Source organism: Zootermopsis nevadensis, unplaced genomic scaffold (genome assembly GCF_977971745.1).
Source record: "Zootermopsis nevadensis isolate Lab colony 2312 unplaced genomic scaffold, Znev_1.0 Znev_ptg000033l, whole genome shotgun sequence".
NCBI classification, from domain to species: domain Eukaryota; kingdom Metazoa; phylum Arthropoda; class Insecta; order Blattodea; family Termopsidae; genus Zootermopsis; species Zootermopsis nevadensis.
In genome coordinates, this window is record NW_028259165.1 from 1,436 (window position 1) to 145,614 (window position 144,179).

The following is a 144,179-nucleotide window of genomic DNA, read 5'->3' on the forward strand; positions in this document are numbered from 1 at the left end:
GAGAAGATTTTATCACATTTAGTCACTGTGAAAGCTTCAAGTCATTTCTGACTGATGTTCAGTTTTGAAAAGTTTATCATTATCATACTTTTGACTATGTTATGTTACAAGTTATGTGATTATGTTTGATTTTCAAGAATGGTGATATAGGAAGTCACATTTTCAAATAGTTTATATGTATATACAGTAAAACCTCTCTAACTTGGACACTTGCGGTTCCACGATAATGTGTCCAACTTACAGAGGTGTCCAGGATGGAGGGAAAGGGGAAAATCATCCTTTCAAATTGTCGTGTAATGACAATGTGGTAATTGTAGAGTATTATGGAGCCCTTCCCAACAAGGAAATTATTGATAAGAAAAATCAAAAAGGTAAATTAAACTTTTACAAATTTTGTTTTCAGTAAATTAAACTTGCATGGATAAGCTCAAAGGGAAGGGCACCAATACTTTACGTTTACCGACAATGCAATCTATTTACTTACATAATCTAACTACTGTAGGCTTGCTCGAATTAAGAATAATTTAATTATTAATTATAATAATCTTTTGAAACCCACTCTCGTGGTTGCACATTGCACCCCAGCCTCAATGAAATTTTAAATGTTCAGAATGTATTCTTTTTAATTGTACTTAAGACATTAGCTCAACATATGATGTCACTTATTTCTTATAAAAAAGTCCGTCACAAGATACTGCTTTTTTGTTCTTACCTTGGAATTTGCCATCCTCTTTCTAATTTTTGCCGCAATCAGAATAAAGTTTCAACCACTCCTGGTTGATTATGAGCGAACGCATACCGTTCCAATTTCTGTTAACACTGTTTAACTCAGTTGCAAGCATAGTACTGACAAAGTTAAAACTGTACCAGTAATACGTACTGTAGTCCAGTGAAGGGTTCAACAAAATAATTCCAATGATGTGTCCAAAGTCTCACATCTTCAAACATAAGGTAATCCTCAGGTAGAAGGCATTCATAAGTCAGAAATTCAAAACAACAAAATACTAACTGTAAAAGTTTCCCATAAAAGCATTGAAGCTAAGTGCATGAACCTGTCCAACTTACAACAAAAGAGGTGTTCAAGTTCCAGGATAAAGGGGTGTCCAAGTTATCGGGTGTTGTGGACAAGTAAAATTATAGGATATTCGCCGGTTCCAATTAAAAGTGTCCAATATAGAGGGGTGTCCAGGATATAGGGGTGTCAAACTAGAGGGGTTTTACTGTATATATATTATTATTATAAAATTATGTTTGCTAAGAAAGCAAAGCATTACTGAAAGAGGGAACTTATTTCATATGTACATTGTTTTCAACAGTAACTAGCCAGTTAATGTGTTTAAAGCAAATATATATAATTACAAAATTATATGAGATATTTAGTAATATTACTATTTTCATGTATTACATGCAATTGATATGTATATGTGTCTTCCATGAATGAAAACTGATGGAGCAGCATTTTGCATTTATGTATACATGCATATATGTCTTTATATATGTACACCTAATAAGTGCATAGATGCTTATACAGTGTACATGAAATGTGACCATTAAAAGTTTTGGAACCCGTATTTACAAATTTCATGGAGAATTGATTTTTGTATGTGAAGAATCTCTTATGTATGGGTGAAACCATGTGGATGGACGTCTGTTGAGTAGAAGTGAATGTTGCAGTTTGAATATCATAGAGTCGAGTTCTTTTAAGTATATATCAGGTTGCGTGCCAGAGACAAAGTTTTCTTAGTAATTAAAAGTTTGATCTCGTTTGCTTGACACAGAAGAAGAGGACAGTGCAGGCATCTGCAGTCACTGTCGTGATGTTGAATGCCTGATGATAATACACAAGATTTATATAGGAATTTGCTATTCTTGTATTTATATGCAGTCCTGTATGTCAAAAACAATACTGAATAGTTTTCATAGTTTCCATAGGGCCATGCTCTTGGATACCTATATTTATGTTAGTTTTTTTAATGACAGATCAGAGTTATTGCTTTGCTGTTCTGTTTGCCTTATTGACATGAATTGTTCGTTATATGTTCATGAGTAGGTATTGATGAAACGAGTTGTGATTGTGTCTTTTCACTATACACTTATTGTATAATAAAATGAAAAAGCATAGTTAAAGACTAGTGATAATTCACTATATGATATGAATGAGCAAATAAGGATATATTTGCTTTTAGAGACAATTGGGCATTAAAATATCAACATGTGACTTGTGCGTAACTGAAAAGTTGTTCAGATTTGAAAGGATTCATGAATGTTCAATTGACAGTGCCTGTATCTTTCACCCTTATTGTGCATTTACAACCTATTTGTAATTTTAATTTAGTCCTTATAACCCCTGGTGATTACTGGCTTTAAGATACTTAGAGTAAAGGTGTATTACTGTAAACCTCATTTGCTATACCTTGTGTTCAAAGAAGGATGCATTAAAGAATAATCAAGTTTAGTGTGGATAAAATATCCAGTAACTTCTCTGTTATGGCATCTGACTATGATGAATGGCACAAGCACATTATTGAACCACAGTTCATTATCGAGGTGTCTTACAGGGATTTGGGGAAGTTTTTCCCAGTTTTGGCAAGTGGCCTTGAAAGAATGTGATCGTGGATTTAAAATAACTGGCTGTGATAAAATATTGCATACTGTTTTTACTCTGTATAGCAGCTAAATGTTTTTGAGAAGATCATATTACTCTGCTTGAATTTCAGAAGTATGGATGGAGGATGTCTGAGGACTGGTAAAATACAAGTATCATTGCTTATCTTGTGTCACTTGAAACACTGCGTGCCTCTACACGCCTTTACTGGTAATTGTTTTTCAATTCTCCTGCATGAAATGCATGACATTGCAATATTTTACATTGGCCAAGCTTGCCTCTTTGTGAAATTGCCATTTCTTTTGTAAGTCACAAACCCTCAAGGTAGACATGCTTGAAGAAAGGTGAAAGTACTCACACTGGGACAAATAGTTATTGGGGATTGTCTTTACAAATAAACCAATCTACATCACATACCTTGTGCAGTGATAGTTACACAATTCATCTCTTGGTTTCACACAGCATTAGAAATTACATACACTGTTCTGTCAGAAGTCTTTGTAGAACAAAGCTTGCTATTTCTTTGTGTTGAGAAACTGTTGATAATCTCTGAATATATATATATATAAATTGTAAAAGTGGTTAAAGGCATGTCAGAAACTGTTTCGTTTAAAGTTAAAATGTAATTTCCAGTATTGATGATGTTTGTACTGTTTGTTGTAAGGAATACTTTGTTGTCCATGTGGAATCCCAGGTTTCCCCTATTTTTAGGGCAAGTGTAGAATTTTCTTATGGATCTGTCAAAGAATTACTCTGTTTAAAGTTATATGTCTTTGCAGCTATGCGTGTGCAGTTTTACAATTTTTGTTAGCAATAATGTTCATAATTTAGCAATATAAAGCAGTTGTACTGTTTAATGGACAGACAGGTTATGTAAAGCTGATGGCAAAGATCATATTAACAAGTAGTTTGAAGAAGAGGGGATGTTACTGAAATGGTTGTGAGAGTGTGAACCAGGTTGAGTAACTATGAATGTAAACACACACACAGAAACAGTTGTTTAATGCCCACTTGTCGTGTTGGTGTCAGATTTTTGTCTTGAATGTTATAAAAAGGAGAGAGTAGTCAGATTGAGATTGTCGTTGTCTATTTTGAATTAATTTTGTTTCCTGCTTGTTTCCCTTAACCTGACGTGTGGACTCATTGCAGACAGTTCAATGTTCATAAAGAGCATGCATAGGAAAACTTTGAAAGCATAATATTGTACCTTAAATGAGCATAAGAGTTTCAGCAGGATCTAGGAAAGAGCATTTAACAATCCTGAATCCATTAAGTCGTGTAATTGAATATTTTATGTGAGAGTGATTATGAATATGAGGAAGTAACAGTTTGAAACTCAGTGGTTCTAATGCGAATGAAGGCTGGATGATCTTTTAGCTTGGGTGTAAGCGACAAGAAATGCATCAGGAATTGTTGGGGTTTCGGAGGAGGAAGCAGACTTATAAAAAGAGGGAAGATGTTAAATTTTGTTATTTTTGACCCAGTTTAGTGTCATCTACGTGGCTACTGTTTGTCCTGGCTAACAAGTCTCATTGGTCGGGTCAGAGCATATAGCACAAGGGAACATGGCTTCTGGTCATGGCTTAGCTCAAGTGTGTCAGGGTCAGTGTCTGCGATAGGTCACATTAGAAAGAGGTAAAATAGTTTTAGGGGCAATCACAAGAGCATGAAAGATTATAACCATCTATTTTTACTAATTCCGAAGCTTAAACTTGGTGTTTGTTTGTTATTCTTGTATATTCCCACATGTTAATGAAATGTGAATTTCATTTAAACAGCAGTACACAAGTAGCTGTCGGACATGTTATTTGAAACATAATTTTATATTAAAACTGTGAGATTTGAGAGCTGCTGTGTGGAATCTCATAAAACATTGAAGAGGACCCCGTGAGCTGAAATGTTTGGCAATGCCTGGTGTAGCTGTAGTGACATATCACACACAAACCCAAGATGGGGAGACCTCAGTTTGAGGTGCAGTGGGTTGAATGTTCTGTGGGAATGTGAGCCATACTTGACTTAGTGCGTTTGAAATGTGGAGGTGCAGATGCAGAGGTAGTAGTTTGTTAACCTCTAATGTATGAGAACTAGGGATTTAAATGCGAATACTTGAGGCTGCTAGCTGGACTCCAATTCTGGGCCGAGGCATAAGACCATTGAAGTCAGATTGTCACAGGAATATTGAAGTGTCTGAGGTACAGTGTTGTATCCCTTTTGCTTCTGTTTATAGTTATCAAGTGTTACGGATTTCGGAGCAGTTCATGTCTTATCTATATTTCAAGATTGTCAGTTGTTAGACAGCGGTCAGTAATATATCTCTTCAATAACATTGAAGGAACCCCACTTCTTGCAGGTAGCTTTGTGAGAGCTGAATATGTAGAGTTTATAGCCTGTTGTGTGTTAAGGGAAAACGATTTTTGTTTTTCTGGTGCTGATATATTCATAGGTTATTTAGCATATAAACTGTATGTCATTTATATGTTTAGCGTTGGTTGCAGTTCCTTTGCCAGCTTCTGAATTAGGTGGTTTGTAGGCTGTATGGATACCTTGTATGGTGATAATAAGTATTTGAATGGAATTGTGTGTGTGTTTTAGCAACGATCTAGAAAGTGGTTACTTTGGGGACTGAAATGGTAGTGGGAACATGATACTAACATTCACGGTTGTCCTGATATGTCCAGGGTATGAATTTGTGTGAACATTGAATTTGATTGAGCGTGATAGGGGGATGAGAAACGTAGACTGGTGAACAGAGACTAGGCAGATACAAGAAGGAGAGGTAGGAAAGGCCAAAGAGGAAGTTTAAGTGGTGGAAAATGAAGATGGTCACTATTTTTGGAATTTGAGTGTAGAGTCCTAATTTACTATGTTCCTGTTTATAAGTAGGAAGATAGAATAGGTACAAATCTTTAATGCAGCAGAAGGTTTGGCTCCTGTTGGGATGGTGGATATTCTGCAGTGTTTTTTGAACCCTTGGTATGGCAAAGCAGAGAAAGTGGCCTTGAAAACAGTGTTTAAAATTACGTAAAATATAAAATGTAATTAATTGCTTCATATTGTGAAAAATAAATTAAATTATATTAAATCCTTTAGTTTTACCCTAAACAGAAGAATTAGGAAAATAAATAAAATTTCACTTCATTTTAGTGTGCTAATTTAGAGGTTTAGGGTGATTAGATAACACATTTTCCAAATTGGAAAGTCTGACTGTGAGGCATATGATGTTCCACTTTGAGACATGTATAAATACATTTTGGTGTTTCCCGATAGGAAGAGAGACAGTCATATCCATCACATCTTGTTGGACAAAAGACAGCATTCAATTATACTTGATATAAAAGCTTTCTTAGAAATTTACTGAGATAACGATCAATATCCAGTGGTTACAACAGTTGGGGAGTGACTGTTACAAAACCAGTGAGTAGCATAAAAGCTTAATAGGGAGAGATTTAATGCGAAGAAAGTACACAGTGTGAATATTAAAGACCAGGAAACAACTTTACAACTTCAGAAATATTTGAAAAAGTGTTATAGTGAACCTAACATTCTCTACCAAAGAGAATGTATGTAGTTACAAATTGAAGCAGCATAAACTATGTTTTGATGAAGAATTCTGAAAATTAACATTAATAGCAGGGGGATAGTTTTCAGTTGTAGCAAAATCAAGACAGGATGAATGGAGATAGCCTAAACAGTATAACATGAGAAAAGTTGATGTTTAACAACAGAGAAAGGGAGACAATTTGAAAAATAAAATCAACTTGAACACAAAGGAAGAACAAAAAATATTGCACATGTGTTTGAAGTGCTGACGAGAATAGTGGTTCTCTCTGCGTTTCTGATAATGTCATCTCTGGTCGCGACGACGAAGGCGCCATCATTCTACTTCGTGTGTTTGGGATTGTTTAACTAACATATTTTGTTCGTCTTCTGCTTCTTTTTTGCAACGTGATTATTAATCTATTCTGTATTTGTTAAGAAATATTGAAATAATTTGCTAAGAGCTTAATATTTTTTATTACATTATCATTTATCTTTATTAATGAGGTCAATATTTCTGTAGAATATTTCCATGATTTAATTTTTTCATGTTTTCCAGACTGCTTTTATTTTGTTGGGTTGCTCTAGGTTGTTTAGTCTGATTCTCACATTTAATCTGATTTAGACCTCGAGGAAGTAAGTATTTTAAAATATTTCGTGCAGTGAATTTTCATTATTTGGTTGTTCCACTATTGACAAATTAGTTAATCTTTTTTTATCTTTGTGATCCAATCATTCTTTTCAGATATTTTATCACTGTTTTGGTGGTGAAACTTGCTTATACATTTTTAAGAGATTATTTATTAATGTGTTAAATTTTGAATCTACATCAAGGCTGTTTAATACTCATTCCCAATTTTCATTCGATGAGAGATACATTCTTTAATAGTGTCTTCATTTGTGAGTCTGATTGGTATTCTGTACTTATGATAACTGGAGATCGATTTTTTATTATTAATATTACTAGAAGTCATACATCGTGATCAGATGGAGTAATTTTGGATTCTTATGGGGAAATTAACTGTTGCCATGACATTGGAAGATGCTACTCGAGCATTTTACACATTTTTATTGTAAATTTCAATAAGATAATTTGTATTGATGATAATGGGACCACAGTTGACGATGTTGTGCTGTAGGTTTATAAAGATAATTTATAATGCTTTGTAACTTGTTTAGGAAAGTCAGCATTGCCAGTGGGGGCTCTATATATAGCTAGGACATATATGTTGGAATGTTTAGATTCCAATTGCACAATGCAGCATCTATTTCTTGTTATTTTAGTGACACAATACATTTATCTAATTAAATTTTAGGTTCTTTTTGGCAATAATACTTGCACCTTCTTTTACCATATTTCATCTAGAGTAAGTACTTCCAAAAGTAACATTTTCAAGTTTTACCTCTGGTGTTGGGTTAAACACAGATTAGGGTGTGTGTTTATTATTAATGGACACTGATAGTTGATCAGTTTTGTTTGAAAGTCCTCTTATGTTATGATGGTGCACCACAGAATTGTTATCTTGATTGAAGATTTCTGTCTTCTGGGTTATTGCGCTGTGTAGTCTGGTCGATGTTAACCAACGTTTCAGAGGTCATACTGCCTCCGTCATCAGGGCGATGAATATGACGGAGGCAGTATGACCTCTGAAACGTTGGTTAACATCGACCAGACTACACAGCGCAATAACCCAGAAGACAGAAATCTTCATATTCACCGCTGTGAGAACCTCAAGTCTTACGTTATCTTGATTGTATTCTGAATTTAGAACTGGTTTATTAGCATTGATGTAGACATCTTTCAGGTATTTGGTGACAGATTTGGGCTTAAGCCTAAAAGAAGGGTTAGATCTTACATCAGTGATTACAGGTATCCAGTTTGCACCTAATCTAATTAGCAGTGAGTTGCACAAGCTTCTACTTGCCTTCTGAATTAAGTTGTAATCCGTGTCTGGTATGATCATTCCTATTTAAGGATGAATTGTCAGTTAATCCAATATGTGATTTGTCTGTATTCCAAAGCGCACACTCAAGTAGAATATTTCCACTCCCCACCAACTTGTCTATATTGGGCCTGTCATGGTTGCAAAAGGAAAGTACTAGAAATCTGTTGACTTTGTACATTATGATTGCATAATGTCATGAAAGAGAAATTTATGGGTTCTTACTTGTTCAGTAAGCTCCTGATTATGAGTGTTTGGAATATTCATGCATTACTAATTTTTTAAATAAGCACAGGTGAAATAGGCCTTCAACTTACCTGTGGGGTGGGGGTGGGGGTTCTAAAGAAGGTGGATGAAAATCATAATAAAATTCTACTGACAGTAAAACAAAGGCTTCGTGTACTTAGGAAATTTGAGAACAGAAAATGGGCAACAGAATTTATAATAAAAGTGTGTGATAGGGATTGAGTGATTCCATCCTTGAAAGAACACCATATACCAGGCTGACCTACTGATGGCGTATTTTGGGCATAGTTTTCTGGGAGTCCAGTAACACTGGTTTGATTATGGGGAAACTTTCTCCAGAGTTAGTAAGAAATGAGGAAATCAAAAGTTCATGTCATGGTGCGTGCTATGAGAAGTTTTGAAAAGATTGACAGTGAACTGAAAAATGGCTTCAGACTGAGAGTGAAGATACTGTGCCTGTTACAGATTTATTTTTATGGAAGCCCCACAACCCAAATGTTACGTCGAGTTTGAAATCTGTGTGTGTATCTTGTGTTTTCTTTTGATTTGTTTGCCAGCTTTTCCAACACAGACCTTGCCCATGAATTTAAGGTGCAGTGTGTCTTTTATGTGAATGTTCGTTGCTGGTCTTGCTGTTGTTCATTTTGTTTGAGAACATTTGTTGAAACTATCTTCACTATACCAGTGTTGAAATCTTGCAGGGATTGTGACTGGATGTTGATGTGCTGGTCAGGAGATTGCTTCTGCTTTGCAAGAATTCACATGCCCATATTATTCACTTGTTACAGAACTTTCATTCAGAATTTGAATGACTTTTTTATTGTAATGACAGCTTTTGAGCACGTATTTAAATACAAGGATACAATTTGGTCCAATATAATATGGGCTTTTATAGAAATTCCCTCAATGCACAACATTTACATTTTATGATATTCGTGCAGAGATAACCGTATGGAAATGACAGATGTAACTTGGGACACTCTTAATGTCTGTCACATCTATCGTAGGTGATATACCATTGCCATTGGTTTAAATTTTTGTCATGTTCATCTTCATTGATGAATTGGTATACTAGTTTGCAGGCTGATCAGCATTGATAATTTTGCTAAAGAGCATTCACCAGTTGATTAGGCTGTTTTTTGTTAGAAAAAGAAAGTTGATTTTTAAATATTATTTGCACGAGTTTCAGCTGCAAAAGGTTAAAGTTTATACTTGAGGAAGCACCCCACTGTTTCAAGGTACCAGATTGTAAGTGGTAGGGTGTGTGTCATTACATGTTTTGGGGCGGAATTCTGCAGCATGGCGTCGTTACATACTGTTATTTCATTATACTCGTATTTCTTTCAACGTCAATAATCACACATTTCCCAAATGCTTGGGGTTTTATCTAATTTTTTATTCTACATTATTTAGCTTATTTAAAAACTCAGGTTTCCCTTGATATTCGCATAAATCTTTTGCCTTTTACTGAAGATTTCTGTTGAGGGGAACATATGGTTCATACAGTTTCATTCCTACATTTAGATTACTGATTTATTTTTTTAACTTTGTTGTATTGAGAATGTCAGAAAAAAGAAGACTTCTGTGCAGTTTTGGGATCTAACGTAATATTATTCTCAAACACTACCGTGTCCTTATCAATTCACTATTACAAATTCCATTGCCCATGTCAAATCCTAGATGAAAACTGCTTGTATTTTCTTTATACATGTTGTATGTTCACAGCAATGGAACCTGGTCCATCAAGAAAGAGAGTAAAGCATGTTGTTCAGGATCAGCTGTCTGGCTTGCAGGAAGATCCAGCTGCGTGTGCCAGCGGCCCGTCTAAAGGGTAAGTGTTCATCATTACTTCTCTCTGATGTACAGAGAATATTTCTTTCAGCACAGGGAACCTGTAAAAGTATGAAAGTAAACCACCAGGTGTATCGGAAGTCTTGACCTGATAATTTTCTAGTGATGTGTAGTGCAGTGAAATCGGCTTTCCTGTGTTATGTACCGTGGTGATACTTTATTGAGAGTGTATTGAACACGGCCTATTGAAGCAACGCATGTGGGGTCAGGATGCTCAGTCATGAGCAATTCGGTTAGAGAGAGAGAGAGAGAGAGCGGCTTGCTTGCACGAAACTTGTGACTGCTGGCAAGTGACGATGTCTTGCGCTTGCGCAGGACCCCGCCTTGTTTTAGTTTCTTTGTGTTTTGAGGGTCAGTTCCCTTCGTAACTCTTGGACCCAGGTATTAAATCAGAATATTCATTGCAGTGTGGATCGTTATGGTTTTCCTGTTGTCATTCGGTTATCCTTTAAGACGCTGCAACGTACGTTCATATTCGTTTTTTGCAATTTGAGGTTGTGTTGTGTTGAGTTGTTTGCGAATGTTGTGCGGGCGGTGATTGGAAGAAGAACGCTAGAAATTGACTGCATATTCGAATGTATGTGACTTGGGCAAGGGAAATTGAGTACGTTTATGCATTAATATTGTGGGTATTTTACACGTGCCATTCTGAGAAGTAAATAACTTCACTCGATTCACGCGTAATGACAAAGCCGCTACTTGTCCTTTGTTCGTGGGTTGAACGCATATCGCCATCTTCATAACTGAGGACTGAGTTGGAAATATGTTTGTAACATACTTTATTTTTGTAAAAAGCCTGGAATGTCATTGCCCAAGAATCTCTACTGTTATTGTTTGTGTATGTATGATTGAAAATTAAATTTCTTTAAGATTTTTTCTTGTGGTAAATGTTTGAACACTGTTATTTGTTTTTTCGGACAGGAATAAGTTGTCAAAAGTAATACTGTCCTCTCATCTTGCCAAAGATTTGGCCTGTTTTTATGAATGTGTTGCTGTAAAGGATCTAAAACTTGAATTTATCATCTTTGGTTTTTGAAGGTGTTTCGTCTCATCGTGATCAACATCAACATTATGGATTAAGTTTTGGCCTGCCCCATATACAGGGATTAAAGTTATTCTGTTTTTTTTTTTCAGGCATTCCTGGATTGTTCTACTCTTCGGTTTATGTTGATAAAGTGGCTTTGGAATTCTGTTCTCATGCATCTTTTCATAGTTTTCATGTTGTCCTCATATTTATTATTGGTTCTTCTGTATTATCTTTGTTACATTTAAGATCCGGCATTCTGTATCCTGCAGTTTCTGTGAGGAATCACATTCCTATTGTTTCATTAATAGCCAGTGTCACGAGATGTGACAAGTTAAATTTCCATACTGAAATTTTATCTCAGTACTTATTTGATGCTGTTCTGTTTGGAAGTACCCTTTCAAACCTGTTACAGCAAATACCGAGCTTCTGTAATTTTATAAGTTGCTGTGGAATTTTGAAAACCTAGTCTTTGATTGTCCCCTTTATTTCATTGATGTCATCGAAACCTTTTCGCTTTGAATTCTAAATTGAGTTTTTGGAAGAACGAAAAGTCGCGCAATACTAAATGCGGAGGAATATGTTAAGAAATGCGCAACAGCCGGAATGGTTGTCAGAAATTTCTGCACAAACAACAGAGTGAAGAAAGCAATCACAACATTTTATTTAGAAAAACTTATATATGAAATAAACTCCCAATACAGATTTCTGTTTACATCAAAAGAGGAGGACATTCTATGTGCTCCTTGCATTTGAGTGAACTCGTCTGGCCTCTTTTATGATTCATCATACTAGACCTGTTAATTTTGAAGATTTGTTTTGGGGTTACCCATGAACCATTGTTTTATCACTTCTGATTTTCTTGGAAAGGAAATAAGGTTCTTTCTGAAGTTTTCCAGGAGTTTTGACACATTGACTTGACTCTACTTCCGCTTGTAAGTCAGCAGATGAGACAAATTTTGCAGCAGTATGTTGGTTCTTAAGATTTTGTATCAGAATGAGAATCCATCCTTATTAACTTACATTTGGTGAGATGTCTGATTTATTTGTAAACAAGTCCCCTAATTTGTATAACTTTTTATCTGCTTTACTGTTGGACTGTAAAATTTCAGTATCTTCGATGAAAGTCATTTTATTTTTTTTTTAAATTTTGAAACAGCTTACCTATTTGAGGTCTGCTAATTGTTTCTTCTGTCAAAGATATTTCTGAAATGTTGCAGATGTCTATAGCAATATTGCTTATTTCATATGTTCTGCTAGTTTTTAAGAAATGTAAATTGCAAGTACGACACATGACCTTACATCGAGATTCATAACCTCTAAATGATACATCCTGTGATTTTGAATTTATGGAGAATGATTTAACAGATTGTACTGTGCCATCATCCGTAACAGAGGAACTTTGTACTGACAGAACTGTTTAGATTTATGTACTTTTATATTAACAGTTTTATAATGGTTGTTTCTGTTGAAATTAGAAAAACTTATCAGCATTTTGATGTTGTGATCTTTTTGTTTCTGGTGTCGCTGGGCTTCCATTGAGATCTTCGATGAATTGTTTTGGAAGACACACATTTCTTACAACTGCTCAGATTCCTTCAACAAACTTACTGAAAAGTCTGGTTATGTTTCTTCGCTCATCCTAATTTTACCATAATATTGCTGAGATGCTTTGCAGCCTCCGTCATTTGGGTGATGAGTAAGTCAGATGATAACTGGATCTTGGTGACTGACGCACAGATGCTGAATCATTTCACGTTTTTCAGTATATGCATACTCACTATGTTTCCACTCAGTGTGCATAAATGTTACGTGTGTTATTTAATAGTAAGATATTGTTTAATTACCAGGTGACTTTACGTCATGTTGTAAGTCAGGCAAGAGTTTATAGTTTATTTTCAGCTATCATCTGTTTTTGTTTTTTTTGAAATTTCTGTAATTGAATAAAATATGAGAATTTTCCTTAATCAGCTTTGGTTGCCCAAGAAATGGATTGGTTGGACAAACTAGAGAAGCGATTAGGGAAATCACTTAGTCAGATGACCAGACATAAGATGGCTGTCTTCTGTGGTCTGGTATAAGTTTACCAGTGATCATTGTCTTTGGATTTGTCACTGTGGAAACCTCAAATGTTACATATTCAGTGAATCTGAAATTTACCTTCTGAGGATAATGCATGTAGACTATTTACTGTGAAGGTGATGAGTGCAGGCATTAACACATTTTTTTCCCTCGTAACTGAATGAATAGGAGTAGGGTAGTTTTGAGGGGAGAGTCTACTTTAGGGCAGTTTTCTTGCATTTATGTGAAAATACTAAGGAGACCCCACAAAAATCCTCGGTCAGAATAACTGAGTTTGAAACCTTTGAGAAGACTCCATATCTGCAGGCTATGTAGCAGTTACATTCTGAACTGGCTTATATTCATTTTCACATCTCTTGTTGAAATTTATGGATCAGAGTGAGTTCTGAGGAAATGGTCTTTCAGGGTAGCTTGCAAGGTTATAATTCTTATTTCAGTCTTCTGCACATCTCCTTGATGAGTAAACACATTAAAGAACAAACAATTTATATGGAGTTGTGTTTGAAGATTATGGAATTCCTGCAAATGATCGGTCTTTTGGCTTATATCCTAAAAAGTGTCATTCCTGGATCGCTTTCGAAGTCACTATAGCTACTTTTATGTTTTGTGAAAGTAAATGATTTAGCAATTCTTTTGAAGGACCTTGAAAACTACATTCGAAATCATCCAGAAGCTCGCCTGGCCAAGATCCAGGATATTGGACGTCATTTTGTGGATGATGGCATCATGTCACAGACAGTGAAATCAGATGTGGAGGCTACTACATCAAGGTGGAGTCGTCTGAGTCAGCAGGTAGAAATAGGGAATTCATTACTTGCTTCTTAAGTCAGCATGATGAGATGAAAGTCTGATAATGTGTAATAATGTGATTGCTCCGTATTAATCTGCTTACCTGTTTGTTTTGACTATTGTACTTTTAAGTTGCCCTCAGTGGACTTGTGGTTTGCGTTTTCGCCACTGGACCCAGGGTTCTCGGGTTCAAACCCAGCCAAGGTCGGTGGACTTTTAAGGATGATAAAACTTTCTTCAGAGGGGAAGTAAAGCCGGCGGTCTCATGTCATAGTTTTAGGGCATGTAAAAGAACCTTATGAGCAGGAACAAGATGTTTTGTAAGCAAAATTCATTGGCCATTTCTCACCCGTATCTCTGTTTTTGGAGTTGCAGCCATTTTTACTGTGGTCTGCTTATTGAAAAAAGCAATTTCGGTCATGGCACTGTCCTTTCATGTCTAGTTTCCAAGCAACAGGAAGCACCATCACCAGCACTCAAATTCAGGACTGAGTTTTTGACTTTTCTAAAATATCTTCTTGGTTTCCAGGAAGAAGCACTTCAAATTTCATATGAATTAGAATATATTTTTTTGAACTGTAAGCAAACACACACACAACTCCGAAATTGAAATTAAGATTACCAACCCTATGAAAGTTATTTTTACCAAAAGATCACATGGGGATGATGTCTTGTCAGTGACATCTGAATGTAAGCTAGATGAAACACGCAATGTTGCCACAACAAATAATACTTCATTCATTGTTTGTAGTTGCGTGATTTTTGTTGTTTTGGAAGTTTGAATACTGTAAATGACCTACGTCGTATGTTTACAGAAACTGACATATGTATTGAAGTTACGTTTAGTTGAAACTTGAGGAACGAAATAGAGAACATCTAATTTTGAAGAGTGTCTCTGATGAAGTAATCTCATTTGACAGTGAAATTGAACCAGCTTGTTGTGGCAGTATGGCATCTGGTAATAAGAATAATTCAATTAAAATCTAAAATAAAATTTGGCCAATACCATGACATCCATTGAATTCTCTTGGTGTCCATCATTTTGTTGAAGGTCTCGGTTACTGGACGATATAAGCGTTGATCTGTGTGAACAAATGTTCCTAAGCTTTAAGGGTTAAGTGTCCCATTAATTTGTGTGTGTGTGGTTGGTTGAATAGGACTATATGGTCCTGTTGTGTCATGATATTGTTATAATGTTTGTATATTCAGACAAATAGCACTGTGTATGTCCAAAATGCTTCTAAGGCTTGACAGTACGTCAAAGATTAATTTTTAACCTAATCATCCACTTTAAGGAAAGGATTCTCTAACTAAGATTCACTTGAAATTTTCAAACAATTTGGAATAATTAAAAGGAATTTTGTTTTCCTGCAGAATGTCAAAATCGGACTAAACAGTCTAAAGGCAGTTTAAAATGCCCCTGTTTATATCATTATGACTGTGTATATATTTGAGGGAATGAAGTTCAGACTTCAGCTCTACTTAAAATACCCACGAGTTTATGAGATTGTCATTTTTTATTGGGAAGAAATTGAACTCTTTATATATCATAAAAGCAAGCTGTATCATACTGCAGTACTGTGGGATGTGCTATAGTTTACTACTCTTTCCAGGCAGGTGATACAATACCTTGCTCTGCTAATCCCATTGATACTCTTCAGTCAAATCACCCCTACCCCTGTCTAAATGTCTCCCCCCCTTACAAGGGTCCTGCAGCATACGTATTTGGTCCAAATATTGAACAAAAAAATCTGAGAATGCTCTTTGCTGTTTCAAGGATCTCTATGAAACAAATAACAAGATAGCATATTTAATTCTGTAGCTTCTCAGTTGGTACCTCAGCAATCGACTTGTACCCACAAGTGAATCGTCATATATTGATGTCAAATGCCACCATTTAAATTTATTTTTAAAACATTTTAAACAGTAGATTGTAGTGCCTTAAACCCAGTTTAAAATTACAGGTGACATTTCACTGTGTTTTTCTTCTTGTACAGTCTGAGGAGCAGTGGGTTAAAGAATAATAATTTTGTTGTTTATATAATTTGTTTTAATTAGTATCAAATTAGCAGTGTTCATTATATTAAATGTGTGTGTACTACATATTTACTTGTAGGTTTTATTTAGTATGTGAATGTATCACGTTACCATATCGATAATAATTTTTCTCTAAATGAGTATGAAATTAATTTTTATATATGTAGCAATAAAAAAGGGAATATCTGCCTTTAAAAATTGAGGAATGAATGTATTAACTATAATTAATAGGAAAAATTTATACCGCTGTATGTGGCTTACATCCTGAAATTGGTTACAGGTGTCAAGACTGATGTTTTCTCATCATTCCAGTGAACTATATAACAAAATATGCCACAGCTGCTTTGTTTTACTCTCTTTCCAGTTCACCATAGTCTCAGGATTCAAATCTGATACCCTAACTTTTCAGTTTTCATTATTTTCCTCAGTTCCTCTGGGTATTGCTGTATTCTGTACAATTTATAATTTACAATGTTCCTGCCAGTTTATGATAAGTGTTCCTCGGAAATGACAAAGCATTATTAAAGTAACAGAGGAATAAATATGGTTACTTTTTTCTTTAATGACAATAGCATGAGGGCCTAATGGAGCTTATGTGTTTTAGTATAAAAAGACAGCTTGTTAGGATTTTGGGATCATACTTTCTGTGCCTTGTGATGATTATCTTTTATTGAAAGTCATTCTACATTTGGCATTGCATTGGAATTTGAAAGGCATGCACTGGCCATGCCTTGATTGCATCTTGCTTTGTGAGTTAGGGATCGTACCGTATTGCTTGAGGACTCTGTCACTAGTCTGAGTAAGAAAGCTTTTATTTGTATTTGTTCTTGTGCCAGTTTTTTTAATTGTCAGTGACATTGCAGCAAAAGTATTAGTTGTAATTACAACTGTTCACCAGTACCAAACATTTTTGTCCCTCTACTGAAAGCTGTTAAACTGCGATATCGTGAACAACGTGGCTGTGTGTACAGCTAAGGTGATATTAAACTACAGGTTGAAACTTTTACACTTATGTTATGGTATTCACCAGTAAGAGTTTTACTAATTGCTAAATTCTGTCCTGTAATTTGTGTTGATGAATTAATTATATTTAGTCTTTCAGAATCCATATACATTTCCACTCGCATACACAGCAACCTTTAAAGTATTAGCAGCTGCACGTACCACGCGCAGTCACAATTAGAATACTCCATTTAACTGTTGTGTGAGGCTCTTCGAACTGCATCGGAGTCACATTCGAGCTAAGAGAATCCTAATTGTTCTTCTTTAAAATGGGGACAACAACAAGCAGCGGTTGCCGTAGTAGCCCGAATGAAAAACTTAAAAGTGTTAGAGCAACGGTTTAAAAGGGGATACATTTTTGACAGCGTGTCCGAGTTCATTTTTAACTTGCGGATGGCGTTAACATTCAGGTCATTGTATCTGTCAGTTATCGTCAGGAGGCCAGAATATGTCACAAGGCTGGCCCGGATTTTTCTCTAATTTGTATTTGGAGGTGCCCAATTAGGCACTGCAATTGTAATGAATGAGCTGCTTTTCTGCCGGCCAGTGTGCAGTCGTGGCAGTCACCGGGTGAACTCGCTCGATCTTACCCGTCGAAACAATTTAACGTCAGTGGAAGGCACTATTAGTCGTCTAAAAGTTTAGTCTGTACGGAAGCCGTTTATAGTTTGGTAGATATTGACCGCCGTTTCAGATCCTTGTGCCCCCATCATCATACTCGTCGCCGTGGGGAACTCAGATCTTACCAAAATCATCTTAGTTTTTCTTTAATGACGAGTTTATAAAGCCAAGGAAACGATTCAGTCCATTATTGATTTATATAACGTTATTTTTGTAATATAATTAATGATAAATGTACCTTTCTTCAAGAACATATTGACTGAGCAGCCATTTGTTACGTTTTTATGCAGTCAATTTTCCCTTACTAACGTAAGAATCCTCAAACACGTATAGAAAATAGGTCTACTTGTTCAGTGACAAAGAACATCATCGCAGTCACATAATTACAGTTCGGGTTTCGTATTTGTGAGGCTCTGTTCTCAGCCCAAAGACCGTGCTTTCTGATGGAGGTATTTCATGATTTTCCTCAGTATCTCCAGGAAGATGCCTGGATGGTACCTTAAACTACGCCACTGGCCGTCCATCCTGAATACTTTCCGGTTAATTATTAACTAATTATTCTGTCATTCGACGCTGTCTGGTTTGCGATACTGAAGTTACGTAATTTTAAATGACCAAAACATGTTCGTGTGTGAAGAGAGACCTAGTATGTTGTTATTCTTTGCAACTAAAACAGGGCTGTGTAAACTTCTCTACATTCGAGTCGAATTGAATGTGGATGGATGTATTTGGGATCCGAGTAGAAAGAAATGTGTGCCTTGAAACCAGTTGATAGAATATTTTGTAATTTGTTCCCCCTTGTTCTGTTTCTTGTTAATTAATATTCTTTTTTTGGACTGGTCGGTTTATGTCAAATTCCATACTTTCCCCTCGATATAAACGATTTTGAGCACTTTTTGTACAGAAATGCAAACACAAAGGCTTTACGTTCTGCACGTAGTATCCAGCGTATTCAAAAATATTGTTACGATAATAAAATCTAGGAGGGCTTGATGGAGGAGACATGTAGCGCGCATTGGAGGTATATGAAATGTGTACCTCATGTTTGAAGTAAGGAGACCACTGGCAGGACACAGGCATAAATGGAAATTGACTTTGGTGGCGAGTCGAGCGAACACCATCATGTAACACGGGGAATTATATAATTACCAGCTCCTCCAAGTACGTGCCTTCCAAATTGATGTTTACCAAGAAATTCAGTGTGAATTCCTTAGATTTCTATTTCAAGCCATAAACCCAGCTCATTGTAGGATTTTAGATTTCATTGATCTAAAAATGGCATTTGACCCGTATCTCATGCGAAATTGCTCGCTCACTCTGGCCTTCACATGTCCAGATTATGTTGATTGACTAGAAGTAAATGTGGAAATTGCATATTTGTTTATTCTTGAATTCCTTATGAAATAAGACCTATTAAAAATTACGTACATCTAGTGTCTAGCTGAATGAGAATTGAGTCAGGTGGGCCTGTGTAAGCGAGTAGTGATGTGATACAGTATCGTGAAATATTTAAAATTTGAGTTTAAGCTACATATTTTGTGTGTTTTATGAGTAATTGTTTAGATGTGGTTACTTAGTTTGGATGTAAGGGAGGACGTAACAGCAGAAAGAAAGTTCTATCTTATTTCTAGGATAATTCATTCAAGAAGTACGGTTTATATGAGACAGGTATTACGCATGTAAGTTGTGTTGAAGTCTGTCAAATTAAGTTTGTTACATTTTTATGAAATTATCTAAGAAGTAAAGTTGTAGTTCTCACATGTTTCTGATTCTGTAGGTCATCTTTAAAAATGAATGTGAAAGGAGCTTCACTTGAACAAAAGAACTCTGGCAGTCGAGATGAGCGAGTTCGAGAATCAGACGATGCACCGAGCACCTCTAAATTCCGAAGAGATAATGACGGAGACGAATCCAGTTCTAGTGGACACCCCTCAAATGTGAGTTCTATGTAACTGGTGTGTGTGCGCGTACATGCGTGAATATATACTGTATATGAGTCCTTATTTATAGGCACATGATTACACACGCAGAGCATAAATTATAATATGTACCAGGTTGCCATGTTACTAAATATTTGTTTTGGTGCCTGGGTTTCTTCTAAGTCGTGTATTCATGTGTGAACATTTTAAGAATTTGGATCTTGGAGTTCCACTTTTGTTGTACTGCAGATTGAAGTTTCAATCTGTGTGTCATGAATTGACAGAAAAGTGTGGAACTTTATACATTATAGGAGCCCCTGAAGATTGATTATTATAAATGTGATTGATGTGTTGCAACTGAACTAGCATGGTTCTAGTGCTCAGGGACAAGTTTGCCTCATTTGTAGAGTTTACTGCAATTTTATTTTAAAAGAATATTGACATTACAGGAACCAAAATCTGGGATCATTGAAAAAATATACATAACAAATTTCATGTGCCACTCATCCTTGGAGGTTCGTCTGAACGGAAGAGGTAATTTTGTTTTTGGGAAGAATGGCAGTGGCAAAACTGCGATAGTTTATGCTCTTGTACTTGGTTTGGGAGGTAACCCAAGAGCTATTAAGAGAGGAACCTCTTTGAAAGGTAACATATTGTAACAAGTTGCTAAGGTCATAGGTTTAGTCTTTGCTTATCTAGCTTGAATTTAGTCCAGTCTGAAAAGTCTGAGTGTACAGTCTACACAGGTAATGAACTGAAATTTGTCATCTCTTATCTTCCCTTAAAACTAATTTCCCAGTACATATTATTTATGTTTTTAAATTTCTTTAATCTGATTATATAAAATAATTCATAGTGTGTACATGTGTGAGCTTGGTAACTCAGGGGGCAGAGAAGATCCAGCATATTGTGCGCTGGATATTCTCCTACCATGACTTACCATTCCTGCACTGATAAAAAAAATTATACCATGGTATTTATTGCCAACCCATTAAGTAAATTTTGTAAGATCGTGATGTTTAATATCATCAAGCCCAAATGACTGAATTAGAGAACATGAGAATTGCGAAGGATCCCCTCAGTTAACCTAATACTGAATGAACAGTGGATTTGGTCCAAAACTTTAATTTTATTTCATATGATATTGGAAGGAAGATTAAGTGTGTGTATCAGAATTTTAGAATTGTTCCTGTTTCTTCCAGAATTTATAAAGAAGGGTAAAGTCACTGCTACCATCGAAGTGACATTGAAGAATACTGGTCACCTTAATTACGAGAGAGAACAATATGGTGACCATATAATTGTAAGGAGACGCTTCGATGCAACTGGTCGCGGCACATACGAAATAAAGTCAGAAGAAGGTACTGGGCTTTCTTTCCCTCTGCTTTTCCTTCATCTCATATATTGGATGCTCTCAACAAGAAATTTGTTATCTTTAAACAATTAGTTTTTTATAAATAAAATATGACTTGTCCCCTTCCTGATTGTATATGTGTTTTAAGAGGGCATTTTACCATGCACACTGATTATGTGTAAATGTCTGTTTTGTCATATTTGTTTCAAATATGTTCTATTTTTGGCTGTTTAAAAAGATACGCAGATTTCAGGCCCATTTTACTGAAATTGCGTAAAAGTGTCATATTAGGCTTCTTCTTTTCTGAGAGTCCTGTTGGTCTTCCTCCATATACAGCATTATATAGGAAGTTTCAGTTTATTTCAACTCGCGTTACTTGATGTATTGAATTAATAACTTGGGTGAAGGTTGATTTACAAGATTTATGTACTGTACTCCATTCAAACTAATAGTCTCGATTGACTCTACTATATTACAAAATTTACAGCTTTTAAATATTGAAGATTTCTGTAAGTGGCACATTGCCTATCCTTTCATCTTCGTTAAATTGGCACCAGGTCCCGACCGTCTCAATGAAATAGTTTGTTTGGAGTAGCAGTTGATCACATTTGGGTCAGTGGGTTACATTACTGTGTATATCATTTCTCACTTGTTTCCTGTTGCAGGTGAAGTAATTTCCAGGAAAAAAGAAGAACTGGACAAAATTGTTTCAGCATTCAACATACAAATTGACAATCCTGTAACAATTCTGAATCGGGAAGATGTCCTGGAATTCCTAAACAGTAGCAGTTCTCAGAAGTACAAATTCTTTATGAAGGCAAGGAAGGTAGGACAAATAAAATGGTCATGTGCAGAGTCGATGTCAAATAAACGAAAGGTCACTACCATTTTAAACTCTAAGAAAGAGTATCTTGTTACATTTTTTGTATTGACGACATGTTTCAATGTGTATTACATCATCATCAGGTCTATCAATTTTAAAAACTGTTGTACATCTTGCGTTGCGTATATTGATTTGTTTGGTTTTAAGTTTTGTCTCTCCTTTAAATTTGGAGGTTGTGCTTGGATGTTTTATATTGGGTTGTAAGTGATGTGTTGTGTGTCCGATATTAAGGGACAGTAGTCTACCGTCTACCGTCCCTTAATATCTAAGAAAGAGGTTGTTATTCTGTTCAAATGTTGATTAATGTTTACAATAGAATGAGTTTTGTTACAACTTTTTTACAATTCAGATGGCTGTCATTTCCTCTTTAAATGATTAAATTGTGTAATGCACTTATTTGCATCTGCGCTGTAGTGAATGCATATCAGACTGAACAGCAGTACCAGTTTTATTTTATTCAGACAAATTTACAATTAACTTGGCTTGAGATCCCATTTTCTGTCTGTTGCCATGTGGGTTTGTAGGTGGGTACCTTTTGTCTTGGAGGAACATACTGGAGGAAATATGTTCTTCCATGACTTTGATACTCACCTGTTCTCTGTGAGAAACTCGAATTTCATCCCCACTTTCTGTTTATCCTTTCAGGAAATACGCCGTTGGTGACGGATTTTGTGGATGTCACTTGCTTTAAAAATTATATTTTTATTTGTTTGTGGTTTATTTTTCGCCACTGTCATTAGCTACTAGTTAAGACTTTATGGCATTAGATGATATATAATGGATGGGAAAGGGTGTGGAGGGAGTGCTATCTTGTCCTCACCTAATTTAAGGTACTGACCCAGGATGTGCCTGGAAGGACTGAGGGAAGTCTCAGGATAATAGGTCTCCAGGCTGAAATTTGAACCAGGGACCTCCTGTGTATAAAGCACATGGTAACTACACTGCTGCAATGGTTGTTTGTTTTATGCTGTGTTTATTCCAGAGAAATTACTACTCATTTACTATTAAAAATTGTAATACTCAGGGGAAGTAAAATAAGGCAGGGAAATTTTGTATTGTATGTAAGGAAGCCAGGGTCCACCAACTGAAGAAGAATAAGATTGTATTTGAATGTTTTCTATTTGTGCAGATTGTAATGTGCAAGCAGCAAGAAATCAGGTGACTTGTCTTCTAGGTTATGGTAGAAATTTACCAACGTTTCGGAGGCATTAAGCGCCTCTGCGATGTAGGCGAGTTTCAACCAGACTACACATTGCAACATTGCATCAACTTCATATTTATCGTGCTTGCTTACATTTTGTTAAATCTTTGTAATAGTATGAGTTACACTTGTAAATTTTGCACTGGAAGTTGCAACATCAAGTTTTGATGTAAGTGAAAGTAATAAACTCGGTGTCATTTGCAATCAATGATTAAGTGCCACTTCTGTGCAACTCCTTTGGTGTGGTACTATTAAATGAGAAATGCACATTTTTTAAAAAATGCTACTTTCATTTGAGTGAGAAATCAGACTTTGGAAGCTGCTGGCAGGGGCACAGTGGTTATGGATCAATTGTTGCTGATTCCAGACAACTGACATCACAGACATTGGACCATCACTGTTACGCTGTGCATACATTTCTTAGCTCGTTAAACATTTGTTTAAGTTGTTAAATATGAATTCATGAAGCCGTTGTTGTTAATCCGTAAATATTGGTCTTGTGGGTTGTAAATCCATGTGGATTTGTATGTAAATACCAACATTCCTGAGGAACGTCCTGCTTCCATCTTTAGGGCTGAAAATATCGAGGCAGTATGTTCCTCTGAATTGTTGATATTTGTTACGTGGGTAGTATGAATCCTAGTAGCTGTGGCTAATAATTTTTCGCTGGATAAGGTGAAAATGCAGCTGTTCAGGTACTCCTGCCCTACCAGGTATTTTGAGTTGCGTTTTTGAAGACTGTAGTAGCTGTTGTCTAATTTTATAGGAATTTGAACTGTTTCTTCTGTGGTTATTTAGTTTCTGTTTTGTATGTTTCAGGATCTAGAAAACATGATCGAACCACGTGATATGATTGATTTGCAAGTGAAGTCCCTTTTCGAGAGTTTGCTCCAAGGGTGCGGACGCAAAGTAAGAATCAGAACATTTCTCTAAAACAGTAGTTCTCAACTTTTCTGTTTTATGGACAAGTAGTCTCTCTCAAATCCAACGTATTGTCAGACGTGTGGTGGGATGATATTTAATTTTAAGTGAAACATTAATAGAACTAAATTAAATCGTATGTAGGCAAAAGTGTTTGGGGTTTGACAGTGAAAGCTGAACCAGATGTTTGATGTTTGTGGCCTCTTATGTGTTCTGTTAACTATGTTTTTAATTTGTAATGTGTTTGTGTCTCCTCAGAGACTTTGATTTTGGCAAATGTTGATTGCAGGGTGAAATTAAGATTGATCACCAAAAACAGACATTCTTCTTCTGTATATGTTACACCTTATCGATTTTTGTACCATATTTTACAATTTATTTGCCCAGTATTTTGCATATTTTCAAATGTGTATGGTCAACAGAATTGTGTGATGATGTTAATGTATTTATTTTGACAGAATCATTGTACATAAATCCCTTCTAGTTTGCTTTTCACTCTGAATTCATGAGTCACAAATTCATAGTTGGAATACATTTCTAACTTTAGCGTGTGACTGTATACACCATATTTTAATTTTAATTTTAATATAGTGATTTCCACAAAGACTGAGGTATCGTAGACATAATCCTCAAATATGACCTGTGCCATGCATGGTATTCAGAGTAAATTGTATGAGAACTGTAAGCTATGCCGTCACCAGACGACACGTAGAACGAATAAATAGGCCACATGATTTATAGGAAGCAGAGTAGGCTTTGTATAAATGTTATCCTTACATTGGCATTTCATAGGTGATTTTGTAAGTCCTTGTTTTAAGGTTTTTGTTGCTTCTTTAGTTAAATATTTTATATTTCAGGATATGATGAATCATCAAAGGATCATCGAACCATCCCCGACAGAAGACAGACTTCCAGTTTATCTTCCTCACCGCACAACGCGTATCCGCCATTCAGTCCCATGGGGATGTTACAATACACAGGTACTAAATAAACTAAGAGCAAGATAGAATACTAAGCCTCTTCTCTGTATCGACCACGTTCATCTTCAGTGTCTGGTTGGGTTGGAGGGTTCTTGGAATATTTAATCTTTTTTGCTGTTACATTTGGTGAAAAGTTTGAAGTTGGATAGGATGTTGTGTGTGCGCATACGTGTGCCTGCATGTGTGCACATTAATGCTTTATATTGCATAAATTATACTTGCTATTCTGTGAGTGGTAAATCTTTTCCAGCCCCTGCAATGCCATTTTAAGAGTTTTAAAAGTTTGTTGTTTACCGACTAAGTTTGTGTACCTGTTATCATGAAATACAGATTAATAGTTAACTTCTGCAGCATTAAAAGTGTTGCCTTGTCAGTAGGCTCACGAGAATACAATTCTAGTCTGTTTTTTTGATATTGTGTGCCAGCACTTGCATTTATTAGCTTGCTGTTTGCATGATTTGGTTTTTTAGCTAACAAATAGATACAGTGAAACCTCTATCTATCGTTCCCGGAACTATCGTTTTCCCGGATGCATCGTCCGTTTTGTTCGGTCCCGAATACATCCCATATAAAATAATGTTACATTTTCCCGCTTCTATCGTTCCTCGAACTATCGTTTTATCGCATCGATCGTTCAAAAATCTTAGTCCCGGCCAACAATTTTCCCGCAATGATCGTTTCTGAGAATTTAAAATGCTGGGTTTTGAGATAAATTAATACCGAAAGACGCACAATGTTTTTGGAATACGCAGTAGCGGTAACCTGTTATGTCGCCCAACCAGCACAGATTTTTTTGGAATGAGGGGTCAGCGGTGCAGGGGTGATAGTTGGAGTGAATGGCAGTGCTCATTGTCAGAAATTTTACGATTTTAATTAGGGTGCACTCATATTTCGTTCCAGCGATGCCAGATGGCATGTGCAGTGTGAATTTCTTCACAAATGCTTTTATTATAAGTACAAAGGAAAGGCTGGCGGCACTTTTCATTCTTCTGGTTCATCTCCTTTCCAGTGGTTCAGTGTCTTCTAAGGCTACGTTTCGTCGTGTTCGGCAGTAACAGTACTTCCATTCTTCCTGTTATTGTTCCAGTCTATACTTTTGTTGTTGTTCCCGTAAATATTTTGTTATTCCTCTTACTCCTGTTAATTATTTTGTTATTATTCCTGTACCATGTCTCGCCCACTAAAGCAAGTCAGAACTCTTCAAGAAAGATTAAAAATCATAGAAGAAGTGGAGAAGAATCCATTTGAAAAAAGAATCGACATTGCTAAACGCCTTGGATTAGCACCATCTACTTTAAATTCAATAGTTGCAAAGAAGAAAGAAATCCGAAAACAAACTGACAAGTGCGGTAATTCATGCAAAAAAAGGAAATCCGGAAGAAAATCAACTTTCAGTGAGCTAGAAAGTGTCCTCTTTACTTGGTACCAGCAATCGCGGGCCTCAGGAATTCCTGTTGATGGCAACATCTTGCGGGAAAAAGCCAAGACGATAGCCGCAAGACTGAATATTGAAAATTTTGCAGCGTCGAATGGCTGGATTAGTAGATTTAAAGAACGACATGGTATGGTCTACAAGAAGTTAGCCGGCGAAAGTGCTGCTGTGGATGTGGAAATAACGGAGCTGTGGCTCGAGAGACTGCCAACACTGCTGGAGGGATATGAGCCGCGGGACATTTATAATGCGGATGAGACCGGACTTTTCTACAACGCCCTCCCGGATAGGACTCTGGCATTGAAAGGTGAATCTTGCCACGGGGGAATACGTGCAAAACACCGAATTACTGTTCTTCTGTGTGTTAACAGTGACGGTAGTGACAAACGGGTTCCGATTGTAGTTGGAAAATCACGAAAACCGCGTTGTTTCAAAAACATGAAAAAACTTCCGGTGAAATATCACGCCAACAAAAAGGCTTGGATGACAACAGACATCTTTACGGCGTTTTTAAGTTCTCTGGATGCCTCCATGGGCGCACAAGGCAGAAAGATTTTGCTGTTTGTTGATAATTGTGCCACTCATCCGAAGGACACGACATTTCTACGAAATGTGAAAGTCGTGCAGTATCCAGCAAATTGCACGAGCGTCTTGCAACCGCTTGATTTGGGCATCATAAAATCTTTCAAGCAGTTGTATAGAAAGCGCCTTGTGCAAACCGCTGTATGTGCAATGGATGCTGGGAAGGATGTCAACATGAAAATTGACGTGCTACAAGCAATTCATTTCACAGTGGCAGCTTGGCGGCATGTCTCCCAACCAACTGTTCTGAATTGTTTTCACAAAGGTGGCTACGGGTGTGAACTTCGCACAGAAGCAGACTCTAACGTCAGTGTGGATGAGCATGATGGCTTTCACGAAGACTGGAATAGATTTGGCGCCGTGAAAGACGTGGTTAAATTTGGTGACTACGCGGCAGTAGACAGCGAGCTTGCTACATGCGGAGTCGACACGATTGATAAGTTGTGTGACGATCGCGAAGGGGGTGGGAGCGGTGAGGAAGACGACGAATGCGAGCCCGAAGCTGTGCCGAGTTTTGCCGAAGCACACGCTGCATTGGCAAAAGTGAAGTCGTTCTTTTATGCCCATAATATTAGCGAACGTGACGAGGAAAACATTTTGAACGTGGAAAGTACTCTGTTTGGTCTAAAACGTAAAGTTTCGACAAACCAGTTGTCCATTAAAGACTTTTTTGGTAAAAAGAAGTAACTTTGAAAGAGAAACATTGTTTTTTTTTAAAATTTTTAATGCTTTCCCGCATCTATCGTTTTTATTTCCCACCCCCGCCGAAAACGATGCATCGAGGTTTCACTGTAGTTCACATGTTTCTGTTGCTTATTTCATCAGTAGTATAACACTGCTTAACTATATGACAGTGTTTCCTTTTAATATCATAATATATTATTTTTATTTACAGGATGGATGATCTATGCAGGGGTAATAATACACAGTGAAGAAGAAGGAGCTTGTATCTTGAAGATTTCTGTCTTCTGGGTTGTTGCGCTCAGTAGTTTGGTCGATGTTAACCAACGTTTCAGAGGTCATACTGCCTCCATCATCAGAGTATGAAGATTTCTGTCTTCTGGGTTGTTGCGCTCAGTAGTCTGGTCGATGTTAACCAACGTTTCAGAGGTCATACTGCCTCCATCATCAGGGCGGTGAGTATGAAGATTTCTGTCTTCTGGGTTGTTGCGCTGTGTAGTCTGGTCGATGTTAACCAACGTTTCAGAGGTCATACTGCCTCCATCATCAGGGCGGTGAGTATGAAGATTTCTGTCTTCTGGGTTGTTGCGCTGTGTAGTCTGGTCGATGTTAACCAACGTTTCAGAGGTCATACTGCCTCCATCATCAGGGCGGTGAGTATGAAGATTTCTGTCTTCTGGGTTGTTGCGCTGTGTATTCTGGTCGATGTTAACCAACGTTTCAGAGGTCATACTGCCTCCATCATCAGGGCGGTGAGTATGAAGATTTCTGTCTTCTGGGTTGTTGCGCTGTGTAGTCTGGTCGATGTTAACCAACGTTTCAGAGGTCGTACTGCCTCCATCATCAGGGCGATGAGTATGAAGATTTCTGTCTTCTGGGTTGTTGCGCTGTGTAGTCTGGTCGATGTTAACCAACGTTTCAGAGGTCATACTGCCTCCATCATCAGAGTATGAAGATTTCTGTCTTCTGGGTTGTTGCGCTCAGTAGTCTGGTCGATGTTAACCAACGTTTCAGAGGTCATACTGCCTCCGTCATCAGGGCGATGAATGTGCCAGTTGGGTGAGTGGTGCTGTTTATAGGAGCTGGACCGTGAATGGAGTATGACCTCTGAAACGTTGGTAAATGTCTACCTGATTACACAGTGCTACAACCCAGAAGATAACTATCTTCGTTCACACTGCCATTAGAACCTCAAATCCCACTAAGAAATTACTTAAGATATCTCAGAGCAGTGCTTTGATTCAGATTAACAGTAAATTGGTATGCTGCATCTTGTCTTAAATATGTCAGTATCATTAACAATTATAATGGGCACAAATCCAGTATTTCAGTACAGCCCCTGCATTGTAACTTGCATACCCACAGTCAACATCTTTACTACAGTGATAACCTGAAAGTTGATATTGTTAACCTCTACAGTTAGGCAACACTATGCAGAGTCAAACAACTAGTTTTGTATCAACCCTGATCATGGAGACTATATGAACATTTCCAAAATGTTGGTAAAAACTTGCTGTATGGGATCACAACCCAGAAGATCACAATTGGCATTGCCTTAAATAGCTTTTTCTTTGTCATTGTTCATATGGAATGAGCTGTGACTAGTTACGGGCTGGACAACTGAAATTTTGTCCTCTAGCCTCTGCATCCAGACTCGTATCCAATGGGTACTGGGGTCCCTTCCTCGGAGTGTGGTGTGACTGGGTCGTGATGCTGACCACTCACCCTCATCTAGTGCTGAGGTCAAGAATTAGGAGCTATACATCCTCTCCCCCCCAAGTGACCTACATGGCGTATAATGGGATGGCTTTACTTTTATTGTGCATGTGGAATGTTATTACCATGCAGTCTTTTCCTCATTTAACACTTCAGAGACAGGGAAATCAGTCTCCAGCATTTCACTGGAAGGAAGCAAAGAAGGCCCATATGTGTCTCTGCGTTGCTTAGTGAGCATTTTGTGGAGTGTCATTGATACCACGACAGAAGATCTTTTGTTTTTAGTGCCAAATAGACCTCTGCAACAGGAAACCTTTGTCTTGCCTTTTGGTGGTCTGATAAGGGATGGTTATTTTCATATGAAGAGAGAATGGCTCCCTGAAGAAACTCCACAGCTATTGCAGTACCCTCCAGAATACCAGAGTGACCAAGAAACCGACTGTAGTTCCTCCCAATAGGAGGCCCATCAGGTGGTCTGTGAATTTCTGTAGTTCACCTACTCCTTGTGCTCTCCCTTGAGATTAAAGATGACATGCGTATGACATGATAAAGACGGTTCTGAGACACCATCCATTTATCTCACACGGATTAAAATCTATTATTTCCTGCATTCTATTGCTGAGGAAGGTGAACCTTTCTCCTTGATTTAATATTTGTAAATTTTTGTATTCTGGGTATTCCAGTAGTGCTCTAGGATTGGTGACCAAACTTCTCTATGTTACTTGTTGTGATTAATAAGGCCATTTGCCTTTCCCTGCAGTAGTTAATTATGTCTGCCAACATAGACAGCAGCAGTTTGATTGAGTCACAGAGCAAGTATGCAGAACACCCTTGCCATTGGTGTTGAGTCAGGTATATAAATGGATCTTCCTATAGAAGTACAGTCAATATCATGGCTGCTGTGTCAGAGATATACTTGTATGCTCTGCAGTCAATTCTTCACTGAGTTTATGAGTGCCCAGTTTGCTGTGATGCTAGTTAATCTGTAGGAAGGACAGCCCCATTCTCAGATAACTAAGAAGGAGCCACCGACCCCCTTTGTCCATGCCTCTGAACAGCATAAATACCATCATCATACACTCTCAAAGTTAGGTGAGTGGACCCCTTTTTGGGGAACTTGTCTGTGCCTATCCTCAGACTTGAATTCTGCTGTCGTAATCTCATAAACGACCGCCACAGTGGTCTAGTGGTCAGAACACTAGCCTTGTAATCCTGGGGTCCCGGGTTCAATTCCCGGTGGTTCTCAGATTTATAACTTGTGTTGGGCAAGACCGTGGTCTAGGTATCACGAAGTTTTCCTCCGGGGGCTTCCCCGGTTTCTCCGTGGCATCCCAACAATTACTCCATTCACACACAGAAGAAGGCAATGGCAAACCACTTCTGGATCATCTGCCAAGAACGTATATGAACAGGTCCCAGTCCGAGAAAAGGATGGAAGGATCCTGTTCATATGGACCTGTCGTCAGACAGAACACTAATAATAATAATAAAAAAAATCTCATAAACATGGTAGCCATCTGCACTGGTTTCCCAGGGATCTATGTCACAAATTTTTCTGAGTTCTGAAATTGATCCAGTCTTCACAACTCTCAGTCTGACTCTCTCCCAGTGACTTATCCGTGAAATTACGCCTCAGAGCCATTCCTTAGCTCATTCAAGAACACACATAAGTGTGCTGCTGCTCAAGATAGGTAGGTGTCATGCCTTTCTCTTCAGGAAACACATCAGTTTCCCTCTCCGCACTTTACACCGTCGACCGTGAACTTCCACAGTGATGCCCATGTCCTGATGACCACCATACCTGAGCATAGCCGGTGGATCCATGGCTGCTGACAGCTGGATATCTCCGGCTTCCCTCTGCAATTTACTGACTTGAACAGCAGAGCCCCCATCATTGGTCCCAGGCTGAATCAGCAACAGAGTTTTTCAGTCAACCTTCTTGAGGAAACCTTTCCTCTTTCTGCCCCTCTTATAATGCAAGCCAGCCTGATTATTCTTCTTGATGGTCAGGTTTGAGATACCTGTTTTAGCCAGACCCTTCACCAGAGCTCATAAGAGATTTTGCCACTTCTCTGCACGGGGAGAGGATAACCATGTTTACAAATTTGAGAACCCTGATAGGTTGTTATAATGGCATGCATTATTATGTTTTGCAGAAGTCCAGCTCGAGTTCCAGAGATTCCGATCCCCATCGAACTTAGAGCCCCGGCTTGCAAGGGCTTTGAAAGAACTGAGTCGTGGAGGAGGCAACTTGCCTGTTAGAACTTGCTTCTGATGATCCAGAAGGGATTGAAGGACAACTTAAGCGTTGCACGGTATGAAAACAGAAAATTGTGATACAGAGCACGAGCAGATCTATATTATTATGGACATAATTATCCAAGACACTCAGTGTGTTTGTTGAAATTCATAGAGAAGCGAGGGGGACATTAATTCAAGTACCGTAATAATTCAGAGCAGGAAGATGGCTGACCGTCTTCGGAGATGTTGCGAATGTGTAGTCTGGTAGATATTGACCAGTGTTTCAGAGGGGCATGCTGCCTTCATTATCATACTTATTACACTGATGATGAAGGTAGCAAACTCATGTACATATTGCGAGAACATAGAATCTCAACTCAGAGCAGTTTCCTTTCTTGTGATGAAAACTGCGGATAAGAACAGGCACATTAGTGCTGTTCCATATCCTCATTGAGTTCTTTTTAACGTTTTGTGACTCGCTAATTTTTATAGTGAGATGTGGTTTGCGCCCCATCTCACATTATTTCACTCATAGCAATAATTTGAGCTGCTTAATGCTAGACGAAGTTAGTACCACGACGTGTTGAAACAACAGAAGACTCGATTACTATCTCATCTTCTGATGCAATTGTATGCAGGCCACCACCATGTAAGATTAAATATTAAGATAAATTTAAAAGATACCTGAAAAAGTATAAACAATATTAATACGAGTATGTACACCCACATTTGATTTATTCAGAATTTAAGGTGCGTACTTAAATAAGTTTACCACACATATTATAATAGTTTCACTATGTTTTAATATAATTTGTAATATACAGCTGACTTTCAAAACGCTATGAAGTTGACTCAGCACAAATATGTTTCCAGTATATTTTTTCAACAGATTATTTTGAACCCAGATATAGTATAATGATTTTTATTTATAGTTACAGATGTAATTATCAGACATAATTTTTACTGAAGGGAGATTTAAGTGTATTTCCTTTGCTTCATCATAAAGCAGCATTTCGTAAAAAGAAGTTTCTACGGACACAAGCAAAGCTTTAAAAATGCCAGCCCAGTTTTTAAAAATTTGAACATGTTTCATAATTATCACAGATACTTTGAAATGTAATCTGAGGACAGGAATGTTGGGTTGAATTCCCCTTGTATCGTCACAGATAAAAACGTGAAAATTTTTAAAGCACTGTTAAATACTGCAATTTGTATTTTGAGTCTTCTGATTCCAAGTTGCACCAACATAACTGCTATAAATTGGCTCTGATTAATCAGAGTTCAATTGGAGAGGGCAAAAGTAGGGCACTTCATCCACATGCACCGAAGAAACGTATCGATCAGTAACAAACAAAAATTTCGCCAAATTATCTTTATCAGATGAACAAGAAATTGCAGTAGAATTTCAAATTAAATTATAACCTATAATAACCTTACTTAAAGCAATTAATTGTAGCACATATGAACTAAAAGAAGGAAGGTTAAAAGAATCAGGCCAATTGAGGAGGGCATTTAAACACAAATTACTTACCTTACGTACATTTAAGACAGCCGCTCTCGTCTAAAACTTCTTGCAGATTACAGCAAACACCGGTCAGTGATTGACTATAGAAGATGGATTACCAACCACAGATCGTATATCAATTGCGAAGTGCTCGTCCTGCCACCTATGAACAATGTAGAAACAACATAATGAAGCAGAGATACCGGTAGATGTACGAGGTATTTAACAGAGTCACCAAAGCTAAAACTGTTTGTGTTACATTCACATAGTTGTGCATAAGAAGGATTTCTCACTCTTTTGTCACAGTGTTCACATGATTGAATGCTTTGTTGGGGGGGGGGGCAATAGTTTTTGGGTTTTGATAACCGCATGAAACATTACCGTAAAATGTGAACTGCCATGGAGCAAATGTTTGATGGATATGGTCCCACAAGTAAAAGAATAGGACTTCTTTCAAAAATGACTTGCACTATATTAGTTTTATAATTACAATTTCTTAGACACCTGCAATCTATGTTCCTCCCTCAGAGAGAGAGACAACGGGCAAAATTATTGTTTTGTACATATTGATCTTTAGTCTCTCAGAAATCAGACGGGAAGTCGAAATATTTCGAACTGAAAATTGTCAAGCATTTCCAGAATATGGTCGCCTCCTGATTTCCTCATGAGTATCATTTCGATTTATTATCGTTGCTCCCAAATATTTAAAATTTGTCACGCTTTTAATGGAATGGAATCAAAGAGCAGAATAAAACCACATCTTACATATTTTTCATTTACACTGACTGTGAAAATGCTCCTGTACTGTCTATAACATAATCTTGTGTCATTTTGCCTCTCATTTATCATTCTGACATCAAAATAAAACAATAAAATATGCAGGTCTGTTATTTCTCCTACCCAATTTAGGGATTCCCCTGTTCCGCTCTGTTCGTTTCTTTGAGCAACAGAAATGCCTGAAGGATTTCTAAATTGACTTCCACTGATGGAACAATCTGAATGACAATAAGAAAACAATTTCATAGATACACGTCATGTAACAGATATTAATAACCAGTGAAACTATTTTACCTCTGCACCTCTTACTGCTCTTATTTCAAATAATTCATTTAACGTACATACACGAGGCGAATTTGTTATCTTCAGATCTAATACCAGGGCTAGGAAAAATCAGTTGAAAGATTTACTATAAATGAGAAAGTAAATCAAAATGTTTCTCATTTATGGTGGCATAGAAGAGAAATTTACTGTCATGTCGGTCAATCTCATCTTAATTTCCGCTTTGAAAATTCAATTTTGTTTTCCAAAATGCAAGATTGTGGTCTGTGTTTTCAGAGGAAGTGATCCTTGCTGAGGGAAGGGCCACAGAAGAGGGAAAAAATGCACTTGATTGAAGGTGAGTTCAAAACAAATGCACGTTGCATTAGTTTTGGTTTTGTAATTATGAAAAAATAAATATTGTAGATGGGTGATTTTCTTTCCAAACACTTCGCAACAACAAAAAATTGTTTGCGTATTAACAACTGCATTATTATCCTGAGTATCTTAGGTTCTCCTTACTTCTACAAGTTGTATATCTTATATGTCAACAGAGCTCTTCAGCATCATAATTGTCACACTTGCTTATATGTTTTATAATCACAAAGTAACGTGCGTGTTACACCTTGTGACCGCGCGTTCTGGGTTCGAGTCCCGGTGAGGCGCAAATAAAAATAAATTGGAAACAAGTAATAAAGATTTACGAGTTTCACTTGTTACGACTGTAAAGGAAAGAATTATCGCACCGTGTGACCCCCAAAATTCTTGCAGGGGGCACCCGCCGGCTAAAGGGTTTTTTTAATGGTCCACGTGAGCTAGGGCATCATTACTGCCCAAATACATCATTTTTTGTGAAAGTTAAGGGGGAAGTCCTATGACTAAAGGACAGGAAATTTTTCTTGTGAGGACACTCTTTTCTGGAATTCAGAGGAAGCAACATCCTAAATTGTTTTGTAGCTCGATTCGGCCAGTGGATGTGAATCGTAAAAGAAATAAATTGTGCTTGCAAAAAACTATGCACTTCAGTCTCGAAGCCATTACCGAAACCTTCAGCTTATACCCCTCCATGTAATATTCCCTGAGAAAAGTTCCATGCCTACATGAGCAGAAATCCCGAATTACATCACATACGACAAGGATCGACAAGACTGCAACCGAGCCGGGCAACTCCAACAGCAGACGGGAGTGGGACGGTTACAACCTGTTATACGAAACAAGCTTGATTCTTATTTTGACTGACGAATTTTAAGTTTGTCATCTTACTTAAGTATTTGGGTTTGAGTTAAAACAAATTGGACCTGTGCACATATCTAATTATCACTTTAATATCAGTTTGTTTACATTTTGAATATGTTCCTTATAAATACTGTATGACGTGATCTGAAAACCATTTCTCTTTTAATAAGACCAGTGAAAGTATACATTTGTTACGATATATTTCATTTGTTTCACCATCGACAATTATATCGAAGTTACAGAACGTTACCCCACAAGAAAATATGATGTGTTATTTCTGGTAGTTGTTTGAAGATGATACAGAATGAAATTTGAAAGGTTTCAACAAGTCAGATCTCTACCCCTTCTGCCATGTGCCATTGGGTCAGTTCCTTTGTTACTCCAGGCTTATTATATTAATTATATTCTTTTGGGGGGTATTCCAAGAAATGTGTCTACAATTTCACAGTTGTCATCAGAATTTACTGAAATGAAGGAACGGATATGTAATATTTGTGCAGACATTTGAATATGTATCCTGTCACTAGAGGTGCCCACGTATGGGAACAATTTCAAATTTTCATGTTCCAGAAATTTAAATAAAATTAGTATTTCTCAAGAGAATGGCATAGCAGGTGCAATTGGACTTTGTTATAGAGAACTTGCCAGATGAAATGAAATGCTACCATCAGGACTTTGCTCTCTTTGTCGAGGACGTGAATATCAAAATTGAGGTTAAGTCATTATTCTTTGTTTATTGTCATTAACATGTAATTTTCAGACTTTGCTTGCAGGACTGAATTTTGAACTTTTTCTCCCAGTGATTTAAAGCTGTTTTATATTTAAGTATATCAGGTGTGACAGATCATAAGATTCTACTGCATGTCTTGTCATTAAGAGTTAAAATATATATATATATGAATAATTGCTGCTGCGTCTTGTTACAGTATTGTAGTTTATTTATTAACTAAAATTTAAATTGCATTATAATAATTAAATCAATTTGAATTTTGGTTGATTTGAATACAGTATACGCTTACAGACACAAATTAGTGATCCGTAAACGTGGATTTAATCGTGTTTGTTCATTTTATAAATTTATACTTGTCGCAGGTGCTGGGAACTCTTTGGTCACGAAATAAATATGACGAGTGAGTTTATTAAGAAATCGCTTGCAGTGTCCAAGCGGAATGAGTATGGGATCCGTGACTTACTTTTATACTACGTAAAACGTGAGCTGTCAGATGAAGAAAACGAAGGTTTGTAATTACACAGGCAATTTTACATGCGTATTCTTAAATCTACTGAATTTGAATCGCCGTGAATATGAGGAATAGACACATTGAAGGTAGGATTCAGCTCCACATGTAGCAGATGGATTTTAAGGAAAAAAAAATATAACTGGATTTAAATTCTGCATGCTACCCTATAATTCCAGGCATTTACTTAAGACTACAGACACATTTGTTTATTCCTACCCATCACTTTCACACACAGAATGAACATAATTCGCTGGGACGATACGCTACAGACTTGTTTATAATTAATAATCTTCATTGATAGAAAGGGGATCTGGGGTAGCTGAGTGATTATAGACTTGATCCCCAACATGGACAAAGGGTTTTTCCTCCTCCGAGGGCTGCCTGCCCCTATCTAGTGTCGAGGTTAACGCCAAGTGCCTACATGGCGTGTAGTGGGACATAAGAATGATAATAATACAAAAATAAAAGTTGCTTATTTAAACATGGACTGTCATGCTTTTTCTCCAAATTTTCTTTTTACTATCGATAATTATTTTCATAACTCATTCAATTAAATCAGTCGAAGCGGTATAATTTTTAGATAATATTTCCATAAAGACTAATTAATTACAGAATGTATTCTGGCCAGAGAACAATAATTTTGATTTGTTCATTAAATTTCTTCTATTCTACCTGAGCATTTGTGGGTATCTAAGGTTAGCTTATGTTTGTCCCTAAAGTTTGGGACTGAAAAAATGTAGTCCGACTGATATTACGCAGTGATGAGCCTGGCCACTATTAAAAAAATTGTTGCCTGCTCGCAGTAAGTCGAGAAAAGTTTGTAATAAATTCTGTGAAATATAAATTGTTTCGCACTAAGATATATTTCATATTCATGTAAGCAGTTTGATATACTTGATTACTTTTTATACTTGGATGAAGTATTTTAGATTATTTCTCTTATCACGGAAGCGTACCGTGCTTATTTTAAAGTGTTAATTATTTTAGTGAAATATATTAAGTTGTCAACACTCCTTAATGGAAATTGGAAAAGCGATGATTATAATAACAGAATTAAAATCCCTATGTAGACGACAGTATGATTTGTTTATTGCACAGCTCGGATCATTGTAAACCCTCTCAGCTCTTGTATTTTTCCCTTTTCATTTGTATTTTAAGTTACAAATCAATAGAACTGGATGAGACAGTGTCATATTTGGTAGCTGGTAACAAATTTAATAGATAAAAAGATGTTATCTTTCCAGGATGAACATCTCACATCGGTGCTACAAGACTTTGAACAGCGGCTTAGATTTACACGAGTACCAACATACAGATATTGTTCAGTGTGGATTGCAGGAACATAGAAATAGTCACATTTACAAGAAAGCATTGAAGATAGCTAAGGAACGGACTAATTTAGTATTTAAAATCGCTGACTTGTTCCGTAGGTACGTTTGATATTAAAATTTTTGCTCTAACCACCTCTTTTTCCTACAAATTCAAGTTTCTTTGCGTGTGTGAAAGGGTTCCATGTCGAAGCAGGCAAGACTCTCCCCGCCATAAGCCGCTTCTAGCGGGGAGAGCTGCATAGTGGCTGATGAGCCGCTCGCACAGGTTCACCGCGGCTCTCGTCTGAAAGGGTCCAATGCGTTTCGCTGGGATTTCTATCTCTAGCAGTCACTTCAGCTCACGTGTGAAAGGGCTATGCCGGCCGGAGCTTCGGCTCATGGTAGGGTCACCCAAGCCGGACAGGTCTAAGGCGATGCGCCAGACTAAGAGCGATACCCTGGTCCTCCAGGTTGGGGCTTGGGGTTATAACAACCCCACCCCGGAAAACGAGTACTGTTAGGATACTCTCAAAAGAGCCTCGGATGGATCATTTTGGTAATGGACCCTGGCAAACGTTCACGGACTCGGAAGCGAACCGCGACACTGACCGTGGCCACATGATGACGGAGGTGCTGAAGTATGGGATGGACGTGGCAGGGTGGATAAAAACGAAGCTATTTAGGTTTCGAGCCTTTAGGAGACAGAATGTGCAAGATAAGGCTCGAAGGACACTTCAGAAACTTGTCCTTTGTTTGGAAGGTACCAAGTATGGATGTGGTCAATCAGATTGATCATGTCCTGGTGTCGAGAAGGCATTCCTCTTCTGGGCCAGGCGCTGGGGAGTTAGAAGTTTGGATTCCTCGACACCGCTCCCCACTAAAGATCACCCCACCGCGCTGAAACCTTTAGCCAAGGGCCCCGGTTCCCAGCCGGGACCCGCTCCCTCGACGCACGTAGCATCTAGGCGCAGCTCTCCCGGAGACGAGTCCATTTCTCTCAGTGGCACGTCAGCTGACGACCACTGCTCGCACCCAAGTGGACAAACAGTTTTAAGTTTCCTATCATCAGCATGTTTTATGTTCTTATGAACATCATTCTGACTCCCTGTGTTTCAAAGGAATCTCTGTTTGAATGATTCAGATCAATGTACAATATCTCTTCTGACATTATGGTACTAGAACACAGAAACAATGTATTTCAAGTGCTCTGATTAACCAACACAATTATCAAACCTTAAAGAGCCTCGAAAGCTTGAAATGTTGAATGAAAAATATGGGAAACCTAATATACCTTAGGAGCTTTGACAGTAAGGATCAGAGAAAAGTGTACAAGCCCATACATAGAAACTGGTTTATTGAACAATACAAACTTCTACAATCACTTACAGTTTATGGCTACTGATCGTTTCCTTCTGTAGACTGAATGTTCTGATAGACTCCCATTAATATTTTCCCCAAAATTCACACAAAACAGATCTATCATGTATTTTAAAACTTTAAATATATAGGCCCCCTCTCTTAGGAGGACTAGCAATTCAAACTGCTTCGATTCTCGTAACAAACTGTCATTAACTACCGATCTCTTTTTAACTGTGAAGTGTTGTCTTTCATTCCTGGTACAGACTGCGTTCTTGAATATTATTTCGACAAATTTTGGGCTTCAAACTGTTCGGGGTTTCCATCGAGCAGAAAATAATAATTCCTGTGTTCAAGAACCATCTGACACGGCAGATTCTCTACCCGGATCAGGGCATGAACATCATCCTCACGTATTATTGAATCTCGAACACGCTGCTCCCGCGTAACTGGTTTATCTTGCAGTCAAAGTCATTAAAGTCGAATATAAAAAATAAAATAATTAAATAAAATAAACCGAGGTCTGAATTTCTCTTATTTGTAAGCATCTGTAATCTTAGCTAGAGAATTAAGCACGTGTGTGGATGAAGCCAAAAAGTATCGTCCACATACACAGAGCTGAAAGATGTATCTGTCCATCGTACAAGATTAAATCCTGTCACATACAGATTAAGATCGGAGTACAGGTAAATAACAGAAGAGTTCGGACACCATGTGGGCTTGGGCTCACAGTTCTTCAGACCTGCGGATAGAAGCAACAGATCCTCCGAAACATTGGTATCTACCAACAAGCCCCAGAGGCTTGACAACCCAACTCCGTCAGAACCTCAAATCCCACAAAGTTTATTTTTATGTTTAAGGCTTTGACCGGGATGTTCTTTTGTTAAATCTTATGTGGTACCGCCTGATTCGACTTCTAATGGTTAAGTGAAGTGTTTTCTTCGCGGTACGGTCTGGATTCGTAAATAATATTCAGACGATCTTCGGCTTCAAAGGGTTAACCAGCTGATTTTCGTAATGGTGAGGTGAAGTGTTTTCTTCGCGGTACGGTCTGAATCCATAAATAATATTCAGACGATCTTCGTCTTCAAAGGGTTAACCAGCTGATTTTCGTAATGGTGAGGTGTAGTGTTTTCTTCGCGGTACGGACTGGATTCGTAAATAATATTCAGACGATCTTCGGCTTCAAAGGGTTAAAGTGAGAATCATATGATATCCATAAATACAAAATTAAGATAGTTATTATTAAAGCAGATGGTATATACATTTACCACTGGGATTTAAAGAGTTGAGAAGGGCTGAAAGTTTATTGTAATCATTTAGAAACAGCAAAAATATTAACATGAAATTAAACTAATCGGATTCGTTGCTTATTCTTAATTCACGTAAGTGCTCAGATTACACAGCACAGAGTAGCAACAAAATTACTCTAGTCAGGATGAAATTAATTCCGGTGAAAATTAACATTTCTATGTCAATGAAACCAATAAATGATAAATCATTCGTACAAACAAATTGAACCGCGTGTGTTAAGCTCAAGTATAGACGTTAATATAGATATCCAGGGCGAGGTTAAATTATGTTGACCTTGAATCTCATCGCCTTGATGATGGAGGCAGCCATCTTGATCTTTTTCGTAAACTAAGATCAAACAACGCACATGGACTCTTGAGAGTCGACCGAAAGAGCACGTAGACACAAGAAGCGCCGATTTTCACATTTTTAGATTTTGTCACGGGGACGTATTTTCGTTCTCTCCGGCTCGAGTTCGATTCTCGTCATATTTTAATATCACGCATCCTCTGTTAGGCTGTCATATGAATTATGAATCCTTTCGCTTAGTTTTCACGTCTCTTTGCTGCTAAGCTTCTATAAAAGAGTTTTCGTAGTGCGAAAGCGGCGTACGTCTGATAAGATAGTGTAATTGCGTCATATTGTGAATATTATATTAATTATTTGTTTTAATCCGTCTGTATTTTATTTGTAGTGTTCTGTCTGACGACAGGTCCATATGAACAGGATCCTTCCATCCTTTTCTCGGACTGGGACCTGTTCATATACGTTCTTGGCAGATGATCCAGAAGTGGTTTGCCATTGCCTTCTTCTGTGTGTGAATGGAGTAATTGTTGGGATGCCACGGAGGAAAACTCCGTGTTGCCTAAACCACGGCCTTGCCCAACACAAGTTATAAATTCGGGCACCGCGATTGTAATCGCATAAGCACCATATTTGGTTGTCAAGAACATAAATTACATCATGAGTCTACTTTAGTGGTTCCTTATGAATCTGGTGTTCTTCTCATAATATAAGAAACTGACGCGTGGTTTTCTGTACACAGAGATTAACATATACATTTCGTAACAGTCGAGAAAAGCATACAATTGAATGAAGAAATACCTGGACTGTGGAGCAGGTTTGGGAGGGAGTAGATTTTCTTCAGACGTTCCATTAGAAAGTCTTTCGTACAGGTTACAGTACCTTGTGATTGTTTACGAACTTCTATACTCTGTACTCTATGCCCATTTTGCATTGAGCAATTGAGTTTGTAAATTGTGTGTTCTACGTTGTTGGTTTGAAACGTAAGGCGAAATATGTCGACTAAAAGAAAGCCCGAGTCCCAAGTATGTCCTTTGTATGTTAATGCTGTTATCTTACACTAGCTATAGGTTAGAATAATATTGGTTTTTCGGAAATATTCGATCCTAACCTCACTTCTTTTTCAGGGGAGCCGGTCAGGAGGTTGGGCGATCGTGTATTATGTTGGAGTATAAAGGAAAGAAGATTATGGTATGTTTAAATACTTCGTGTTTCGCACAGTTTGATTTGTGAGCAATATTTAAGTTTATATCGTGATGTGTAATCTGAATTTCTCGTATAACCTTGTTTATAAAAATTTTTCGTAGATTAACTGTGCACAACGGCTTTAAGTGGAAATTTTCCTCGTGCTCGCTTCCATGCAATATTCCAGCTAGAATTTTATTTCTTGTTCTTGTAACCTTAATGAATCGTAAATGAAACAAAATATATCCCTTAAAATAGATTAATGTTATGTTTTCTCCGACCTAGCATTTGTTTTAAAAGTCTTTTTTCGAGATTTCTAAAGTGTGTGTATTTGATTCGAGTGTCTCAAGCTGTGAAACTTAGGGTTCAATGAAAGACTGGGAATTCCTTGATGACTCAAGAACTCTGCTGCATGGAGTCTGTTATTAAGATTTTTCTGTTATGTTCTGAATGAATTAGTGTTGCATCATATTTAGTAGGCAAAGAGGATTGGAAGAGCAGGCCAAATAAGCTGAGACGAATATATTAGTTTCATAGTTCTAAAGAACTTACAGAACTTTCACTGAAACCCTTAAAGCTGTTTATTTTTGCCAATCTTCTTTTTTTCAAATATATCTTCTGTTTTGTGTGAACAGGTAAGACGTTACTCCAGTATCGGAACATATTCTCTGCACGAGTTGACATTTATTCAGAATCTCAGGGCAGGAAAATATCTTACATGTCATAGGATTTAGGATACTATGTACTACGTATGCACTGATCATTCATCACACATAAGAACAGTCTCAATGATATATACTTTGATGTCTCTTCATATGACCCCTCTGAGTGAAATGATTTACTGCACACATTACATGCATATGGACTCTCTCCACTGTGCGTGACTTGATGTGTCCTGAGACCACCATTTTGACGAAATGATTTTTTGCACACATTACATGCATATGGACTCTCTCCACTGTGTAAAGGTTGATGTTCACTCAAAGGACTCTGTTAAAGAAATGAGAAAAATTTCTGGATGAACATAACATGAAGAGGAGAAAGAATGAGTCTGAAACCAAGGTGATAATTATGTTTTTTTGGATAGCTCAGTCAGTATAGTGACTAGCTACGGGCTGGACGACCGGGGTTCGATCCCCGACGGGGGCAGAGGATTTTTCCTCTAGCCTCTGGGGCCCACCCAGCCTCCTCTACGATGGGTACCGGGGGTCCTTTCCCGGAGGTAAAGCCGACCGGAGCGTGATGCTGACCACACCCCCCATCTAGTGCCGAGGTCAAGGAAGAGAGGAGCTATACCGTCTCTCCACCCAAGCGCCTACATGGCGTATAGTGGGACAAACTTTACTTTACTTACCAAACCCCATCACATGACCAGAATTTAGTGGAAGGTGTGTTTTATAAATATTGCAAGAATTATGGGCCTCCATATTAGTTTAAACTGTTAATTCTGTGTGGTACATGAAGAATTTACATAACATGAATGCTAGGTTATAAAATTATCGAGATATTGTAAATGTGCTAATGCATTTAGTTTGTCAGGTCTGAGTTCAATATGCATCGGTTGGACTCCTGAATGACAGCCTGGTAGGAACAAGGTTCAGGGGCATCGTATCTCCAGTGCATGGAAGACTTGCAAATGTCACTTATGCCACATCTTCCCAGATTCTCATTCCATGCCGTAATGTCCAAACTGAAGTTCTCTTGACCCAGTCAGATTTTGTTAGAAAAACTGGCACACAAGAAGTTAAATTAATTTGTGTGTGGGAACTTAAGTATCAGGAAGTGAGGTTATGCAGTTGTCTTGATGGATTTTGACTAACAGCATATAGTGTTGCTACTCTTGTTAATATATTTTCACAAAATCAGCTTAAATAAACATAACTGCCTTTTCAGATGTTTTGCTGTGTAATCTGGTAGAAGTTTACCAGCATTTCAGAGTCTTAAAACCTTGTATTGTATTGAAATATAAAATAATACATACAAACAAAACTGTTTACACTTGAAGGGACACTAATCCCAAACGTGCCTCAACCTCAAGAGATCATCATCGAGTATTTAGCCCACGCACCGTTAAAGTTCACAGGCACAGACAACACAACTATTAACAACCCCATCCTGTAAGATGGTCCACCAGGACCAGGCAAAGGAATGTCAAGCCATCGAAAGAGAGAAGATAAAAGGAACATGAGAAGAGGAAATTACAGAACAGTAAAGGATTGACCATCTGGTCAGTTGTAACTCAAAGTTGATGGAAAGGCCACTAGAGGGCTACCGCATACAGACAGACAGTCCTCATTCCAGTGGAAAGACTAAACCACACGGTTCATCATCCTAGGCAAGATTCACTGTAAGTGCAGTCTGGTAACTCAGCTTACCCTAATATCAGTGTCACTTACTGCAGAACCATTTTCAGAATCTATGAATGTTAGCAGATCGAACTTCATTTCCTTCATAACTTTGTTACACTCTGTTCCTACACAGCAGGATAGAGTTATCATTACTGTTCTGGGTCTATAACAGGACAACTGATGATTCTCTAAGCAATGATGACAGTAGCAGACTGATGATACAATCTGGACATTGTGTGTTGTCTGAATTATATTTGATATAAACAGTGTTTTGAATATTGGTTCTGTTCCCATCTTCCGGTTGTCATTATTATACTTACAGATGTTAGTCTTCTGCAGACCCAAGATTTCCAACAGGTATTGAAGAAATGGGTGTCGATCAGTCTACTGTCCTGAAAACTATGTTCAGTGGCAGGATGTACTATCAAAACAATGCTTAACAATTTAAAGCCCAGTTGTAACTACATGCGCCACCTACTTTAACAAACAGCAATTATTTCCTTACCCTAACCTAACCTAACCAACCTAACATAACCTAACATAACCAGCTATCTTTGTAATGTTGAAGAGTTGTGCTTTCTTAGTGATACGGAATGAATTCTTCAAAATTATTCAGATGAGCTTTGGTTTCAAAGGGTTAATGGAGGGGATGAAGAAACACAATGTTCCTGTGGTTATAACACTGTTTAAAACATTTCATAATCTACTCAATATTTAATTACTTTCCTAAATTAAGGACTGATTAAAACTAGTACTCTATAAGCAATGTGCAACAAAACATAATCCACTGAACACATTTTGGAAAGCACTCTTCAAAATCCATTCACCAGAAGTGGGTCATTTCCTCTGGATGGACAGATAGAACAACAGATGAAAAACTCAATAGTGTGTTTGAAGATGGCCGTCTTCTGGGTTGTAGCACCGTGTAATCTGACAGGTTACCAACTCATCGCCCTGACGACGGAGGCAGCAAGGAACTCTGAAACGCTGGTAAACTTCTACCAGACTACACGTTGCTACAACCCAGAAGACAGTCATCATTAGAGTCACCGCTGTGAAAAACTCAGATCCTACAAAAGTGACTTTGTGTACTTGTAAAAAATGTTCTCGGCAGTGAAAATAAGATAACCTGTGTTACTGGCACAGAGTGTTCCTCAACTTCTATATCTGTGACATCCTCTGTGTTTATACCGACGACCTGATTTCCATCGTAACACGTCTCACTATCTGAACCAGGTACATCTTTCGGTGAATCTGTGCAGTTCTGTAGAACCACCACACATGTATCAGTCAATGCTATTCCCTCCCATTACATGAAATGGAACAGACATTCTTTACGACTATGTCCGATTGTTATCACTTAGTAGGTGAAGATAATCAATAGACTATTCACTTCGAACCTGTGATCCAGTTCAGAGCACAAAACTGCAACATTATTAAGCTGAAGAAAAGTTGTTTCATTGTAACCATTTCATGCAAATGAAAGCTAACAGCAATGCTTACTTCCGGTTCAAAATTCTTTACAGAAAATGTCGATGGTATGTAAACCTCGTCAGTGTTGATACCAATGGGATCTTCTTCACTCTATTTTCTACTTTGATAATATCAATTTCTTGCTGTAAAATTATGAATTAAACATAATTCTGTTAGATAGCACATTTCTTGTGCACCAAACACACAAAACAGGAGAGAGTCTTTACACTGGCAGATTCCAGACTGAAACTTGCAGACTTCTGATATCATAATTTCAGGACTTCAGAATTAGAACACTGCATGCCTGAAAATTTATAATAATTATTTTCAGGACAAAATGGTATCTCATGATAATTCTTCACTTAATTTCCAGAACATAAACTGTTATCATGTTGTGCACCTTTATGAAACTCATTAACCTTCCATTGCTCAACTGCACTAATGCCAAGGTACACAGCCTCATATACCAGCATCTTACATTTAATCCCCATATATGGACCTTTTTCTTTAAATCATTACATTTTCATCCAAGCTCTACGTTTGAACACTTTGTATAAGATACTAATTAATTCAGACTGGACACAGTTTAAATTAATTATGTCCGTTCCGTAACGCACAATCAATAAATGTGGCAGAGTATATTTTTATTGACTATATTGTGGCGTACCTTAATGCTATTCTATTTGTATGAAATTATTCTAATGGCAGAAGTGTACTTAAGCCATGTGAACATCATCAAAGTGACATGCAAGTTATAGGGACTTAGATTAAGCACAGTAATTCCTATAATAATAATAATTTATTTACATTTCATGGATCCATAAGACAGTCAGATGACGATAGATGTGGAAAAAGTCATAATAAAAATAATAATACAATATATATTATAAAGTAAAATTCGTACTATTATATAAATTCCACATAATACAAAACAAAGTATTGACCTAGAGAAATGATAAGCTACAAATAGATCTACACATTACGCACAAGAAGTTGAAACACTGAAGAAGACATCAAATGTTTGATCTTGAATAAATTTACAGTGAAACTGGGAATGTGCACTAACCACACAACTGTTTGAAACATAGCTGTCTAAATTTAAGACTTTGAATTAATTATTCGGTTTTGTCCGTCTAATCACAATTATATTTAAAATTTACAAATAAGATAATTAAAATATCATCTTATGTTCCACATCGAATAATCGATTTACATTTGGAACATTTTTACAACATGTTTCAGTTTCACCGAACCATCTTCAGGTGTAAAATTATATCGAAATTGTAATTGAGTTTTAAGTTTGTCGATATAATTTTACACCAGAAGATGGTTCGATGAAACCGAAACACGTTGTAAAAATGTTCCAAATGTAAATCGATTATTTGATGTGGGACATAAAATGATAATTTAATTATCTTATTTGTAAAATGATTAGACGGACAAAACCGAATAATTAATTTAATATTTGATTCACAATATGACGCAATTATACTATCTTAAGACTTTGAAATTACAACACACACAGACAGAATGAAAATATGAATCACAAAGCAGCTAATCCAAAAAAATTGAGTGAACATACGAATAATAAAGAGAAATAAAGATAATTATAATGACCTGGCCATACATAACCTAACTGGACACGGCCATGGCAACGACATATTGCAGTGACTGCCTACAATTTTTTTTGCTACATGTAATCAACGATCAAGTAGACCGACGCGAAAGATGGCGGCCGAGTATCTGACGTTTCTGCTCATCTGTTGTCGCTTTCAGAGAGTTGTTGTGTTCGCAGAATTTGTTTTCTTTGCTAGGGTGGTGGTTCCATCATCTCGAAATTGTTTTACCCACTGCTGATAAGTAACTCGTGCGAATTTGAGCATGGTTAAAGAACCATTTCATATGGATTGGAAAACAATTCTTAAAGACCTTTGCTGCCAGTTATCACGTGGGTTTTATAATATTTATTTAAATGTTGCTGCTTTTGACTAGGCGAGTTATCACGCTTTGCTATTTAAAGTCTGGCAAATTCGTCTTTATTATTGTTCTTAATGAATTACTTTTGATCCCAACTCTGTTATTATTTAAGTGAGGATATAAAATATATAAAATGTTTCAAATCATAAAATGAGCTGGAGGCTATATTTACTGTACCTTTAATCAAAACAGTGATTTGAGGTATTGATCTTTGATTTCCCGAAGAGACTTCTATTTGCCAGAGAGGTTTGAAATTCACTGGGGAACATTTATTTTGTATCTATTACTTTGATGTCCCTTTCATTTGTACACTGTAGTAGGAGCTATACTGTAAACTACATTATTCCATGGATTTCAATAAATCTAATTTATGTTCCTGTAAGATGTCAGGGTTCATATGTTCTTTGAATGAGACAAGTGGAGTCCTTGAGACCAGGTCAAGAAATTCCCAGTCTTTTATGGAATTTAGAGGTTCATGAGATCTCTCCATGGGGCCACATGCTTACATCCTACTTCTTCAGGGTTAATTTTAATTTTATTCTCCCCTTTACATTTCTCAGTTGTCATAGTTTCATATCTCCTCAAGCCCAGAGAGAAGGAAACAAATTTTAGCCAGAGCAGACGCTCGAGGGTTCTGAAGGAGAATACGTCATTCTTCGCGATGTCTTAACACCACTGCGTAACGCAAGCCACGCACTGATTAATGATAATATTAAAAACTTAGCTCTCAGCCTAAAGCGCACTCCATAAAGGCGTGAGAGTAGAACTCCACGCAATTCTGACATCGTTAAACGTACATGGTGTGGAGTGGACTGATCTGGCTTAGGGTATGGCGCCCTGTTCCATGAAAAACACTGAACTCAGGCTCAGTAAACAGTTGAAGGGAAATGATGATAGTCTTGAATACTTGAATTCTATAAAAGTAGCGAATTTGAAGTACGTTCATGGATTGAAAGGAATGTCAGAATGCTGTTAGCGAATGAATCCTTGAATGATATTTAAGAATCCAGTCCGTACCGCGAAGAAAACACAACTCTTCACCATTACAGAGATCAACTGGTTAACGCTGTTTAAGGAATTGACCGCTGATTACGGCGAGAACCACACAAAGTGTTACTGATTGTTGGAGTAGGTGGTACGTATACTTACCATTCCATTTAAAGGGTATAAAAGTAAAGTTCGGAGGTCATACTGCCTCCATCATCAGGACGAGTTTTGAGTTTCTTTCATTTGCGAGTAAGAAGGTTCCTACATTCTGGGATGTTGAGCTGTGTAGTCAGGTAGATCTTTACTAACGTTTCGGGGGTCTTACTGCCTCCGTCTTCAGGGCGATATTTGAAGTTTTCACAGCGGTGAGTATGAAGATTCCTGTCTTCTGGGATGTTGAGCTCTGTAGTCAGGTAGATCTCTACTAACGTTTCGGTGGTCATACTGCCTCCATCTTCAGGGCGAAATATGAAGTTTTCTCAGCGGTGAGTATGAATATTTCTGTCTTCTGGGATGTTGAGCTCTGTAGTCAGGTAGATCTCTACTAACGTTTCGGTGGTCATACTGCCTCCATCTTCAGGGCGATATTTGAAGTTTTCAAAGCGGTGAGTATGAATATTTCTGTCTTGTGGGATGTTGAGCTCTGTAGTCAGGTAGATCTCTACTAACGTTTCGGTGGTCATACTGCCTCCATCTTCAGGGCGATATTTGAAGTTTTCAAAGCGGTGAGTATGAATATTTCTGTCTTTTGGGATGTTGAGCTCTGTAGTCAGGTAGATCTCTACTAACGTTTCGGTGGTCATACTGCCTCCATCTTCAGGGCGAAATTTGAAGTTTTCTCAGCGGCGAGAATGAAGATTTCTGTCTTCTGCGATGTTGCGTTGTGTGTGCCCTGAAGATGGAGGCAGTATGACCCCCGAAACTTCTCAGAAGACAGTCTTCTTCGTACTCGCTGCCGTGAGAACCTGAATTCTCGACCTGGGAAGAATTTGTGACACCAACTTTCTTTCTAATGTGTTTAGGTCCATTAGATCTGTTTCTTGTTTACACGAGCTGTCTTTGGTCTTTCTAGATTTCGCTTTTCTAGAAGCGTGTAGTTGAAAACTCTTCTAGGGAATTATTAGCTTGGCTTTAAGTGAAATGGCGTCGTTCATTATCCTAACATCAAGTAGAATGTACGACCTAAAACTTTTACGGCGACATTTCAGGTGTCATCTTTCTCCATCAGGATCATTGATGTGATTATAGTCCTCATACCATCCCTTCCTTTCATTTTATAATTACGGTGATAGTGGCGTATAATATTAATAATCATTACATTTAATTATAACTGTCTAAGCAAAATTTCCATCATTAGGTCAACAGATACAACCTATGTTAATTTTCACCCTGATGCCACGAAATTCGTGGACATGTTTACGTCTGTATACAAAATTTCTATCTCCATCAAAAATTCCTTGAAATTCATGAAGTATTGGAGTTAAAAATATATGTATCTTTTTATGGCATCCCTGCACCTGTCGTGTGTCTCAGAATGTAACCAGAGTGATGACAGCATCTTCCCGTTTCTATGGAAACGAAGCCAAGACCGCCGTTGAGGAAGGGGGGACGAAAGGTTAGAAGCAACCGCCATTCATCTACCACAGATGCATCTTAAACGTAACTAATTCAAGTTAAATAATCAATGTCTTAATCAAACTTATCTCAATTGTAAAGGATCTATAAAGGAAATATTTAGAATAAAGTCAATATATAAACTTCCTTTCCGTATAGACGTATTTAAGTCAAATTCTCCGGAACCGTGGTTCCAATGAGTGCCGTGAATTATTATATGAAATTGTATATACTCACGTAATAGCCAGAAGAAAGTAATATCTCATCTGTCTCCACCTCCAGTGCTTAAGTGTTTAGAACTATAATACTTTTAGTGGTGGCCTTCATTGCTTAACTAATCAAAGAATACGAACCCATGTCGAAATGAAACCTGCCGACGGATAATTAGATAAATTTTGTGTCTTTATTGTGTGTTTGTTTGATACAGTTTGCCCAAAATAGCAAATGAAAATAGACTGGCGACCCTGTGTGGATGGTTGAGGACGAGGGAAATGCGAGAGTAGAATGCATTTATCTTCGGTGCCGAGACATGCAGGGAAATTAATTGTTGAAGCTTAGGGTATTTATACTTACCATTAGGCTTTAAAGGGTTAAAAATAGCTATTTATAATGCAACATAAACATGCCTTCTTAATAGTAGAATTTAAATATTTACTTCCAAATAATTGGCAGTGACAACTTCTGAAGCGAATTGGAGATGGCTTTGTTCTGAGTTGCAGCGCCTTGTAGTCTGCTAGAAATTTACCAACACAGCTATAAATCCCCCGAAGACCGTCATCTTCGTACTTCCCGCCGTCAGAACCTCATTTCTTTAGCTGTTTTTCAGACGTTGGCGTCCCTGCGTGCGAGAAGATGGCGCAGTTCCTCTGCTGGTATTGTTTACTTCGGACGGCGTGATGGTAGGATGCATGCCCGGTCGAGTGCAGCTTTACTCTTATATTGCCAGGGCTTGTAATTTTATTTGAACTGATGTTTGTCATCTTTCTCCTGTGTGAAGTACGTAAAGTAGGAAATATTTTGGTTGCACGAAAGGCCGGATTAGTTGCCAGTAGGTTATTAATGTGGTGTAGAGTGCCTTCGTAGTAAGAATTAATACTGGTCTCTCAATGCTGATGTTTATTTCTGTACATGGTTTTGTTTCAGGCAGGCGTGAATGCAAGCATATGGGATACTATAGACGTTACGCATTTACGAGTCCATCATTACTACAGAGGTAGCAAGACTTTGCACCGGGAGCTGACATGATCATTGTGCATGATGGACACAATTCATCAGGCGATGCGGTTGGGATGATCCACAGACACGTGTTGGCAGCCTCTGTTTTTGTGACTTGCATGTGGAAATTCAGTAGCTGTTGATTTAAATTTGTGTAAGAGCTTATCACAGTGAAGAAGCTAGAAGTAAGCAGCTAGGGTTACAGGTTGTAATGTTGGTTATGTGGCCACCGCAACACAGTTGCACACTTTTGATTCCTAGTGACCAAATATGGGGTGTTCGTAGCATGCCTCACAATGCCACAAGGAAGACCTCAGGCCCTCGTGTGATCTCCTTGCTTTCCGAGGAGGTGTACGGTTATAGATTCAGTGTGAGTGCCTTGTCTGTCTGAAAGAGGAGTTTGAGATCAGGGGATGTGCTGAGTAGCAACTTTCATGTGAACTGTAGCTGTAGTGTGTGTGGACTGGTATCTACGAAGACACGGCAGACCAATTTGTCTGAATATCAGTGTTTCAGAAGATCAGTTGTGTGCGTGATGGGGAAGCAGCTTATTTGGAGTTGGAGATGTGAAGAACCAGACAGAACGAAGCACCTGGAGCGTTTGTGACTTGGATAAGGAAGTGCAGTATTCAGGTATGTTAGAGAGTAGAGTTTATTTACATTCCATAGATCCTTATTACGACTAAACCAAAGGATGGAGAACAAGTCATTTCATACAATAAACGTAAACTTCTGTATCTTATGGTCAGCTGCAAAAATGATGCTGCAATATCCAAAGGGTTGTGGTTGTGGCTGTGGAATCTGTGTCTTCTATTTGCTCGTTGTTCCAGATATGTGTACTTCCAGTCACATCTAATCATTATTTCCACTCTACTGAGATATGTTCTTCCGCTGCTCTTTATGCATGTCCGTACTGTGATTCTGTTACAGCCGAGTGCCAAATCTGGCGAACGATCTGTGATTATCAGCTTAGAGGATGGATCAGCGAAATATTTATCTGGATATATCATTAATGGAATAAATCTCTTTCCTGCCACTGGCTACCTTGTGAGTTGTAATGTAATTAATTTTATTAACCTTTGAGATAAGATAATTTAAATTCCCTCTTGCAACCTCATGGTTAGATTAAATTTGCTCCTTATTTGTCTTTTAAATTCACTGTATAACAGAAGTTGATCCATGTTGTTTTAATAGAGGGCTCGGAACCAAAATTACAAATATGACCAGAAGGGATACTCAACGTAGAAAACGAATAGAAATAATAAACGTGTTTTGAAATGATTTTTGTACTTGCACAGTAAGAAAGAGGAGTTTGGCTGATCTGACTTACTTTTGAATCTAATATAAATGCAGGTTTTTTATTATGTAAAATGTTCTTATCACATTATTCTAGTAATCAGTGTTCATTTACAATTTTGTGTAGAAATATAATGAAAGATTCTTAGGGCTACGAGCCACATCAGGTGGCTGAATGGTGAATGAACCATATCCTCTGCCAACGTTTTGAGAGCCATCTCTGCTCTCATCTTCAGGGCAGCTGCGTAACAAACTGGTCCTCTGTAGCGTGCTTGCCGATGATTGTTTTTATTTGATAGCTTTCATCACTGTAGTTACGTAAGGATGGTAATTTCACAAACATTAATCCAGTATCAGCTTATATTGTCGAATATTTTCTGATCTTTAGGTACGACTTTTTAGAAAACTAAACTTGGTTTTTACTTTTACGCGATGAGAAATGTAATTGTGTCATGCTTCTGTTCTCTTGTAATCAGGGTCGTTGTCTTAAAAGTAATAGTTCTGGAGCAGTTTGAATTTTTAAATTTAGAATTTAATGGTTAGCCACTGAAAAAATGCACATTCTTAAAAAAGGTTCTTTTCCTTATTGAGCCACCTTACACAGCCGGTAGCCCAAGAAGGATTTATTGTAGTTAAGCTTCGGATACTTCTACAATTTTACATTATCTTCATGTTAATCTGTTTGATATACAGATACGATATATTGTTGGCAGCATTGATCAGTGAGAGAAATATATTTTTCAGTAAGGCATAAATTATTCTCTGTTATATATAATTATATATGTTATCAAAAGTGCGACAAGTAAATGTTATAAATCTTAATAAGATCTGTATTTTGTCACGCAATAATCGTGACAGCTCAGTTTCAGAAACCATATTAAATTCAGTTTTAGGCTCTGTAGATAATAGAGGTTATGTTGTACCTTTTCAAACAAAAGTTATTACCTAGAAAACTTGTGTGTTCACCTCCGATGCTGATTTCTGTTGAAAAATTATTGATTTGTTCATAGATTATACATGATATGAGACCTGTTCATCGTACGCTCATGTATACAGTTCTTCCAAAGATAGGTTAAAACTTGTTTATCATTCTCGTTATATCTTGCACAGGAACTAGTGTGGGAATCAGTTAGTCTGATGTCTGGGAAAATTCACACCAATGTACCTGTTGTATTTGAGGATGTTTAGTTCCACAGGACTACAGAATAATGACACAGTTTATCATTCGTAGTCTATATGTGTGTCTTAAGTGGTACGTGCTTATGTTTCCTATCCTTTCAACGATATGTCCCTCTCCTGCAATCGTATTTTGAAGCGCGTTAAACTCCAGAAAGTAAACGATCTGCGTGCAAGGGAAGTATTTCCAATCTCGTGGTACAAGTGGCAGAGGAGTGATTAGACTACATGCATAGCTAAAGTGTTATGTTGGTAGAGAACCTTCATGTGACTGCAGTCGAACACCTTTTAAAATGGGGGTTTAATAGTGGGGGCTTTTCTGAAAAGAAAATAATCATCGAAAGAGGACGACAGGCATGCAAGTTGCCAGAACTTTGACAGACCAAATCGTGTGTGAAGAAATTTTATTTGGAACAGTATTTGAAAACAGAGTGGCCATCCGGTTGCCGTAACATAGGAAAATTGTTTTGTTGGTCGTGCCTATTGTTTCTGAATGGAAAACAAATGGAACAAGACTGGATTCGGTGATACCAACGACATTCATAAAGCACTGAAACGACATGAGAACTCTCAAACCCCCATTGTTTCAACAGTGCAAATTGTGATGTTTGACAAGTCTCGAATTGACTGTCAACTTGCCAATCAGAAGAAAGCTCTGCTTCCCTTACTGAAAATAACACTGCACGCCACTGCTGGAAATGTTGGATTTATGCTAATAAATAATGTGTTTTAAAATCTTAATAATGCTTTTGTTTGCAGTGCTGACTATATTTAATAAGGAAAACAAAGAAACAAAACACTAGACACTTAATTTCATCAAGGTAACTGCTTGTGGACATTTAAAATTAGTACACTTCGGTACTCTCTTTATCTTTAAAGGGTTAACCTACAGCCCATAACATTAATATTCAGTTGTTTTGTTATAGGAAGCATTCAGTTTACGGTCATGGTTTAGCAAGCAAGTGGGAGGTTTGAGGTAACGGCAAGTGGTTTGGTGCGAGTACCTGCAAACATGTCCTATGAAACGGTGTTGCTGGAGCCCTCGATCCCACACATTAATGATGAGTTGCTTGAACTTTCATCACAGGACATATATAAAGAGTTACGACTACGTGGCTGTGACTACCAAGGACTCTTTCGGGGCTGACAACCATGGTAGGTAGCGCTACAATCTAAAGGAGTAGTTTTAATGTACCTTATAGGCTGTAATATGTGATGGTGTTTATTAGTAGACATTGTTTTTGCAAATGAGCTAACTGTTGTGACCCTATGTAATGGATATATAATGTACAATTTTGTTTTAATTTTACAAAAAAATATTATGGGTCTCAGATATTTATTACATCGTTCAATGTTGTTTTCATCTGAATCTACATTCCACATTTGCTAGTTATGCAGCTTCTGAAATCATATGAGTTTTTTCTTTATATTTCATGTATTCCATTTAATGTTTTCAGCCCACATAAAACAATATCCTTTCTTACAGTTCTTGTGTTTTGCATGTAGAAAGAAGTCAGATTTTAAGTCAGGGTTGATATAGCTCAATGGTTTCAAAATTGGTATAAACCTCATTGTCTTTGGTGTACATGTGTAGTCCAGTTAATTAGACAAGTACGTGGCCTCGTCCTATGAACTGCATATCTCATGTGTCAATAAACATTCAGATAAAATGTTTGGTTCGCAGTGTGTTACTAAGGAACAAATTCTCAACGAACATTTCTTTGGAAGCAGAAAAAAAATATCTTGACATGCACAACTTTCACTTCTCCAGTATTTCGGTAGATTTCCATCAGTGGCTGTGACGTTTAATTTCTGGGTTGTACTTAGAACTCAGAGAGTTTTATCATGACATTATGAGACTTGAAACATTTCTGTCATTTAGAGCTATAAAGATGGATGGAGCAAATTTTCTTTGTTTCATTTTTTGATGATCTATAAACAAATTTTCAACTTTGAAGGTGGTTCTTACCCTTTCGACGTAATCAGTCGGATCCTCTGAAATGTATGTTTAGTGTCTACCGGATTACATCGTGATATATCCCAAAAGATGTCCCTCTTAATTCTCATCACTATGCAAAGCTCAAATCTCACCTATTTTCAGTTGATTTTATGTTTAATTTGCTGACTAAAGTTTCGTCTTTGGCATGTTCAAATATTTTGTCACTCATTCATATGTCAGATGAAACCAATACTTTTTCTTCTTTCTCTTCTCTCCCTGGATTACAAAGGCATCTGTTTATGCACATCACTTATCGTAAGTCACGTGTTCTCTTCCTTCTTTGCTTGTATTTTGATATCACCTCTTAACTACAGGCTAGTTTCAGCATGACTTCATCTTGTATACATTTATCAAAGTTCAACCCAAAAATGTGTAAATTCTTTCTTATAAAATCAGATGAATGTGCAAATAGGATGTAATGATGGCCAAGTCATGATTCTAGGTCTTGAAAGTTGATAGCTGCTAAACTGGTAAAGAAATTCCTCGCTTTTGTGGAATATGAATATTTGTTGTCGTGTTCTGTCCTGAATTAGTTGAGCCCTATTTTAAAAAGGTTCATTTTAATATAAACCTCCCTCCATTACTAATGTAACCCACACAGAATTCTCTTCAGGTTTAATGACCATGTATGTACGTGTCTATTCTACCTCATCATCCTTTATTTAATCAGTCTAATAATATTTAATAAAGTGTACAAATTATGAAGCTCATCATGTATTTTTCTTAGATCCAAATATATTCTTAATTCTTTGTTCGAAGATATCCTCAATCTTAATTTTTCCCTTAGAGTGAGAGAGAAAGTTTTGCACTCTTAATTTACTTTTTTTAATAAATAATGGACAGATTATATTTTAAAGATCATTTAATCATCAGGTATTTTAATGACCCCATTTTTAAATTTAACAGTGGCACATTAGTTAATTATTGTGGGTAATACGCTTCCGAAATTTGACTTCACTTTGGGTAACACTAATTATAATTCACCTTCAGATTGGTTAATAATTATTAACCAATTTGGTTAGCGCATGGCCCATAAGTACTGTATGGAGGTTTTCCTATGTTCCAATTTATTTGCAGTATTTAAAATAATGAAGACTGAGACACATGAACGTAGTTAGAACTCTCGTTTTACCGGGTATTGACTGAAACTGACCAGTGAGACGACGCCACATTTCTGAGACGTAATTAAACACTGAATTTCTGTCTTATTTCACTTTTTGATTTAGTATAGAAGTAAAGCTTATGAATTTGGAATATTACTTGGAATGTTGAGTAACAATGCTTACTGGCTAGGAGTGAGTGGTGTTGGGACAACGAACATCTTCCGGCTGTCATCGTGTGATGACTGCCACACGTAGCTTGTTTTTTGACTCTCGTAAATGACATATAATTCCGTTAAATGTAGTATGACGTTATCGAGGGCCAATCAGTAATGTTAACTGCGAGTAATGACTTATAAGCTGCCAATCACAGACATGCTAAAGGAGTTTCTTTAACAACAAGGAAGAATTGTAAAATTTCTAAGTCAGTTGAAGGTGATGAGTTAATGACAGGAAAAATGAGTCTTTGACCATTTGAAGTTCTAAATTGAACTAGAGCAAACATTTAATCAGCTCTCAATTCTCCATACTGGTTTGAACTTTGCCACATTTACAGAGAATTTAATGGCTTTACATCATGAAACTCTTATAGACTGCAAATTAGAATATGCCCTTATCCAAACTCCAGTGGGCCTCGTGGTATGAGATGAGTAGAAGTCTCCCTAATATACGGTACTGTCTAATGTAGATGATTTCTTGTTCTCCCTTAGGTCAAACGGGAAAGATTTCGTGGAAAGACGACTGGGTAGCATTCCTGGACAACTGCAGATGAAAATACTTGAGGAAGAATCGCGACGTCTCCTCGTTCCAACCTATATCCAGAAGATCACAATAGACGAAGCTGATGTCCGTGAACTGAACACCAAGAGCCATGATGTTGGCGAGTTGGTCCGTTTCAGTTTGAACGAGACTTCATCTGTACGCGTGCATGTGTGTACTGATGGGACGAGATTGCTTGTGAGTTCTTAGCATGGAGTGGAGAACTGCATGCACACCTCCACAATATTTCTGTTCCTTTCAAAAACATTGCCTTGTACGTGGCTGTCTTCAGGGTTGTAGCACCACGTAGTCTGGAAGAAATTTACCAACATTATAGAGGTTCTTGCTGCCTTCATCATCAGAGCACTTATCATCCTGATGGGCAGTGGACAATCAACTGACAGGTATGTGCATTTCTCTGTGTGTGTGTGTATCTCATTACCAAAACGTCCTCTTTCATTCCTAATATAAACTTCGTTCTACAACTTGGTTTCAGAACATTTTCATGCCACACATAGGGCATTCTCCTTTTTTCATGTTTTACCTTTCAGACCCTTTGATCTCCATATACATTAATGTAAGCGTGTACAGCTTTTCCTAAGGTTTAGTCGCATATAATAGTATAATTCCGTCTGTACTCAGTTTTCGTTAGTTCGTAAAAGTGAATTGTACTCTTCCAATTCACACTGTTAAAAATATTTTGCACTTCTGTATCATTGTTTCTGTCTTTACGACTTTCATTACGCTTGTCTCATTCCTTGCGTTTTCGAATTCAAATATACTTCACGCCAGTGCTATCTAACTCAGGCTTTAATAGTGCAGACCATTTTATATTATTTTTATTATCACATACTTGAGAATTATAATAAATGTTTACATTCTCATCATCTCAGAGCATTGCAGTTCTTATTCGCTATAGGACAAGATGATCAAAAAATCAAAATGAAATGTGGGACAGGAAACATAAGAAATCCACAGAAGACAGCAGAATTATTCTATTTGTATATTATCTGAAGCATTCATGGTGACTAAGTGTAATGAATTCTTCTTGGGCTACCAGACGTGTCAGGTTGTTGAGGACGAGGATGAAGACGGTTTTAAAAATGCTAGTTTTTTCTCCATTTAACCACCTGACATGGCTGGTAGCCCAAGAAGAATTCATTATATTCAATTCCTACTTCACAGAAATAGCCATAAATTTTTGAACCAAAATTTTGTTAAATTCTCAAGTTGCATGTTACCACAGTTGTAATAAAACCATGGTTGTATTCCAAGTAACTGAGTTTAAAGTTGAAAAAGGTAACAAAAAGCGTAAGGGCAAATGTTCAGAAGGTGTTGATGGTGTACCAGACTATGTAGTTGATTGATGTATAATCATATCAAAAAACCATTAGCACATATTTACAATGTTTAATTACAATCAGATATGCTTTCAGACAAATTAAAATCGGTGAAAGTACATTTTCAAACTACAAAGGTGGGTTATATGAATAATCTACAACTGTTGAGTGTTATCTATTGGTCTGGCTACTTTTCTAAAGCCATTCTGTAACTTTGATAATATATCTCCAGCCATATTTTTATTCATTTACCCAAAATACTAGAATACATTTTCCCTGTAATTGAAAGCAATGCAGTTCCTCTAAAATTGTTTGTATCATCCACACTCCCTTCTCTTCATTAATTTCTGTGCCTATTACATACCAATTCACTTGTACTAGAGAGTTTAAGTAAATATTTTTACTGTTTCTTGTGACAGTGCTGTCAGTACATGTGTATAAGGAGTTGGATATCATCCAGTCAGCAGGCGTGGAAGTACGAGGACTCCAAACTAATGCCATAACTCAATACAAGTGCCCGACCAAGCCTGTGCTCGAGAAATACGTGTTCACACCTAATGTAGAACCTGCACACTGCACTGAGGGTTTGCACACACATAGCTCTGGAGAACACGAGTGTCACCCATGTGAAGGTGGTGGAGCTGCACAGTCAAGGCACCACACTTCTGTCACCAGCTGTGAATCTCATCATTGCGGACATGCCACTTATAAAAGCAAGTGTAACAATGTGTGACACAGAGTTACTTAATTTATAGTCAGCATTATTTATTATTTTTATTTCACTTGAGGTTGATTGGTCCATGTCTTGATAGGAGGAAACAAAGTGGGATTTCAGCTTTTCCTTTCTATTGTCTCACCTCCTGACATTTTTATGTTGTCTGTACCATTTCTGTAATTATCTCTCTTGTCTTCTTTACTAGTAACTTTGCATGCTGAACTCCTACCACATCATCCTCACAGCTGCAGTATCGTTCTCGTACCAGAATTTCCACATCTGTCTGTGAAACACAACAATTCTTCTTCTTAGATATAGCAATATAGGTTCACTTGGGTGGCCTCTGTACTACCACTGACCACCCTGTGCAGTACCATGGCCTATTAGAATACATGACTAATCCTCTATCTTAACACTGGCACCACTTTGAGGCGTGAGGTGGGCAAGCAGGATTTGAACCCTACTGCCTGCTGCTATGCTCTGTCTTGGTGGTATACTGCCACTATCCCTGTTTTCCATTGGGAGCAGAACCCCTTTCTGAATGTTTTTACTCCTGGTATCTAACCCTTTCCACAGTCTCTTTGTATGTACAGGTAAGGTTAGTTAGGTAGATCAAAGAATACATCCAGTTCACTATATATGATATATATCATTAATGATGCATTCTCCGTCCATCTTAAAGTCTGTTCACTCCTTAGATGTTCCTGTACCTAACAGCTCTTGATTTCCCAATAACATGGCTGGCTCATTTACTTACAGATCCAAGGATTCCTATGGTGGTTACCAGACCAGTCCATATCCTGGCTGGTTGGAACATTAGTATGTGGCATTCCATAGCTTATGGCTCCTTCCCTTTTGGCCTGATCTATCCATCAGCAAGTTTTCCCTCCTGGCTCATGCCTTCTTGACTGTGCTTTTGTGTCATCAAGAGGACTGTTCTGCAGTTTGATGGTGTCAGCTAGTTTCTGTTATCATTTGGCTGTCTGACTCTCCATATGACCTAGTTTCTGGGCCACTTCATGAGATTATGAGATTTATCTTCTGAGCTATATATAATTCTGCATACCTCTGTGTTTTCTTCTTCTGGGTTTCTTAATATTGAAACCAAACCGAGTTTGTTATGGTTTTACACCAGCTCTCCTACTTATAATCTCTACTAGTTCATAGTCTGTGTTTCCATCGTTGTTCATTATTAATATGTCTAATTAGCTTAAGCTTCAAGAAGTAATGTTTGCACTTGATGGAGTCATGGGAAGGCACAGAATTTGTGCCAAGAAAATAACTTGAGTGTTAGAGTAACCAATTTGGAAAAGAGTAAGCAGAAGATATTCATGTTCACTGCCAAAAGCACCAAATTTTTATAACTGAAAGCAAAATGTGCATGTAACCAAATTAACTTTTATTGTGTGAGAATATGGGATTTAAGCCTGTGTACTATGGGGCTGTCTGCTGGTTAATAGTTTTTGTAGTATGTTACTGTGGCCCTTGGCAAACTGTTCCACACTTGAGCCATAATGCATGGCTAATGAAGGTTAAAGATTTGTGAATAGCATTAAGATGCTTCTAGGCTCTTGTTGAAATGTTTTACTAATATTGTTTAAGCTTATGTTTAAAAAAACACAAAAAGGCAAAGAGAACGACAATAATTGAACATGTTTTTTGGTTGTTGTATATTGCAGGCAAATATAACAGTCCTGTCGAATGGTTGTAACCTGTCACACAGAAACTTAAACGAGACAGGGATAATGGTTGAGGAACACAAATTAGAAAATGAGCGCAACTGTACCCTGGTTATTGCTTCAAACATCCTGCTGTATAGAGAATTTCTGCAGACTGCTTTAAGTGCTCTGGCTGATGGGGCGTGCATCCTGACTCGTGAGAAACCTGAAACAAACAGTCTGTTCATCTATGGCTTTAGGCTTGAAATTGTGTTTGAGAAAACCCTAAAGGATGAAAAGTTACTTTTGCTCAGGAAGGTAAGGCAGAACGTTTATAATGTTGATCACAAAAGCCTATGACATTTCCTTTTACTGAGCCGCATGAATCCAATCCCCATCCATCCACTCTGTTTTTATCTCTTTTAATATTATCCTTCCATCTATGTATCAATCTTCAGAGTGGCCTCCTACCTTCAGGTTTTCATGCCTAAGATTTGAATGTTTATCATCTATCTCATGCATGCTACATGCCCCACTCATCTCATTCTCAAGCATGTGCTCACCATAATAATACTTTCTTGACAGTACAGATGTGCTTTAATAATGTTAATAATGAAATATTTCTTTCTTTAGATTATTGTTTCCATGTTTGCTAAAAGTAACATCATCCATTTGTGATATAGCTTCTTAGTCAGTACAGCATAGTGTAAAATATAATAACTGATTAAAAGTAAAACTCCAATAAAAGACATAAGTATGGATGTGAGTGAAATTACTGAAAAGGCATTCTGAGATTTTCAGTTTGTATAAATAAGGATAATGTCTTTACAGTAAATTTTACAAGTTATGTAATTCCATTTCATAATATAAGAGGAAATCTACCACCTCGGGTTGACAAGAGCAAAATGATTAATAAAAAGTAATCCCAGTTAAGCCAGAGGTGGCAGTATGATCATCAGCTCATCAAGAAACTTTGGGTAAACGAAATGATTTTTTTGTTATAATATTTGGTAGAAAGTGTATGTGGAATCTGTTTCAGAGATTGATGGTGGAAAATCCAGTTGTGATCTACATTGCAGCCCAGAACTATGATTGGCTGCCACAAATGCAGACTGTCATCCAAAGCAACACTAAGCATCGCATTATCCTTGTAGCTCAGGATACACCACTCAATGGCATTTTGGGTCTCATGAACTGTATCCGCAAGGAGCCAGAGACCAACTTTGTAAGGTTAGAGACTCCTACTTGAACCTTTTTACTGCCAGTGAAGAAAGTACCACATGTTAACAAGTTTTCACCTGATTTCTAAGATTTGAACATTTGTGTAATATTTAATCTCTTTGACTTATAAATATTATTTTATGTTTTAAAATAAAATTTCCATCTGAGATGGTGATTTATTTAATTTATTGTTCTTACTTATTTATAAATTCTTGGAACATATGCCAGTTTCACTATTACAATAAAGTCCACAATCAGAATTTTTGTTGAAATAAAACCTGTCTTAAATTTGCATAATTGTTCATGTTTAGATAAAATGTTATAATGTACATTTTTGTCTTGAAGATTAGCTGATTTGAGTTGGTTCACTCTTTTCTTATTCATTTTCAAATATTGCATGTTTGATTGTTTGTCATGTTAAGGGTATAGAGCTATGACTCTGTTCTTGCTGTAGAACCTAAAGTGTGGATTTTCCATTCATAACTTTTCTGTAGATGAATGTAACTTAGTTTTGTCTGAATCAAAAAGAGAGAATTTTTAATATGTGCTGATTTTTGTCGTTCCCCAGTTGCATAAGAGCTTACTTGCTTTTCTGAGAGTGATAGCTGATTTTCTGGCATGAAATTAAAACAAGAGACTTTGTGAATTGGCACTGAAATTATGTAATGAATTTAAAGTTATAATTGGTTAGTTTAATTTTGTTTAATTCTTTAGATAGGTCAAAATAAATGTTTGTTTGGAAGTGAGTTTAGTGTTTACATACTATGTGGTCCAGCTTTTACAGCATTGTGGTTGAGAGGATGACCTGTAGATTAGCATCCTGAATCAGTAATTGTAAGGATCACAAATGGAAACAGGCACTTCATTGTTATTCATTTAAACTTATCCAGATAAAAAAATTTAATCAGTCAGACCACATGGGAGATGGAAGCTTAGTTGAAATGATAATATTAAAGTTCATCTTATTGGAATAGGATAGGAAGCTGTGAACTGTATTCTTGTGGCTCACAATAAGGACCAGTTGGCAACAAACCTTTGGTTTCCTTGAAAGGCGGGACTTACTTTACTAGCTGAGTGACCATCAGCTTGGAAGAAAGACTCTGTTTCATGGAGTTTTAAAAGGTTGAATTAAATACATGTGCCTTTTGTGTGAAGACAATGAACATTAATGTTTATTAAACTTATTGAGTAACATTATGATGATAATAAGGAGCCTTAGAATAATTCATATTAGATTCATCAGTTCGAATGACTGCATTATTCATGTCTCAATAAAAGGATATAATTTAAATATATAAGTGAACAAGCAGAAGGTCTACGCCCTCCTGCAAATTTAGTTGTGAGAAATTATCGAGCAGGGAATATCCGTATTAGGTGTTGAGTGCTGCAAGTGCCATAATGAAGTCTGACGAAGGGAAGTTCGTGTTCGTAAGTACGGTTACCAGTGGGCTTAGTCAGTCGGTGTGCTAAAGAGAGTCGTGCAGTACAATCCCGTGGCGACATATAGAATAATCGTTTAAGAATGCTTCGCGCTAAGTTCATTGTGCAGTATTTTACGAAATCCTACCTGTTTTCATAAATGATGGAAGATTTTTAGGTTATGGAAATGTTTGGTAGTTGGTTTTCTATAGGTGATGTTGGTTGGCCTGATTAATTGACGCAGCCCGCGTTTCATCTTATTAGTTTCTGCAAATTTAGTTCCAAGAATTGAATAAACAGGGAAGATGTCGCTGCTGAATCCGCGTGAGGTGTTGAGTGTCTACATGCCAACATGAAGTCTGACGAGTGGAAGTTCGTGTCCGAGACTACGGTTAGCAGTGGACGCTTTCACTCGGTGTCTTGTGTTATAGATAGTCGTGTAGGTATTAAAGATTTGTGTCTGGTTTTGATCTAAGCAGGGTGTTAAACGCCGCTGGGTTCAGTAACAATTCGGGTGACCGAGAGGCAATGTGTGCCAGAATGTAGGCGATCTAGTTACGAAATGTGTGTTATTTGTTTCATAGTGCTTCGTGCTAAGTTGATTGAGCTGTATTTTACGATCCTAGGTGTTGTTCCGTGTGGTTGGTTTCATAAATGATTTTAGGTTATGATTATGTTTGGTAGTTGGTTTCTTATAGGTGACGGTAGGCGTGTTTCGCCTTCATTTGTTTGTAGTTCCTGTCATTTTTAAGGGCTAAGATGTAACTAATGGCGGTTACGGAAGTACTTTCCAGCAACCCCGTTTCTGCTTATGATTTTACAATTTGTGGAGTGGTATTTCAGGCAGCATTTCGTTCGGCAGTGCAGTGGAGTGTGCTAGGTAGGACATCTACTTCAGCCCTTTTGTCGTTAGATGGCAGAGGAGTTCGTCAGGGTGGGCATATAACGATCATCGAATATCGCTAGTTCAGCGGTGGCGGGATGTGTTCGCTGTTTTTTTCGACGTTGCCGTCCCTGCGTATGAGGAGAATGGCGAATTCTGAGGTCGGCGTGATCGTGGGCTGCATTACGAGTCTAGTGCAGATTCACTGTCATATATTTATATATATATATATATTGCCATGGCGTGGAAGTTAATTTGATTTTATTAGAATTGATGTGTGTCATCTTTGTGTGAAGGACGTAAAGTGAGAAATATTTTGGTTGCATGGAAGGTCGGTTTAGTTGGCCAGTTGATCATTAATGTGGTGTAGAGTGCCTTCGTAGTAAGAATTAATACTGGTCTCTCAATGCGGATGTTTATTTCGGTACATGGTTTTGTTTCAGGTAGGCGTGCCTGCAAGCATATGGGATACTATAGACGTTACGCATTTACGAGTCCATCATTACTACAGAGGTAGCAAGACTTTGCACCGGGAGCTGACATGATCATTGTGCATGATGGACACAATTCATCAGGCGATGCGGTTGGGATGATCCACAGACACGTGTTGGCAGCCTCAGTTTTAGTGACTTGCTTGTGGAAATTCAGTAGCTGTTTATTTAAGTTTGTGTAAGAGCCTATCGCAGTGGACAAGGTAGAAGTAATCAGCTAGGGTTACAGGTTGTAATGTTGGTTATGTGGCCACCACACCACGGTCGCACACTTTAGATTCCTAGTGACCAAGTATCACGAGTTAGTAGCATGCCTCACAATGCCACAAGGAAGACCTCAGGCCCTCGTGTGATCTCCTTGCTTTCGGAGGAGGTGTACGGTTATAGATTCAGTGTGAGTGCCTTGTCTGTCTGAAAGAGGAGTTTGAGATCAGGGGATGTGCTTAGTGGCAACTTTCTCGTGAACTGTATCTGTAGTGTGTGGAGTAATATTACCAAGAGATGGCAGACAAAGTTATCTGAATGTCAGTGTTTCAGAAGATCAGTTGTGTGCGTGATGGGGAAGCAGCTTATTTGGAGTTGGAGATGTGAAGAACCAGACAGAATGAGGCACCTGGAGTGTTTGTGACTTGGATAGGAAAGTGCAGTATTCAGGTATGTTAGAGCGTAGAGTTTATTTACATTCCATAGATCCTTCTTAGGACTCAATCAAAGGATGGAGAACAAGTCATTTTCTGCAATATACATAAACCTCAGGACTTCATTCAATATACATAAACTTCTGTATTTTCGACACAATAACAAGTACGTGTTTCACATATCAATGTACATATACTGAGAATTTTAAATAGAAATACAAAAGTGACTTTACATATAGATTATAGATATACATAAAGCTTACGGATTTTCAGCAGAGATGAAAGCGTATACAGAATAGTAAGAGTGAGTGAAGAGGTAACCTTTCAATGCAGGCTTGAATACCTTTATATCATAATTTAGACTTTTAATTGTTGGTGGAAGATTATTAAACAACTTGATACCTGTATAGTACACCCCTTTCTGATATTTAGTAAAGTTAGCATTTGGCACACATAGGTCATGTTTACGTCTTGTATTTAAATTATGTACATCTGTATTTCTTTTAAGATTATCCAATTTTTCCACCACAAATTATAGCAAGCAGAGTATGAATTCACTTGCAAGTGGAAGTATATTAAATTTACGAAATAATTTTCTACAGGATATCCTGCTTTTGACACCGGCCATTATTCTAATTATTTTCTTTTGCATGTAAAAAACTTTATTACTGTCTGTTGAATTCCCCCAAAAGATTAATCCATAAGACACCACAGAGTGGAAATAAACAAAGTAAACTAGCTTTAAAGTATCTATTGTCATGGGTGGTATGACTGTTCTCATGGCAAGGCACGCAGAGCTTAATTTGGGAATAATAATATACTCAATGTGTTTCTTCCAATCTGAGGTATTGTGAACTCGTAAGCCAAGGAAACTTAAATATATAAGTGAACAAGCAGAAGGTATATTTCAGTATGAGATCTCTGAAACATTTTGTATATATTTTCAGGTGTTATTTTATTCTGGATACATCAGCACGCCCATTAAAGATCTTGTTATGAATGTATACAGTGATGGAAAGTGGGGGTCATACCGACACCTGCCACTAGACAGCTGTGCCACTGTTACTGTGCCACATGCCTATGTCAGCATAATGACCCGAGGAGATTTCTCCAGCTTCAGGTGGCTGGAGGGAAATCTGGACCCTGACAGGTGCTGATCAACTCTTGTACACAGTAATGTGATTACTTTAAAGTTCCATTATAGTGATGAGGGACCAGAATAAATGTACTTAAAATTTAATGCCAAGTGAGCTTGCTTGATTGTTCAACTTCATGAACAAGAAGTATATCAGAGAGTAAATGAAAGTTAGGTTGTCGAATTAACTAACTTCATAGCGTATAAGCTATCTTAAGAATTTGAAAACTGCTAATGTGGCCAAGAATTTACCCTGTATATAAGGAACCTTAAGGTTGGTTATTGTGTTCATAAGAACCACCCACTTTCACGTATTCTGATCCAGTTGGATAGCAAAAAAAAAAAAAAGGGCATGTAGGTTTAAATTTGTTAATTCTGAAGATGAATTATAGTTGATTACAAATACTAGGAAATTTCCCATCAAGAATGGCGAAAAAATCTAAAGTCATACTTAAAAACACATTTTCTTTATTCTTTTACAAATCAATGTATGAAAATTTAAATTTAATGTTTTTTAACAAAAAAAAATCACTATGTATCTTTGCGTAACTAAGATTGTAGTATGATTTAATGTAGTACAGTCTTAAACATGATTTTATATCTAAGTTGTAACAACTGTGCCTCACTGTGTACATGCACATAGTAGGACGACCTTAACAACATATCCATGGCTATAATATTATCTCATAGAGCCCAAAATCTCTTAACAGGAAATGATCACCAACCAACCAATAGTAATTATTATGTAGTTAAATAATAGTCTACTGCTCATCAATTCTCTTGTCAGCTTTCAAAATCTACGCTGTCCTCTGTGTCTATATGCTGGTTTCTCCATTCACTATTAAAGAACGTCCTGTGCCCTTGTGAGAAATTGCACAATCAACATGAAATTCTGAGGGACACACACACACACACACACACACGTATATATGTCTCCATGTCACATAATGTAATAGTTTGTTTTATATATTACATCAAATTTTTTTGTATTTCAGGAAAACTTGGAATTTGTTACTAAAGAATTTTTGTGTTGAAGGGCTAGAGTTCTCTGGACATGACCAGAATGGGCAACGAGTTACAGGACACCTCTGGGCTCTCCATTTGAAATTTATGTCTCTGATTTCTGTTGTAATGTTATAGTCAGTTCTGTGCCTGCATATCTGTTGTGACTATTATTTCCAACTAAACGTCTGTATGTATTTTTTATTAGTTCCTGCATATACTACATATTTTGTCAATTCCATCTTTGTTACCTTATTCCTAACACGTGGCCTCGTGTCTTACAGCGTGAATATGTTCAGGTAGCTTAAATAATATATTCGAGATCTAGACAAAAGAAAACTATCCACATTATCTTTCTGTGGTTTCATTTATAACAAATTAAAAAAGTTGTTTGAATAATGATAGGTGGAACAGTTATTGTTTCATTTCTTTATTCGCAGAAATTTGTTTCTCCCGTGCCATATGTAACTGCTGTATTTTTGGTGGAAATTGCTTCTACTAGCTCTTCTACTAGCTTCTGTATTACTATTTTGTTGTCAAAGCAACATGCTTACTTTTGAATGTCTTTCTTGTAACAGACGACAAAATAAGATACGAAGGGTTTATTTGCACCGAAATAAATCTAAACTAAATAATAGATCAAGTTATTGACATAAATTGAAGTTCTTTGGTTTCGAATACATAATATTGAATACTTTCATATATTAATATGTATAACTGGATATGGTGAAGTCAGATGGAATCCACTCAAAATTCAGTTTAATGTGTGAATCAACACACACTTTCCAATTGTTATTAACAGAATTATTATGTATTTTGTTATCTAAAAAGAATTTCCAGTCAGTGCAAATAATTGATAATTATTTAACAATGTATAAATTGTGAATTGTGTTTTTTTAATATCCATGGTTTATTATGTCTACTGTCATCTCACTAACTTATGGATCAATGGAACATATTAAAGCTGTATGATGTATGTATAACTATTTAACAAGTTTGAAAAAACAGATGTTTTTTTTTTGTAAAGTTTTCCAGCCCATGTAAGTTTAAAAGAGATTCATCATGCCCCCAGGTCTACTAGTGATCTTGAGATCAAGAAACTGTGAATCTTAACATTCACACCTTGTATTTATCTTTATGACATGGTACTTGGGCAAGGGCCAGTCCCCTAAAGAAAATGAGATTTCAGGTATAAATGGCAGTGGCTATCTTCTGGGTTGTTACGCTATGTACTCTGGTAGATTTCCACCAACGGTTCAGAAGTCATACTGTCTCCGTCAAAAGGGCGATTAACATTCATTGCCCTGATGACAGGCAGTATGACCTCTGAAATGTTGGTGGAAATCTATCAGACTACAGGGAGCAACAACCCAAAAGACAGCAATCTTCATCTTCTGAGTTCTTTTACTGTATAGGCTCATAAAAGTTGTGATCTTTCAGAGGTGGCTGGTGCCACCACCATCAGGAAACATGCACCTCCGAAACACCAGCAGACCTCTACCAAACTACACAGTGCAACAACCCAGAACAGAGCCACCTTTATACCTAAAGAGAATTTAACATAAAAAGAAAAACTTATTGCTTTGCTTTATTGTGAACAGGCTTACTATGCACTTGAGATGATCGGTCACATGAGAAAGGGTGAGTCTGTGCTGGTCCACTTAGAGAGCGGGGGTGTAGGCCAGGCAGCCATCAACATCTGTCTGCACGCAGGTTGTACAGTGTTCACTACTGTTGGCACGCAGGAGAAACGGGCATTCATGAAGAAACAGTTTCCACAGGTATTTCAACAGCCTATTTCCTATCTCATGCACACATAGGGGAGATTTTCCGCCATGATAAATTGAATTATTTTACAGATTCTGAGTGTTATGTGTGAATTTCATTAAAAATCGAAGTTTCGATGTGAAACATACTGTCACAGAACTCAAATACTGCTCCCCATCCCCGCTCAGCTTTCTGCATTGCCTGCTTGTGGCAACATCATGACCAAACAGTTGGGCATACACATAATCACCTTCTACGAAAGCCTGTCAGTGCCAAAACATTTCTAGTCACAATGCAACAAATGAGTTCCCTTTCAAATAATGAAGTATGTGCTCTGTTATGGAATTTCTCACATGACAGCGTTACTGTCTCAGCCATCTGCTGGAGGACTGAACGTGTGTGCTATTTTCCTATTTATATTCTTTGTTTTATTCTTTCTGATTGTGGGGCAGCTGTCAGCTTGTCCTGTTAGATTATGTTCCCATACCTCCACCAGGAACATTCATAATTTTTGTCTGGTTTCTTGGTTGTAAATTTTTGTTTTTGGCCTGGATGGACTCTGGGGGTTCTCAGTGATGCATGACGTGGCAGCAGCTGTCATAAGTTCCAAATATCTAATCTGAATTTTTGGTGTTTAGTATGGGGGGAAATTTGGGCCTCAACATGAGAAGATTGTGGGACATTTTGGTTTTCTCTGTGTTGGGCAAAATACTGTTTTTCTTTGTACATATGAGAGATGATCAAGAATGTCTAGGACCAAGGAACTGAGTACTGGTTCTGTGGCTAGAATCATAAATTCTGTTTTTACCATAATTAATATTCTCATTCATGCATTGAGATAGTACAGGATCCATGCCTTTGACCCAGGCACAGTACACTGTTTGAAATATTCTGGAATGTTTTTAACTTACCACATATGTTATAGGGATTTGCATTGGTATGATGTTGAGACTGTTCAGCAAGGAGAATCTGTTACATCACTGTTAAAGAAAGTGCAGAACTTTTTCTCTAGACCTGCAAGTTATAAATGGATGTATGTTCCTTATAGAATACATAATATTCGTTACTGTCCAGAATGTAAATTCAGAAATGGAAATTTTTCTTCCTCCAGGTTTCCCTATTTATAACACTGGTTAGACTACAGTGACAGAAAATGAAAAGTAAAATAATATGCTTTTAAGACATGCAACCATAACAGGTATTGAAAGGACTTGGCCTTGAAGGTAAGATTCCTAGAGTGTTTTCACAATGGATGTGTAAAGTCATCTTATGCTCCGTTTTGAGAATGTTTTGTAATTTGAAGGTAGTTCTCTTGCTTTTAATGCATACAAATTGTCAAACATGTGTGCATATAATCTTCTTTCCCAGTTGACGGACCGCAATATTGGCAGCTCTCGAGAAACCTCTTTTGAGCAACTCATCATGTCAGAGACAAATGGTAGAGGTGTGGACCTTGTTTTCAACTCCCTCACTGAGGAAATGCTGCTGGCCTCTGTACGCTGTCTTGCCCATCGAGGACGGTTCCTTGAGATTGGAACATTTAATCTTTAGAAGAACAACACTATTGGTATTGTAAAAATTTTACTGATTTCACATGGATTCATTATAGCTTATGCATTTGTTAAGTACTCTAAAACAATTGATAATGATTTACTCTTTACTGTACTTGAAGCTACTGATATAAAAATGCTTAAAATAGTTGTTCTCTATTCGTTACACAGTGCCGTGCCCTTCACACACTGGTGTACTTTGTTTGGAGCAGTATGCACCTATTGTTATCTTTGCTTTGGTGATTGTTCAACTTCATGAACAAGAAGTATATCAGAGAGTAAATGAAAGTTAGGTTGTCGAATTAACTAACTTCATAGCGTATAAGCTATCTTAAGAATTTGAAAACTGCTAATGTGGCCAAGAATTTACCCTGTATATAAGGAACCTTAAGGTTGGTTATTGTGTTCATAAGAACCACCCACTTTCACGTATTCTGATCCAGTTGGATAGCAAAAAAAAAGGGCGTGTAGGTTTAAATTTGTTAATTCTGAAGATGAATTATAGTTGATTACAAATACTAGGAAATTTCCCATCAAGAATGGCAAAAAAATTTAAAGTCATACTTAAAAACACATTCTCTTTATTCTTTTACAAATCACTGTATGAAAATTTAAATTTGATGTTTTTTTAACAAAAAAATCACTATGTATCTTTGCTTAACTAAGATTGTAGTATGATTTAATGTAGTACAGTCTTAAACATGATTTTATATCTAAGTTGTAACAACTGTGCTACACTGTGTACATGCACATAGTAGGACGCCCTTAACAACATATCCATGGCTATAATATTATCTCATAGAGCCCAAAATCTCTTAACAGGAAATGATCACCAACCAACCAATAGTGTGCATCCCTTCCAGATGCGGGGTGATGACTGCATTACGACCATCGCATCATTGCGATGGACCAATTGACTTTGAGCTCAGCTTAAGGCGCGTTCCCGCCGTTGTGGGGGAACGAATCAGGTCGCAGCTTTTAAGCCAAATTCAATGACAAATTACGTAATGCAGGGGTATTTAAGCGCGATCGTGGTTGCGGGGCGCTCTCTAAAGTTTTGGTCCTTCGGTTGAGCGGGGGTGTTTTTCTTAACAAACGTACGACAGAACAAAGGAACAGCCGAGCCATCCAGCTGCCTCCGTGAATAGTGCTTAAAAGATATATATGTTCCTGCGCGTATTAAGGAAAAATAAAGTGTCGTCGATCAGTGCAACACAGAAAGACTTTGTTGTCCATTTGTGTAGAAACCTGCTCCACCTTCTAATTCCCGTATATTCCCAGGGAGTCGGAAACTCGTGCTCACCGACAACCTCTCACCATCATCAACAATCCCTTTCTGTATCTTTACATATCCCACGTCAAGAAGCTGTAATCATATGAGCAAACCAGGCTACGACTACGAGTATACTAAACAAGCAGTGTGACGTGTGGTGGACGGAAAGGGACGGTTACAAGTCACCAGGGAAAGGTACCTACTAACCTAACGTAATTAGGATACGACAGATATTAGAAAGTTTGAAATGTATGAACTGTGTTTGAATCATGAAAAAGTTTGTACTCTCAAAGACTAGACCAGCAAACGAAAGACAGAAGTAAGGGGGGGGGGGGAAACAACAACAACAGCATTCACAGTAAATGTGAAACATGACTGTCGGAAGTAACGTTCTTATAAAGAATCCATTATTATCACAGACGTTTAGGGAATCAAAAATACAAGCTGTATCATACTTAACTTCATCATAAATGTTTTTTTCAAAACTGAGGTCCTAAGGCATTCTTCTCCCAACAGGCGCGCTACCTTCAGGACCACAGAGTCCCTCAAGTCCCCTTGACTTGGGTGCGGGGCATGCAGTTATATCAGTTCTACCTGCCTGATGAACTGCCAGAATTTGATTCCTACCGTGTCACTAGCATCACCGCTGATGTTGAATGTCTGCTGAAAAGGATTGCCTCTCTGATACCTCCTCATTATAATCCAGGTGATATATTTACTATTACTCTGATTTTTAAAAAGAAAAGCAATTTTGTAGGACAATATCTGCTGTCTGTGATAGCCACTTTAATGACGTGGTTGACTTCGTGAAATGCAGAAGGAATATCTTCATGTTGGGTCGTACTGTAAGGCCATATACGAAGGATTGTAAGGCAAACTGTAAACGGAACTCCAGTTTGCCTCCGGCCGTCTTCACCATCTGAGAACGATCAGCGTGCGCAGCCCCCTGCTGTGTGTTTAAATATTTCACAAATGGTCCCGACCCCGCGGCGACACTCAAAGTGTCTCTGATCGGGATGCCGTCTGTTCGCCATACAATATCGCAGCATCTGCAGAATTCTGTGCCCACATCTGCCAAGAGCTGGCTAGCCCACCGTGCATGGTATTCCATTCTGACACTTCGGTACCGGTAACAGCTGTTAGTCGTAACAGCGACCACACGCAAGGGGCTCCACAATGTTGACGTACCTGCTTCTGCCCCATCTATATCGGCTACTGCGAGCACGTACAGAACTGATATGAATTTGTGTTGCTTTCAGCACATCTGGTGGAAAAAGTGATGGCATATATCGATGGGACGAGCCCGTCTTTTCCCGTGTTGGGAGATGCTCGTAGTCAGTTGCCTCGCTCCATGTCAGCGATCTTCTACCTCTTGGCTGACTATTATTTCAAAGTTAATGAATGGGTAAGTAGTTGATAAGATATGTGAATTGTGCTTCCTTTAATCTTAATTTCTTTGGATTCTCTTTTTGAATATTCTACCTTCCTTAATGCCCTCGCTTCACTTCTGTACTGTAACACCAAGACAGACATTTCATTACAAAACTTTGTTAGCATTTCTTCCTTGATTTTGTCTTCAGTGTCCTTGTAAGTATGAAGCTTGTAATTTAGTCCTGTCAGTAACTGCTTCAGGTCGTGTGGGGTAATTCCTGTAAAACCCATATCTTACTTTTCTGTACTGAAATTTTAAAATTGTGCCATGCACATGAAATGTTCGACTCGAACACGAACCTTTGAAGTTCCTCTCCAGAATTATTAATGGACATACATAAGTGTTTGTGGAAGAGTCCTTAGTGTTATCTGAATGATTTTGACACCGATTATTGCCGTGCAGTGTGGAAACAGTGAACACAAGGTTAAAGTGCGGAGTGTCTGTTGCAGGGGAAGGCAATTAGGCACTACCTGCTGGATGTTTGTGTCAATCCTGTACGCATCGACTCCTGGGCAGGAATGGCGCTTGCTCGTGGGAGTCAACTGGAAACTAAACTTAATTCTGTAAGTAAAATATTTACAGTGCGTTCCACTTAATGTAATCACTTTTGCAGGATGTGCATGAAGTGAATGCATGTGTGTGGCTGGTCATATCTGTCTGCGTGATTGAACTTGAGACCCACTGGATGGATTTTGATGAAATTTGGTATGGACTTATGCCATTGGAGTGTACTCTGACTTGCCAACTGCATGGGGCAGAGTCCTGAGACCAGTGGAGTGCCACATGGGAAAAGCGGATCCGCCACTGGGAGCAGACTCCTATGTGTATAATTTTGCTAGTAGCAATCAGTATTTTGTAAATAGGTAAGGTTCAACACAATTTTATGTCGCAGTGTGAACCATTGAAGAGCGAGATGGACTTTTTGCGTCAAGCGTCTGCTGCTCAGCGTTGCTTTCAGCGTGCTCTGGATATTGAGGCGAATCATTCATTGATGTGGATCGAGTACGGCTCCTTTGTCTATATGGTGCATTCCTTCTGTTCCCGCCTGCTTAAACAGGTAAGATAAAAGAGCGTTTCTTGTAGCTGTAAACTCGCTTTTGAGCTTCACTGAGAGCAAGAGTCGTATAACAAGTAACTGAAAATGCTGTCCACTGTTTGATGCTGATGACGGAGGATGTACGCAATAGAATATTCTCAGGTGATTGGTCTATCAGTTTGAAGCAGAGGTACGATTTATAATCTCCACCATCAGGGAATGGTGTTTATTGACACACACACACACACACACATTTACAGATTCACTGGGGCCTACATTTGTGACAACCATTGACCTTTGAAGGTTAGGTTACTTATGCAGAGTAAAGTATAAACTCATGTCGTCACCATTAAGCTCACTGATTCAAAACTTGCAAAAACAAGTTAGAGTGACGCACTTATATGATATTTTTCTGACCTTCTGACATGCATAGTTTTTTCTTCAGAAGCAAGATGGCCTTTCTGAATGTTATTCAACATTCTTGTGAACCTAACCTAACCCTGCTGTGGTTTCTTGGAGTATGTTGGTGAGCTCTTCAAAGTCAGTCCTTGCACCTCCCAGATCATCTTTCAGTTGTCCCAGTATGTTAATACTCTTCTTGTTCAGCCACTGCATTGTCTTGATGTTATTTGTGGTGAGAAACTTGCTGATATCTCCAGAGGAGGAATGCGTATGAGATATTGTGACCATGCCAGTCTTTTGCTTCTCTCTCTCTCTCTGGTTTATCTGTGATGTGCTATAGCCATCTTGTTGGAATGATTTCCATCGATGTTTTATTTACCATTCAGACTTGGCCCAGACGCATTTGCTGTAGCAGAACAGTACAGAAAGGCAATTCAGAGTGAAGTAGGAGAAGAGTCAATGAGAAACATTTTAGGAACCATGTGAGTAGGAAAGTAGGTGGAAGAGTTTTAGTGACCCAGTGGTTGAAAGTGTGTTAGTTCTGCTGAGTCAGTCACTGCTGGTGAGGCTTAGCAGTTGCTTGATGAAGGTGTCTGAGTGGTAGGTCTGGTTAGAAAGGTGATAAGAGTCTTTACTCGGTCTGTACACATCTTTACAGTTGAAGTTTTGAAGGTGCTCTCTTATTTCAGTGGTTTCCCTGATGGTGCAGGTGTGACTGATCCTGTTGTACATGCCCAGTTCTTGATTTTGGAGTTGTCTGTCCTCTGTGGAACCGAAGCAGACGACTCCAGACTCAAAGATTGGCGTGCACAAGATCCTCTGCTAATGCAGTAAGGTTTACTTGACCAAATGGGTCTTCATATCTCCACCAGGAGTTGGGAACACATTAGAGACTCCAGACTGGAGATTGGCTGTAACAAAACTCTCCACAGAGATGAAACACTGCGTCATCTTTGACAGACAGAACAGAAGACATAGCCATTATCTGCACCTACAATTTCACATCATCAGGGAAGCCATTTAATTAACAAAACATTCTCATTATTGCATTGTAATTTTTGTAAACCATTGAACACTGTGTGTCTGCAGGAAACAGACAGCCTCAGCCTGGAGATGTTTGAGATATTGGAGAATCGAAAGGAGAAGATGTTGGACACGGCAGAGAAGTGTTTCACCACTGCCAGCAAGGTCAGCGGTCAAGTGAATCTTTGTTTGTTGTTTCGCTGTTCTGAGTGTTTTTATTTTTAAAATTGCAGATGTAGGCCATTTATCTCATATGACTAACTCCATGGAGCAGAGTTTATCGTAAGAAGCTCGTAGTCTCTCGGGTAATGAAGAAATTCCCCATCTTGCGTGCGATCGGAAGGTTCATTATCGTGATGACCAAGTATGTACGACTGGCCCCTGACCAGTCCATTCCTAAGGAACTATTAAAAATCTATTTTAATATTATCCCTTATCCAAGCCTTTGTCTTCCATGTGGTCTGTTCCTTTCAAGTTTTCTGACTAAAATTTTGTATCTATTTCTTATCTCTCCACGTGTTTACCCATTTGATAATTCCCTTTGATTTGTCATCAAAATACAGAAAGGCAGCTCAAAGACTAGGTATGCTTCGCCCTGTCTTTAATAGGAGAAATCGCATGTCCATCGGAAATGGCGTGCTGTTTTGTTAGACGGTCATATGTCCTATGATAGATTATACTTCAGCTATAATTTTTGTGGCTAAAATATCAGGACTGGTGTATGTTGACAGATATGGTATGCTGCAGGAGAGGATTGTGGAATACAAGATGAGCGCTGGGTAAAGTGGCAGAGAAGAGAGACCACAATCCAAGAGTTTTCCTTAGCCATTTTGCAAAGGTAAGAGCAGTAGGCTTCCTTGGTGTTTTTATAAATGGATTATAATTATTCTTGGTGTTGTGAAATAAGAGCCCGGTTAGAGTCAGAGGTAAAATGATCAAGAGAATGGGGTTTGTGAGTGGGATCCTGGGAGGGCTGGCAGAGATGGCTTTGAAACTCCTCCACAGACGACGCGAAGTGGGAAATGCCCTCAGGCAATTTGTCTAGGGAGGCAGGATTGGACTGGTCTGAAACTTTCCTGTCGGCAAGGTCACGAGTCCCGTAGGTCAGCTGGCATAGGCGCATCATAATCCTGGTGTACTGATTAGGAAAAATGTTGTCAGCCCAAATGTAAGTTTCTATTTCCTGGATCTGATTAAATTTATTGCACAAGGTTAACAACTCACCAGAGGTTTGATGGAGTCCGAGGCGGACGCGTGAATCTCGCTGCCTGCTAATCACCTAAATATTCTTGGAGGCCGGTGACCTTCCGTATGTTGATCTCATATTCCAGCTCATCCTTCCTGAGGTAGTCCAAATTCGGAAGTGCACGATCCATTGTAAAGATGATAAACAGCTGACAGATTAACAACAATTCACAATAATCAGTACAAAAGAAAAAAATGTGAGTGCAATAACAGAAGACCTTGAGTTAGATAGAATCACAAAACCACGCTCTGTGCTACCACTTGATATGCACAAAGGCCCAGAACCCTTGATAAGAAAATGGTTTATTAACAAACTATGAACTGAACAAGAGTATGCCTGTTGAATATAGACGCGACGTTTATTGCAGGCTTGCGAACACCTTCATCAGACGCAGGCTAGTTATGCCCGTAGGATAAGCTACAGTAATCCACAGAACTTGGCAGTTGAAGCCTTAGAAGTCTACTATAGGATCCACGCTTGCATACTTAAATATTTGGAGCAGAATGAAGGCAGAAAGCTCGATGACAATTTGAAGACGCTGTTTGAAAAAATGCTCAAGGATGCTGCCGCAGGACCATTCATGGCTTCTAATTTGAGAGAAATAGAAGGGTAAGCGTGTTTCTGTGTCATAAGCTACCGTATTGCTTATTAAAGTAACTTGCAGCAGGTGTGTTGTATGACAGCCTTGTGAATTAGTTTTGTTAGAGTACCCGAAACTGTTGTCAAGTCTTTTAAATTATAGATTCCAACAGAAAGTGAGTGAGCGAAAGAGTGATTCATTTGTGGAAATTTGCTTGTGTTTATTGATTGTAGCTGCTAATTTTAACATGTCTTTATCTGAAATAAACATGATTTTCAAATTTTTTTATTTTTGTTGTAATACTATGTGGGGGCTTTTTAAATGTTTGTGGAACTAGGAAGTTGTTTGTAATAAACTGAGAATTTTCTTTAGTTCCATATTTGTAAGTATTCTCTTAAAATGTCTCTGTTGTTTCAACAGGTTTATAATTTTCTTTCGTATTCCGTATTTACTTGCTTTAGGAAAGCCGAGAGTGACGAAGAAACGACCGCCCGTGTCTTTGGATATTTTCGAAGAGGTCCCATTTACAAAGAAAGCACGTCTGGATTTGCCTCTGGTTAGATTATTATTAAATATAAAGCACTATATATAGTAACAACTGTGAGCACATATTTAAGAATGCCTCATTGCAACTTCTTTAACAATTTGTAACCCAGTGTCAGCTGGCAATTGACGTGACGGCGTTACGCCACTGCAGCGCAAAAGGTTGTAATATTTTACTTCTTAATACAACGTTTGCAAGTTACTGACAACAACAGTTACGTGTGTTCTTATTGGTGGTCAAGTGTAGGAATTGAGGCAGTGGGACACAGGAATAAACAGAATATGGGAATAGCTGAGGAGAAGAAGATTAATTGATCCTTGGGATTTTACTCGGGGGAAAGCTGTCTGCCACCTGACCAGCCTACTGCTTGCCAGGAAATCAGTGGATTATGTTCAGTACACTTGGCAGGCTCACTTCATATCTCAACAGAAAATTGGCTGAGATCATGAAGGGCACTCCTGTCTTCTACAGATGTATCTGTCTCAATTTGACGTGCATTGTGTAAGTACACTAGCAATATGATGTATTAGATGTGCTTGTCATGTGATAGAGTTAAGTCTGTCCAAGAATATGTGGCACTGTTTATCATTACAATGCCCTTTGTAACTTGGTTGTTGTATTTCTTGTGGTATAGCTCTTTTGCAAGATGTTTGTTAAAATATTAGAGTGTTCGAGCTGTCTGTTAGTAAAGATTCCTTTGCATATGAATCTTTATCAGAAAAGCTATCAGACTGGTAAACATTTATTGACATACGAGGGTCGCTCATTAAGTAATGCCCCACATTTTTTTTCTCAGCCAATAATGAAGATAGAAAAGTGTACTTTTACATGCTTGAGATTTGATGTTTCTCGCGTTCGTGTACGGAGTTTCAAATGAATCCAACCGATGGCGGAGCTGTAGTGAACTGTTAAAATGGCGTCTGTGAACGACTCTCGTTACAAGCAACGAGCTGTAATTGAATTCCTTGTTGCTGAAAAAGAAACGGTGGTGAACATTCATAAACGTTTGTGTGCTGTGTATGGAAGCTGTGCAGTCGATAGGAGCACCGTTGGTCGCTGGGCTAAGAGAGTTAAAGCTTCAGGAAGTGAAGAAACCGAGCTCCGTGATCTGCCGCGCTCTGGGCGTCCTGCCACAGCCACCACTCCAGACATGTTGAACCGCGCGGATGCCATTATTCGTGAGGATCGGCGCGTCACAACTCGACAATTGGCCCAACAGCTTTCAGTTAGCAATGGAAGTGTAATTGCAATTATCCGGGCTCTTGCATATTCGAAGGTGTGCGCAAGATGGGTTCCACGAAGTCTCACAGCAGACCACAGGATTCAAAGGAAAACAATTTCTTCTGAATTGTTGGAGTGTTTTGATGCTGAGGGATCATTACAGGTGACGAAACCTGGATACACCACTTTGAGCGGGAGACAAAAAGGCAGTCAATGGATTGGCATCATCCTCAATCACCGAGAAAGAAGAAATTCAAGACAACTCCCTCCGCCGGAAAAGTCATGATGACTGTCTTTTGGGACAGTGATGGGGTCATTCTTGTGGATGTGATGCCAAGAGGTGCGACCATCAATTCAAACGCGTACATCAGGACCCTGAAACCCTCAAGAAGCGTTTCCGACGAGTTCGGCCTCACAAGCATCCAGCAGAAATTTTGCTCCTGCACGACAATGCACGCCCTCACACAAGTCTGAGAACCCGGGAAGAAATCACCAAATTGGGTTGGACGGTGCTGCCCCATCCACCCTCCGACTTCCATCTCTTTGGGCCACTCAAAGATGCTATCCGCGGAACAAGGTTTGAAGATGACGAGAGCGTAATTCAAGCAGTGAGGACATGGCTACGTGCACAGGACAAGAGCTGGTACCGGCAGGGCATGCATGCACTTGTTCCACGCTGGCGTAAAACCGTACAAGTTGATGGGGACTATGTGGAAAAATAGTATGTGTAAAGGAAACATTGATTTATATTGTCACTAAATTTCAGCCATCTTGAATAAATATATTCTGAGGAAAAAAATATGGGGCATTACTTAATGAGCGACCCTCGTATATTGAGGTTGACACTGCATCAGCACAAATTTTTTTTAAGTTGAATGGTTTATTGAGGACCACTACATGCTTAAACCTTAATTTTTAATCTTCACTATTGTCTCTTTAAGTGCTTGAATGTAAGAGACAAGACTGCTAAGTCGTGTACATGTTTGAAGCAGATAACTTTCGCATGGACCCATTGCAAATGCTTTACGATTATTCATATGAGTTATTTACCAGGAAGCATGGGATGTCTGAGCTAGAGTAGAAACACAGTTTTTTCACCAGGTTTAGAAGCACATGCTGAAATGGAAGGGAGAGGAATTTAAGTGGTGTAGCTCTTTTGCAGGATGTTTGTGTTCGAGCCATCTGTGAGTGAAGATTCCTTTCCGTATGAATCTTGGAGGTAGAAGGTACCTTATTGATCTTGATATTGGGTAGTCAATCAGCATATGATTATCATGTTGAAGGGGTCCCGGGATCTTAATAAACATTGTGACCACAATCCGAAATTGTTGTGTAGACACGCTGTCAATTCAGTAATCAGCGTGCACTAAAACGCATATCGTAAAACTGTTTATTGACGTAATGTCAGATATAAAGGTATTGTTTTGTGGAATGGCCTCTGTGGTAAGTTGCATTCTTTATTCTGTTCTGTTTCTGCTTGTTAAAGTTGTTTCATAGAGATTGCTGCTGGTGTGTCATGGAGAGATGTTTCCTCAAGGTAAGGCATTTTGGTGCGCTCTCCTTTACTTAGTGGGGAATCCCCACGTCCACAGTACAGAGTGTCTAAGTATTTGTGACCAGGTTGGTGGCCTCAGCACTCTGCCAGTTTCTCATAGTAACTAGCTCCTTAGCACCTACAGTCATCATTCCATCACTTCTGCATGATGTTCTGGCAGATGCATTTCTCTCCTAATCTTCTGTGAGCGTGGAAATGAGCCTTTGTAGAAACAAATTTCTTGACTAGCTGAATATCAAAGTATTCAGAGAAGGTTTTGCGTCATGGACGTGTTTAATTCGCCATTTTGCAAGCAGGACGTGATCAAGATATTTCCTCATCAGCACAAATCTAAGGTTGCCAAGGAGACAAATATTACCAATTTAATGACTCAAGCCTCAACTTCGGCGCTTGTTTCCACACATTTGCTCGACATTTTTTAGAGCGGGTTACCTTGGCATCTCACTAATTGTTGAATACCTATGTACGCGCATCTAATTATAGGGCTGATACTAACCAAATGTAACACAGACGTAATTAGCTATAAGAAGATGAAAGGGGTTTGGTAAGCATTTTGTAGTTATTGCAAACCTTTTTATACATTTTCAAGATTTCCATCACCAACTGTTTTGATATGGGCGACAGGAAGTCTTTATCTTGTCCACTGAAGACAAGTTTATTGTTTCGTCTTCAATTACATGCACAGCTGCAAATGGCCCGCTGAGGTCAGCACGCCCGGACTTTGAAGGGTCAGAGAAGGTTGTCAACACTGCATCTTTCAAATTACACGACATATTATTTGCAAATGATATCTTATGACGCCAACTAATTGACTATATGGCTTACCGAACCCGAAGGTTCATCACCGAATTAACCAAAGCCCTGTCCTGGGCCAACAAAATCCAGGCTCCTTCAACTTCTGTCTCCCATAGATCCCGCCTGACATTATCCTCCCATCTACGTCTAGGTCTACCCAGCGGTCTCTTCCCTTCGGGTATCCCAACCAGTACCCGGTGCACACCTCTTGTCTCATCCATGTGCGCTACATGCCCCGCCCATCTCATTCTTCTCGACTTAATCACCCTGACAATATTGGGGGAGGAATATAAATTTTGAAGTTCATTATGCAGTTTTCTCCAGACCCCATCGTCTGCTCTCCTAGGCCCAAATATCCTCCCTTAGAGTGAGAGACCACGTTTTGAACCGATGCAAGACAACTGGCAGAATTATTGTTTCGTATATTATAATCTTCAGGTTCTTAGAAATCAGTCGTGAAGACAAAATATTTTGAACTGAGCAGTAGCAGGCATTTTCGGAATTTAGCCTCCCCCTAATTCCGTCGTGAATAAATTTTGATTTGTTATTGTTGTTTCATTGTTCCGTAAACCCGCGTACTATATAGTAACAGTATCAGAACTTTAACCTGATTTTCGACCACTTTCAAGGTCACTGACAATTTATTCTGGCCGATTAAACGCACGACGTCGCTTTCATTGCTATCGTAAACCACGTGCACTCTTAGCTTCGTGTTGTTGATGATGTGTCCGTGCTATGAATGCTTTTACGAAATCTTGTGACGTATTCGAGTATGGTGACCAAAGAACGTAGAAGCGAAAATCAAGGTATTGCATCGTGGAGATGTACTTTGTATGTCGACTGTTGAACGTTTGAATACAGTCTCGCGAATAATGGTATACGTTGTAAGTGTGCTCGTAGATGTGGAAATGGAGTGCTGACAAGAGTAGGTTTTCTCTCTGCGTTTCTGATAATGTCATCTCTGGTCGCGACGACGATGGCGCCATCATTCTACTTCGTGTGTTTGGGATTGTTTGACTAAGATATTTTGTTGTGACTTCTGCTTCTGTTTTGTAGCGTGATTATTAATCTTTTCTGTATTTGTTAAGAAATATTGAAATAATTTGCTAAGAGCTTAATATTTTTTATTACATTATCATTTATCTTTATTAATGAGGTCAATATTTCTGTAGAATGTTTCCCTGATTTATTTCTTTCATGTTTTCCAGACTGCTTTTATTTTGTTTTTTTGCTCGAGGCTGTTTAGTCTGGTTGTCACATTTAATCTGATTTAGACCTCGAGAAAGTAAGTATCTTATAATATTTCGTGCAGTGAATTTTCATTACTTGGTTGTTCCACTATTGACAAATTAGGTAATCTTTTTTTATCTTTGTGATCCAGTCATTCTTTTCAGATATTTTATCACTGTTTTGGTGGTGAAACTTGCTTATACATTTTTAAGAGATTATTTAGGAATGTGTTGAATTTTGAATCTACATCAAGGCTGTTTAATACTGAGTGCCAATTTTCATTCGATGTGTTATACATTCTTTAATAGTGTCTTCATTTCTGAGTCTGATTGATATTCTGTACTTATGATAACTGGAGATCGACTTTTTTATTATTAATATTACTAGGAGTCATACATCGTGATCAGATGGAGTAATTTTGGATTCTTATGGGGAAATTAACTATTGCCATGACATTGGAAGATGCTAGTCGATCATTTTACACATTTTTATGGTGACTTTCAATAAGATAATTTGTATTGATGATAATGGGACCACAGTTGACGATGTTGTGCTGTAGGTTTAAAAAGATAATTTATAATGCTTTGTAACTTGTTTAGGAAAGTCAGCATTGCCAGTGGGGGCTCTATGTATAGCTAGGACATATATGTTGGAATGTTTAGATTCCAATTGCACAATGCAGCATCTATTTCTTGTTATTTTAGTGACACAATGCATTTATCTAATTAAATTTTAGGTTCTTTTTGGCAATAATACTTGCACCTTCTTTTACCATATTTCATCTAGAGTAAGTACCTCCAAAAGTAACATTTTCAAGTTTACCTCTGGTGTTGTGTTAAACACAGATTAGGGTGTGTACTTATTATTAATGGACACTGATAGTTGATCAGTTTTGTTTGAAAGTCCTCTTATGTTATGATGGTGCACCACAGAATTGTTATCTTGATTGTATTCTGAATTTAGAACTGGTTTATTAGCATTGATGTAGACATCTTTCAGGTATTTGGTGACAGATTTGGGCTTAAGCCTAAAAGAAGGGTTAGATCTTACATCAGTGATTACAGGTATCCAGTTTGCACCTAATCTAATTAGCAGTGAGTTCACAAGCTTCTACTTGCCTTCTGAATTAAGTTGTAATCCGTGTCTGGTATGATCATTCCTATTTCAGGATGAATTGTCAGTTAATCCAATATGTGATTTGTCTGCATTGCAAAGGGCACACTCAAGTAGAATATTTCCACTCCCCACCAACTTGTCTATATTGGGCTTGTCATGGTTGCAAAAGGAAAGTACTAGAAATCTGGTGACTTTGTAGGTTATGATTGCGTAATGTCATGAAAGAGAAATTTATGGGTTTTTACTTGTTCAATAAGCTCCTGATTATGAGTGTTTGGAATATTCATGCATTACTTCTTTTTTAAATAAGCACAGGTGAAATAGGCCTTCAACATCTTACTTGCCTGTGGGGTGGGGCTGGGGGTTCTAAAGAAGATGGATGAAAATCATAATAAAATTCAAGTGACAGTAAAACAAAGGCTTCGTGTACTTAGGAAATTTGAGAACAAAGAATGGGCAACAGAATTTATAATAAAAGTATGTGATAGGGATTGAGTGATTCCATCCTTGAAAGAACACCATATACCTTGCTGACCTACTGATGGCGTATTTTGGGCATAGTTTTCTGGGAGTCCAGTAACACTGGTTTGATTATGGGGTAAACTTTCTCCAGAGCTAGTAAGAAATCAGGAAATCAGAAGTTCATGTCATGGTGTGTGCTATGAGAAGTTTTGAAAAGATTGACAGTGAACTGAAAAATGGCTTCAGAGTGGTGCGTGTGAAGTGGACTTCCGGCACATGACAGACGGACATTGTAAGAGCTGCCGTGAGACAAATGACAGTGAAGTTCATGCTGTCATGAGGGAGAGTCTAAAGAGATTTCAGAACAAGTGAGCATTACAAACTGTTTCGTAAAAAAGGTCTGTTGTGTAAGAAACGTTAAGCAGTTTGTGAAGTTCTGTGAATGCACCAAACAAAATAGTTTGGATTAACTCTCTTTTTTTATTATCTATGCATCTTCTACCCTTCATTAGCCCTGATAATCAATACAACAGGTGGGAAAGGGAAATTCTTGAAATCTCTTAACTTTTTTGGTTATGGTTGTAAAAGAAAAGTTGTTTAACTGTGATGTCTTCGTTATTATTGTATAAAATATGAAAGACATTTTCTTGAAATCAGTTTGGCTATTATTCTGTAATTCATACTCATGTAATTCGTATTTGTTTCAACGTAAATAATTACACGTTTCCCCAGCGCGTGGGGTTTTATCTAATTTTTTTTCTACATTATTTAGCTTATTTAAAAACTCTGGTTTCCCTACAATAGGCATAAATCTTTTGCCTTTTACTAAAGTTTTCTGTTGAGGGGAACATATGATTCATACTGTTTCATTCTTACATTTGAATTACTGGTTGATTTTTTTAACTTTGTTGTATTGAGAATGTCAGAACAAAAATGTCTACTCTGCAGTTATGAGATCTAACGTAATATTAATCTCAAACACTACCGTGTACTTATCAATTCACTGTTACAAATTCCATTGCTCATCTTAAATCCTAGATGAAAACTTCTTGTATGTTCTTTCTACATGCTGTATGTTCACAGGTGTGGGGTATGGAGTGTCATCGGAGGAAGCAAAAGAAGCAGCTGCTAGATCAGTTTCGGACAGGATCTTAGTTGCTTCCGAAGAGTAAGTGTTCATCATTACTTCACTCTGATGTACAGAGAATATTTCTTTCAGCACAGGGAACCTGTAAAAGTATGAAAGTAAACCACCAGGTGTATCTGAAGTCTTGACCTGATAACCGTCTGTCCTTTTGTTTGCTAGGAATTCTGACATCCCGCTCGACCCCAATTATATCACTAGATACTTTGTGTCTCTCTCGAAATTGGCCGTCTCCTTCTTATAAAGGAGGACTCGCTGAGCAAGGCTCATACACCTGTTCGTGTATTGTTACCAAGCAAGAAGAAGAAGAAGAATATTTGAAGCTTGAGGAAACTGGTTAGTTGAGTCATAGCACTGGGTATACGAAGAGTGGTATGTTTGTGAATGTGTATGCTATGATGTGGTTAGGAATACCAATAGGTGATGATTTTGTGTCGTCATAGTAATCTATAATTTCCGTAGAAAATTTTGAAATTATTTTTAATATTTATATGAACCTTACTGTTTCATTCTTACATTTGGATTACTGATTGATTTCTTAACTTTGTTGTATTGAGAATGTCAGACAAAAATGACTACTCTGCAGTTATGGGATCTAACGTAATATTAATCTCAAACGTTACCGCGTCCTTATCAATTCACTGTTACAAATTCCATTGCTCATCTTAAATCCTAAATGAAAACTGCTTGATTTTTCTTTATAGATGCTGTATGTTCACAGGTGTGGGGTATGGAGGGTCATCGGAGGAAGCAACAGAAGCAGCTGCTAGATCAGTTTCGGACAGGATCTTAGTTGCTTCCGAAGAGTAAGTGTTCATCATTACTTCACTCTGATGTACAGAGAATATTTCTTTCAGCACAGGGAACCTGTAAAAGTATGAAAGTAAACCACCAGGTGTATCTGAAGTCTTGACCTGATAACCGTCTGTCCTTTTGTTTGCTAGGAATTCTGACATCCCGCTCGACCCCAATTATATCACTAGATACTTTGTGTCTCTCTCGAAATTGGCCGTCTCCTTCTTATGAAGGAGGACTCGCTGAGCAAGGCTCATACACCTGTTCGTGTATTGTTACCAAGCAAGAAGAAGAAGAAGAATATTTGAAGCTTGAGGAAACTGGTTAGTTGAGTCATAGCACTGGGTATTCAATGAGTGCTATGTTTGTGAATGTGTATGCTATGATGTGGTTAGGAATACCAATAGGTGATGATATTGTGTCGTCATAGTAATCTATAATTTCCCTAGAAAATTTTGAAATTATTTTTAATATTTATATGAACCATACTGTTTCATTCTTACATTTGGATTACTGATTGATTTTTAACTTTGTTGTATTGAGAATGTCAGACAAAAATGACTACTCTGCAGTTTTGGGATCTAACGTAATATTAATCTCAAACGCTACCGCGTCCTTATCAATTCACTGTTACAAATTCCATTGCTCATCTTAAATCCTAGATGAAAACTGCTTGTATTTTCTTTCTACATGCTGTATGTTCACAGGTGTGGGGTATGGAGGGTCATCGGAGGAAGCAACAGAAGCAGCTGCTAGATCAGTTTTGGACAGGATCTTAGTTGCTTCCGAAGAGTAAGTGTTCATCATTACTTCTCTCTGATGTACAGAGAATATTTCTTTCAGCACAGGGAACCTGTAAAAGTATGAAAGTAAACCACCAGGTGTATCTGAAGTCTTGACCTGATAACCGTCTGTCCTTTTGTTTGCTAGGAACTCTGACATCACACTCGACCCCATTACGTCATTGGAGACAATGTGTCTCTCCAGGAATTGGCCGGCTCCTTCCTATGTAGGAGGTGTTGCTGTGGGAGGCCTATACACCTACACGTGTATTGTGATCAAGCAACAAGAAGAAGAATATTTGAAGCTTCAGGAAACTGGTTAGTTGAGTCATAGCACTGGGTATACGAAGAGTGGTATGTTTGTGAATGTGTATGCTATGATGAGGTTAGAAATGCCAATAGGTGATGCTGTATGTTCTCAGGTGTGGGATATGGATCTACTGAAGATGGAGCCAAAAGTGAAGCAGCAAAAGTTATTATTGACAAGTTGTTTATTGGTTCATAATAAGATTCAGATAATTGTACCTACAAGATGTCCGAAGTTGTGTTCATCATTTTTGTTTATAATCGTTGCAGCGCACTTATTGCATGTGCTGTAAATTTAATTTAATTTCTGGTACATTTTGTCTACATACAGTGAAACGTCTATCCATCGTTCCCGGATGCATCGTCTGTTTTGTTCGGTCCCGGATACATCCCATATAAAATAATGTTATATTTTCCCGCTTCTATCGTTTTATGGCATCGATCGTCTAAAAATCTTAGTCCCGGCCCACAATTTTCCCGCAATGATCGTTTCTGAGAATTTAAAATGCTGGGTTTTGAGATAAATTAATACCGAAAGACGCACAATGTTTTTGGAATACGCAGTAGCGGTAACATGTTATGTTGCCCAACCAGCACAGATTCTTTTGGAATGAGTGGTCAGCGGTGCAGGGGTGATAGTTGGAGTGAATGTCGGTGCTCATTGTCAGAAATTTTATGAGTTTAATCAGGGTGCACTCATATTTCGTTCCAGCGATGCCAGATGGCATGTGCAGTGTGAATTTCTTCACAAATGCTTTTATTATAAGTACAAAGGAAAGGCCGGCGACACTTTTCATTCTTCTGGTTCATCTCGTTTCCAGTGGTTCAGTGTCTTCTACGGCTACGTTTCGTCGTGTTCGGCAGTAACAGTACTTCCATTCTTCCTGTTATAGTTCCAGTCTATACTTTTGTAGTTGTTCCCGTAAATATTTTGTTATTCCTGTTACTACTGTTAATTATTTTGTTATTATTCCTGTACCATCTCTCGCCCAGTAAAACAAGTCAGAATTCTTCTAGAAAGATTAAAAATCATAGAAGAAGTGGAGAAAAATGCATTTGAAAAAAGAATCGACTTTGCTAAACGCCTTGGATTAGCACCATCTACTTTAAATTCAATGATTGCAAAGAAGAAATAAATCCGAAAACAAACTGACAAGTGCGGTAATTCATGCAAAAAAAGGAAAACCGGAAGGAAATCAACTTTCAGTGAGCTAGAAAGTGTCCTCTTCACTTGGTACCAGCAATCGCGGGCCTCAGGAATTCCTGTTGATGGCAACATCTTGCGGGAAAAAGCCAAGACGATAGCCGCAAGACTGAATATTGAAAATTTTGCAGCGTCGAATGGCTGGATTAGTAGATTTAAAGAACGACATGGTATGGTCTACAAGAAGTTAGCCGGCGAAAGTGCTGCTGTGGATGTGGAAAGAACGGAGCTGTGGCTCGAGAGTCTGCTGGAGGGACATTTATAATGCGGATGAGACAGGACTTTTCTACAACGCCCTCCCGGATAGGACGCTGGCATTGAAAGGTGAATCTTGCCACGGGGGAAAACGTGCAAAACACCGAATTACTGTTCTTCTGTGTGTTAACAGTGACGGTAGTGACAAACGGGTTCCGATTGTAGTTGGAAAATCACTAAAACCGCGTTGTTTCAAAAACATGAAAAAACGTCCGGTGAAATATCACGCCAACAAAAAGGCTTGGATGACCACAGACATCTTTACGGCGTTCTTAAGTTCTCTGGATGCCTCCATGGGCACACAAGGCAGAAAGATTTTGCTGTTTGTAGATAATTGTGCCGCTCATCCGAAGGACACGACATTTCTACGAAATGTGAAAGTCGTGCAGTATCCAGCAAATTGCACGAGCGTTTACATACGCTTGATTTAGTCTTTCTTTTATGCGCATAATATTATTGAACGTGACGAGGAAAACATTTTGAATGTGGAAAGGTCTCTGTTTGGCTTAAAACGTAAAGTTTTGACAAACCATTTGTCCATTAAAGACTTTTTTGGTAAAAAGAAGTAACTTTGAAAGAGAAACATTGCTTTTTTTAAATTTTTAATGCTTTCCCGTATTCATCGTTTTTATTTCCCACCCCCGCCGAAACGATGCATCGAGGTTTCACTGTATATGCTTGAAAATGTCTGTTACGCACAGGCACAAAAATGAACACACAAATGGTACAATTATCAGTTCTGGGAAAACACCAATAATAACTTTAGTTTGCTTACTTTAGGTGAGTGCCACTAAGAAATCTGTGAATCATCTCTTCCTATAATCCTGTCATCAGCTTGCTGAAATAAGCTTAACATTTCTTCTTTATGTTTTCAAGGTTATGCCTGCAAGCCTTGTTCACTAAAATGTGTGCGATGTTTACCAGTGTCTCTGAATGGATTTTAGCATTAAAAATGGCTGTCTTCAGCATTGTAGCGTCGTGTATTCTGGTGAAAGTTTACCAGCACGGCACTACAACCTGGATGACAGCCATCTTCATACTCGCCAATTTGAGAATCTCAAATCTTGCAGTTTATGTTTTATCTGTTTCTTAATAATAAGATTGTCATTCATTATTGTTGTGAGGTTTAAGTAAGCAGTAAATAATACTTAAAATGCAGTTTATACCTCAAAGGCAATTTAACGTGTGTCTGTTACGAATATCAGTTAGCTGTGCATTTGAGGGAAATTATCACTGTTTATTCCAAGAAAAATTAATGGAAAACAGGTGCACAGTATCCGGTTTGCAGATTACGAGGTGCGATCAGAAAGTTTCCAGACTGTGTCAACAGAGGGCGAACCGGATGTAGTACGAGCTTCTGCCGCTAGGGGGTGCGGCCTACAATCATAGTGAATCAGTGTGCCAGCCGGCATCATCGAATTAGCATTTGTTTCTTAGTTACGGGCGTTTTGGTAGTGCATTACACCGACCCTCCTGCAATTTCGGAATGGCGTGTGCATCACATTTTGCCAAAGACTCGCCAAAACGGCTACGGAAACCTATGAAATTCTAAAGCAAGCATTTGGGGAGTCCGCAAACTTTTGTGTGGCATTCACGTTTTAAAAATGGCCGAACCTCTGTCGATGATGACGAGCATTCTGGACGACCATCTTCGAGCACAACGCCCGAAAATGTTACGAAGATCGACGTCGTACCATCAACGACTTGTGCGACATTGTTGGGATAGGCTATGGGACCTGTCAGCTGATTCTAAAGGAAGAACTCCACATGCGACGCATCATGACAACGCGCCAGCACACACCGCCCTCAAAGTTCGGCAGTTTTTGGCCTCAAACACCATGGCTGTCATCCCGCACCCTCCTTATTCGCCGTGTGACTTCTTCCTCTTGCCAAAGATGAAAATTCAGCTAAAGGGAAGGAGATTTGAGACGATAGAAGAGATTCAGGCAGAATCGCAGATGGTGCTTGACAGGCTGACAAAGAAAGATTTCCAGGGATGCTTCCAGGCTTGGCAGCGGCGCTGGGAACTACTCCGAGGGTGATGGATGAATTTAATACCTGAGATAAGTGTACAGGTTTTTATAGGCGCAGTCTGTAAACTTTCTGATCGCACCTCGTACATTGCAATAATAGCAAATTGATAAGGTGAAATGAACAGGATGTTTGGAATGTTTAACAAAAAACTAGAGAAGTTCCAGCTAAAAGTAATGAACTTGACAGTGACTGTCTTGTGGATATGGATATGGCATGATCTTACGTGTTTGACAGCTGTTGAGGCATCTGCAAATTAGCTGATGACAATAGGGAGGGCTTCTTGAGCCCATAGCACAGTATGGAGTCAGCATTTGTTTAGTAGCCTCGTTTCTGTGAAACAAGTGATTACTGACTGAAATGCTTCAAGCGCTCGTATTCACGCTGATTTTGATGAGGCGTTGTATATTTTACGTGCAGAAGTTTGGAAATTGCATGATCTGTGAAATAATCCTACAAAATAGACGATGCGGTACTTTTGACTGATTTGTGGATTTTAGACGATACTGATCAGGTCTTTCTGACACAAAGATCCAGATGCATTCATTGGTCTGGCTGCATTGATTATGTATTTAACAAGAAACAGCAGCGACATGTCGCATCATTCCCTGTAGGTTTCTGAAATGCTGGACTTTGCTCCAGATTGATGCTGCTGGTTGCCTGAGAAGATTTTATCACATTTAGTCACTGTGAAAGCTTCAAGTCATTTCTGACTGATGTTCAGTTTTGAAAAGTTTATCATTATCATACTTTTGACTATGTTATGTTACAAGTTATGTGATTATGTTTGATTTTCAAGAATGGTGATATAGGAAGTCACATTTTCAAATAGTTTATATGTATATATATATATATTATTATTATAAAATTATGTTTGCTAAGAAAGCAAAGCATTACTGAAAGAGGGAACTTATTTCATATGTACATTGTTTTCAACAGTAACTAGCCAGTTAATGTGTTTAAAGCAAATATATATAATTACAAAATTATATGAGATATTTAGTAATATTACTATTTTCATGTATTACATGCAATTGATATGTATATGTGTCTTCCATGAATGAAAACTGATGGAGCAGCATTTTGCATTTATGTATACATGCATATATGTCTTTATATATGTACACCTAATAAGTGCATACATGCTTATACAGTGTACATGAAATGTGACCATTAAAAGTTTTGGAACCCGTATTTACAAATTTCATGGAGAATTGATTTTTGTATGTGAAGAATCTCTTATGTATGGGTGAAACCATGTGGATGGACGTCTGTTGAGTAGAAGTGAATGTTGCAGTTTGAATATCATAGAGTCGAGTTCTTTTAAGTATATATCAGGTTGCGTGCCAGAGACAAAGTTTTCTTAGTAATTAAAAGTTTGATCTCGTTTGCTTGACACAGAAGAAGAGGACAGTGCAGGCATCTGCAGTCACTGTCGTGATGTTGAATGCCTGATGATAATACACAAGATTTATATAGGAATTTGCTATTCTTGTATTTATATGCAGTCCTGTATGTCAAAAACAATACTGAATAGTTTTCATAGTTTCCATAGGGCCATGCTCTTGGATACCTATATTTATGTTAGTTTTTTTAATGGCAGATCAGAGTTATTGCTTTGCTGTTCTGTTTGCCTTATTGACATGAATTGTTCGTTATATGTTCATGAGTAGGTATTGATTAAACGAGTTGTGATTGTGTCTTTTCACTATACACTTATTGTATAATAAAATGAAAAAGCATAGTTAAAGACTAGTGATAATTCACTATATGATATGAATGAGCAAATAAGGATATATTTGCTTTTAGAGACAATTGGGCATTAAAATATCAACATGTGACTTGTGCGTAACTGAAAAGTTGTTCAGATTTGAAAGGATTCATGAATGTTCAATTGACAGTGCCTGTATCTTTCACCCTTATTGTGCATTTACAACCTATTTGTAATTTTAATTTAGTCCTTATAACCCCTAGTGATTACTGGCTTTAAGATACTTAGAGTAAAGGTGTATTACTGTAAACCTCATTTGCTATACCTTGTGTTCAAAGAAGGATGCATTAAAGAATAATCAAGTTTAGTGTGGATAAAATATCCAGTAACTTCTCTGTTATGGCATCTGACTATGATGAATGGCACAAGCACATTATTGAACCACAGTTCATTATCGAGGTGTCTTACAGGGATTTGGGGAAGTTTTTCCCAGTTTTGGCAAGTGGCCTTGAAAGAATGTGATCGTGGATTTAAAATAACTGGCTGTGATAAAATATTGCATACTGTTTTTACTCTGTATAGCAGCTAAATGTTTTTGAGAAGATCATATTACTCTGCTTGAATTTCAGAAGTATGGATGGAGGATGTCTGAGGACTGGTAAAATACAAGTATCATTGCTTATCTTGTGTCACTTGAAACACTGCGTGCCTCTACACGCCTTTACTGGTAATTGTTTTTCAATTCTCCTGCATGAAATGCATGACATTGCAATATTTTACATTGGCCAAGCTTGCCTCTTTGTGAAATTGCCATTTCTTTTGTAAGTCACAAACCCTCAAGGTAGACATGCTTGAAGAAAGGTGAAAGTACTCACACTGGGACAAATAGTTATTGGGGATTGTCTTTACAAATAAACCAATCTACATCACATACCTTGTGCAGTGATAGTTACACAATTCATCTCTTGGTTTCACACAGCATTAGAAATTACATACACTGTTCTGTCAGAAGTCTTTGTAGAACAAAGCTTGCTATTTCTTTGTGTTGAGAAACTGTTGATAATCTCTGAATATATATATATATAAATTGTAAAAGTGGTTAAAGGCATGTCAGAAACTGTTTCGTTTAAAGTTAAAATGTAATTTCCAGTATTGATGATGTTTGTACTGTTTGTTGTAAGGAATACTTTGTTGTCCATGTGGAATCCCAGGTTTCCCCTTTTTTTAGGGCAAGTGTAGAATTTTCTTATGGATCTGTCAAAGAATTACTCTGTTTAAAGTTATATGTCTTTGCAGCTATGCGTGTGCAGTTTTACAATTTTTGTTAGCAATAATGTTCATAATTTAGCAATATAAAGCAGTTGTACTGTTTAATGGACAGACAGGTTATGTAAAGCTGATGGCAAAGATCATATTAACAAGTAGTTTGAAGAAGAGGGGATGTTACTGAAATGGTTGTGAGAGTGTGAACCAGGTTGAGTAACTATGAATGTAAACACACACACAGAAACAGTTGTTTAATGCCCACTTGTCGTGTTGGTGTCAGATTTTTGTCTTGAATGTTATAAAAAGGAGAGAGTAGTCAGATTGAGATTGTCGTTGTCTATTTTGAATTAATTTTGTTTCCTGCTTGTTTCCCTTAACCTGACGTGTGGACTCATTGCAGACAGTTCAATGTTCATAAAGAGCATGCATAGGAAAACTTTGAAAGCATAATATTGTACCTTAAATGAGCATAAGAGTTTCAGCAGGATCTAGGAAAGAGCATTTAACAATCCTGAATCCATTAAGTCGTGTAATTGAATATTTTATGTGAGAGTGATTATGAATATGAGGAAGTAACAGTTTGAAACTCAGTGGTTCTAATGCGAATGAAGGCTGGATGATCTTTTAGCTTGGGTGTAAGCGACAAGAAATGCATCAGGAATTGTTGGGGTTTCGGAGGAGGAAGCAGACTTATAAAAAGAGGGAAGATGTTAAATTTTGTTATTTTTGACCCAGTTTAGTGTCATCTACGTGGCTACTGTTTGTCCTGGCTAACAAGTCTCATTGGTCGGGTCAGAGCATATAGCACAAGGGAACATGGCTTCTGGTCATGGCTTAGCTCAAGTGTGTCAGGGTCAGTGTCTGCGATAGGTCACATTAGAAAGAGGTAAAATAGTTTTAGGGGCAATCACAAGAGCATGAAAGATTATAACCATCTATTTTTACTAATTCCGAAGCTTAAACTTGGTGTTTGTTTGTTATTCTTGTATATTCCCACATGTTAATGAAATGTGAATTTCATTTAAACAGCAGTACACAAGTAGCTGTCGGACATGTTATTTGAAACATAATTTTATATTAAAACTGTGAGATTTGAGAGCTGCTGTGTGGAATCTCATAAAACATTGAAGAGGACCCCGTGAGCTGAAATGTTTGGCAATGCCTGGTGTAGCTGTAGTGACATATCACACACAAACCCAAGATGGGGAGACCTCAGTTTGAGGTGCAGTGGGTTGAATGTTCTGTGGGAATGTGAGCCATACTTGACTTAGTGCGTTTGAAATGTGGAGGTGCAGATGCAGAGGTAGTAGTTTGTTAACCTCTAATGTATGAGAACTAGGGATTTAAATGCGAATACTTGAGGCTGCTAGCTGGACTCCAATTCTGGGCCGAGGCATAAGACCATTGAAGTCAGATTGTCACAGGAATATTGAAGTGTCTGAGGTACAGTGTTGTATCCCTTTTGCTTCTGTTTATAGTTATCAAGTGTTACGGATTTCGGAGCAGTTCATGTCTTATCTATATTTCAAGATTGTCAGTTGTTAGACAGCGGTCAGTAATATATCTCTTCAATAACATTGAAGGAACCCCACTTCTTGCAGGTAGCTTTGTGAGAGCTGAATATGTAGAGTTTATAGCCTGTTGTGTGTTAAGGGAAAACGATTTTTGTTTTTCTGGTGCTGATATATTCATAGGTTATTTAGCATATAAACTGTATGTCATTTATATGTTTAGCGTTGGTTGCAGTTCCTTTGCCAGCTTCTGAATTAGGTGGTTTGTAGGCTGTATGGATACCTTGTATGGTGATAATAAGTATTTGAATGGAATTGTGTGTGTGTTTTAGCAACGATCTAGAAAGTGGTTACTTTGGGGACTCAAATGGTAGTGGGAACATGATACTAACATTCACGGTTGTCCTGATATGTCCAGGGTATGAATTTGTGTGAACATTGAATTTGATTGAGCGTGATAGGGGGATGAGAAACGTAGACTGGTGAACAGAGACTAGGCAGATACAAGAAGGAGAGGTAGGAAAGGCCAAAGAGGAAGTTTAAGTGGTGGAAAATGAAGATGGTCACTATTTTTGGAATTTGAGTGTAGAGTCCTAATTTACTATGTTCCTGTTTATAAGTAGGAAGATAGAATAGGTACAAATCTTTAATGCAGCAGAAGGTTTGGCTCCTGTTGGGATGGTGGATATTCTGCAGTGTTTTTTGAACCCTTGGTATGGCAAAGCAGAGAAAGTGGCCTTGAAAACAGTGTTTAAAATTACGTAAAATATAAAATGTAATTAATTGCTTCATATTGTGAAAAATAAATTAAATTATATTAAATCCTTTAGTTTTACCCTAAACAGAAGAATTAGGAAAATAAATAAAATTTCACTTCATTTTAGTGTGCTAATTTAGAGGTTTAGGGTGATTAGATAACACATTTTCCAAATTGGAAAGTCTGACTGTGAGGCATATGATGTTCCACTTTGAGACATGTATAAATACATTTTGGTGTTTCCCGATAGGAAGAGAGACAGTCATATCCATCACATCTTGTTGGACAAAAGACAGCATTCAATTATACTTGATATAAAAGCTTTCTTAGAAATTTACTGAGATAACGATCAATATCCAGTGGTTACAACAGTTGGGGAGTGACTGTTACAAAACCAGTGAGTAGCATAAAAGCTTAATAGGGAGAGATTTAATGCGAAGAAAGTACACAGTGTGAATATTAAAGACCAGGAAACAACTTTACAACTTCAGAAATATTTGAAAAAGTGTTATAGTGAACCTAACATTCTCTACCAAAGAGAATGTATGTAGTTACAAATTGAATCAGCATAAACTATGTTTTGATGAAGAATTCTGAAAATTAACATTAATAGCAGGGGGATAGTTTTCAGTTGTAGCAAAATCAAGACAGGATGAATGGAGATAGCCTAAACAGTATAACATGAGAAAAGTTGATGTTTAACAACAGAGAAAGGGAGACAATTTGAAAAATAAAATCAACTTGAACACAAAGGAAGAACAAAAAATATTGCACATGTGTTTGAAGTGCTGACGAGAATAGTGGTTCTCTCTGCGTTTCTGATAATGTCATCTCTGGTCGCGACGACGAAGGCGCCATCATTCTACTTCGTGTGTTTGGGATTGTTTAACTAACATATTTTGTTCGTCTTCTGCTTCTTTTTTGCAACGTGATTATTAATCTATTCTGTATTTGTTAAGAAATATTGAAATAATTTGCTAAGAGCTTAATATTTTTTATTACATTATCATTTATCTTTATTAATGAGGTCAATATTTCTGTAGAATATTTCCATGATTTAATTTTTTCATGTTTTCCAGACTGCTTTTATTTTGTTGGGTTGCTCTAGGTTGTTTAGTCTGATTCTCACATTTAATCTGATTTAGACCTCGAGGAAGTAAGTATTTTAAAATATTTCGTGCAGTGAATTTTCATTATTTGGTTGTTCCACTATTGACAAATTAGTTAATCTTTTTTTATCTTTGTGATCCAATCATTCTTTTCAGATATTTTATCACTGTTTTGGTGGTGAAACTTGCTTATACATTTTTAAGAGATTATTTATTAATGTGTTAAATTTTGAATCTACATCAAGGCTGTTTAATACTCATTCCCAATTTTCATTCGATGAGAGATACATTCTTTAATAGTGTCTTCATTTGTGAGTCTGATTGGTATTCTGTACTTATGATAACTGGAGATCGATTTTTTATTATTAATATTACTAGAAGTCATACATCGTGATCAGATGGAGTAATTTTGGATTCTTATGGGGAAATTAACTGTTGCCATGACATTGGAAGATGCTACTCGAGCATTTTACACATTTTTATTGTAAATTTCAATAAGATAATTTGTATTGATGATAATGGGACCACAGTTGACGATGTTGTGCTGTAGGTTTATAAAGATAATTTATAATGCTTTGTAACTTGTTTAGGAAAGTCAGCATTGCCAGTGGGGGCTCTATATATAGCTAGGACATATATGTTGGAATGTTTAGATTCCAATTGCACAATGCAGCATCTATTTCTTGTTATTTTAGTGACACAATACATTTATCTAATTAAATTTTAGGTTCTTTTTGGCAATAATACTTGCACCTTCTTTTACCATATTTCATCTAGAGTAAGTACTTCCAAAAGTAACATTTTCAAGTTTTACCTCTGGTGTTGGGTTAAACACAGATTAGGGTGTGTGTTTATTATTAATGGACACTGATAGTTGATCAGTTTTGTTTGAAAGTCCTCTTATGTTATGATGGTGCACCACAGAATTGTTATCTTGATTGTATTCTGAATTTAGAACTGGTTTATTAGCATTGATGTAGACATCTTTCAGGTATTTGGTGACAGATTTGGGCTTAAGCCTAAAAGAAGGGTTAGATCTTACATCAGTGATTACAGGTATCCAGTTTGCACCTAATCTAATTAGCAGTGAGTTGCACAAGCTTCTACTTGCCTTCTGAATTAAGTTGTAATCCGTGTCTGGTATGATCATTCCTATTTAAGGATGAATTGTCAGTTAATCCAATATGTGATTTGTCTGTATTCCAAAGCGCACACTCAAGTAGAATATTTCCACTCCCCACCAACTTGTCTATATTGGGCCTGTCATGGTTGCAAAAGGAAAGTACTAGAAATCTGTTGACTTTGTACATTATGATTGCATAATGTCATGAAAGAGAAATTTATGGGTTCTTACTTGTTCAGTAAGCTCCTGATTATGAGTGTTTGGAATATTCATGCATTACTAATTTTTTAAATAAGCACAGGTGAAATAGGCCTTCAACTTACTTGTGGGGTGGGGGTGGGGGTTCTAAAGAAGGTGGATGAAAATCATAATAAAATTCTACTGACAGTAAAACAAAGGCTTCGTGTACTTAGGAAATTTGAGAACAGAAAATGGGCAACAGAATTTATAATAAAAGTATGTGATAGGGATTGAGTGATTCCATCCTTGAAAGAACACCATATACCAGGCTGACCTACTGATGGCGTATTTTGGGCATAGTTTTCTGGGAGTCCAGTAACACTGGTTTGATTATGGGGTAAACTTTCTCCAGAGCTAGTAAGAAATCAGGAAATCAGAAGTTCATGTCATGGTGTGTGCTATGAGAAGTTTTGAAAAGATTGACAGTGAACTGAAAAATGGCTTCAGAGTGGTGCGTGTGAAGTGGACTTCCGGCACATGACAGACGGACATTGTAAGAGCTGCCGTGAGACAAATGACAGTGAAGTTCATGCTGTCATGAGGGAGAGTCTAAAGAGATTTCAGAACAAGTGAGCATTACAAACTGTTTCGTAAAAAAGGTCTGTTGTGTAAGAAACGTTAAGCAGTTTGTGAAGTTCTGTGAATGCACCAAACAAAATAGTTTGGATTAACTCTCTTTTTTTATTATCTATGCATCTTCTACCCTTCATTAGCCCTGATAATCAATACAACAGGTGGGAAAGGGAAATTCTTGAAATCTCTTAACTTTTTTGGTTATGGTTGTAAAAGAAAAGTTGTTTAACTGTGATGTCTTCGTTATTATTGTATAAAATATGAAAGACATTTTCTTGAAATCAGTTTGGCTATTATTCTGTAATTCATACTCATGTAATTCGTATTTGTTTCAACGTAAATAATTACACGTTTCCCCAGCGCGTGGGGTTTTATCTAATTTTTTTTTTACATTATTTAGCTTATTTAAAAACTCTGGTTTCCCTACAATAGGCATAAATCTTTTGCCTTTTACTAAAGTTTTCTGTTGAGGGGAACATATGATTCATACTGTTTCATTCTTACATTTGAATTACTGGTTGATTTTTTTAACTTTGTTGTATTGAGAATGTCAGAACAAAAATGTCTACTCTGCAGTTATGAGATCTAACGTAATATTAATCTCAAACACTACCGTGTACTTATCAATTCACTGTTACAAATTCCATTGCTCATCTTAAATCCTAGATGAAAACTTCTTGTATGTTCTTTCTACATGCTGTATGTTCACAGGTGTGGGGTATGGAGGGTCATCGGAGGAAGCAAAAGAAGCAGCTGCTAGATCAGTTTTGGACAGGATCTTAGTTGCTTCCGAAGAGTAAGTGCTCATCATTACTTCTCTCTGATGTACAGAGAATATTTCTTTCAGCACAGGGAACCTGTAAAAGTATGAAAGTAAACCACCAGGTGTATCTGAAGTCTTGACCTGATAACCGTCTGTCCTTTTGTTTGCTAGGAATTCTGACATCCCGCTCGACCCCAATTATATCACTAGATACTTTGTGTCTCTCTCGAAATTGGCCGTCTCCTTCTTATAAAGGAGGACTCGCTGAGCAAGGCTCATACACCTGTTCGTGTATTGTTACCAAACAAGAAGAAGAAGAAGAATATTTGAAGCTTGAGGAAACTGGTTAGTTGAGTCATAGCACTGGGTATACGAAGAGTGGTATGTTTGTGAATGTGTATGCTATGATGTGGTTAGGAATACCAATAGGTGATGATTTTGTGTCGTCATAGTAATCTATAATTTCCCTAGAAAATTTTGAAATTATTTTTAATATTTATATGAACCTTACTGTTTCATTCTTACATTTGGATTACTGATTGATTTCTTAACTTTGTTGTATTGAGAATGTCAGACAAAAATGACTACTCTGCAGTTATGGGATCTAACGTAATATTAATCTCAAACGTTACCGCGTCCTTATCAATTCACTGTTACAAATTCCATTGCTCATCTTAAATCCTAAATGAAAACTGCTTGATTTTTCTTTATAGATGCTGTATGTTCACAGGTGTGGGGTATGGAGGGTCATCGGAGGAAGCAACAGAAGCAGCTGCTAGATCAGTTTTGGACAGGATCTTAGTTGCTTCCGAAGAGTAAGTGCTCATCATTACTTCTCTCTGATGTACAGAGAATATTTCTTTCAGCACAGGGAACCTGTAAAAGTAAGAAAGTAAACCACCAGGTGTATCTGAAGTCTTGATCTGATAACCGTCTGTCCTTTTGTTTGCTAGGAATTTTGACATCCCGCTCGACCCCAATTATATCACTAGATACTTTGTGTCTCTCTCGAAATTGGCCGTCTCCTTCTTATGAAGGAGGACTCGCTGAGCAAGGCTCATACACCTGTTCGTGTATTGTTACCAAGCAAGAAGAAGAAGAAGAAGAATATTTGAAGCTTCAGGAAACTGTTTGGTTGAGTCATTGCACTGGGTATACGAAGAGTGGTATGTTTGTGAATGTGTATGCTATAATGTGGTTAGGAATACCAATAGGTGATGATATTGTGTCTTCATAGTAATCTATAATTTCCCTAGAAAATTTTGAAATTATTTTTAATATTTATATGAACCATACTGTTTCATTCTTACATTTGGATTACTGATTGATTTTTAACTTTGTTGTACTGAGAATGTCAGACAAAAATGTCTACTCTGCAGTTATGAGATCTAACGTAATATTAATCTCAAACACTACCATATACTTATCAATTCACTGTTACAAATTCCATTGCTCATCTTAAATCCTAGATGAAAACTGCTTGTATTTTCTTTCTACATGCTGTATGTTCACAGGTGTGGGGTATGGAGGGTCATCGGAGGAAGCAACAGAAGCAGCTGCTAGATCAGTTTCGGACAGGATCTTAGTTGCTTCCGAAGAGTAAGTGTTCATCATTACTTCACTCTGATGTACAGAGAATATTTCTTTCAGCACAGGGAACCTGTAAAAGTATGAAAGTAAACCACCAGGTGTATCTGAAGTCTTGACCTGATAACCGTCTGTCCTTTTGTTTGCTAGGAATTCTGACATCCCGCTTGACCCCAATTATATCACTAGATACTTTGTGTCTCTCTCGAAATTGGCCGTGTCCTTCTTATGAAGGAGGACTCGCTGAGCAAGGCTCATACACCTGTTCGTGTATTGTTACCAAGCAAGAAGAAGAAGAAGAATATTTGAAGCTTGAGGAAACTGGTTAGTTGAGTCATAGCACTGGGTATTCAATGAGTGCTATGTTTGTGAATGTGTATGCTATGATGTGGTTAGGAATACCAATAGGTGATGATATTGTGTCGTCATAGTAATCTATAATTTCCCTAGAAAATTTTGAAATTATTTTTAATATTTATATGAACCTTACTGTTTCATTCTTACATTTGGATTACTGATTGATTTCTTAACTTTGTTGTATTGAGAATGTCAGACAAAAATGACTACTCTGCAGTTATGGGATCTAACGTAATATTAATCTCAAACGTTACCGCGTCCTTATCAATTCACTGTTACAAATTCCATTGCTCATCTTAAATCCTAAATGAAAACTGCTTGATTTTTCTTTATAGATGCTGTATGTTCACAGGTGTGGGGTATGGAGGGTCATCGGAGGAAGCAACAGAAGCAGCTGCTAGATCAGTTTTGGACAGGATCTTAGTTGCTTCCGAAGAGTAAGTGTTCATCATTACTTCTCTCTGATGTACAGAGAATATTTCTTTCAGCACAGGGAACCTGTAAAAGTATGAAAGTAAACCACCAGGTGTATCTGAAGTCTTGACCTGATAACCGTCTGTCCTTTTGTTTGCTAGGAACTCTGACATCACACTCGACCCCATTACGTCATTGGAGACAATGTGTCTCTCCAGGAATTGGCCGGCTCCTTCCTATGTAGGAGGTGTTGCTGTGGGAGGCCTATACACCTACACGTGTATTGTGATCAAGCGACAAGAAGAAGAATATTTGAAGCTTGAGGAAACTGGTTAGTTGAGTCATAGCACTGGGTATACGAAGAGTGGTATGTTTGTGAATGTGTATGCTATGATGTGGTTAGGAATACCAATAGGTGATGATTTTGTGTCGTCATAGTAATCTATAATTTCCCTAGAAAATTTTGAAATTATTTTTAATATTTATATGAACCTTACTGTTTCATTCTTACATTTGGATTACTGATTGATTTCTTAACTTTGTTGTATTGAGAATGTCAGACAAAAATGACTACTCTGCAGTTATGGGATCTAACGTAATATTAATCTCAAACGTTACCGCGTCCTTATCAATTCACTGTTACAAATTCCATTGCTCATCTTAAATCCTAAATGAAAACTGCTTGATTTTTCTTTATAGATGCTGTATGTTCACAGGTGTGGGGTATGGAGGGTCATCGGAGGAAGCAACAGAAGCAGCTGCTAGATCAGTTTTGGACAGGATCTTAGTTGCTTCCGAAGAGTAAGTGCTCATCATTACTTCTCTCTGATGTACAGAGAATATTTCTTTCAGCACAGGGAACCTGTAAAAGTAAGAAAGTAAACCACCAGGTGTATCTGAAGTCTTGATCTGATAACCGTCTGTCCTTTTGTTTGCTAGGAATTCTGACATCCCGCTTGACCCCAATTATATCACTAGATACTTTGTGTCTCTCTCGAAATTGGCCGTGTCCTTCTTATGAAGGAGGACTCGCTGAGCAAGGCTCATACACCTGTTCGTGTATTGTTACCAAGCAAGAAGAAGAAGAAGAATATTTGAAGCTTGAGGAAACTGGTTAGTTGAGTCATAGCACTGGGTATTCAATGAGTGCTATGTTTGTGAATGTGTATGCTATGATGTGGTTAGGAATACCAATAGGTGATGATATTGTGTCGTCATAGTAATCTATAATTTCCCTAGAAAATTTTGAAATTATTTTTAATATTTATATGAACCATACTGTTTCATTCTTACATTTGGATTACTGATTGATTTTTAACTTTGTTGTATTGAGAATGTCAGACAAAAATGACTACTCTGCAGTTTTGGGATCTAACGTAATATTAATCTCAAACGCTACCGCGTCCTTATCAATTCACTGTTACAAATTCCATTGCTCATCTTAAATCCTAGATGAAAACTGCTTGTATTTTCTTTCTACATGCTGTATGTTCACAGGTGTGGGGTATGGAGGGTCATCGGAGGAAGCAACAGAAGCAGCTGCTAGATCAGTTTTGGACAGGATCTTAGTTGCTTCCGAAGAGTAAGTGTTCATCATTACTTCTCTCTGATGTACAGAGAATATTTCTTTCAGCACAGGGAACCTGTAAAAGTATGAAAGTAAACCACCAGGTGTATCTGAAGTCTTGACCTGATAACCGTCTGTCCTTTTGTTTGCTAGGAACTCTGACATCACACTCGACCCCATTACGTCATTGGAGACAATGTGTCTCTCCAGGAATTGGCCGGCTCCTTCCTATGTAGGAGGTGTTGCTGTGGGAGGCCTATACACCTACACGTGTATTGTGATCAAGCGACAAGAAGAAGAATATTTGAAGCTTGAGGAAACTGGTTAGTTGAGTCATAGCACTGGGTATACGAAGAGTGGTATGTTTGTGAATGTGTATGCTATGATGTGGTTAGGAATACCAATAGGTGATGATTTTGTGTCGTCATAGTAATCTATAATTTCCCTAGAAAATTTTGAAATTATTTTTAATATTTATATGAACCTTACTGTTTCATTCTTACATTTGGATTACTGATTGATTTCTTAACTTTGTTGTATTGAGAATGTCAGACAAAAATGACTACTCTGCAGTTATGGGATCTAACGTAATATTAATCTCAAACGTTACCGCGTCCTTATCAATTCACTGTTACAAATTCCATTGCTCATCTTAAATCCTAAATGAAAACTGCTTGATTTTTCTTTATAGATGCTGTATGTTCACAGGTGTGGGGTATGGAGGGTCATCGGAGGAAGCAACAGAAGCAGCTGCTAGATCAGTTTTGGACAGGATCTTAGTTGCTTCCGAAGAGTAAGTGCTCATCATTACTTCTCTCTGATGTACAGAGAATATTTCTTTCAGCACAGGGAACCTGTAAAAGTAAGAAAGTAAACCACCAGGTGTATCTGAAGTCTTGATCTGATAACCGTCTGTCCTTTTGTTTGCTAGGAATTTTGACATCCCGCTCGACCCCAATTATATCACTAGATACTTTGTGTCTCTCTCGAAATTGGCTGTCTCCTTCTTATGAAGGAGGACTCGCTGAGCAAGGCTCATACACCTGTTCGTGTATTGTTACCAAACAAGAAGAAGAAGAAGAATATTTGAAGCTTGAGGAAACTGGTTAGTTGAGTCATAGCACTGGGTATACGAAGAGTGGTATGTTTGTGAATGTGTATGCTATGATGTGGTTAGGAATACCAATAGGTGATGATTTTGTGTCGTCATAGTAATCTATAATTTCCCTAGAAAATTTTGAAATTATTTTTAATATTTATATGAACCTTACTGTTTCATTCTTACATTTGGATTACTGATTGATTTCTTAACTTTGTTGTATTGAGAATGTCAGACAAAAATGACTACTCTGCAGTTATGGGATCTAACGTAATATTAATCTCAAACGTTACCGCGTCCTTATCAATTCACTGTTACAAATTCCATTGCTCATCTTAAATCCTAAATGAAAACTGCTTGATTTTTCTTTATAGATGCTGTATGTTCACAGGTGTGGGGTATGGAGGGTCATCGGAGGAAGCAACAGAAGCAGCTGCTAGATCAGTTTTGGACAGGATCTTAGTTGCTTCCGAAGAGTAAGTGCTCATCATTACTTCTCTCTGATGTACAGAGAATATTTCTTTCAGCACAGGGAACCTGTAAAAGTAAGAAAGTAAACCACCAGGTGTATCTGAAGTCTTGATCTGATAACCGTCTGTCCTTTTGTTTGCTAGGAATTTTGACATCCCGCTCGACCCCAATTATATCACTAGATACTTTGTGTCTCTCTCGAAATTGGCCGTCTCCTTCTTATGAAGGAGGACTCGCTGAGCAAGGCTCATACACCTGTTCGTGTATTGTTACCAAGCAAGAAGAAGAAGAAGAATATTTGAAGCTTGAGGAAACTGTTTGGTTGAGTCATTGCACTGGGTATACGAAGAGTGGTATGTTTGTGAATGTGTATGCTATAATGTGGTTAGGAATACCAATAGGTGATGATATTGTGTCTTCATAGTAATCTATAATTTCCCTAGAAAATTTTGAAATTATTTTTAATATTTATATGAACCATACTGTTTCATTCTTACATTTGGATTACTGATTGATTTTTAACTTTGTTGTACTGAGAATGTCAGACAAAAATGTCTACTCTGCAGTTATGAGATCTAACGTAATATTAATCTCAAACACTACCATATACTTATCAATTCACTGTTACAAATTCCATTGCTCATCTTAAATCCTAGATGAAAACTGCTTGTATTTTCTTTCTACATGCTGTATGTTCACAGGTGTGGGGTATGGAGGGTCATCAGAGGAAGCAACAGAAGCAGCTGCTAGATCAGTTTCGGACAGGATCTTAGTTGCTTCCGAAGAGTAAGTGTTCATCATTACTTCACTCTGATGTACAGAGAATATTTCTTTCAGCACAGGGAACCTGTAAAAGTATGAAAGTAAACCACCAGGTGTATCTGAAGTCTTGACCTGATAACCGTCTGTCCTTTTGTTTGCTAGGAATTCTGACATCCCGCTTGACCCCAATTATATCACTAGATACTTTGTGTCTCTCTCGAAATTGGCCGTGTCCTTCTTATGAAGGAGGACTCGCTGAGCAAGGCTCATACACCTGTTCGTGTATTGTTACCAAGCAAGAAGAAGAAGAAGAATATTTGAAGCTTGAGGAAACTGGTTAGTTGAGTCATAGCACTGGGTATTCAATGAGTGCTATGTTTGTGAATGTGTATGCTATGATGTGGTTAGGAATACCAATAGGTGATGATATTGTGTCGTCATAGTAATCTATAATTTCCCTAGAAAATTTTGAAATTATTTTTAATATTTATATGAACCATACTGTTTCATTCTTACATTTGGATTACTGATTGATTTTTAACTTTGTTGTATTGAGAATGTCAGACAAAAATGACTACTCTGCAGTTTTGGGATCTAACGTAATATTAATCTCAAACGCTACCGCGTCCTTATCAATTCACTGTTACAAATTCCATTGCTCATCTTAAATCCTAGATGAAAACTGCTTGTATTTTCTTTCTACATGCTGTATGTTCACAGGTGTGGGGTATGGAGGGTCATCGGAGGAAGCAACAGAAGCAGCTGCTAGATCAGTTTTGGACAGGATCTTAGTTGCTTCCGAAGAGTAAGTGTTCATCATTACTTCTCTCTGATGTACAGAGAATATTTCTTTCAGCACAGGGAACCTGTAAAAGTATGAAAGTAAACCACCAGGTGTATCTGAAGTCTTGACCTGATAACCGTCTGTCCTTTTGTTTGCTAGGAACTCTGACATCACACTCGACCCCATTACGTCATTGGAGACAATGTGTCTCTCCAGGAATTGGCCGGCTCCTTCCTATGTAGGAGGTGTTGCTGTGGGAGGCCTATACACCTACACGTGTATTGTGATCAAGCGACAAGAAGAAGAATATTTGAAGCTTCAGGAAACTGGTTAGTTGAGTCATAGCACTGGGTATACGAAGAGTGGTATGTTTGTGAATGTGTATGCTATGATGTGGTTAGGAATACCAATAGGTGATGATTTTGTGTCGTCATAGTAATCTATAATTTCCCTAGAAAATTTTGAAATTATTTTTAATATTTATATGAACCTTACTGTTTCATTCTTACATTTGGATTACTGATTGATTTCTTAACTTTGTTGTATTGAGAATGTCAGACAAAAATGACTACTCTGCAGTTATGGGATCTAACGTAATATTAATCTCAAACGTTACCGCGTCCTTATCAATTCACTGTTACAAATTCCATTGCTCATCTTAAATCCTAAATGAAAACTGCTTGATTTTTCTTTATAGATGCTGTATGTTCACAGGTGTGGGGTATGGAGGGTCATCGGAGGAAGCAACAGAAGCAGCTGCTAGATCAGTTTTGGACAGGATCTTAGTTGCTTCCGAAGAGTAAGTGCTCATCATTACTTCTCTCTGATGTACAGAGAATATTTCTTTCAGCACAGGGAACCTGTAAAAGTAAGAAAGTAAACCACCAGGTGTATCTGAAGTCTTGATCTGATAACCGTCTGTCCTTTTGTTTGCTAGGAATTTTGACATCCCGCTCGACCCCAATTATATCACTAGATACTTTGTGTCTCTCTCGAAATTGGCCGTCTCCTTCTTATGAAGGAGGACTCGCTGAGCAAGGCTCATACACCTGTTCGTGTATTGTTACCAAGCAAGAAGAAGAAGAAGAAGAATATTTGAAGCTTCAGGAAACTGTTTGGTTGAGTCATTGCACTGGGTATACGAAGAGTGGTATGTTTGTGAATGTGTATGCTATAATGTGGTTAGGAATACCAATAGGTGATGATATTGTGTCTTCATAGTAATCTATAATTTCCCTAGAAAATTTTGAAATTATTTTTAATATTTATATGAACCATACTGTTTCATTCTTACATTTGGATTACTGATTGATTTTTAACTTTGTTGTACTGAGAATGTCAGACAAAAATGTCTACTCTGCAGTTATGAGATCTAACGTAATATTAATCTCAAACACTACCATATACTTATCAATTCACTGTTACAAATTCCATTGCTCATCTTAAATCCTAGATGAAAACTGCTTGTATTTTCTTTCTACATGCTGTATGTTCACAGGTGTGGGGTATGGAGGGTCATCGGAGGAAGCAACAGAAGCAGCTGCTAGATCAGTTTCGGACAGGATCTTAGTTGCTTCCGAAGAGTAAGTGTTCATCATTACTTCACTCTGATGTACAGAGAATATTTCTTTCAGCACAGGGAACCTGTAAAAGTATGAAAGTAAACCACCAGGTGTATCTGAAGTCTTGACCTGATAACCGTCTGTCCTTTTGTTTGCTAGGAATTCTGACATCCCGCTTGACCCCAATTATATCACTAGATACTTTGTGTCTCTCTCGAAATTGGCCGTGTCCTTCTTATGAAGGAGGACTCGCTGAGCAAGGCTCATACACCTGTTCGTGTATTGTTACCAAGCAAGAAGAAGAAGAAGAGTATTTGAAGCTTGAGGAAACTGGTTAGTTGAGTCATAGCACTGGGTATTCAATGAGTGCTATGTTTGTGAATGTGTATGCTATGATGTGGTTAGGAATACCAATAGGTGATGATATTGTGTCGTCATAGTAATCTATAATTTCCCTAGAAAATTTTGAAATTATTTTTAATATTTATATGAACCATACTGTTTCATTCTTACATTTGGATTACTGATTGATTTTTAACTTTGTTGTATTGAGAATGTCAGACAAAAATGACTACTCTGCAGTTTTGGGATCTAACGTAATATTAATCTCAAACGCTACCGCGTCCTTATCAATTCACTGTTACAAATTCCATTGCTCATCTTAAATCCTAGATGAAAACTGCTTGTATTTTCTTTCTACATGCTGTATGTTCACAGGTGTGGGGTATGGAGGGTCATCGGAGGAAGCAACAGAAGCAGCTGCTAGATCAGTTTTGGACAGGATCTTAGTTGCTTCCGAAGAGTAAGTGTTCATCATTACTTCTCTCTGATGTACAGAGAATATTTCTTTCAGCACAGGGAACCTGTAAAAGTATGAAAGTAAACCACCAGGTGTATCTGAAGTCTTGACCTGATAACCGTCTGTCCTTTTGTTTGCTAGGAACTCTGACATCACACTCGACCCCATTACGTCATTGGAGACAATGTGTCTCTCCAGGAATTGGCCGGCTCCTTCCTATGTAGGAGGTGTTGCTGTGGGAGGCCTATACACCTACACGTGTATTGTGATCAAGCGACAAGAAGAAGAATATTTGAAGCTTCAGGAAACTGGTTAGTTGAGTCATAGCACTGGGTATACGAAGAGTGGTATGTTTGTGAATGTGTATGCTATGATGTGGTTAGGAATACCAATAGGTGATGATTTTGTGTCGTCATAGTAATCTATAATTTCCCTAGAAAATTTTGAAATTATTTTTAATATTTATATGAACCTTACTGTTTCATTCTTACATTTGGATTACTGATTGATTTCTTAACTTTGTTGTATTGAGAATGTCAGACAAAAATGACTACTCTGCAGTTATGGGATCTAACGTAATATTAATCTCAAACGTTACCGCGTCCTTATCAATTCACTGTTACAAATTCCATTGCTCATCTTAAATCCTAAATGAAAACTGCTTGATTTTTCTTTATAGATGCTGTATGTTCACAGGTGTGGGGTATGGAGGGTCATCGGAGGAAGCAACAGAAGCAGCTGCTAGATCAGTTTTGGACAGGATCTTAGTTGCTTCCGAAGAGTAAGTGTTCATCATTACTTCTCTCTGATGTACAGAGAATATTTCTTTCAGCACAGGGAACCTGTAAAAGTATGAAAGTAAACCACCAGGTGTATCTGAAGTCTTGACCTGATAACCGTCTGTCCTTTTGTTTGCTAGGAACTCTGACATCACACTCGACCCCATTACGTCATTGGAGACAATGTGTCTCTCCAGGAATTGGCCGGCTCCTTCCTATGTAGGAGGTGTTGCTGTGGGAGGCCTATACACCTACACGTGTATTGTGATCAAGCGACAAGAAGAAGAATATTTGAAGCTTCAGGAAACTGGTTAGTTGAGTCATAGCACTGGGTATACGAAGAGTGGTATGTTTGTGAATGTGTATGCTATGATGTGGTTAGGAATACCAATAGGTGATGATTTTGTGTCGTCATAGTAATCTATAATTTCCCTAGAAAATTTTGAAATTATTTTTAATATTTATATGAACCATACTGTTTCATTCTTACATTTGGATTACTGATTGATTTTTAACTTTGTTGTACTGAGAATGTCAGACAAAAATGTCTACTCTGCAGTTATGAGATCTAACGTAATATTAATCTCAAACACTACCATATACTTATCAATTCACTGTTACAAATTCCATTGCTCATCTTAAATCCTAGATGAAAACTGCTTGTATTTTCTTTCTACATGCTGTATGTTCACAGGTGTGGGGTATGGAGGGTCATCGGAGGAAGCAACAGAAGCAGCTGCTAGATCAGTTTCGGACAGGATCTTAGTTGCTTCCGAAGAGTAAGTGCTCATCATTACTTCACTCTGATGTACAGAGAATATTTCTTTCAGCACAGGGAACCTGTAAAAGTATGAAAGTAAACCACCAGGTGTATCTGAAGTCTTGACCTGATAACCGTCTGTCCTTTTGTTTGCTAGGAATTCTGACATCCCGCTTGACCCCAATTATATCACTAGATACTTTGTGTCTCTCTCGAAATTGGCCGTGTCCTTCTTATGAAGGAGGACTCGCTGAGCAAGGCTCATACACCTGTTCGTGTATTGTTACCAAGCAAGAAGAAGAAGAAGAATATTTGAAGCTTGAGGAAACTGGTTAGTTGAGTCATAGCACTGGGTATTCAATGAGTGCTATGTTTGTGAATGTGTATGCTATGATGTGGTTAGGAATACCAATAGGTGATGATATTGTGTCGTCATAGTAATCTATAATTTCCCTAGAAAATTTTGAAATTATTTTTAATATTTATATGAACCATACTGTTTCATTCTTACATTTATATTACTGATTGATTTCTAACTTTGTTGTATTGAGAATGTCAGACAAAAATGACTACTCTGCAGTTTTGGGATCTAACGTAATATTAATCTCAAACGCTACCGCGTCCTTATCAATTCACTGTTACAAATTCCATTGCTCATCTTAAATCCTAGATGAAAACTGCTTGTATTTTCTTTCTACATGCTGTATGTTCACAGGTGTGGGGTATGGAGGGTCATCGGAGGAAGCAACAGAAGCAGCTGCTAGATCAGTTTTGGACAGGATCTTAGTTGCTTCCGAAGAGTAAGTGTTCATCATTACTTCTCTCTGATGTACAGAGAATATTTCTTTCAGCACAGGGAACCTGTAAAAGTATGAAAGTAAACCACCAGGTGTATCTGAAGTCTTGACCTGATAACCGTCTGTCCTTTTGTTTGCTAGGAACTCTGACATCACACTCGACCCCATTACGTCATTGGAGACAATGTGTCTCTCCAGGAATTGGCCGGCTCCTTCCTATGTAGGAGGTGTTGCTGTGGGAGGCCTATACACCTACACGTGTATTGTGATCAAGCGACAAGAAGAAGAATATTTGAAGCTTCAGGAAACTGGTTAGTTGAGTCATAGCACTGGGTATACGAAGAGTGGTATGTTTGTGAATGTGTATGCTATGATGTGGTTAGGAATACCAATAGGTGATGATTTTGTGTCGTCATAGTAATCTATAATTTCCCTAGAAAATTTTGAAATTATTTTTAATATTTATATGAACCTTACTGTTTCATTCTTACATTTGGATTACTGATTGATTTCTTAACTTTGTTGTATTGAGAATGTCAGACAAAAATGACTACTCTGCAGTTATGGGATCTAACGTAATATTAATCTCAAACGTTACCGCGTCCTTATCAATTCACTGTTACAAATTCCATTGCTCATCTTAAATCCTAAATGAAAACTGCTTGATTTTTCTTTATAGATGCTGTATGTTCACAGGTGTGGGGTATGGAGGGTCATCGGAGGAAGCAACAGAAGCAGCTGCTAGATCAGTTTTGGACAGGATCTTAGTTGCTTCCGAAGAGTAAGTGCTCATCATTACTTCTCTCTGATGTACAGAGAATATTTCTTTCAGCACAGGGAACCTGTAAAAGTAAGAAAGTAAACCACCAGGTGTATCTGAAGTCTTGATCTGATAACCGTCTGTCCTTTTGTTTGCTAGGAATTTTGACATCCCGCTCGACCCCAATTATATCACTAGATACTTTGTGTCTCTCTCGAAATTGGCCGTCTCCTTCTTATGAAGGAGGACTCGCTGAGCAAGGCTCATACACCTGTTCGTGTATTGTTACCAAGCAAGAAGAAGAAGAAGAAGAAGAATATTTGAAGCTTCAGGAAACTGTTTGGTTGAGTCATTGCACTGGGTATACGAAGAGTGGTATGTTTGTGAATGTGTATGCTATAATGTGGTTAGGAATACCAATAGGTGATGATATTGTGTCTTCATAGTAATCTATAATTTCCCTAGAAAATTTTGAAATTATTTTTAATATTTATATGAACCATACTGTTTCATTCTTACATTTGGATTACTGATTGATTTTTAACTTTGTTGTACTGAGAATGTCAGACAAAAATGTCTACTCTGCAGTTATGAGATCTAACGTAATATTAATCTCAAACACTACCATATACTTATCAATTCACTGTTACAAATTCCATTGCTCATCTTAAATCCTAGATGAAAACTGCTTGTATTTTCTTTCTACATGCTGTATGTTCACAGGTGTGGGGTATGGAGGGTCATCGGAGGAAGCAACAGAAGCAGCTGCTAGATCAGTTTCGGACAGGATCTTAGTTGCTTCCGAAGAGTAAGTGTTCATCATTACTTCACTCTGATGTACAGAGAATATTTCTTTCAGCACAGGGAACCTGTAAAAGTATGAAAGTAAACCACCAGGTGTATCTGAAGTCTTGACCTGATAACCGTCTGTCCTTTTGTTTGCTAGGAATTCTGACATCCCGCTTGACCCCAATTATATCACTAGATACTTTGTGTCTCTCTCGAAATTGGCCGTGTCCTTCTTATGAAGGAGGACTCGCTGAGCAAGGCTCATACACCTGTTCGTGTATTGTTACCAAGCAAGAAGAAGAAGAAGAATATTTGAAGCTTGAGGAAACTGGTTAGTTGAGTCATAGCACTGGGTATTCAATGAGTGCTATGTTTGTGAATGTGTATGCTATGATGTGGTTAGGAATACCAATAGGTGATGATATTGTGTCGTCATAGTAATCTATAATTTCCCTAGAAAATTTTGAAATTATTTTTAATATTTATATGAACCATACTGTTTCATTCTTACATTTGGATTACTGATTGATTTTTAACTTTGTTGTATTGAGAATGTCAGACAAAAATGACTACTCTGCAGTTTTGGGATCTAACGTAATATTAATCTCAAACGCTACCGCGTCCTTATCAATTCACTGTTACAAATTCCATTGCTCATCTTAAATCCTAGATGAAAACTGCTTGTATTTTCTTTCTACATGCTGTATGTTCACAGGTGTGGGGTATGGAGGGTCATCGGAGGAAGCAACAGAAGCAGCTGCTAGATCAGTTTTGGACAGGATCTTAGTTGCTTCCGAAGAGTAAGTGTTCATCATTACTTCTCTCTGATGTACAGAGAATATTTCTTTCAGCACAGGGAACCTGTAAAAGTATGAAAGTAAACCACCAGGTGTATCTGAAGTCTTGACCTGATAACCGTCTGTCCTTTTGTTTGCTAGGAACTCTGACATCACACTCGACCCCATTACGTCATTGGAGACAATGTGTCTCTCCAGGAATTGGCCGGCTCCTTCCTATGTAGGAGGTGTTGCTGTGGGAGGCCTATACACCTACACGTGTATTGTGATCAAGCGACAAGAAGAAGAATATTTGAAGCTTCAGGAAACTGGTTAGTTGAGTCATAGCACTGGGTATACGAAGAGTGGTATGTTTGTGAATGTGTATGCTATGATGTGGTTAGGAATACCAATAGGTGATGATTTTGTGTCGTCATAGTAATCTATAATTTCCCTAGAAAATTTTGAAATTATTTTTAATATTTATATGAACCTTACTGTTTCATTCTTACATTTGGATTACTGATTGATTTCTTAACTTTGTTGTATTGAGAATGTCAGACAAAAATGACTACTCTGCAGTTATGGGATCTAACGTAATATTAATCTCAAACGTTACCGCGTCCTTATCAATTCACTGTTACAAATTCCATTGCTCATCTTAAATCCTAAATGAAAACTGCTTGATTTTTCTTTATAGATGCTGTATGTTCACAGGTGTGGGGTATGGAGGGTCATCGGAGGAAGCAACAGAAGCAGCTGCTAGATCAGTTTTGGACAGGATCTTAGTTGCTTCCGAAGAGTAAGTGTTCATCATTACTTCTCTCTGATGTACAGAGAATATTTCTTTCAGCACAGGGAACCTGTAAAAGTATGAAAGTAAACCACCAGGTGTATCTGAAGTCTTGACCTGATAACCGTCTGTCCTTTTGTTTGCTAGGAACTCTGACATCACACTCGACCCCATTACGTCATTGGAGACAATGTGTCTCTCCAGGAATTGGCCGGCTCCTTCCTATGTAGGAGGTGTTGCTGTGGGAGGCCTATACACCTACACGTGTATTGTGATCAAGCGACAAGAAGAAGAATATTTGAAGCTTGAGGAAACTGGTTAGTTGAGTCATAGCACTGGGTATACGAAGAGTGGTATGTTTGTGAATGTGTATGCTATGATGTGGTTAGGAATACCAATAGGTGATGATTTTGTGTCGTCATAGTAATCTATAATTTCCCTAGAAAATTTTGAAATTATTTTTAATATTTATATGAACCATACTGTTTCATTCTTACATTTGGATTACTGATTGATTTTTAACTTTGTTGTACTGAGAATGTCAGACAAAAATGTCTACTCTGCAGTTATGAGATCTAACGTAATATTAATCTCAAACACTACCATATACTTATCAATTCACTGTTACAAATTCCATTGCTCATCTTAAATCCTAGATGAAAACTGCTTGTATTTTCTTTCTACATGCTGTATGTTCACAGGTGTGGGGTATGGAGGGTCATCGGAGGAAGCAACAGAAGCAGCTGCTAGATCAGTTTCGGACAGGATCTTAGTTGCTTCCGAAGAGTAAGTGTTCATCATTTCTTCACTCTGATGTACAGAGAATATTTCTTTCAGCACAGGGAACCTGTAAAAGTATGAAAGTAAACCACCAGGTGTATCTGAAGTCTTGACCTGATAACCGTCTGTCCTTTTGTTTGCTAGGAATTCTGACATCCCGCTTGACCCCAATTATATCACTAGATACTTTGTGTCTCTCTCGAAATTGGCCGTGTCCTTCTTATGAAGGAGGACTCGCTGAGCAAGGCTCATACACCTGTTCGTGTATTGTTACCAAGCAAGAAGAAGAAGAAGAAGAATATTTGAAGCTTGAGGAAACTGGTTAGTTGAGTCATAGCACTGGGTATTCAATGAGTGCTATGTTTGTGAATGTGTATGCTATGATGTGGTTAGGAATACCAATAGGTGATGATATTGTGTCGTCATAGTAATCTATAATTTCCCTAGAAAATTTTGAAATTATTTTTAATATTTATATGAACCATACTGTTTCATTCTTACATTTGGATTACTGATTGATTTCTTAACTTTGTTGTATTGAGAATGTCAGACAAAAATGACTACTCTGCAGTTATGGGATCTAACGTAATATTAATCTCAAACGTTACCGCGTCCTTATCAATTCACTGTTACAAATTCCATTGCTCATCTTAAATCCTAGATGAAAACTGCTTGATTTTTCTTTATAGATGCTGTATGTTCACAGGTGTGGGGTATGGAGGGTCATCGGAGGAAGCAACAGAAGCAGCTGCTAGATCAGTTTTGGACAGGATCTTAGTTGCTTCCGAAGAGTAAGTGTTCATCATTACTTCTCTCTGATGTACAGAGAATATTTCTTTCAGCACAGGGAACCTGTAAAAGTATGAAAGTAAACCACCAGGTGTATCTGAAGTCTTGACCTGATAACCGTCTGTCCTTTTGTTTGCTAGGAACTCTGACATCACACTCGACCCCATTACGTCATTGGAGACAATGTGTCTCTCCAGGAATTGGCCGGCTCCTTCCTATGTAGGAGGTGTTGCTGTGGGAGGCCTATACACCTACACGTGTATTGTGATCAAGCGACAAGAAGAAGAATATTTGAAGCTTCAGGAAACTGGTTAGTTGAGTCATAGCACTGGGTATACGAAGAGTGGTATGTTTGTGAATGTGTATGCTATGATGTGGTTAGGAATACCAATAGGTGATGATTTTGTGTCGTCATAGTAATCTATAATTTCCCTAGAAAATTTTGAAATTATTTTTAATATTTATATGAACCTTACTGTTTCATTCTTACATTTGGATTACTGATTGATTTCTTAACTTTGTTGTATTGAGAATGTCAGACAAAAATGACTACTCTGCAGTTATGGGATCTAACGTAATATTAATCTCAAACGTTACCGCGTCCTTATCAATTCACTGTTACAAATTCCATTGCTCATCTTAAATCCTAAATGAAAACTGCTTGATTTTTCTTTATAGATGCTGTATGTTCACAGGTGTGGGGTATGGAGGGTCATCGGAGGAAGCAACAGAAGCAGCTGCTAGATCAGTTTTGGACAGGATCTTAGTTGCTTCCGAAGAGTAAGTGCTCATCATTACTTCTCTCTGATGTACAGAGAATATTTCTTTCAGCACAGGGAACCTGTAAAAGTAAGAAAGTAAACCACCAGGTGTATCTGAAGTCTTGATCTGATAACCGTCTGTCCTTTTGTTTGCTAGGAATTTTGACATCCCGCTCGACCCCAATTATATCACTAGATACTTTGTGTCTCTCTCGAAATTGGCCGTCTCCTTCTTATGAAGGAGGACTCGCTGAGCAAGGCTCATACACCTGTTCGTGTATTGTTACCAAGCAAGAAGAAGAAGAAGAAGAATATTTGAAGCTTCAGGAAACTGTTTGGTTGAGTCATTGCACTGGGTATACGAAGAGTGGTATGTTTGTGAATGTGTATGCTATAATGTGGTTAGGAATACCAATAGGTGATGATATTGTGTCTTCATAGTAATCTATAATTTCCCTAGAAAATTTTGAAATTATTTTTAATATTTATATGAACCATACTGTTTCATTCTTACATTTGGATTACTGATTGATTTTTAACTTTGTTGTACTGAGAATGTCAGACAAAAATGTCTACTCTGCAGTTATGAGATCTAACGTAATATTAATCTCAAACACTACCATATACTTATCAATTCACTGTTACAAATTCCATTGCTCATCTTAAATCCTAGATGAAAACTGCTTGTATTTTCTTTCTACATGCTGTATGTTCACAGGTGTGGGGTATGGAGGGTCATCGGAGGAAGCAACAGAAGCAGCTGCTAGATCAGTTTCGGACAGGATCTTAGTTGCTTCCGAAGAGTAAGTGTTCATCATTACTTCACTCTGATGTACAGAGAATATTTCTTTCAGCACAGGGAACCTGTAAAAGTATGAAAGTAAACCACCAGGTGTATCTGAAGTCTTGACCTGATAACCGTCTGTCCTTTTGTTTGCTAGGAATTCTGACATCCCGCTTGACCCCAATTATATCACTAGATACTTTGTGTCTCTCTCGAAATTGGCCGTGTCCTTCTTATGAAGGAGGACTCGCTGAGCAAGGCTCATACACCTGTTCGTGTATTGTTACCAAGCAAGAAGAAGAAGAAGAATATTTGAAGCTTGAGGAAACTGGTTAGTTGAGTCATAGCACTGGGTATTCAATGAGTGCTATGTTTGTGAATGTGTATGCTATGATGTGGTTAGGAATACCAATAGGTGATGATATTGTGTCGTCATAGTAATCTATAATTTCCCTAGAAAATTTTGAAATTATTTTTAATATTTATATGAACCATACTGTTTCATTCTTACATTTGGATTACTGATTGATTTTTAACTTTGTTGTATTGAGAATGTCAGACAAAAATGACTACTCTGCAGTTTTGGGATCTAACGTAATATTAATCTCAAACGCTACCGCGTCCTTATCAATTCACTGTTACAAATTCCATTGCTCATCTTAAATCCTAGATGAAAACTGCTTGTATTTTCTTTCTACATGCTGTATGTTCACAGGTGTGGGGTATGGAGGGTCATCGGAGGAAGCAACAGAAGCAGCTGCTAGATCAGTTTTGGACAGGATCTTAGTTGCTTCCGAAGAGTAAGTGTTCATCATTACTTCTCTCTGATGTACAGAGAATATTTCTTTCAGCACAGGGAACCTGTAAAAGTATGAAAGTAAACCACCAGGTGTATCTGAAGTCTTGACCTGATAACCGTCTGTCCTTTTGTTTGCTAGGAACTCTGACATCACACTCGACCCCATTACGTCATTGGAGACAATGTGTCTCTCCAGGAATTGGCCGGCTCCTTCCTATGTAGGAGGTGTTGCTGTGGGAGGCCTATACACCTACACGTGTATTGTGATCAAGCGACAAGAAGAAGAATATTTGAAGCTTCAGGAAACTGGTTAGTTGAGTCATAGCACTGGGTATACGAAGAGTGGTATGTTTGTGAATGTGTATGCTATGATGAGGTTAGAAATGCCAATAGGTGATGCTGTATGTTCTCAGGTGTGGGGTATGGATCTACTGAAGATGGAGCCAAAAGTGAAGCAGCAAAAGTTATTATTGACAAGTTGTTTATTGGTTCATAATAAGATTCAGATAATTGTACCTACAAGATGTCCGAAGTTGTGTTCATCATTTTTGTTTATAATCGTTGCAGCGCACTTATTGCATGTGCTGTAAATTTAATTTAATTTCTGGTACATTTTGTCTACATACAGTGAAACGTCTATCCATTGTTCCCGGATGCATCGTCTGTTTTGTTCGGTCCCGGATACATCCCATATAAAATAATGTTATATTTTCCCGCTTCTATCGTTTTATGGCATCGATCGTCTAAAAATCTTAGTCCCGGCCCACAATTTTCCCGCAATGATCGTTTCTGAGAATTTAAAATGCTGGGTTTTGAGATAAATTAATACCGAAAGACGCACAATGTTTTTGGAATACGCAGTAGCGGTAACATGTTATGTTGCCCAACCAGCACAGATTCTTTTGGAATGAGTGGTCAGCGGTGCAGGGGTGATAGTTGGAGTGAATGTCGGTGCTCATTGTCAGAAATTTTATGAGTTTAATCAGGGTGCACTCATATTTCGTTCCAGCGATGCCAGATGGCATGTGCAGTGTGAATTTCTTCACAAATGCTTTTATTATAAGTACAAAGGAAAGGCCGGCGACACTTTTCATTCTTCTGGTTCATCTCGTTTCCAGTGGTTCAGTGTCTTCTACGGCTACGTTTCGTCGTGTTCGGCAGTAACAGTACTTCCATTCTTCCTGTTATAGTTCCAGTCTATACTTTTGTAGTTGTTCCCGTAAATATTTTGTTATTCCTGTTACTACTGTTAATTATTTTGTTATTATTCCTGTACCATCTCTCGCCCAGTAAAACAAGTCAGAATTCTTCTAGAAAGATTAAAAATCATAGAAGAAGTGGAGAAAAATGCATTTGAAAAAAGAATCGACTTTGCTAAACGCCTTGGATTAGCACCATCTACTTTAAATTCAATGATTGCAAAGAAGAAATAAATCCGAAAACAAACTGACAAGTGCGGTAATTCATGCAAAAAAAGGAAAACCGGAAGGAAATCAACTTTCAGTGAGCTAGAAAGTGTCCTCTTCACTTGGTACCAGCAATCGCGGGCCTCAGGAATTCCTGTTGATGGCAACATCTTGCGGGAAAAAGCCAAGACGATAGCCGCAAGACTGAATATTGAAAATTTTGCAGCGTCGAATGGCTGGATTAGTAGATTTAAAGAACGACATGGTATGGTCTACAAGAAGTTAGCCGGCGAAAGTGCTGCTGTGGATGTGGAAAGAACGGAGCTGTGGCTCGAGAGTCTGCTGGAGGGACATTTATAATGCGGATGAGACAGGACTTTTCTACAACGCCCTCCCGGATAGGACGCTGGCATTGAAAGGTGAATCTTGCCACGGGGGAAAACGTGCAAAACACCGAATTACTGTTCTTCTGTGTGTTAACAGTGACGGTAGTGACAAACGGGTTCCGATTGTAGTTGGAAAATCACTAAAACCGCGTTGTTTCAAAAACATGAAAAAACGTCCGGTGAAATATCACGCCAACAAAAAGGCTTGGATGACCACAGACATCTTTACGGCGTTCTTAAGTTCTCTGGATGCCTCCATGGGCACACAAGGCAGAAAGATTTTGCTGTTTGTAGATAATTGTGCCGCTCATCCGAAGGACACGACATTTCTACGAAATGTGAAAGTCGTGCAGTATCCAGCAAATTGCACGAGCGTTTACATACGCTTGATTTAGTCTTTCTTTTATGCGCATAATATTATTGAACGTGACGAGGAAAACATTTTGAATGTGGAAAGGTCTCTGTTTGGCTTAAAACGTAAAGTTTCGACAAACCATTTGTCCATTAAAGACTTTTTTGGTAAAAAGAAGTAACTTTGAAAGAGAAACATTGCTTTTTTTAAATTTTTAATGCTTTCCCGTATTCATCGTTTTTATTTCCCACCCCCGCCGAAACGATGCATCGAGGTTTCACTGTATATGCTTGAAAATGTCTGTTACGCACAGGCACAAAAATGAACACACAAATGGTACAATTATCAGTTCTGGGAAAACACCAATAATAACTTTAGTTTGCTTACTTTAGGTGAGTGCCACTAAGAAATCTGTGAATCATCTCTTCCTATAATCCTGTCATCAGCTTGCTGAAATAAGCTTAACATTTCTTCTTTATGTTTTCAAGGTTATGCCTGCAAGCCTTGTTCACTAAAATGTGTGCGATGTTTACCAGTGTCTCTGAATGGATTTTAGCATTAAAAATGGCTGTCTTCAGCATTGTAGCGTCGTGTATTCTGGTGAAAGTTTACCAGCACGGCACTACAACCTGGATGACAGCCATCTTCATACTCGCCAATTTGAGAATCTCAAATCTTGCAGTTTATGTTTTATCTGTTTCTTAATAATAAGATTGTCATTCATTATTGTTGTGAGGTTTAAGTAAGCAGTAAATAATACTTAAAATGCAGTTTATACCTCAAAGGCAATTTAACGTGTGTCTGTTACGAATATCAGTTAGCTGTGCATTTGAGGGAAATTATCACTGTTTATTCCAAGAAAAATTAATGGAAAACAGGTGCACAGTATCCGGTTTGCAGATTACGAGGTGCGATCAGAAAGTTTCCAGACTGTGTCAATAGAGGGCGAACCGGATGTAGTACGAGCTTCTGCCGCTAGGGGGTGCGGCCTACAATCATAGTGAATCAGTGTGCCAGCCGGCATCATCGAATTAGCATTTGTTTCTTAGTTACGGGCGTTTTGGTAGTGCATTACACCGACCCTCCTGCAATTTCGGAATGGCGTGTGCATCACATTTTGCCAAAGACTCGCCAAAACGGCTACGGAAACCTATGAAATTCTAAAGCAAGCATTTGGGGAGTCCGCAAACTTTTGTGTGGCATTCACGTTTTAAAAATGGCCGAACCTCTGTCGATGATGACGAGCATTCTGGACGACCATCTTCGAGCACAACGCCCGAAAATGTTACGAAGATCGACGTCGTACCATCAACGACTTGTGCGACATTGTTGGGATAGGCTATGGGACCTGTCAGCTGATTCTAAAGGAAGAACTCCACATGCGACGCATCATGACAACGCGCCAGCACACACCGCCCTCAAAGTTCGGCAGTTTTTGGCCTCAAACACCATGGCTGTCATCCCGCACCCTCCTTATTCGCCGTGTGACTTCTTCCTCTTGCCAAAGATGAAAATTCAGCTAAAGGGAAGGAGATTTGAGACGATAGAAGAGATTCAGGCAGAATCGCAGATGGTGCTTGACAGGCTGACAAAGAAAGATTTCCAGGGATGCTTCCAGGCTTGGCAGCGGCGCTGGGAACTACTCCGAGGGTGATGGATGAATTTAATACCTGAGATAAGTGTACAGGTTTTTATAGGCGCAGTCTGTAAACTTTCTGATCGCACCTCGTACATTGCAATAATAGCAAATTGATAAGGTGAAATGAACAGGATGTTTGGAATGTTTAACAAAAAACTAGAGAAGTTCCAGCTAAAAGTAATGAACTTGACAGTGACTGTCTTGTGGATATGGATATGGCATGATCTTACGTGTTTGACAGCTGTTGAGGCATCTGCAAATTAGCTGATGACAATAGGGAGGGCTTCTTGAGCCCATAGCACAGTATGGAGTCAGCATTTGTTTAGTAGCCTCGTTTCTGTGAAACAAGTGATTACTGACTGAAATGCTTCAAGCGCTCGTATTCACGCTGATTTTGATGAGGCGTTGTATATTTTACGTGCAGAAGTTTGGAAATTGCATGATCTGTGAAATAATCCTACAAAATAGACGATGCGGTACTTTTGACTGATTTGTGGATTTTAGACGATACTGATCAGGTCTTTCTGACACAAAGATCCAGATGCATTCATTGGTCTGGCTGCATTGATTATGTATTTAACAAGAAACAGCAGCGACATGTCGCATCATTCCCTGTAGGTTTCTGAAATGCTGGACTTTGCTCCAGATTGATGCTGCTGGTTGCCTGAGAAGATTTTATCACATTTAGTCACTGTGAAAGCTTCAAGTCATTTCTGACTGATGTTCAGTTTTGAAAAGTTTATCATTATCATACTTTTGACTATGTTATGTTACAAGTTATGTGATTATGTTTGATTTTCAAGAATGGTGATATAGGAAGTCACATTTTCAAATAGTTTATATGTATATATATATATATTATTATTATAAAATTATGTTTGCTAAGAAAGCAAAGCATTACTGAAAGAGGGAACTTATTTCATATGTACATTGTTTTCAACAGTAACTAGCCAGTTAATGTGTTTAAAGCAAATATATATAATTACAAAATTATATGAGATATTTAGTAATATTACTATTTTCATGTATTACATGCAATTGATATGTATATGTGTCTTCCATGAATGAAAACTGATGGAGCAGCATTTTGCATTTATGTATACATGCATATATGTCTTTATATATGTACACCTAATAAGTGCATACATGCTTATACAGTGTACATGAAATGTGACCATTAAAAGTTTTGGAACCCGTATTTACAAATTTCATGGAGAATTGATTTTTGTATGTGAAGAATCTCTTATGTATGGGTGAAACCATGTGGATGGACGTCTGTTGAGTAGAAGTGAATGTTGCAGTTTGAATATCATAGAGTCGAGTTCTTTTAAGTATATATCAGGTTGCGTGCCAGAGACAAAGTTTTCTTAGTAATTAAAAGTTTGATCTCGTTTGCTTGACACAGAAGAAGAGGACAGTGCAGGCATCTGCAGTCACTGTCGTGATGTTGAATGCCTGATGATAATACACAAGATTTATATAGGAATTTGCTATTCTTGTATTTATATGCAGTCCTGTATGTCAAAAACAATACTGAATAGTTTTCATAGTTTCCATAGGGCCATGCTCTTGGATACCTATATTTATGTTAGTTTTTTTAATGGCAGATCAGAGTTATTGCTTTGCTGTTCTGTTTGCCTTATTGACATGAATTGTTCGTTATATGTTCATGAGTAGGTATTGATTAAACGAGTTGTGATTGTGTCTTTTCACTATACACTTATTGTATAATAAAATGAAAAAGCATAGTTAAAGACTAGTGATAATTCACTATATGATATGAATGAGCAAATAAGGATATATTTGCTTTTAGAGACAATTGGGCATTAAAATATCAACATGTGACTTGTGCGTAACTGAAAAGTTGTTCAGATTTGAAAGGATTCATGAATGTTCAATTGACAGTGCCTGTATCTTTCACCCTTATTGTGCATTTACAACCTATTTGTAATTTTAATTTAGTCCTTATAACCCCTAGTGATTACTGGCTTTAAGATACTTAGAGTAAAGGTGTATTACTGTAAACCTCATTTGCTATACCTTGTGTTCAAAGAAGGATGCATTAAAGAATAATCAAGTTTAGTGTGGATAAAATATCCAGTAACTTCTCTGTTATGGCATCTGACTATGATGAATGGCACAAGCACATTATTGAACCACAGTTCATTATCGAGGTGTCTTACAGGGATTTGGGGAAGTTTTTCCCAGTTTTGGCAAGTGGCCTTGAAAGAATGTGATCGTGGATTTAAAATAACTGGCTGTGATAAAATATTGCATACTGTTTTTACTCTGTATAGCAGCTAAATGTTTTTGAGAAGATCATATTACTCTGCTTGAATTTCAGAAGTATGGATGGAGGATGTCTGAGGACTGGTAAAATACAAGTATCATTGCTTATCTTGTGTCACTTGAAACACTGCGTGCCTCTACACGCCTTTACTGGTAATTGTTTTTCAATTCTCCTGCATGAAATGCATGACATTGCAATATTTTACATTGGCCAAGCTTGCCTCTTTGTGAAATTGCCATTTCTTTTGTAAGTCACAAACCCTCAAGGTAGACATGCTTGAAGAAAGGTGAAAGTACTCACACTGGGACAAATAGTTATTGGGGATTGTCTTTACAAATAAACCAATCTACATCACATACCTTGTGCAGTGATAGTTACACAATTCATCTCTTGGTTTCACACAGCATTAGAAATTACATACACTGTTCTGTCAGAAGTCTTTGTAGAACAAAGCTTGCTATTTCTTTGTGTTGAGAAACTGTTGATAATCTCTGAATATATATATATATAAATTGTAAAAGTGGTTAAAGGCATGTCAGAAACTGTTTCGTTTAAAGTTAAAATGTAATTTCCAGTATTGATGATGTTTGTACTGTTTGTTGTAAGGAATACTTTGTTGTCCATGTGGAATCCCAGGTTTCCCCTTTTTTTAGGGCAAGTGTAGAATTTTCTTATGGATCTGTCAAAGAATTACTCTGTTTAAAGTTATATGTCTTTGCAGCTATGCGTGTGCAGTTTTACAATTTTTGTTAGCAATAATGTTCATAATTTAGCAATATAAAGCAGTTGTACTGTTTAATGGACAGACAGGTTATGTAAAGCTGATGGCAAAGATCATATTAACAAGTAGTTTGAAGAAGAGGGGATGTTACTGAAATGGTTGTGAGAGTGTGAACCAGGTTGAGTAACTATGAATGTAAACACACACACAGAAACAGTTGTTTAATGCCCACTTGTCGTGTTGGTGTCAGATTTTTGTCTTGAATGTTATAAAAAGGAGAGAGTAGTCAGATTGAGATTGTCGTTGTCTATTTTGAATTAATTTTGTTTCCTGCTTGTTTCCCTTAACCTGACGTGTGGACTCATTGCAGACAGTTCAATGTTCATAAAGAGCATGCATAGGAAAACTTTGAAAGCATAATATTGTACCTTAAATGAGCATAAGAGTTTCAGCAGGATCTAGGAAAGAGCATTTAACAATCCTGAATCCATTAAGTCGTGTAATTGAATATTTTATGTGAGAGTGATTATGAATATGAGGAAGTAACAGTTTGAAACTCAGTGGTTCTAATGCGAATGAAGGCTGGATGATCTTTTAGCTTGGGTGTAAGCGACAAGAAATGCATCAGGAATTGTTGGGGTTTCGGAGGAGGAAGCAGACTTATAAAAAGAGGGAAGATGTTAAATTTTGTTATTTTTGACCCAGTTTAGTGTCATCTACGTGGCTACTGTTTGTCCTGGCTAACAAGTCTCATTGGTCGGGTCAGAGCATATAGCACAAGGGAACATGGCTTCTGGTCATGGCTTAGCTCAAGTGTGTCAGGGTCAGTGTCTGCGATAGGTCACATTAGAAAGAGGTAAAATAGTTTTAGGGGCAATCACAAGAGCATGAAAGATTATAACCATCTATTTTTACTAATTCCGAAGCTTAAACTTGGTGTTTGTTTGTTATTCTTGTATATTCCCACATGTTAATGAAATGTGAATTTCATTTAAACAGCAGTACACAAGTAGCTGTCGGACATGTTATTTGAAACATAATTTTATATTAAAACTGTGAGATTTGAGAGCTGCTGTGTGGAATCTCATAAAACATTGAAGAGGACCCCGTGAGCTGAAATGTTTGGCAATGCCTGGTGTAGCTGTAGTGACATATCACACACAAACCCAAGATGGGGAGACCTCAGTTTGAGGTGCAGTGGGTTGAATGTTCTGTGGGAATGTGAGCCATACTTGACTTAGTGCGTTTGAAATGTGGAGGTGCAGATGCAGAGGTAGTAGTTTGTTAACCTCTAATGTATGAGAACTAGGGATTTAAATGCGAATACTTGAGGCTGCTAGCTGGACTCCAATTCTGGGCCGAGGCATAAGACCATTGAAGTCAGATTGTCACAGGAATATTGAAGTGTCTGAGGTACAGTGTTGTATCCCTTTTGCTTCTGTTTATAGTTATCAAGTGTTACGGATTTCGGAGCAGTTCATGTCTTATCTATATTTCAAGATTGTCAGTTGTTAGACAGCGGTCAGTAATATATCTCTTCAATAACATTGAAGGAACCCCACTTCTTGCAGGTAGCTTTGTGAGAGCTGAATATGTAGAGTTTATAGCCTGTTGTGTGTTAAGGGAAAACGATTTTTGTTTTTCTGGTGCTGATATATTCATAGGTTATTTAGCATATAAACTGTATGTCATTTATATGTTTAGCGTTGGTTGCAGTTCCTTTGCCAGCTTCTGAATTAGGTGGTTTGTAGGCTGTATGGATACCTTGTATGGTGATAATAAGTATTTGAATGGAATTGTGTGTGTGTTTTAGCAACGATCTAGAAAGTGGTTACTTTGGGGACTCAAATGGTAGTGGGAACATGATACTAACATTCACGGTTGTCCTGATATGTCCAGGGTATGAATTTGTGTGAACATTGAATTTGATTGAGCGTGATAGGGGGATGAGAAACGTAGACTGGTGAACAGAGACTAGGCAGATACAAGAAGGAGAGGTAGGAAAGGCCAAAGAGGAAGTTTAAGTGGTGGAAAATGAAGATGGTCACTATTTTTGGAATTTGAGTGTAGAGTCCTAATTTACTATGTTCCTGTTTATAAGTAGGAAGATAGAATAGGTACAAATCTTTAATGCAGCAGAAGGTTTGGCTCCTGTTGGGATGGTGGATATTCTGCAGTGTTTTTTGAACCCTTGGTATGGCAAAGCAGAGAAAGTGGCCTTGAAAACAGTGTTTAAAATTACGTAAAATATAAAATGTAATTAATTGCTTCATATTGTGAAAAATAAATTAAATTATATTAAATCCTTTAGTTTTACCCTAAACAGAAGAATTAGGAAAATAAATAAAATTTCACTTCATTTTAGTGTGCTAATTTAGAGGTTTAGGGTGATTAGATAACACATTTTCCAAATTGGAAAGTCTGACTGTGAGGCATATGATGTTCCACTTTGAGACATGTATAAATACATTTTGGTGTTTCCCGATAGGAAGAGAGACAGTCATATCCATCACATCTTGTTGGACAAAAGACAGCATTCAATTATACTTGATATAAAAGCTTTCTTAGAAATTTACTGAGATAACGATCAATATCCAGTGGTTACAACAGTTGGGGAGTGACTGTTACAAAACCAGTGAGTAGCATAAAAGCTTAATAGGGAGAGATTTAATGCGAAGAAAGTACACAGTGTGAATATTAAAGACCAGGAAACAACTTTACAACTTCAGAAATATTTGAAAAAGTGTTATAGTGAACCTAACATTCTCTACCAAAGAGAATGTATGTAGTTACAAATTGAATCAGCATAAACTATGTTTTGATGAAGAATTCTGAAAATTAACATTAATAGCAGGGGGATAGTTTTCAGTTGTAGCAAAATCAAGACAGGATGAATGGAGATAGCCTAAACAGTATAACATGAGAAAAGTTGATGTTTAACAACAGAGAAAGGGAGACAATTTGAAAAATAAAATCAACTTGAACACAAAGGAAGAACAAAAAATATTGCACATGTGTTTGAAGTGCTGACGAGAATAGTGGTTCTCTCTGCGTTTCTGATAATGTCATCTCTGGTCGCGACGACGAAGGCGCCATCATTCTACTTCGTGTGTTTGGGATTGTTTAACTAACATATTTTGTTCGTCTTCTGCTTCTTTTTTGCAACGTGATTATTAATCTATTCTGTATTTGTTAAGAAATATTGAAATAATTTGCTAAGAGCTTAATATTTTTTATTACATTATCATTTATCTTTATTAATGAGGTCAATATTTCTGTAGAATATTTCCATGATTTAATTTTTTCATGTTTTCCAGACTGCTTTTATTTTGTTGGGTTGCTCTAGGTTGTTTAGTCTGATTCTCACATTTAATCTGATTTAGACCTCGAGGAAGTAAGTATTTTAAAATATTTCGTGCAGTGAATTTTCATTATTTGGTTGTTCCACTATTGACAAATTAGTTAATCTTTTTTTATCTTTGTGATCCAATCATTCTTTTCAGATATTTTATCACTGTTTTGGTGGTGAAACTTGCTTATACATTTTTAAGAGATTATTTATTAATGTGTTAAATTTTGAATCTACATCAAGGCTGTTTAATACTCATTCCCAATTTTCATTCGATGAGAGATACATTCTTTAATAGTGTCTTCATTTGTGAGTCTGATTGGTATTCTGTACTTATGATAACTGGAGATCGATTTTTTATTATTAATATTACTAGAAGTCATACATCGTGATCAGATGGAGTAATTTTGGATTCTTATGGGGAAATTAACTGTTGCCATGACATTGGAAGATGCTACTCGAGCATTTTACACATTTTTATTGTAAATTTCAATAAGATAATTTGTATTGATGATAATGGGACCACAGTTGACGATGTTGTGCTGTAGGTTTATAAAGATAATTTATAATGCTTTGTAACTTGTTTAGGAAAGTCAGCATTGCCAGTGGGGGCTCTATATATAGCTAGGACATATATGTTGGAATGTTTAGATTCCAATTGCACAATGCAGCATCTATTTCTTGTTATTTTAGTGACACAATACATTTATCTAATTAAATTTTAGGTTCTTTTTGGCAATAATACTTGCACCTTCTTTTACCATATTTCATCTAGAGTAAGTACTTCCAAAAGTAACATTTTCAAGTTTTACCTCTGGTGTTGGGTTAAACACAGATTAGGGTGTGTGTTTATTATTAATGGACACTGATAGTTGATCAGTTTTGTTTGAAAGTCCTCTTATGTTATGATGGTGCACCACAGAATTGTTATCTTGATTGTATTCTGAATTTAGAACTGGTTTATTAGCATTGATGTAGACATCTTTCAGGTATTTGGTGACAGATTTGGGCTTAAGCCTAAAAGAAGGGTTAGATCTTACATCAGTGATTACAGGTATCCAGTTTGCACCTAATCTAATTAGCAGTGAGTTGCACAAGCTTCTACTTGCCTTCTGAATTAAGTTGTAATCCGTGTCTGGTATGATCATTCCTATTTAAGGATGAATTGTCAGTTAATCCAATATGTGATTTGTCTGTATTCCAAAGCGCACACTCAAGTAGAATATTTCCACTCCCCACCAACTTGTCTATATTGGGCCTGTCATGGTTGCAAAAGGAAAGTACTAGAAATCTGTTGACTTTGTACATTATGATTGCATAATGTCATGAAAGAGAAATTTATGGGTTCTTACTTGTTCAGTAAGCTCCTGATTATGAGTGTTTGGAATATTCATGCATTACTAATTTTTTAAATAAGCACAGGTGAAATAGGCCTTCAACTTACTTGTGGGGTGGGGGTGGGGGTTCTAAAGAAGGTGGATGAAAATCATAATAAAATTCTACTGACAGTAAAACAAAGGCTTCGTGTACTTAGGAAATTTGAGAACAGAAAATGGGCAACAGAATTTATAATAAAAGTATGTGATAGGGATTGAGTGATTCCATCCTTGAAAGAACACCATATACCAGGCTGACCTACTGATGGCGTATTTTGGGCATAGTTTTCTGGGAGTCCAGTAACACTGGTTTGATTATGGGGTAAACTTTCTCCAGAGCTAGTAAGAAATCAGGAAATCAGAAGTTCATGTCATGGTGTGTGCTATGAGAAGTTTTGAAAAGATTGACAGTGAACTGAAAAATGGCTTCAGAGTGGTGCGTGTGAAGTGGACTTCCGGCACATGACAGACGGACATTGTAAGAGCTGCCGTGAGACAAATGACAGTGAAGTTCATGCTGTCATGAGGGAGAGTCTAAAGAGATTTCAGAACAAGTGAGCATTACAAACTGTTTCGTAAAAAAGGTCTGTTGTGTAAGAAACGTTAAGCAGTTTGTGAAGTTCTGTGAATGCACCAAACAAAATAGTTTGGATTAACTCTCTTTTTTTATTATCTATGCATCTTCTACCCTTCATTAGCCCTGATAATCAATACAACAGGTGGGAAAGGGAAATTCTTGAAATCTCTTAACTTTTTTGGTTATGGTTGTAAAAGAAAAGTTGTTTAACTGTGATGTCTTCGTTATTATTGTATAAAATATGAAAGACATTTTCTTGAAATCAGTTTGGCTATTATTCTGTAATTCATACTCATGTAATTCGTATTTGTTTCAACGTAAATAATTACACGTTTCCCCAGCGCGTGGGGTTTTATCTAATTTTTTTTTTACATTATTTAGCTTATTTAAAAACTCTGGTTTCCCTACAATAGGCATAAATCTTTTGCCTTTTACTAAAGTTTTCTGTTGAGGGGAACATATGATTCATACTGTTTCATTCTTACATTTGAATTACTGGTTGATTTTTTTAACTTTGTTGTATTGAGAATGTCAGAACAAAAATGTCTACTCTGCAGTTATGAGATCTAACGTAATATTAATCTCAAACACTACCGTGTACTTATCAATTCACTGTTACAAATTCCATTGCTCATCTTAAATCCTAGATGAAAACTTCTTGTATGTTCTTTCTACATGCTGTATGTTCACAGGTGTGGGGTATGGAGGGTCATCGGAGGAAGCAAAAGAAGCAGCTGCTAGATCAGTTTTGGACAGGATCTTAGTTGCTTCCGAAGAGTAAGTGCTCATCATTACTTCTCTCTGATGTACAGAGAATATTTCTTTCAGCACAGGGAACCTGTAAAAGTATGAAAGTAAACCACCAGGTGTATCTGAAGTCTTGACCTGATAACCGTCTGTCCTTTTGTTTGCTAGGAATTCTGACATCCCGCTCGACCCCAATTATATCACTAGATACTTTGTGTCTCTCTCGAAATTGGCCGTCTCCTTCTTATAAAGGAGGACTCGCTGAGCAAGGCTCATACACCTGTTCGTGTATTGTTACCAAACAAGAAGAAGAAGAAGAATATTTGAAGCTTGAGGAAACTGGTTAGTTGAGTCATAGCACTGGGTATACGAAGAGTGGTATGTTTGTGAATGTGTATGCTATGATGTGGTTAGGAATACCAATAGGTGATGATTTTGTGTCGTCATAGTAATCTATAATTTCCCTAGAAAATTTTGAAATTATTTTTAATATTTATATGAACCTTACTGTTTCATTCTTACATTTGGATTACTGATTGATTTCTTAACTTTGTTGTATTGAGAATGTCAGACAAAAATGACTACTCTGCAGTTATGGGATCTAACGTAATATTAATCTCAAACGTTACCGCGTCCTTATCAATTCACTGTTACAAATTCCATTGCTCATCTTAAATCCTAAATGAAAACTGCTTGATTTTTCTTTATAGATGCTGTATGTTCACAGGTGTGGGGTATGGAGGGTCATCGGAGGAAGCAACAGAAGCAGCTGCTAGATCAGTTTTGGACAGGATCTTAGTTGCTTCCGAAGAGTAAGTGCTCATCATTACTTCTCTCTGATGTACAGAGAATATTTCTTTCAGCACAGGGAACCTGTAAAAGTAAGAAAGTAAACCACCAGGTGTATCTGAAGTCTTGATCTGATAACCGTCTGTCCTTTTGTTTGCTAGGAATTTTGACATCCCGCTCGACCCCAATTATATCACTAGATACTTTGTGTCTCTCTCGAAATTGGCCGTCTCCTTCTTATGAAGGAGGACTCGCTGAGCAAGGCTCATACACCTGTTCGTGTATTGTTACCAAGCAAGAAGAAGAAGAAGAATATTTGAAGCTTGAGGAAACTGTTTGGTTGAGTCATTGCACTGGGTATACGAAGAGTGGTATGTTTGTGAATGTGTATGCTATAATGTGGTTAGGAATACCAATAGGTGATGATATTGTGTCTTCATAGTAATCTATAATTTCCCTAGAAAATTTTGAAATTATTTTTAATATTTATATGAACCATACTGTTTCATTCTTACATTTGGATTACTGATTGATTTTTAACTTTGTTGTACTGAGAATGTCAGACAAAAATGTCTACTCTGCAGTTATGAGATCTAACGTAATATTAATCTCAAACACTACCATATACTTATCAATTCACTGTTACAAATTCCATTGCTCATCTTAAATCCTAGATGAAAACTGCTTGTATTTTCTTTCTACATGCTGTATGTTCACAGGTGTGGGGTATGGAGGGTCATCAGAGGAAGCAACAGAAGCAGCTGCTAGATCAGTTTCGGACAGGATCTTAGTTGCTTCCGAAGAGTAAGTGTTCATCATTACTTCACTCTGATGTACAGAGAATATTTCTTTCAGCACAGGGAACCTGTAAAAGTATGAAAGTAAACCACCAGGTGTATCTGAAGTCTTGACCTGATAACCGTCTGTCCTTTTGTTTGCTAGGAATTCTGACATCCCGCTTGACCCCAATTATATCACTAGATACTTTGTGTCTCTCTCGAAATTGGCCGTGTCCTTCTTATGAAGGAGGACTCGCTGAGCAAGGCTCATACACCTGTTCGTGTATTGTTACCAAGCAAGAAGAAGAAGAAGAATATTTGAAGCTTGAGGAAACTGGTTAGTTGAGTCATAGCACTGGGTATTCAATGAGTGCTATGTTTGTGAATGTGTATGCTATGATGTGGTTAGGAATACCAATAGGTGATGATATTGTGTCGTCATAGTAATCTATAATTTCCCTAGAAAATTTTGAAATTATTTTTAATATTTATATGAACCATACTGTTTCATTCTTACATTTGGATTACTGATTGATTTTTAACTTTGTTGTATTGAGAATGTCAGACAAAAATGACTACTCTGCAGTTTTGGGATCTAACGTAATATTAATCTCAAACGCTACCGCGTCCTTATCAATTCACTGTTACAAATTCCATTGCTCATCTTAAATCCTAGATGAAAACTGCTTGTATTTTCTTTCTACATGCTGTATGTTCACAGGTGTGGGGTATGGAGGGTCATCGGAGGAAGCAACAGAAGCAGCTGCTAGATCAGTTTTGGACAGGATCTTAGTTGCTTCCGAAGAGTAAGTGTTCATCATTACTTCTCTCTGATGTACAGAGAATATTTCTTTCAGCACAGGGAACCTGTAAAAGTATGAAAGTAAACCACCAGGTGTATCTGAAGTCTTGACCTGATAACCGTCTGTCCTTTTGTTTGCTAGGAACTCTGACATCACACTCGACCCCATTACGTCATTGGAGACAATGTGTCTCTCCAGGAATTGGCCGGCTCCTTCCTATGTAGGAGGTGTTGCTGTGGGAGGCCTATACACCTACACGTGTATTGTGATCAAGCGACAAGAAGAAGAATATTTGAAGCTTGAGGAAACTGGTTAGTTGAGTCATAGCACTGGGTATACGAAGAGTGGTATGTTTGTGAATGTGTATGCTATGATGTGGTTAGGAATACCAATAGGTGATGATTTTGTGTCGTCATAGTAATCTATAATTTCCCTAGAAAATTTTGAAATTATTTTTAATATTTATATGAACCTTACTGTTTCATTCTTACATTTGGATTACTGATTGATTTCTTAACTTTGTTGTATTGAGAATGTCAGACAAAAATGACTACTCTGCAGTTATGGGATCTAACGTAATATTAATCTCAAACGTTACCGCGTCCTTATCAATTCACTGTTACAAATTCCATTGCTCATCTTAAATCCTAAATGAAAACTGCTTGATTTTTCTTTATAGATGCTGTATGTTCACAGGTGTGGGGTATGGAGGGTCATCGGAGGAAGCAACAGAAGCAGCTGCTAGATCAGTTTTGGACAGGATCTTAGTTGCTTCCGAAGAGTAAGTGCTCATCATTACTTCTCTCTGATGTACAGAGAATATTTCTTTCAGCACAGGGAACCTGTAAAAGTAAGAAAGTAAACCACCAGGTGTATCTGAAGTCTTGATCTGATAACCGTCTGTCCTTTTGTTTGCTAGGAATTTTGACATCCCGCTCGACCCCAATTATATCACTAGATACTTTGTGTCTCTCTCGAAATTGGCCGTCTCCTTCTTATGAAGGAGGACTCGCTGAGCAAGGCTCATACACCTGTTCGTGTATTGTTACCAAGCAAGAAGAAGAAGAAGAATATTTGAAGCTTGAGGAAACTGTTTGGTTGAGTCATTGCACTGGGTATACGAAGAGTGGTATGTTTGTGAATGTGTATGCTATAATGTGGTTAGGAATACCAATAGGTGATGATATTGTGTCTTCATAGTAATCTATAATTTCCCTAGAAAATTTTGAAATTATTTTTAATATTTATATGAACCATACTGTTTCATTCTTACATTTGGATTACTGATTGATTTTTAACTTTGTTGTACTGAGAATGTCAGACAAAAATGTCTACTCTGCAGTTATGAGATCTAACGTAATATTAATCTCAAACACTACCATATACTTATCAATTCACTGTTACAAATTCCATTGCTCATCTTAAATCCTAGATGAAAACTGCTTGTATTTTCTTTCTACATGCTGTATGTTCACAGGTGTGGGGTATGGAGGGTCATCAGAGGAAGCAACAGAAGCAGCTGCTAGATCAGTTTCGGACAGGATCTTAGTTGCTTCCGAAGAGTAAGTGTTCATCATTACTTCACTCTGATGTACAGAGAATATTTCTTTCAGCACAGGGAACCTGTAAAAGTATGAAAGTAAACCACCAGGTGTATCTGAAGTCTTGACCTGATAACCGTCTGTCCTTTTGTTTGCTAGGAATTCTGACATCCCGCTTGACCCCAATTATATCACTAGATACTTTGTGTCTCTCTCGAAATTGGCCGTGTCCTTCTTATGAAGGAGGACTCGCTGAGCAAGGCTCATACACCTGTTCGTGTATTGTTACCAAGCAAGAAGAAGAAGAAGAATATTTGAAGCTTGAGGAAACTGGTTAGTTGAGTCATAGCACTGGGTATTCAATGAGTGCTATGTTTGTGAATGTGTATGCTATGATGTGGTTAGGAATACCAATAGGTGATGATATTGTGTCGTCATAGTAATCTATAATTTCCCTAGAAAATTTTGAAATTATTTTTAATATTTATATGAACCATACTGTTTCATTCTTACATTTGGATTACTGATTGATTTTTAACTTTGTTGTATTGAGAATGTCAGACAAAAATGACTACTCTGCAGTTTTGGGATCTAACGTAATATTAATCTCAAACGCTACCGCGTCCTTATCAATTCACTGTTACAAATTCCATTGCTCATCTTAAATCCTAGATGAAAACTGCTTGTATTTTCTTTCTACATGCTGTATGTTCACAGGTGTGGGGTATGGAGGGTCATCGGAGGAAGCAACAGAAGCAGCTGCTAGATCAGTTTTGGACAGGATCTTAGTTGCTTCCGAAGAGTAAGTGTTCATCATTACTTCTCTCTGATGTACAGAGAATATTTCTTTCAGCACAGGGAACCTGTAAAAGTATGAAAGTAAACCACCAGGTGTATCTGAAGTCTTGACCTGATAACCGTCTGTCCTTTTGTTTGCTAGGAACTCTGACATCACACTCGACCCCATTACGTCATTGGAGACAATGTGTCTCTCCAGGAATTGGCCGGCTCCTTCCTATGTAGGAGGTGTTGCTGTGGGAGGCCTATACACCTACACGTGTATTGTGATCAAGCGACAAGAAGAAGAATATTTGAAGCTTGAGGAAACTGGTTAGTTGAGTCATAGCACTGGGTATACGAAGAGTGGTATGTTTGTGAATGTGTATGCTATGATGTGGTTAGGAATACCAATAGGTGATGATTTTGTGTCGTCATAGTAATCTATAATTTCCCTAGAAAATTTTGAAATTATTTTTAATATTTATATGAACCTTACTGTTTCATTCTTACATTTGGATTACTGATTGATTTCTTAACTTTGTTGTATTGAGAATGTCAGACAAAAATGACTACTCTGCAGTTATGGGATCTAACGTAATATTAATCTCAAACGTTACCGCGTCCTTATCAATTCACTGTTACAAATTCCATTGCTCATCTTAAATCCTAAATGAAAACTGCTTGATTTTTCTTTATAGATGCTGTATGTTCACAGGTGTGGGGTATGGAGGGTCATCGGAGGAAGCAACAGAAGCAGCTGCTAGATCAGTTTTGGACAGGATCTTAGTTGCTTCCGAAGAGTAAGTGCTCATCATTACTTCTCTCTGATGTACAGAGAATATTTCTTTCAGCACAGGGAACCTGTAAAAGTAAGAAAGTAAACCACCAGGTGTATCTGAAGTCTTGATCTGATAACCGTCTGTCCTTTTGTTTGCTAGGAATTTTGACATCCCGCTCGACCCCAATTATATCACTAGATACTTTGTGTCTCTCTCGAAATTGGCCGTCTCCTTCTTATGAAGGAGGACTCGCTGAGCAAGGCTCATACACCTGTTCGTGTATTGTTACCAAGCAAGAAGAAGAAGAAGAAGAATATTTGAAGCTTCAGGAAACTGTTTGGTTGAGTCATTGCACTGGGTATACGAAGAGTGGTATGTTTGTGAATGTGTATGCTATAATGTGGTTAGGAATACCAATAGGTGATGATATTGTGTCTTCATAGTAATCTATAATTTCCCTAGAAAATTTTGAAATTATTTTTAATATTTATATGAACCATACTGTTTCATTCTTACATTTGGATTACTGATTGATTTTTAACTTTGTTGTACTGAGAATGTCAGACAAAAATGTCTACTCTGCAGTTATGAGATCTAACGTAATATTAATCTCAAACACTACCATATACTTATCAATTCACTGTTACAAATTCCATTGCTCATCTTAAATCCTAGATGAAAACTGCTTGTATTTTCTTTCTACATGCTGTATGTTCACAGGTGTGGGGTATGGAGGGTCATCGGAGGAAGCAACAGAAGCAGCTGCTAGATCAGTTTCGGACAGGATCTTAGTTGCTTCCGAAGAGTAAGTGTTCATCATTACTTCACTCTGATGTACAGAGAATATTTCTTTCAGCACAGGGAACCTGTAAAAGTATGAAAGTAAACCACCAGGTGTATCTGAAGTCTTGACCTGATAACCGTCTGTCCTTTTGTTTGCTAGGAATTCTGACATCCCGCTTGACCCCAATTATATCACTAGATACTTTGTGTCTCTCTCGAAATTGGCCGTGTCCTTCTTATGAAGGAGGACTCGCTGAGCAAGGCTCATACACCTGTTCGTGTATTGTTACCAAGCAAGAAGAAGAAGAAGAGTATTTGAAGCTTGAGGAAACTGGTTAGTTGAGTCATAGCACTGGGTATTCAATGAGTGCTATGTTTGTGAATGTGTATGCTATGATGTGGTTAGGAATACCAATAGGTGATGATATTGTGTCGTCATAGTAATCTATAATTTCCCTAGAAAATTTTGAAATTATTTTTAATATTTATATGAACCATACTGTTTCATTCTTACATTTGGATTACTGATTGATTTTTAACTTTGTTGTATTGAGAATGTCAGACAAAAATGACTACTCTGCAGTTTTGGGATCTAACGTAATATTAATCTCAAACGCTACCGCGTCCTTATCAATTCACTGTTACAAATTCCATTGCTCATCTTAAATCCTAGATGAAAACTGCTTGTATTTTCTTTCTACATGCTGTATGTTCACAGGTGTGGGGTATGGAGGGTCATCGGAGGAAGCAACAGAAGCAGCTGCTTGATCAGTTTTGGACAGGATCTTAGTTGCTTCCGAAGAGTAAGTGTTCATCATTACTTCTCTCTGATGTACAGAGAATATTTCTTTCAGCACAGGGAACCTGTAAAAGTATGAAAGTAAACCACCAGGTGTATCTGAAGTCTTGACCTGATAACCGTCTGTCCTTTTGTTTGCTAGGAACTCTGACATCACACTCGACCCCATTACGTCATTGGAGACAATGTGTCTCTCCAGGAATTGGCCGGCTCCTTCCTATGTAGGAGGTGTTGCTGTGGGAGGCCTATACACCTACACGTGTATTGTGATCAAGCGACAAGAAGAAGAATATTTGAAGCTTCAGGAAACTGGTTAGTTGAGTCATAGCACTGGGTATACGAAGAGTGGTATGTTTGTGAATGTGTATGCTATGATGTGGTTAGGAATACCAATAGGTGATGATTTTGTGTCGTCATAGTAATCTATAATTTCCCTAGAAAATTTTGAAATTATTTTTAATATTTATATGAACCTTACTGTTTCATTCTTACATTTGGATTACTGATTGATTTCTTAACTTTGTTGTATTGAGAATGTCAGACAAAAATGACTACTCTGCAGTTATGGGATCTAACGTAATATTAATCTCAAACGTTACCGCGTCCTTATCAATTCACTGTTACAAATTCCATTGCTCATCTTAAATCCTAAATGAAAACTGCTTGATTTTTCTTTATAGATGCTGTATGTTCACAGGTGTGGGGTATGGAGGGTCATCGGAGGAAGCAACAGAAGCAGCTGCTAGATCAGTTTTGGACAGGATCTTAGTTGCTTCCGAAGAGTAAGTGTTCATCATTACTTCTCTCTGATGTACAGAGAATATTTCTTTCAGCACAGGGAACCTGTAAAAGTATGAAAGTAAACCACCAGGTGTATCTGAAGTCTTGACCTGATAACCGTCTGTCCTTTTGTTTGCTAGGAACTCTGACATCACACTCGACCCCATTACGTCATTGGAGACAATGTGTCTCTCCAGGAATTGGCCGGCTCCTTCCTATGTAGGAGGTGTTGCTGTGGGAGGCCTATACACCTACACGTGTATTGTGATCAAGCGACAAGAAGAAGAATATTTGAAGCTTCAGGAAACTGGTTAGTTGAGTCATAGCACTGGGTATACGAAGAGTGGTATGTTTGTGAATGTGTATGCTATGATGTGGTTAGGAATACCAATAGGTGATGATTTTGTGTCGTCATAGTAATCTATAATTTCCCTAGAAAATTTTGAAATTATTTTTAATATTTATATGAACCATACTGTTTCATTCTTACATTTGGATTACTGATTGATTTTTAACTTTGTTGTACTGAGAATGTCAGACAAAAATGTCTACTCTGCAGTTATGAGATCTAACGTAATATTAATCTCAAACACTACCATATACTTATCAATTCACTGTTACAAATTCCATTGCTCATCTTAAATCCTAGATGAAAACTGCTTGTATTTTCTTTCTACATGCTGTATGTTCACAGGTGTGGGGTATGGAGGGTCATCGGAGGAAGCAACAGAAGCAGCTGCTAGATCAGTTTCGGACAGGATCTTAGTTGCTTCCGAAGAGTAAGTGCTCATCATTACTTCACTCTGATGTACAGAGAATATTTCTTTCAGCACAGGGAACCTGTAAAAGTATGAAAGTAAACCACCAGGTGTATCTGAAGTCTTGACCTGATAACCGTCTGTCCTTTTGTTTGCTAGGAATTCTGACATCCCGCTTGACCCCAATTATATCACTAGATACTTTGTGTCTCTCTCGAAATTGGCCGTGTCCTTCTTATGAAGGAGGACTCGCTGAGCAAGGCTCATACACCTGTTCGTGTATTGTTACCAAGCAAGAAGAAGAAGAAGAATATTTGAAGCTTGAGGAAACTGGTTAGTTGAGTCATAGCACTGGGTATTCAATGAGTGCTATGTTTGTGAATGTGTATGCTATGATGTGGTTAGGAATACCAATAGGTGATGATATTGTGTCGTCATAGTAATCTATAATTTCCCTAGAAAATTTTGAAATTATTTTTAATATTTATATGAACCATACTGTTTCATTCTTACATTTGGATTACTGATTGATTTCTAACTTTGTTGTATTGAGAATGTCAGACAAAAATGACTACTCTGCAGTTTTGGGATCTAACGTAATATTAATCTCAAACGCTACCGCGTCCTTATCAATTCACTGTTACAAATTCCATTGCTCATCTTAAATCCTAGATGAAAACTGCTTGTATTTTCTTTCTACATGCTGTATGTTCACAGGTGTGGGGTATGGAGGGTCATCGGAGGAAGCAACAGAAGCAGCTGCTAGATCAGTTTTGGACAGGATCTTAGTTGCTTCCGAAGAGTAAGTGTTCATCATTACTTCTCTCTGATGTACAGAGAATATTTCTTTCAGCACAGGGAACCTGTAAAAGTATGAAAGTAAACCACCAGGTGTATCTGAAGTCTTGACCTGATAACCGTCTGTCCTTTTGTTTGCTAGGAACTCTGACATCACACTCGACCCCATTACGTCATTGGAGACAATGTGTCTCTCCAGGAATTGGCCGGCTCCTTCCTATGTAGGAGGTGTTGCTGTGGGAGGCCTATACACCTACACGTGTATTGTGATCAAGCGACAAGAAGAAGAATATTTGAAGCTTCAGGAAACTGGTTAGTTGAGTCATAGCACTGGGTATACGAAGAGTGGTATGTTTGTGAATGTGTATGCTATGATGTGGTTAGGAATACCAATAGGTGATGATTTTGTGTCGTCATAGTAATCTATAATTTCCCTAGAAAATTTTGAAATTATTTTTAATATTTATATGAACCTTACTGTTTCATTCTTACATTTGGATTACTGATTGATTTCTTAACTTTGTTGTATTGAGAATGTCAGACAAAAATGACTACTCTGCAGTTATGGGATCTAACGTAATATTAATCTCAAACGTTACCGCGTCCTTATCAATTCACTGTTACAAATTCCATTGCTCATCTTAAATCCTAAATGAAAACTGCTTGATTTTTCTTTATAGATGCTGTATGTTCACAGGTGTGGGGTATGGAGGGTCATCGGAGGAAGCAACAGAAGCAGCTGCTAGATCAGTTTTGGACAGGATCTTAGTTGCTTCCGAAGAGTAAGTGCTCATCATTACTTCTCTCTGATGTACAGAGAATATTTCTTTCAGCACAGGGAACCTGTAAAAGTAAGAAAGTAAACCACCAGGTGTATCTGAAGTCTTGATCTGATAACCGTCTGTCCTTTTGTTTGCTAGGAATTTTGACATCCCGCTCGACCCCAATTATATCACTAGATACTTTGTGTCTCTCTCGAAATTGGCCGTCTCCTTCTTATGAAGGAGGACTCGCTGAGCAAGGCTCATACACCTGTTCGTGTATTGTTACCAAGCAAGAAGAAGAAGAAGAAGAAGAATATTTGAAGCTTCAGGAAACTGTTTGGTTGAGTCATTGCACTGGGTATACGAAGAGTGGTATGTTTGTGAATGTGTATGCTATAATGTGGTTAGGAATACCAATAGGTGATGATATTGTGTCTTCATAGTAATCTATAATTTCCCTAGAAAATTTTGAAATTATTTTTAATATTTATATGAACCATACTGTTTCATTCTTACATTTGGATTACTGATTGATTTTTAACTTTGTTGTACTGAGAATGTCAGACAAAAATGTCTACTCTGCAGTTATGAGATCTAACGTAATATTAATCTCAAACACTACCATATACTTATCAATTCACTGTTACAAATTCCATTGCTCATCTTAAATCCTAGATGAAAACTGCTTGTATTTTCTTTCTACATGCTGTATGTTCACAGGTGTGGGGTATGGAGGGTCATCGGAGGAAGCAACAGAAGCAGCTGCTAGATCAGTTTCGGACAGGATCTTAGTTGCTTCCGAAGAGTAAGTGTTCATCATTACTTCACTCTGATGTACAGAGAATATTTCTTTCAGCACAGGGAACCTGTAAAAGTATGAAAGTAAACCACCAGGTGTATCTGAAGTCTTGACCTGATAACCGTCTGTCCTTTTGTTTGCTAGGAATTCTGACATCCCGCTTGACCCCAATTATATCACTAGATACTTTGTGTCTCTCTCGAAATTGGCCGTGTCCTTATTATGAAGGAGGACTCGCTGAGCAAGGCTCATAC

General features: G+C 37.7%; 3 protein-coding genes, 5 long non-coding RNA genes, 3 other non-coding genes and 1 pseudogene across 37 annotated transcripts; 11 read left to right on the plus strand and 1 right to left on the minus strand.

The window, feature by feature from the left end:
* The first annotated feature begins 6,648 nt into the window (after positions 1–6,648).
* Positions 6,649–44,007, plus strand: LOC147871959 (structural maintenance of chromosomes protein 6-like). Of its 16 annotated transcripts, none has more exons than XM_087359788.1 (15): positions 6,994–7,042; positions 10,057–10,162; positions 19,515–19,674; positions 20,106–20,301; positions 20,859–21,017; positions 21,676–21,836; positions 23,914–24,003; positions 24,873–24,995; positions 31,563–31,721; positions 33,225–33,369; positions 34,487–34,547; positions 36,518–36,663; positions 37,911–38,096; positions 42,056–42,119; positions 42,749–44,007. In XM_087359788.1, the coding sequence occupies exons 1-9, from the start codon at positions 7,009–7,011 to the stop codon at positions 31,605–31,607; spliced, it is 1,074 nt and encodes a 357-aa protein (XP_087215914.1). In that variant the 5' UTR covers positions 6,994–7,008; the 3' UTR covers positions 31,608–31,721; positions 33,225–33,369; positions 34,487–34,547; positions 36,518–36,663; positions 37,911–38,096; positions 42,056–42,119; positions 42,749–44,007. The 16 variants fall into 16 exon arrangements, with proteins under 16 accessions (XP_087215920.1, XP_087215925.1, XP_087215914.1 ...); XM_087359789.1 differs by having other exon boundaries at positions 43,201–44,007; XM_087359791.1 differs by lacking the exon at positions 37,911–38,096.
* Positions 9,754–9,866, plus strand: LOC147871960 (U5 spliceosomal RNA; annotated as a pseudogene).
* Positions 39,314–50,380, minus strand: LOC147871961 (uncharacterized). The gene is made up of 2 exons (XR_015538127.1): positions 47,552–50,380; positions 39,314–46,238 (listed from the first exon to the last, which is right to left on the minus strand). It is a non-coding gene; the product is annotated as an uncharacterized LOC147871961 (long non-coding RNA).
* A 941-nt stretch (positions 50,381–51,321) lies between these two features.
* Positions 51,322–66,172, plus strand: LOC147871962 (fatty acid synthase-like). Of its 9 annotated transcripts, none has more exons than XM_087359804.1 (10): positions 51,332–51,508; positions 51,656–52,360; positions 52,658–52,774; positions 55,126–55,354; positions 58,009–58,255; positions 58,350–58,461; positions 59,817–60,110; positions 61,792–62,088; positions 62,810–63,000; positions 65,741–66,172. In XM_087359804.1, exons 7-10 carry the CDS (start codon positions 60,096–60,098, stop codon positions 65,808–65,810), a joined length of 573 nt encoding a protein of 190 aa, XP_087215930.1. In that variant the 5' UTR covers positions 51,332–51,508; positions 51,656–52,360; positions 52,658–52,774; positions 55,126–55,354; positions 58,009–58,255; positions 58,350–58,461; positions 59,817–60,095; the 3' UTR covers positions 65,811–66,172. The 9 variants fall into 9 exon arrangements, with proteins under 9 accessions (XP_087215931.1, XP_087215930.1, XP_087215927.1 ...); XM_087359801.1 differs by having other exon boundaries at positions 51,656–51,881; positions 52,236–52,360; positions 58,009–58,461; XM_087359805.1 differs by having other exon boundaries at positions 51,322–51,411; positions 58,009–58,461.
* Positions 66,173–69,736: 3,564 nt separating this feature from the next.
* Positions 69,737–79,152, plus strand: LOC147871963 (calcineurin-binding protein cabin-1-like). The gene is made up of 10 exons (XM_087359784.1): positions 69,737–69,748; positions 70,161–70,340; positions 71,756–71,893; positions 73,666–73,855; positions 74,409–74,554; positions 75,031–75,144; positions 75,474–75,638; positions 77,109–77,207; positions 77,774–77,880; positions 78,656–79,152. Exons 1-10 carry the CDS (start codon positions 69,737–69,739, stop codon positions 78,702–78,704), a joined length of 1,200 nt encoding a protein of 399 aa, XP_087215910.1. The 3' UTR covers positions 78,705–79,152.
* Positions 79,153–83,948: 4,796 nt separating this feature from the next.
* Positions 83,949–86,144, plus strand: LOC147871964 (uncharacterized). The gene is made up of 2 exons (XR_015538126.1): positions 83,949–85,000; positions 86,038–86,144. It is a non-coding gene; the product is annotated as an uncharacterized LOC147871964 (long non-coding RNA).
* Positions 86,145–86,572: 428 nt separating this feature from the next.
* Positions 86,573–86,686, plus strand: LOC147871965 (U5 spliceosomal RNA). The gene has a single exon (XR_015538135.1). It is a non-coding gene; the product is annotated as a U5 spliceosomal RNA (small nuclear RNA).
* A 12,528-nt stretch (positions 86,687–99,214) lies between these two features.
* LOC147871966 (uncharacterized) lies at positions 99,215–100,579 on the plus strand. Of its 2 annotated transcripts, none has more exons than XR_015538134.1 (2): positions 99,215–99,440; positions 100,473–100,579. It is a non-coding gene; the product is annotated as an uncharacterized LOC147871966 (long non-coding RNA). The 2 variants fall into 2 exon arrangements; XR_015538133.1 differs by lacking the exon at positions 99,215–99,440 and adding an exon at positions 99,447–99,718.
* A 428-nt stretch (positions 100,580–101,007) lies between these two features.
* On the plus strand, positions 101,008–101,121 carry LOC147871967 (U5 spliceosomal RNA). Its single transcript, XR_015538136.1, has one exon. It is a non-coding gene; the product is annotated as a U5 spliceosomal RNA (small nuclear RNA).
* Positions 101,122–120,275: 19,154 nt separating this feature from the next.
* Positions 120,276–137,214, plus strand: LOC147871968 (uncharacterized). Of its 2 annotated transcripts, none has more exons than XR_015538129.1 (3): positions 120,276–120,439; positions 134,482–134,566; positions 136,822–137,214. It is a non-coding gene; the product is annotated as an uncharacterized LOC147871968 (long non-coding RNA). The 2 variants fall into 2 exon arrangements; XR_015538130.1 differs by lacking the exon at positions 120,276–120,439 and adding an exon at positions 133,703–133,785.
* LOC147871969 (uncharacterized) lies at positions 130,824–132,188 on the plus strand. Of its 2 annotated transcripts, none has more exons than XR_015538132.1 (2): positions 130,824–131,049; positions 132,082–132,188. It is a non-coding gene; the product is annotated as an uncharacterized LOC147871969 (long non-coding RNA). The 2 variants fall into 2 exon arrangements; XR_015538131.1 differs by lacking the exon at positions 130,824–131,049 and adding an exon at positions 131,056–131,327.
* On the plus strand, positions 132,617–132,730 carry LOC147871970 (U5 spliceosomal RNA). Its single transcript, XR_015538137.1, has one exon. It is a non-coding gene; the product is annotated as a U5 spliceosomal RNA (small nuclear RNA).
* Positions 137,215–144,179: the final 6,965 nt, after the last annotated feature.

Bases quoted from the DNA above. Each gene is read 5' to 3' on its own strand.
- LOC147871959 (XM_087359785.1), top strand. From the start codon at position 7,009: ATGAGAGATACATTCTTTAATAGTGTCTTCATTT. The intron at 7,043-10,056 runs GTGAGTCTGATT...GTATGTTCACAG, and splicing joins CTTTAATAGTGTCTTCATTT to CAATGGAACCTGGTCCATCA. The intron at 20,302-20,858 runs GTAACATATTGT...TGTTTCTTCCAG, and splicing joins GAGAGGAACCTCTTTGAAAG to AATTTATAAAGAAGGGTAAA.
- LOC147871962 (XM_087359805.1), top strand. The intron at 62,089-62,809 runs GTAAGGCAGAAC...AATCTGTTTCAG, and splicing joins AGTTACTTTTGCTCAGGAAG to AGATTGATGGTGGAAAATCC. The intron at 63,001-65,740 runs GTTAGAGACTCC...TGTTTCAGGTAG, and splicing joins CCAGAGACCAACTTTGTAAG to GCGTGCCTGCAAGCATATGG.
- LOC147871963 (XM_087359784.1), top strand. The intron at 73,856-74,408 runs GTGATATATTTA...TGTTGCTTTCAG, and splicing joins ACCTCCTCATTATAATCCAG to CACATCTGGTGGAAAAAGTG. The intron at 75,639-77,108 runs GTAAGATAAAAG...GTGTGTCTGCAG, and splicing joins GTTCCCGCCTGCTTAAACAG to GAAACAGACAGCCTCAGCCT.